The sequence below is a fragment of the Thalassophryne amazonica genome, chromosome 1 (genome assembly GCF_902500255.1).
Source record: "Thalassophryne amazonica chromosome 1, fThaAma1.1, whole genome shotgun sequence".
Classification (NCBI taxonomy): Eukaryota; Metazoa; Chordata; class Actinopteri; order Batrachoidiformes; family Batrachoididae; genus Thalassophryne; species Thalassophryne amazonica.
In genome coordinates this window covers 109,245,072-109,389,250 of record NC_047103.1, presented here as the reverse complement: position 1 = coordinate 109,389,250, position 144,179 = coordinate 109,245,072, and the positions used below count along the sequence as shown (strand labels likewise).

The window sequence follows — 144,179 nt, the reverse complement described above, 5'->3', positions numbered from 1 at the left end:
TTGCATTCTGCTGCAAGCAGGTGCTTTTAAATTTTACACACTGACAAATAGAGACAGTGGCAGAAGACATCAAAAGCAAGTTCAGGACATCAAAAGCAAGTTTTCACTCATGGTAACTAAACACTTAACTAAACTGACTAAATCAACTGAACTACAAAAACACAATAAATCAGTATCACTAACAACACTGTTAAACAACACTGCTGTTAGATAATATCGCAGATTTCTCCAAAAATATTACTCCTATCAACTTTCTGTTTTCACAGTGTTCATCCTTGACCCAAAATTTACTGGCTAGTTTTTTTTAGCCCCACCAATAAAAAGCACACCTTTGCAATAATCATGCTGCCTAATCAGCATCTTGATATGCCACACCTGTGAGATGGGATGTTGTTACTGACATCTGGTGAAAATTTCATGTCGATAGCATCTTTAAAAATGGTCTTTATATTCCATATAATGGTCTTTATATTCTTATCAGCTCCAGTCCAGTTTCAATATTTATTTTATCTGCTGTGTATACAGACAGACAGACAGACAGACAGACAGACAGACAGACAGACAGACAGACAGACAGACAGACAGACAGACAGACAGACAGACAGACAGACAGACAGACAGATAGATAGATAGATAGATAGATAGATAGATAGATAGATAGATAGATAGATAGATAGATAGATAGATAGATAGATAGATAGATAGATAGATAGATAGATAGATAGATAGAGTGAAGAAAATAAGTATTTGAACACTCTGCGATTTTGCAAGATTTCCCACTTAGAAATCATGGAGGGGTCTGAAATTTTCATCTTAGGTGCATGTCCACTGTGAGAGACATAATCAAGAAAAAAAAAAAAAAATCCGGAAATCACAATGTATGATTTTTTTAATAATTTATTTGTATGTTACTGCTGCAAATAAGTATTTCAACACCTGTGAAAATCAGTGTTAATATTTGGTACAGTAGCCTTTGTTTGCAATTACAGAGGTAGTTTTTCACCAGGTTTGCACACACTGCAACAGGGGTTTTGGCCCATTCCTCCACACAGATCTTCTCTAGATCAGCCAGGTTACTGGGCTGTCACTGAGAAACACGGCACTCCCTCCAAAGATTTTCTATTGAGTTTAGTTCTGGAGACTGGCTAGGCGACTCCAGAACCTTGATATGTTTCTTACGGAGCCACTCCTTCGTTATCCTGGCTGTGTGCGGGTCATTGTCATGTTGGAAGACCCATCCATTACCCATCCTCAATGCTCTAACTGAGGGAAGGAGGTTGTTCCCCAAAATCTCGCAATACATGGCCCCGGTCATCCTATCCTTAATACAGTGCAGTCGTCCTGTCCCATGTGCAGAAAAACACCCCCAAAGCATGATGCTTCCACCCCCATGCTTCACAGTAGGGATGGTGTTTTTGGGATGGTACTCATCATTCTTCTTCCTCCAAACACGGCGAGTGGAATTAAGAGTAAAAAGTTATATTTTGGTCTCATCTGACCACATAACTTTCTCCCATGACTCCTCTGGATCATCCAAATGGTCATGGGCAAACTTAAGACAGGCCTGGACGTGTGCTGATTTAAGCAGGGGAACCTTCCGTGCCATGCATGATTTTAACCCATGACGTCTTAGTGTATTACCCACAGTAACCTTGGAAACAGTAGTGCCAGCTCTCTTCACGTCATTGACCAGTTCCTCCCGTGCACTTTTGGGCTGATTCCTCACCTTTCTTAGGATCACTGATACACCCCGAGGTGGGATCTTGCATGGAACCCCAGTCCGAGGGAGATTGACAGTCATGTTTAGCTTCTTCCATTTTCTAATAATTGCTCCAAAAGTTGATCTTTTTTTCACCAAGCTGCTTGGTAATTGGCCCTTGCCCCTTTCCAGTGTCGTGGAGGTCTACAATTTTGTCTCTGGTGTCTCGGGGCAGCTCTTTGGTCTTAGCCATGTTAGTAGTTGGAGTCTTACTGATTGTGTGGGGTGGACAGGTGTCTTTATGCAGCGAATGACCTCAAATAGGTGCTTCTAATTTGGAATAATAAGTGGAGTGGAGGTGGACTTTTTAGAGGCAGACTAACAGGTCTTTGAGGGCCAGAATTTTTGCTGATTGGCAGGTGTTGAAATAATTATTTGCTGCAGTAACATGCAAATAAATTATTTTAATAATCATCCATTGTGATTTCCGGATTTTTTTTTTTTTTTTTTTTGGATTATGTCTCTCACAGTGGACATACGAGGGTAGGCTGAAAAGTTCTAAGGCTCACTATGATGCAGTTAATGCATTAACTGCATTACACCTAAGATGAAAATTTCAGACCCCTCCATGATTTCTAAGTGGGAGAACTTGCAAAATCGCAGGGTGTTCAAATACTTATTTTCCTCACTGCAGATAGATAGATAGACAGACAGACAGATGTCCATAACTGAGGCCCTGGACACTGACAAACGCTCACAGATGTCGCTACTCAAGTGAAGAGATATATCAGAGAAGCAGAGGACAAGAGAATAAATTCTCCAATGATCCGTCCAGGTTGGACTCCCAGCCAAAAGGGGAAAATAGTAGAAGAAGGACAAAAGTGCCCAGAGCTAAGACAGAGCAATACTGGAAAAACATCTGGGACATTGAGACATCATGCACAACCTGGTCTCACAGAAAGTTGTGATTCAGCAGCACGAAATATACATTAATCTATTGGTTTGTGATATTGTGATGAAAAGCGCCTCATTTTCATCATGGCAGCACAAATTCATTCTAATTCATTCCGTGATGGCTGCACGAAATTAAAAGTGAAGCGGGGGCATCAGGGTGGTTATGGTTAAGGTGGGGAGAAAGAGTAAGATTAGATTATGGTTAAGGTTAGGGTTGGTGGTTGGAGTAGAGTTAGTAATAGTGAGTTAAAAAAAAAAAAAACCCCGTCACGAAAAGTTGTCTCATTTCGTCACTGGAGCACGAAAAAAAAAAAAACATGAGACTGGGCTGTCATACAACACCAAAGCCATGTGGCTGCTGGACATAAAAGCACACCACAACCACCTCCCAGAATGAGACCCAGTCAACATCACGAAGACAGACATCCAACAACGAGTCTAAGGGATGAAGAGCTGGACAGCACCAGGACCTCATATGATCCACATCTACTGGCTGAAGAAGCTAACAGCACACCATGAGCACCTGGCAACAAAAATGGGTGGTCTACTAACAGCCCTTTCACACATAACATGAAGTTGGGCGAATGAGGCTGAAATGGGCCGAAAAAGCCCGAATTCAGGAGGGACAGAGGGTCGGACAGAGGGTTGGACAGCCGTGCATGGTTGCTGTATGATCCTGAAGGATTTGTGCACATGCATGAACACAGTGCGACCTCGTGAGAGGTGTGATACCACATCACACTCGCACAGCAGTGGAAGCAATTAAATGTTGTACAAATGTACATAGATCAAAGAAAATGTGTGAGGGCAAATTACTGAGAGAGCACAGAACATTATAACAATGAATGGTCTGTGTTGGAAATGAGGAAACAAATGGATTTTGTTTTGTCTGTTAAAATATTTCATTCCTGTTATAAAGAGCAGACAATGTAAGAATTACTGTCCTTCTGTTTCTTTATGTTCATGAATGATGGCCATGGACATAAACAAGGATTTAATAAACTGACATGAATGAATTGATGCACTCACATCAGCCAGCCACACAGAGCAGCACAAGCCACAGGAATGCAGTCACTGGACGTGGGCCATGGTCACTCCCTCCCTTCATGATTTTGAATAAAATCAAACCCATGATGTGATTACATGTCAACCATGGTCCCCTGACATGCATAACTGTAGTGGGTGTGAGCGCCTGTGATCATGTTAATGCAGACATCACATCACCGACACGTGACACACCCACCTGTCTGGAGCAGCAAAGCGCTCACATGAATGGGCTCACAGCTCCAGGATGTGGGGCAAATGAGCTGCCCACACTGTCAGTCAGGCTGTCACATGATGGCCAGACAGTGTGGATGTTGCGATCGCGTATCACGTGAGGTGCAGCGGGCCAGTGAGCTGTTTTTATTTTTTAACCATGTCATGAGAGCCTGCCCAAGAATGTGCATTGCCGCGGCATGTTGAGCGGCGATGTTCTTCAAGGCATGATATCTGTTCTCCAGCTGTGAGTGGTGATGACACGGTCAGCTGTGACATGATGATCGCCTTGGTGAACGCGCGTGTGATCATCCACTGGCTTTGGTGCACCTGCGTATGGTGGCATCATCTGTTTGCGCGCCTGGGACATGATCATCAGCGAGTGCATGTAATGTGATGTGCCTGTCCGGTCGGATGGTGCGCTGATGCTGTGATACGCAGCTGGAGCAGCTGGGTTTTTATTTTTATCTCTGTTGTGGTGGTGTGGGTATGATGCTGGCTGGTGATTCCACCTCCAGCAGGGCATGCTGGATATGCCATGATGGGTGTTCCACAGCTGTCAGCTGCTTTATCATGGACATGACAGGCATCCAAATGTGCGTGCTGTACTGGACAGCAATCACACTCCACCCATCATTCGAGGCTTCGCCACCTCAGCTGCACCTCAACAAAGGTTGGATCATGGCATGGGGGGAGGGGGAATGACACACTCACACACCATTTTGTTGCCTGAAGCGGGACACACTTACGCGCCATTTGTGTTGCTTTGGGGCGGACATGACACACTGACCGTCCTTTGAGCTTTCACCACCTGGATTTCAGCTCAAAAGTGGTGGCCTGTGCTCTACTTTCATGCTGGCTGCGTGAAAGGCCACATATTTTCTAAGTGCCCAGTGTTGGATGTTCATGGGTCAAATCAAATCAATTTTATTTATATAACGCCAAATCACAACAAACAGTTGCCCCAAGGCACTTTACATTGTAAGGCAAAAGCCATACAATAATTACAGAAAAACCCCAACGGTCAAAATGACCCCCTATGAGCAAGCACTTGGCGACAGTGGGAAGGAAAAACTCCCTTTTAACAGGAAGAAACCTCCAGCAGAACCAGGCTCAGAGAGGGGCAGTCTTCTGCTGGGACTGGTTGGGGCTGAGGGGAGAGAATCAGGAAAAAGACATGCTGTGGAAGAGAGCAGAGATCAATCACCAATGATTAAAAGCAGAGTGATGCATACAGAGCAAAAAGAGGTGAATAAGAGAAAGAAACACTGGGTGCATCATGGGAACCCCCCAGCAGTCTAAGTCTATAGCAGCATAACTAAGGGATGGTTCAAGGTCACCTGATCCAGCCCTAACTATAAGCTTTTTCAAAAAGGTAAGTTTTAAGCTTAATCTTAAAAGTAGAGAGGGTGTCTGTCTCCCTAATCCGAATTGGGAGCTGGTTCCACAGGAGAGGAGCCTGAAAGCTGAAGGCTCTGCCTCCCATTCTACTCTTACAAACCCTAGGAACTACAAGTAAGACTGCAGTCTGAGAGCGAAGCACTCTATTGGGGTGATATGGTACTAAGAGGTCCCTAAGATAAGATGGGACCTGATTGTTCAAAACCTTATAAGTAAGAAGAAGAATTTTAAATTCTATTCTGGAATTAACAGGGAGCCAATGAAGATAGGCCAATATGGGTGAAATATGCTTTCTCCTTCTAGTCCCTGTCAGTACTCTAGCTGCAGCATTTTGAGGGTGGGGTGGCACCTGGACTCCGGCCAAGAATGGGTCAAATGGGTACTCGCCTGCCATTCTCTGTCATTCAGCTTCTAATGTGTGGCTGGTTTGATTGCACCATTTGGCCGAGGTTCAACATGACCGATGATGCCGTGCAAATGATCCGAGCACAATCATATGGCAGTGCGATCTCATCTTAAATGCCACTTGAATGGGTTTCCGGCGAGAGCGACACACGAATGTGGAGTGCATGTGCTGTGGCCGAATGGTTGTGGCGACTGCTGTATGAGGCATTTCAGGCAGCTCCAAATTTTCAAGAGTGATATTTGAATCCTCCTTTGTGCACCATTCGGCCTCAATCACAAATGATATATGTGAAGGGGCCATACCAGCAAGTTCTCTCCCAGACTGGCCAAGATGGGGCAGAACAACATGGAAGCTGCTCTCAGGCATCATAGGAACCAAGTTGAGGAGGCACATGAGTCAACACATGAGCACAGCTCATAAGGGCATTGGAAAAAATACGAAAGGGTCAAAGCACCAGCTACTGACTGTCCAAGCTGTACACCATTACTCGAAGACAAGGCAGAAGAACCTGAGCATAGCCTGGATTGACTACAAGAAATCCTACAACTCAATGATTTACACATGGATACTGAAGTGTTTGGCACTATGCAAGGCCAACACTGCACTGATAAGCCTTCAACAGGAACTCAGTAGCACTGTGGAAGATGTCACTGGAGGCCAACTCCAAGACAATAACACAAGTCACCATCAGTTACAGAGTATACCAAGGTCATACACTGTTCCCACTGCTGTTCTGCCTCAACCCTCTCAGCCAACTCATCACAGAAAGTGGATACAGATATCGATTCAGGAGTGGAGTAGCCATCAGCCACCTCCTGTACATGGATGATATCAAGTTCTATGTCAGGAGTGAGCGAGACATTGATCCACCTTGCCAGGATCTACAACCCCATTTCCAATGAAGTTGGGACGTTGTGTAAATGTAAATAAAAACAGAAAACAATGATTTGCAAATCCTCTTCAACCTACAGTGAGGAAAATAAGTGTTTGAACACCCTGCGATTTTGCAAGTTCTCCCACTTAGAAATCACGGAGGGGTCTGAAATTTTCATCTTAGGTGCATGACCACTGTGAGAGACATAATCTAAAAAATAAAAAAAAATCTGGAAATCGCAATGTATGATTTTTTTTAATAATTTATTTGTATGTTACTGTTGCAAATAAGTATTTGATCACCTACTAACCAGCAAGAATTCTGGCTCACACAGACCTGTTAATTTTTCTTTAAGAAGCCCTCTTATTCTGCACACCTGTATTAATTGCACCTGTTTGAACTTGTTACCTGTATAAAAGACACCTGTTCACACACTCAATCAATCACACTCTAACCTGTCCACCATAGCCAAGACCAAAGCTTTGTCCCTGGTGTCTAAGGACACCAGGGACAAAACTGTAGACCTGCACATGGCTGGGATGGGCTACAGGACAACAGGCAAGCAGCTTGGTAGAAGACAACAGCTGTTATGATTATTATAATATAATCAGGAGATTCAGAGAATCTGGAGAACTTTCTACATGTAAGCGGCAAGGCCGAAAACCAACATTGAATGCCCGTGACCTTCGATCCCTCAGGTGGCACTGCATTAAAAACTGACATCATTGTGTAAAGGATCTTACCACGTGAGCTCAGGAACACTTCAGCTAACACAGTTAACTGTCATTGTCAGAGATTAGAGCATGCCATAGGTATTAAAGGCACTGCGCTGCGGTGGTTTGAATCATATTTATCTAATAGATTACAATTTGTTCATGTAAATGGGGAATCTTCTTCACAGACTAAGGTTAATTATGGAGTTCCACAAGGTTCTGTGCTAGGACCAATTTTATTCACTTTATACATGCTTCCCTTAGGCAGTATTATTAGACAGCATTGCTTAAATTTTCATTGTCACGCAGATGATATCCAGCTTTATCTATCCATGAAGCCAGAGGACACACACCAATTAGCTAAACTGCAGGATTGTCTTACAGACATAAAGACATGGATGACCTCTAATTTCCTGCTTTTAAACTCAGATAAAACTGAAGTTATTGTACTTGGCCCCACAAATCTTAGAAACATGGTGTCTAACCAGATCCTTACTCTGGATGGCATTACCCTGACCTCTAGTAATACTGTGAGAAATCTTGGAGTCATTTTTGATCAGGATATGTCATTCAAAGCACATATTAAACAAATATGTAGGACTGCTTTTTTGCATTTGCGCAATATCTCTAAAATTAGAAAGGTCTTGTCTCAGAGTGATGCTGAAAAACTAATTCATGCATTTATTTCCTCTAGGCTGGACTATTGTAATTCATTATTGTCAGGTTGTCCTAAAAGTTCCCTGAAAAGCCTTCAGTTAATTCAAAATGCTGTAGCTAGAGTACTAACGGGGACTAGAAGGAGAGAGCATATCTCACCCATATTGGCCTATCTTCATTGGCTTCCTGTTAATTCTAGAATAGAATTTAAAATTGTTCTTCTTACTTATAAGGTTTTGAATAATCAGGTCCCATCTTATCTTAGGGACCTCATAGTACTATATCACCCCAATAGAGCGCTTCGCTCTCAGACTGCAGGCTTACTTGTAGTTCCTAGGGTTTGTAAGAGTAGAATGGGAGGCAGAGCCTTCAGCTTTCAGGCTCCTCTCCTGTGGAACCAGCTCCCAGTTCAGATCAGGGAGACAGACACCCTCTCTACTTTTAAGATTAGGCTTAAAACTTTCCTTTTTGTTAAAGCTTATAGTTAGGGCTGGATCAGGTGACCCTGAACCATCCCTTAGTTATGCTGCTATAGACTTAGACTGCTGGGGGGTTCCCATGATGCACTGAGTGTTTCTTTCTCTTTTTGCTCTGTATGCACCACTCTGCATTTAATCATTAGTGATTGATCTCTGCTCCCCTCCACAGCATGTCTTTTTCCTGGTTCTCTCCCTCAGCCCCAACCAGTCCCAGCAGAAGACTGCCCCTCCCTGAGCCTGGTTCTGCTGGAGGTTTCTTCCTGTTAAAAGGGAGTTTTTCCCTTCCCACTGTCGCCAAGTGCTTGCTCACAGGGGGTCATTTTGACCGTTGGGGTTTTTACGTAATTATTGTATGGCCTTGTCTTACAATATAAAGCGCCTTGGGGCAACTGTTTGTTGTGATTTGGCGCTATATAAATAAAATTGATTGATTGATTGATTGAATGGTGTGCGAGTCCAGAATGTAATTATCACATTGTTTACTCCATAGATTCTTCAAAAATATTAGTCCTATCAACATTCCATTTGGCAGCATTCATCCTTGACACAAAATACATATCAAACAGAAAATGTCAGCTCTCCCCAGTTTGTCCGTGATCATCCGTGCACATACACGCATGCACAGGTTTTTGTCTTTTTTGCATTCTGCTGCAAGCAGGTGCTTTTAAATTTTACACACTGACAAATAGAGACAGTGGCAGAAGACATCAAAAGCAAGTTCAGGACATCAAAAGCAAGTTTTCACTCATGGTAACTAAACACTTAACTAAACTGACTAAATCAACTGAACTACAAAAACACAATAAATCAGTATCACTAACAACACTGTTAAACAACACTGCTGTTAGATAATATCGCAGATTTCTCCAAAAATATTACTCCTATCAACTTTCTGTTTTCACAGTGTTCATCCTTGACCCAAAATTTACTGGCTAGTTTTTTTTAGCCCCACCAATAAAAAGCACACCTTTGCAATAATCATGCTGCCTAATCAGCATCTTGATATGCCACACCTGTGAGATGGGATGTTGTTACTGACATCTGGTGAAAATTTCATGTCGATAGCATCTTTAAAAATGGTCTTTATATTCCATATAATGGTCTTTATATTCTTATCAGCTCCAGTCCAGTTTCAATATTTATTTTATCTGCTGTGTATACAGACAGACAGACAGACAGACAGACAGACAGACAGACAGACAGACAGACAGATAGATAGATAGACAGATAGATAGATAGATAGATAGATAGATAGATAGATAGATAGATAGATAGATAGATAGATAGATAGATAGATAGATAGATAGATAGATAGATAGATAGATAGATAGATAGATAGATAGATAGATAGATAGATAGATAGATAGATAGATAGATAGATAGATAGATAGATAGATAGATAGAGTGAAGAAAATAAGTATTTGAACACTCTGCGATTTTGCAAGATTTCCCACTTAGAAATCATGGAGGGGTCTGAAATTTTCATCTTAGGTGCATGTCCACTGTGAGAGACATAATCAAGAAAAAAAAAAAAAAAATCCGGAAATCACAATGTATGATTTTTTTAATAATTTATTTGTATGTTACTGCTGCAAATAAGTATTTCAACACCTGTGAAAATCAGTGTTAATATTTGGTACAGTAGCCTTTGTTTGCAATTACAGAGGTAGTTTTTCACCAGGTTTGCACACACTGCAACAGGGGTTTTGGCCCATTCCTCCACACAGATCTTCTCTAGATCAGCCAGGTTACTGGGCTGTCACTGAGAAACACGGCACTCCCTCCAAAGATTTTCTATTGAGTTTAGTTCTGGAGACTGGCTAGGCGACTCCAGAACCTTGATATGTTTCTTACGGAGCCACTCCTTCGTTATCCTGGCTGTGTGCGGGTCATTGTCATGTTGGAAGACCCATCCATTACCCATCCTCAATGCTCTAACTGAGGGAAGGAGGTTGTTCCCCAAAATCTCGCAATACATGGCCCCGGTCATCCTATCCTTAATACAGTGCAGTCGTCCTGTCCCATGTGCAGAAAAACACCCCCAAAGCATGATGCTTCCACCCCCATGCTTCACAGTAGGGATGGTGTTTTTGGGATGGTACTCATCATTCTTCTTCCTCCAAACACGGCGAGTGGAATTAAGAGTAAAAAGTTATATTTTGGTCTCATCTGACCACATAACTTTCTCCCATGACTCCTCTGGATCATCCAAATGGTCATGGGCAAACTTAAGACAGGCCTGGACGTGTGCTGATTTAAGCAGGGGAACCTTCCGTGCCATGCATGATTTTAACCCATGACGTCTTAGTGTATTACCCACAGTAACCTTGGAAACAGTAGTGCCAGCTCTCTTCACGTCATTGACCAGTTCCTCCCGTGCACTTTTGGGCTGATTCCTCACCTTTCTTAGGATCACTGATACACCCCGAGGTGGGATCTTGCATGGAACCCCAGTCCGAGGGAGATTGACAGTCATGTTTAGCTTCTTCCATTTTCTAATAATTGCTCCAAAAGTTGATCTTTTTTTCACCAAGCTGCTTGGTAATTGGCCCTTGCCCCTTTCCAGTGTCGTGGAGGTCTACAATTTTGTCTCTGGTGTCTCAGGGCAGCTCTTTGGTCTTAGCCATGTTAGTAGTTGGAGTCTTACTGATTGTGTGGGGTGGACAGGTGTCTTTATGCAGCGAATGACCTCAAATAGGTGCTTCTAATTTGGAATAATAAGTGGAGTGGAGGTGGACTTTTTAGAGGCAGACTAACAGGTCTTTGAGGGCCAGAATTTTTGCTGATTGGCAGGTGTTGAAATAATTATTTGCTGCAGTAACATGCAAATAAATTATTTTAATAATCATCCATTGTGATTTCCGGATTTTTTTTTTTTTTTTTTTTTGGATTATGTCTCTCACAGTGGACATACGAGGGTAGGCTGAAAAGTTCTAAGGCTCACTATGATGCAGTTAATGCATTAACTGCATTACACCTAAGATGAAAATTTCAGACCCCTCCATGATTTCTAAGTGGGAGAACTTGCAAAATCGCAGGGTGTTCAAATACTTATTTTCCTCACTGCAGATAGATAGATAGACAGACAGACAGATGTCCATAACTGAGGCCCTGGACACTGACAAACGCTCACAGATGTCGCTACTCAAGTGAAGAGATATATCAGAGAAGCAGAGGACAAGAGAATAAATTCTCCAATGATCCGTCCAGGTTGGACTCCCAGCCAAAAGGGGAAAATAGTAGAAGAAGGACAAAAGTGCCCAGAGCTAAGACAGAGCAATACTGGAAAAACATCTGGGACATTGAGACATCATGCACAACCTGGTCTCACAGAAAGTTGTGATTCAGCAGCACGAAATATACATTAATCTATTGGTTTGTGATATTGTGATGAAAAGCGCCTCATTTTCATCATGGCAGCACAAATTCATTCTAATTCATTCCGTGATGGCTGCACGAAATTAAAAGTGAAGCGGGGGCATCAGGGTGGTTATGGTTAAGGTGGGGAGAAAGAGTAAGATTAGATTATGGTTAAGGTTAGGGTTGGTGGTTGGAGTAGAGTTAGTAATAGTGAGTTAAAAAAAAAAAAAAACCCCGTCACGAAAAGTTGTCTCATTTCGTCACTGGAGCACGAAAAAAAAAAAAACATGAGACTGGGCTGTCATACAACACCAAAGCCATGTGGCTGCTGGACATAAAAGCACACCACAACCACCTCCCAGAATGAGACCCAGTCAACATCACGAAGACAGACATCCAACAACGAGTCTAAGGGATGAAGAGCTGGACAGCACCAGGACCTCATATGATCCACATCTACTGGCTGAAGAAGCTAACAGCACACCATGAGCACCTGGCAACAAAAATGGGTGGTCTACTAACAGCCCTTTCACACATAACATGAAGTTGGGCGAATGAGGCTGAAATGGGCCGAAAAAGCCCGAATTCAGGAGGGACAGAGGGTCGGACAGAGGGTTGGACAGCCGTGCATGGTTGCTGTATGATCCTGAAGGATTTGTGCACATGCATGAACACAGTGCGACCTCGTGAGAGGTGTGATACCACATCACACTCGCACAGCAGTGGAAGCAATTAAATGTTGTACAAATGTACATAGATCAAAGAAAATGTGTGAGGGCAAATTACTGAGAGAGCACAGAACATTATAACAATGAATGGTCTGTGTTGGAAATGAGGAAACAAATGGATTTTGTTTTGTCTGTTAAAATATTTCATTCCTGTTATAAAGAGCAGACAATGTAAGAATTACTGTCCTTCTGTTTCTTTATGTTCATGAATGATGGCCATGGACATAAACAAGGATTTAATAAACTGACATGAATGAATTGATGCACTCACATCAGCCAGCCACACAGAGCAGCACAAGCCACAGGAATGCAGTCACTGGACGTGGGCCATGGTCACTCCCTCCCTTCATGATTTTGAATAAAATCAAACCCATGATGTGATTACATGTCAACCATGGTCCCCTGACATGCATAACTGTAGTGGGTGTGAGCGCCTGTGATCATGTTAATGCAGACATCACATCACCGACACGTGACACACCCACCTGTCTGGAGCAGCAAAGCGCTCACATGAATGGGCTCACAGCTCCAGGATGTGGGGCAAATGAGCTGCCCACACTGTCAGTCAGGCTGTCACATGATGGCCAGACAGTGTGGATGTTGCGATCGCGTATCACGTGAGGTGCAGCGGGCCAGTGAGCTGTTTTTATTTTTTAACCATGTCATGAGAGCCTACCCAAGAATGTGCATTGCCGCGGCATGTTGAGCGGCGATGTTCTTCAAGGCATGATATCTGTTCTCCAGCTGTGAGTGGTGATGACACGGTCAGCTGTGACATGATGATCGCCTTGGTGAACGCGCGTGTGATCATCCACTGGCTTTGGTGCACCTGCGTATGGTGGCATCATCTGTTTGCGCGCCTGGGACATGATCATCAGCGAGTGCATGTAATGTGATGTGCCTGTCCGGTCGGATGGTGCGCTGATGCTGTGATACGCAGCTGGAGCAGCTGGGTTTTTATTTTTATCTCTGTTGTGGTGGTGTGGGTATGATGCTGGCTGGTGATTCCACCTCCAGCAGGGCATGCTGGATATGCCATGATGGGTGTTCCACAGCTGTCAGCTGCTTTATCATGGACATGACAGGCATCCAAATGTGCGTGCTGTACTGGACAGCAATCACACTCCACCCATCATTCGAGGCTTCGCCACCTCAGCTGCACCTCAACAAAGGTTGGATCATGGCATGGGGGGAGGGGGAATGACACACTCACACACCATTTTGTTGCCTGAAGCGGAACACACTTACGCGCCATTTGTGTTGCTTTGGGGCGGACATGACACACTGACCGTCCTTTGAGCTTTCACCACCTGGATTTCAGCTCAAAAGTGGTGGCCTGTGCTCTACTTTCATGCTGGCTGCGTGAAAGGCCACATATTTTCTAAGTGCCCAGTGTTGGATGTTCATGGGTCAAATCAAATCAATTTTATTTATATAACGCCAAATCACAACAAACAGTTGCCCCAAGGCACTTTACATTGTAAGGCAAAAGCCATACAATAATTACAGAAAAACCCCAACGGTCAAAATGACCCCCTATGAGCAAGCACTTGGCGACAGTGGGAAGGAAAAACTCCCTTTTAACAGGAAGAAACCTCCAGCAGAACCAGGCTCAGAGAGGGGCAGTCTTCTGCTGGGACTGGTTGGGGCTGAGGGGAGAGAATCAGGAAAAAGACATGCTGTGGAAGAGAGCAGAGATCAATCACCAATGATTAAAAGCAGAGTGATGCATACAGAGCAAAAAGAGGTGAATAAGAGAAAGAAACACTGGGTGCATCATGGGAACCCCCCAGCAGTCTAAGTCTATAGCAGCATAACTAAGGGATGGTTCAAGGTCACCTGATCCAGCCCTAACTATAAGCTTTTTCAAAAAGGTAAGTTTTAAGCTTAATCTTAAAAGTAGAGAGGGTGTCTGTCTCCCTAATCCGAATTGGGAGCTGGTTCCACAGGAGAGGAGCCTGAAAGCTGAAGGCTCTGCCTCCCATTCTACTCTTACAAACCCTAGGAACTACAAGTAAGACTGCAGTCTGAGAGCGAAGCACTCTATTGGGGTGATATGGTACTAAGAGGTCCCTAAGATAAGATGGGACCTGATTGTTCAAAACCTTATAAGTAAGAAGAAGAATTTTAAATTCTATTCTGGAATTAACAGGGAGCCAATGAAGATAGGCCAATATGGGTGAAATATGCTTTCTCCTTCTAGTCCCTGTCAGTACTCTAGCTGCAGCATTTTGAGGGTGGGGTGGCACCTGGACTCCGGCCAAGAATGGGTCAAATGGGTACTCGCCTGCCATTCTCTGTCATTCAGCTTCTAATGTGTGGCTGGTTTGATTGCACCATTTGGCCGAGGTTCAACATGACCGATGATGCCGTGCAAATGATCCGAGCACAATCATATGGCAGTGCGATCTCATCTTAAATGCCACTTGAATGGGTTTCCGGCGAGAGCGACACACGAATGTGGAGTGCATGTGCTGTGGCCGAATGGTTGTGGCGACTGCTGTATGAGGCATTTCAGGCAGCTCCAAATTTTCAAGAGTGATATTTGAATCCTCCTTTGTGCACCATTCGGCCTCAATCACAAATGATATATGTGAAGGGGCCATACCAGCAAGTTCTCTCCCAGACTGGCCAAGATGGGGCAGAACAACATGGAAGCTGCTCTCAGGCATCATAGGAACCAAGTTGAGGAGGCACATGAGTCAACACATGAGCACAGCTCATAAGGGCATTGGAAAAAATACGAAAGGGTCAAAGCACCAGCTACTGACTGTCCAAGCTGTACACCATTACTCGAAGACAAGGCAGAAGAACCTGAGCATAGCCTGGATTGACTACAAGAAATCCTACAACTCAATGATTTACACATGGATACTGAAGTGTTTGGCACTATGCAAGGCCAACACTGCACTGATAAGCCTTCAACAGGAACTCAGTAGCACTGTGGAAGATGTCACTGGAGGCCAACTCCAAGACAATAACACAAGTCACCATCAGTTACAGAGTATACCAAGGTCATACACTGTTCCCACTGCTGTTCTGCCTCAACCCTCTCAGCCAACTCATCACAGAAAGTGGATACAGATATCGATTCAGGAGTGGAGTAGCCATCAGCCACCTCCTGTACATGGATGATATCAAGTTCTATGTCAGGAGTGAGCGAGACATTGATCCACCTTGCCAGGATCTACAACCCCATTTCCAATGAAGTTGGGACGTTGTGTAAAATGTAAATAAAAACAGAAAACAATGATTTGCAAATCCTCTTCAACCTACAGTGAGGAAAATAAGTGTTTGAACACCCTGCGATTTTGCAAGTTCTCCCACTTAGAAATCACGGAGGGGTCTGAAATTTTCATCTTAGGTGCATGACCACTGTGAGAGACATAATCTAAAAAATAAAAAAAAATCTGGAAATCGCAATGTATGATTTTTTTTAATAATTTATTTGTATGTTACTGTTGCAAATAAGTATTTGATCACCTACTAACCAGCAAGAATTCTGGCTCACACAGACCTGTTAATTTTTCTTTAAGAAGCCCTCTTATTCTGCACACCTGTATTAATTGCACCTGTTTGAACTTGTTACCTGTATAAAAGACACCTGTTCACACACTCAATCAATCACACTCTAACCTGTCCACCATAGCCAAGACCAAAGCTTTGTCCCTGGTGTCTAAGGACACCAGGGACAAAACTGTAGACCTGCACATGGCTGGGATGGGCTACAGGACAACAGGCAAGCAGCTTGGTAGAAGACAACAGCTGTTATGATTATTATAATATAATCAGGAGATTCAGAGAATCTGGAGAACTTTCTACATGTAAGCGGCAAGGCCGAAAACCAACATTGAATGCCCGTGACCTTCGATCCCTCAGGTGGCACTGCATTAAAAACTGACATCATTGTGTAAAGGATCTTACCACGTGAGCTCAGGAACACTTCAGCTAACACAGTTAACTGTCATTGTCAGAGATTAGAGCATGCCATAGGTATTAAAGGCACTGCGCTGCGGTGGTTTGAATCATATTTATCTAATAGATTACAATTTGTTCATGTAAATGGGGAATCTTCTTCACAGACTAAGGTTAATTATGGAGTTCCACAAGGTTCTGTGCTAGGACCAATTTTATTCACTTTATACATGCTTCCCTTAGGCAGTATTATTAGACAGCATTGCTTAAATTTTCATTGTCACGCAGATGATATCCAGCTTTATCTATCCATGAAGCCAGAGGACACACACCAATTAGCTAAACTGCAGGATTGTCTTACAGACATAAAGACATGGATGACCTCTAATTTCCTGCTTTTAAACTCAGATAAAACTGAAGTTATTGTACTTGGCCCCACAAATCTTAGAAACATGGTGTCTAACCAGATCCTTACTCTGGATGGCATTACCCTGACCTCTAGTAATACTGTGAGAAATCTTGGAGTCATTTTTGATCAGGATATGTCATTCAAAGCACATATTAAACAAATATGTAGGACTGCTTTTTTGCATTTGCGCAATATCTCTAAAATTAGAAAGGTCTTGTCTCAGAGTGATGCTGAAAAACTAATTCATGCATTTATTTCCTCTAGGCTGGACTATTGTAATTCATTATTGTCAGGTTGTCCTAAAAGTTCCCTGAAAAGCCTTCAGTTAATTCAAAATGCTGTAGCTAGAGTACTAACGGGGACTAGAAGGAGAGAGCATATCTCACCCATATTGGCCTATCTTCATTGGCTTCCTGTTAATTCTAGAATAGAATTTAAAATTGTTCTTCTTACTTATAAGGTTTTGAATAATCAGGTCCCATCTTATCTTAGGGACCTCATAGTACTATATCACCCCAATAGAGCGCTTCGCTCTCAGACTGCAGGCTTACTTGTAGTTCCTAGGGTTTGTAAGAGTAGAATGGGAGGCAGAGCCTTCAGCTTTCAGGCTCCTCTCCTGTGGAACCAGCTCCCAGTTCAGATCAGGGAGACAGACACCCTCTCTACTTTTAAGATTAGGCTTAAAACTTTCCTTTTTGTTAAAGCTTATAGTTAGGGCTGGATCAGGTGACCCTGAACCATCCCTTAGTTATGCTGCTATAGACTTAGACTGCTGGGGGGTTCCCATGATGCACTGAGTGTTTCTTTCTCTTTTTGCTCTGTATGCACCACTCTGCATTTAATCATTAGTGATTGATCTCTGCTCCCCTCCACAGCATGTCTTTTTCCTGGTTCTCTCCCTCAGCCCCAACCAGTCCCAGCAGAAGACTGCCCCTCCCTGAGCCTGGTTCTGCTGGAGGTTTCTTCCTGTTAAAAGGGAGTTTTTCCCTTCCCACTGTCGCCAAGTGCTTGCTCACAGGGGGTCATTTTGACCGTTGGGGTTTTTACGTAATTATTGTATGGCCTTGTCTTACAATATAAGGCGCCTTGGGGCAACTGTTTGTTGTGATTTGGTGCTATATAAATAAAATTGATTGATTGATTGTCAGTTAACACAGTTCATCGCTACATCTAAAAGTGCAAGTTAAAACTCTACAATGCAAAGCGAAAGCCATACATCAGCAACATCCAGAAACGCCGCTGCCTTCTCTGGGCCTGAACTCATTTGAAATGGACAGACGCAAAGTGGAAAAGTGTGTTGTGGTCTGATGAGTCCACATTTCAAATCGTTTTTGGAAATCATGGATGTTGTGTCCTCCGGACAAAAGAGGAAAAAGACCATCCAGATTGTTACCAGTGCAAAGTTCAAAAGCCAGCATCTGTGATGGAATGGGGTGTGTTAGTGCCCATGGCATGGGCAACTTACACATGTGCGATGGCACCATCAATGCTGAAAGGTACATCCAGGTTTTGGAGCAACACATGCTGTCATCCAAGCAACGTCTTTGTCAGGGACGTCCCTGCTTATTTCAGCAAGACAATGTCAAGCCACATTCTGCATGTGTTACAACAGCGTAGTTTCGTAGTAAAAGAGTACAGGTACTAGACTGGCCTGACTGCAGTCCAGACCTGTTGCCCATTGAAAATGTGTGGCGCATTATGAAGCGCAAAATACGTCAACGGAGAACCCGGACTGTTGAACTGAAGTTGTACATCAAGCAAGAATGGGGAAGAATTCTACCTACAAAGCTTCAACAATTAGACAATTTACACAGTGTCCCAACTTCATTGGAATTGGGGTTGTACAGTGAGGATATTGGGATGTCATTTGGATTGAATAAGTGTGGAAATGAAAGGAGATGAGATGGGACTTCTGTTTCACTGCAGACAGCAAGAGCTCAAGATATTTCATGTTTTTTTGTGGTAAATGTAACTTCATTTGTTAATGTACCTGTAAATGCAGCCATTAATCCAGATCATTTTGTAAATTCCTTTGCTTATAGTATACACAAATTGCACCATGGTTCTTATGCTTTCAAGGTTTAACCCTCTGGGGTCCGGGGGCATTTTTTGGACAGTTCACTCACCTGGCATAAATGTTTTATTATGGCTGTTAACAGCTCTCCCTGCATCCCACAATCAAGTTTCATGTCTCTTTTTTTCAGGACAACTTGTTCTTTCATAATATATATGCTTTTGTTGTGTTTTATAAGTGTAATAATGGTTTACAATCAAAAATAAAGTAAAAAGTAAAGTAAAGTAAAAACACAAAGGCACATTTTGAACAATATATACAAAATGGTCTATGTGTTTATGCTCCAGTCTGAGGAGTGGCCCCTCTCTCTCACCTCAATGATATGGTAAACAGTGCTTTACGCCAGAGAGAGAAAGCCACAGAGTAATCCAGTAACATTCAAATGCAAACTAGTGGAGCAATCCTGATAGTTACACACTCTTTGTTTGAGCACGTGAGATTGTCATGCGAGGCTCTCCGTCACTTTCACTTTCGCTGTGCATAACAGTGCAGGGCACATTGGAGGAGTCAGGGGGCCTATTCAAATGGGCCAACTAGTAAGATATCACTCCTGAAAACGATCTTTGGTTTATCACGTGAGGTAAATCTGCTCAACGATTGGATTTTGGAAAACCGTGAACCAATTCCGATTGGACACTCACATTGCGCACGTCATCACACAGCTTCTTGAGGAGTACAAAGATGGCCGATGGCTGGCTCGAAAGTCCGCAGAGTTAACTTTTCAGCAAAAAAAAAGTAAGTTTCTATCTCATATCATTAAAAAGTTATTTATAATTTAGTAAAAGCTTGGTCCCAGCTGTCGTATACAACGGCGTCGGCCCCAGAGGGTTAAATCGGCTATTTTGTTTATCCTGCTTCTGTACACTTTGCAAGAATGACAGTTAAAATTGTTTCTTTGGTGCAATTACATTTTGCAATTACAGTTATATCATATTGATGTCTTCCTTAATGCGCTGCGTTGTTTGATTGCTATAACAGGCAATATAACACAACTACAGAGTGACCAAGGCACCAACTTTGTTGGTGCATGAAATGAATTCCAGGAACTGATGAAGGGAATGAAGCAAGAACATGTGAAAGAACTGGGATGCAGCTTTGTCATGAATCCACCCCATTCCAGTCACATGGGCGGTGTGTGGGAGAGACATTGACATTGCACTGTGAGAAGTGTCCTCACATCCACCCTAGACCAGTTTGCAGCAAGATTAGATAGCTCTTCATTGAGAACCTTCTTATATGAAGTGATGGCTACAGTGCATAGTTGACCACTAACCACAGAACATCTCAATGATCCCCTGGGACCAGAGCCTTTAACGCCAAATCACATACTGACAATGAAATAGTCAATCATTGCACCACCTCCAGGAGTGTTTGTGAGAGAAGACTCTATCTCCGGAAGAGATGGAAGAGAGTTCAGTTCTTGTCTAATGAGTTCTGGACTAGGTGGAGGAAAGAGTATTTGCTGAATCTACAGCAAAGAAACAAGTGGAACAAGGACTGGAGGAATGCAAAAATGAATGACATTGTTCTTCTGATGGATGAAACCACACCCAGAAATCAGTGGAAGATGGCAAAGGTGGTTGAAGTCTTCCCCGGAGCTGATGGAAAGGTCAGAAGACTAAAACTATTGATCAGCGACTCAACATTAGTAAGGGGAGACGCACCACAAAACCTGTTTATTTAGAAAGATCCAATACACAAAACCATACTACTGCTTGAAGCTGAGTAGAATGTAAATTTCTGTGAAGAGAACAGTTTTTTTTGGACTTGATCAATTTTGTCTATAGATGGCAAGACACCAAGTACTGAGGCATTTTTTGCTAAATTCTATTTTGTTCCTTTCAAAATCACTGTGTGATTGGTGGGAGTGTAAATGCAGTCATTAATCCAGATCATTTTGTAAATTCCTTTCCTTATATACACAAATTGCACTATGGTTCTTAACTCATGAAAGGTGTGTTTATTATGTTCAGAAGTCTGAAGGCTCTTCAAGAGCATTCATGCTAACCCCTCCCATTGGTTGCAAGCAGGCAAAATGGTTAGTGTATTTACCTTTTCTTTGCATTTTGGTTGTTGAACCTTGGTTTATAATGTGAATGTGTTCTTCAACAAATGTGTTAATTTAAGAATTAATATTTTGTCTGAATCACACAAGAACACTTATCAATAAATGTAAGGACTACATGCAAAGCATTTTGTTTGAATAATCAATGCAAACAAACATTATAAGTCTTTAGATATAAATGAAAGAAATACTGATCTAAATTTTTTTTATTTCAAACCAAAGGTCTTTTCCTTTGCTTTAAACAAATAAAGCAGCTGGTCGTGGATACTCAAAGATTTATGGCCCCATCTTGTCGTGGGAGACGTTTTGCAGTCTTGAGAGGTTCCTGCCTTAGTTTGATCACAAAGTTTGGGTTCTCCTGGCCTGGAGAAGCTCAGATTCTGACGTGAAGCCATTATAATGTCATGTACAGCTAACTACGGGGAACGGGGAAGATGGCGCCAGCAGTGTGCACGGCGAAGCGTCTCTCAGCTCTCAGTTTTCTGTCACTGTTTCTTTTGCTTCTGTGGCAACGAAATGTTTCAGCTTTCATTGTGTATGATCGCCAGTTACTTTTAAGTATTCGTGATGATCATGAGAGATTTTTAAAGCAAGTGTATTTTGATGATTTTACTTCATGCCCAGTACCACCTTTTCTCTCTGCGGTGCCAGATTACCTGAGGCGTGCACCCGCAGTTGTACCCCGGAAGAAATGATCGAGGAGACGGGGTAAATGAGGTGGAGTACTCGTGAGAGTAAGGGCTTACTTTCGGTCCCTTCATGGGCATAATTTTGAACTGCAACGCCACTGTCTCTTTCCAGCAAACCAAGCCTCTCCGGTAACGCGCTGGATTATTCCCGTCGCTTGTGACGGCACTGTTGTGGAGCAGTGCGCAACGGCGCTGGAGTACTTTCCTTGGCGACGTCGAGTTCCAGACCGCGGTGTGGATTTTACGAATCTTCGATTGTTTTCTCGAGAACTACGTTCACAGACAGCTGACGACTTCATCCTTCATCTATCTCTGATGAACACAAACCGGAAGCTGGATTTTATGCTTCTAACAGAGACATGGCTTCGGGCTGGTGAGTCCTTCGCCTTCTCGGAGCTACTTCCCCCGGGTTGCTCCTTCTTCAGCTCCCCTCGCACTACAGGCAAAGGCAGTGGTTTGGCAACAGTGTTTAAATCTGACTTTGTTTGCTGCCCGCTTCCCACTAAAGCCTATGCGAGCTTCGAGCTACAGCTCTTTGAAATCAGATTGGATATACCTGTTTTGTGTGTACTCATCTATCGCCCTCCTAAATTTAACAAAGATTTTATAAATGACTTTTCTGACTTTGTGGCAGGTATTGCTCTTAATCGTAACGCATTTTTAATTGCTGGGGATTTTAATATTCATGTTTGTTGTGCATCCAAGCCCTTGGTCAATGACTTTCTTAATGTTGTGGACTCTTTTAATCTTAAGCAGGCAGTAAATGTCCCGACCCACGACAAGGGTCATACTCTGGACCTTATCTTATTCAGTGGTCTAAATGTGAACGTCATAGAGATCTGTAACGCAGGCATATCGGACCATTTTCCTGTGTTTTTTTTCTGTCGTGGTGTCCTCCACCATTAGGAAACAATGCGTTCCGGCGCGCCAGTGGCGCGCTATCTGCCCCGCTACTGCGCCACTCTTTTCTGCTGCGTTTCATGCTTCTGAACTCACGTCTTACGATTCTATTACAAATATTGATGAGTTGGTTAGCTTGTTCAATACTACGTGTTCAGAGATTCTCAACATTGTCGGCCCTTTCAGTAATCGGCATGCAAAACGCTCAGAGCCATGGCACAATGACTTTACACACGCACGCAGACGGGAATGCCGCCATGCAGAACGGAAATGGAAGAAAGATCAACTTCAAGTATCACTGGGGATTTTAAGACATTCACTTGCGAATTATCAAGATGCTGTTAAGACTGCAAAATCAGAGTATATGGCAAATATTGTGTCTACAAATCTTCACAAACCCCAGGTTCTTTTTAATGTTTTGAACAAGATTGTTAACCCTATTGATTCAACTGGTGCTGTTCCCTCTGTTTCTTTGTGTGAAAAATTTTGTCAATTTTTCAGTGACAAAATTTCACTCATTCGATCTTCTTTGCCAACTGTCATCGCTGACCCCTGCATCATTCCTGAGTGCACAGCTGTTTTTAGTCAAGCCTATTTCTCTGTGTGAACTATCTAAAACTGTTCAAAGTTTAAGGTCTTCAGACTGTGCACTGGATTTCCTTCCTGCTAAGCTTTTGAAAGAATTCCTTGATTCAGTTGGCCCTTGTATTTTACAGCTGATTAATGCTTCTCTGTCTTCAGGTGTCATTCCTTGTTCCTTATAACAGGCCATGATACAGTCCCTTTTAAAAAAACATAATTTGGATCCTGCTATTTTTTCTAATTATAGACCCATTTCTAAGATGTCATTCTTATCTAAAATACTTGAAAAGGTGGTCTATACTCAACTACAGTCGCACCTTACTGCATTTGACATAACTGAAAAGTTCCAGTCTGGTTTTAAACCTTTGCACAGCACTGAAACTTCTCTTTTAAAAGTTTTTAATGATCTTCTTTTAATCATGGACTCTGGCAGCTCAGCTGTGCTTGTGCTTTTGGATCTAACTGCAGCCTTTGACACTGTTAACCACCAGGTCTTATTATCTCGCCTTGAATCTTGTGTTGGATTAAATGGCACAGTGCTCAAATGGTTTAAGTCCTATTTGACTGGTCAGTGCTTTTCTGTAAACCTTGGTCCCTTTGTGTCACAGAAAGCCCCTTTGACTTGTGGAGTACCTCAGGGTTCAATTTTAGGGCCAATTCTATTTTCGCTCTATTTGCTTCCTTTAGGATCAATTTTTAAGAAATATAACATTCAGTTTCACTGCTTTGCTGATGATGTGCAGATTTATCTACCTCTGAACCTTAAAACAAACTCATCTGCCATCCTACAAACTTGCTTTCAAGAAGTCAAAGACTGGATGTCTTTAAACTTTTTGAATCTAAATGAAAGCAAAACAGAGATTGTGGTCTTTGGTGACCTTGACCTTTCTGCCCTTGGTTCACTCACCTCCTACTGTCGTTCATCTGCTAAGACCCTTGGTGTTTTTATAGACAGCTCTTTTAAATTCGAGAAGCAGATCAACACAGTGGTCAAAACAAGCTTCTTCCAGCTTAGACTTTTAAGTAAAATCATGCGTTACCTGCCCCCAAATCAGCTGGAACAGGTTGTGCACGCCTTGATCACGTCTCGTTTAGACTACTGCAATTCTCTGTATGTTGGTCTTAATCAGTCGTCTCTGCATCATCTCCAGATGGTGCAAAATGCAGCTGCGCGTCTCCTCACTGGAGCCAAACGGCACCAACACATTTCTCCTGTTTTATTTTCACTGCACTGGTTGCCTGTTGCTTTTAGAATTGATTTTAAGATTTTGTTGCTTGTTTTTAAATCAATTCAGGGTCAAGCCCCATTGTATTTATCTGATATGCTGTCATTGCACACTCCAGGAAGAGCTCTGCGCTCCGCGGACCAGAGTTTACTGGTCTGTCCCAGATCTAAGCTAAGGACCAGGGGAGACCAGGGCAGTGTTGACTGTTTGTAAATGTGCTTTATAAATAAACCTGACCTTGACCTTGACCTTGACCATGTAATTCATAATGACCGAAATTTAACTGATAAAAGGCGAGGACTTCCCTTTGAAGAACTTTGAATTACAGCTTTGTTTTTCCTCTGCAAAGCAGTGCTGGACCATCGGGGGACGTTTCCAGACTTATCTGAAGATCTCCAGATGAGTTAGGAATTTCTCAACTGAGAATGGAAAGCACAGTCTGTCTCCAGTTGAAAACTCAGGTTGTTGTCGAGACAACCTTAATGTACTTTATTTAATTAGGGTGAATCGAGGCCATGGCGCTAAACATTGCTTCATTGGTTCACGCTGGTTCACGTTTCAAAGTGGTGTTGCGCTGCAGAAACGGTTGATTACAGACCCGCTGCAGGGTCTGTAATCAACACAGAGGAATGATCATTTTCCCAACAACCACGATCAAAAACAACAGCTGCTCTGAAGGACCGATAAGGGAATAGTTAAGCAAAAAGGCTATTGATATCGGTGGATCAAATCATTTCTTAACGATACTCGAAAAGAACTCATTCTCGATACCCAACCCTAGTAGTTGGCACAATTTTTGTCTGTTGCATTAATACTCACACAACTTCATGATTGAGTGGAACTGAGGCATTTTCCTTAAAGTAAATAAATAAAATAAAAGATTAACACTGTGAAATTTTAGCTACATCCTAGATCTGATCTGTTTTCTTGCATGGGGAACATTGTATTTTGTTACCACATGGACAACATGCTAGCATTTCAAAATAAACTACATTACTTACATTTATTACATTACATCTTTTTTTTCTCTTCTAGTGACGTTATGTTGCCCCTGGTTGCAATAAATATCAACAACAGCAACAGCAATGATGGGTAAGTCAAATTTAATGTTAATTCAAGTAAAAGTAAAAATTATTGGTTGAGAAAAATTTCCCTGTCTCTGACTAGCAGACAGTGAGAAGAAATGACAGAGGAACAGAGTTGTCTCAAAGCTGTTTTTACTTGCAAAAGGAGTGAGCAGTTTGCATTCAGAAAATTCAACTTCCTCTCACTGAAAGTCTGTTACTAGGCTTCAAGCTTTTACACTTCAAAACCACACCCTGTTACTCAAGGCAACATAAGCATTCTCATTCAGTGACAAACTTTCTGGCCAATCACATATAAACACCACTTGGCTGGTGTCAAGGCCCGAACTGTCCCCCCTAATACTCGGTCCACCCTGCCTTCACTGTGCATGCATCATCAGCCGCTGTTCACAGATTATCACCTTGTTTCTGCTTCAAACTGCACTCCAGTCATCATCTGTTTCAGCGACAGATACAGGAGTGTTCAGAATGATAGTAGTGCTATGTGACTAAAAAGATTAATCCAGGTTTTGAGTATATTTCTTATTGTTACATGGGAAACAAGGTACCAGTAGATTCAGTAGATTCTCACAAATCCAACAAGACCAAGCATTCATGATATGCACACTCTTAAGGCTATGAAATTGGGCTATTAGTAAAAAAAAAGTAGAAAAGGGGGTGTTCACAATAATAGTGGTGTGGCATTCAGTCAGTGAGTTCATCAATTTTGTGGAACAAACAGGTGTGAATCAGGTGTCCCTTATTTAAGGATGAAGCCAGCATGTGTTGAACATAGTTTTCTCTTTGAAAGCCTGAGGAAAATGGGACGTCCAAGACATTGTTCAGAAGAACAGCGTAGTTTGATTAAAAAGTTGATTGGAGAGGGGAAAACTTATAGACAGGTGCAAAAAAATTATAGGCTGTTCATCTACAATGATCTCCAGTACAGTGGGTGGTGGCCAAGTGGTTAATGTGCTTGGTTTCAGTTCAGAAGGTTCCGGGTTCAAATCCCACCCCTGCCACATTTCTCCATGTAATGTGGAGTTGCGTCAGGAAGGGCATTCGGCATAAAACTTGTGCCAATTCAACATGCAGATCCACCTTGGATTTGCTGTGGCGACCGCAAGTGCAAACAAGGGAGCAGCCGAAGGGACTTACTATCTACAATGATCTCCAATGCTTTAAAATAGACAAAAAAAAAAAAAAAACAGATGCGTGGAAGAAAATGGAAAACAACCATCAAAATGGATGGAAGAATAACCAGAATGGCAAAGGCTCACCCACTGATCAGCTCCAGGATGATCAAAGACAGTCTGGAGTTACCTGTATGTGCTGTGACAGTTAGAAGACGCCTGTGTGAAGCTAATTTATTTGCAAGAATCCCCTGCAAAGTCCCTCTGTTAAATAAAAGACATGTGCAGAAGAGGTTACAATTTGCCAAAGAACACATCAACTGGCCTAAAGAGAAATGGAGGAATATTTTGTGGACTGATGAGAGTAAAATTGCTCTTTTTGGGTCCAAGGGCCGCAGACAGTTTGTGAAACAACCCCCAAACTCTGAATTCAAGCTACAGTTCACAGTGAAGACAGTGAAGCATGGTGGTGCAAGCGTCATGATATGGGCATGTTTCTCGTACTATGGTGTTGGGTCTATATATCGCATACCAGGTATCATGGATCAGTCTGGATATGTCAAAATACTTAAAGAGGTCATGTTGCCTTATGCTGAAGAGGACATGCCCTTGAAATGGGTGTTTCAACAAGACAATGACCCCAAGCACACTAGTAAACGAGCAAAATCATGAATCCAAACCAACAAAATTAATGCCTCGCAGATGTGAAGAAATCATGAAAAACTGTGGTTATACAACTAAATACTAGTTTAGTGTTTCACAGGATTGCTAAAAAAGCAGTTTGAACATAATAGTTTTGAGTTTGTAGCGTCAACAGCAGATGCTACTATTATTGTGAACACCCCCTTTTCTACTTTTTTTTTTACTAATAGCCCAATTTCATAGCCTTAAGAGTGTGCATATCATGAATGCTTGGTCTTGCTGGATTTGTGAGAATCTATTGAATCTACTGGTACCTTGTTTCCCATGTAACAATAAGAAATATACTCAAAACCTGGATTAATCTTTTTAGTCACATAGCACTACTATTATTCTGAACACTACTGTATGTGAAACGTTTGTACAACAATCATTTCCACATAAATTCAGCATTATTTCATCATTAAAGGTGAATGAAGCGATCAGAGCGCTACAGCTACATGAGCTGCTAGCTGTTGCATTCACTGGACATCCATCATTTCAAAGCGTCAGCAAATATCGCCTCTTTTCTGCTTAAAACGACCTAGTTTCTGCTTAAAACTGACTTTTGAATGATTTAAGAGGTTTTACTTTGTCATCTGATGGTTAATAATCCCATTAATCCATTTAGTCACTTTGATGAGCTGTTGACGCTCCAAAATGATGCAGTGGAGGCATGGCTGGCCAATTTTTAGGGAGGACGGTTCGGTCTGCGACACCAGTCATATGCAACAATGTTTTACAATAGCCACTGAAAATTATTTTCAGAGATTATTATCAGAGATGGTGAACAGACACTAGATCAGAGTCAGAAGCGATATGTCCTTTAATTATTTCCACAAGGACAGCATGCTGACCTCCGTGCCTCAAAGGAGAGTTATGCAAGGTCACATTCTACAAGTATTACTAATTTTTTTTTTTTTTTGTCCTGCATCTGTCTGATGTCTGTGTTTTTAATGTAACACCTTGCTTGCAGGGTCAGGTCCAGCTGACATTCGGCGGTCAGCTGACATGCACCGTATGTCCACAGGAAAGCGTATGAGCAAAGCAATCACACATGAATGAGTTCACGCCTTTACCCTTATTTGTTTTATTTGATCTCCAATCTTTGTCTGTCCAGCCCAGTCTCAGGTTTTTTTCGTGATGAGGTTTTTTTAACTCACTGTTACTAACCCTACTCCTACTCCTACCCCCAACCCTAACCTTAACCATAACCTAACCCTACTCCTTCCCCAACCCTAACTATAACCGCCCCAACCCCCACCCCCGCTTCACTTTTAATTTTGTGCAGCCATCACGGAATGTATTAGAATGAATTTGTGCTGCGGTGATGAAAATGAAGCGCTTTTCATCACAATATCACGAACCAATAGATTAATGTATATTTCGTGCTCCTGAATCATGACTTGCTGTGAGACTGGATTGGTGTGTCATATAAACTACAATTTATGTGGTGGAAGTAACATCAGCCTGCCCAGCCACCTTCACACCGTGCCGTGCGCTCAGACGCTGGCTGGTCCTCACGTGATTGTGTCTATGCAAAATTATCAGCATGTCATGAGGGCATGAGCACCCACCCACACATGTGCATTGCGTGTTCACCAGCTGAGTTGCAGTGCACAGCAGTCAGCTGCTCAAGCAGCGCACTGCGCTGCACAATGGTTAGACTCCAGGACCCTCAGCCACAGCTGACAATGTTGGATTCATGGTGTGTGTGTGTGTGTTGGGGGAGACGACGACACAAATGGGCACTCACAAGGCACTCGCTGTCTTTCAGCCTCTTGTGTGCGTGAATGATTGTGGCGACAGCTGTATGAGGCATTTGAGGTGGTTCTGATTTTTCACGGATGGCATGCAATTCCTCCTTCATGTACCAGTTGGCTTCAGTCATGTTATGTGTGAAGGGGGTATAAAGTTAAATTAAATTAAATGCCAGTGTTTTGGTCATCAAAAGCATCAAAGAACTGAACAAATACCAAGGATCATCATAAACTGGACTGTAAGGTACTCAATTAGGGACCATATTGTGAATTTGGTCAATTTGCACATAAAGTGAGCATGAAGCAGGAATCATATGCAAAACATGTAGAATCGTAGGTGCTTCTAACACCTCATACACCTATTGCTACAACTATTTGTGCACAGTGGCAACTGAAAGACAGAGTGTGTGCTGTGCAAACTCATCAAACCCTCTCGCGGCATGTGTCGGCCAAATTCCAACTGACACGCACAAACATCTAACACCTCTCACATGGCACTTAGAAAATGTGTGGCCATTCATACTGTCATTGCGAAAACAGTCTGCAGACAATCACTGTCAAGGTGGATGTGAAATTTGTCTAAGTGCCCCCATGACTGTAAAGTTGCTGAGTGCACATGTGGCATGCCAGAGTGTCGGCTCCCCCCACAACACAGGTGTATGTGTGTTTCTCATGCTTCCCCCACTCCACCCAACATGTGCGTGCGTGCGCAATATTTGTTGTTCATGGACTGGCGCCATCTTATCTGGCTGATCTGGTGGAACTCTACGTGCCAGTCGCAGGATGCGGGACTTCTCTGTGTTCCCAGGATGAAGAAGAAGTCAGCAGGTCAAAGAGCCTTTTCGTGTCGTGCACCCACCCTGTGGAACAGTCTTCCTGCGACCGTGAGGCAGTCTGAGTCTGTGGACATTTTTAAGTCAAGACTCAAAACCTATTTTTATTCTCTTTCTTATGCATAGTTTTTATTTTTATTTGTTTTATTCTTTTACTTCTGTTTTTATTTATGTATTTGAATTTTTTATTTATTTTTAATTATTTATTCAATTTTATGTTGACTTGTTTTATGTAAGGCGCCTTGAGACGGCTTTTGCTGTGATTTGGCGCATTATAGGCTAATTAAATTAAATTAAAAAACTATACCAAATTTCATCAGTGACCCCCCATCATTAGCTATTCATATACTAAATCTATAGCTGGTAAAGTTTTTAATTTCAAACAAAGCATAAAAAATTTAGACTTTGAATTAGGTACTACAAACCTTAACTGTGATTGCGACTCGTCTAATTTCAAATACGAGCCTTCAGGGCATATAATAACTGGTAATCTCAGAATAATTGAGAACAGGAAGCTTAGAAAATTACTTAGTAAAGGACCATCATTTAGAGAACAAAATAATATTAACTGGGACACAAACCTCATAATAGTTAAAAAAGCCATTAAGGATTACAAAAAACATTGGGCTAAAAAAGAAAAAGTAGATACTGTTGTGAAAGTGTAGTGACACGGACCCACAACAGGGGGCGCAAATGAACGGTCAATAGATGAGCCAAAAGGTAACAATTTAATGTTGTGAAACGTGCACAACGAACATACAGACAATCTCAGAATATAATTACAGTCAAATTACAAAGGTGACGTGTGGGCAGGCTCGAGGATAGAAGACGTCTGTCCTGAGAAGAGCCGGAACCACATGATTTCCGCCCCCACAGAACCTGGTGAATACTGGAGCCGCCAAGTCCCGAATTCCCAGGTGATCACCATCCCCGACTGTCGGATCTGGTACTGCTGGCGAAGAACAAAGACAGTCAAGTGTGGGTGTGTGTACACCCAGTAACAACAGCGGTGGGAATGCCACCTCCACCTCTCACTCAACACGTTGCAGCGGTCTCAGATGAAAAGGAGCGCCGTCTTGCACAGCCTCCGCAAAAACGACCGGTTCTCCTGCAAACACTCACAATAACAGATTTATAAATCTCACAAAAAGGCTGAGAGTATTACCTCCAATGAAGTATGATATCTCAGCGATGAGGTGGAGATGACGTCTGGTCTTTATGGAGTGCGAAGATGAAGAATGTGTGACAGCTGTCACGAATTAATGAGTGACAGCTCTCACTCCCGACTGTGTCCGTGGTGGCAGCGCCCTCTCGTGCCTGAAGCCCGCACTTCAGGCAGGGCGCCCTTTGGTGGTGGGCCAGCAGTACATCCTCTTCTGGCGGCCCACACAACAGGACCCCCCCCTCAACGGGCACCTCCTGGCGCCCGACCAGGCTTGTCCGGGTGTCTGCGGTAGAAATCGGCCAGGAGGGCCGGGTCCAGGATGAAGCTCCTCTTCACCCAGGAGCGTTCTTCGGGTCCATACCCTTCCCAGTCCACCAAATACTGGAACCCCCGGCCCATTCAACGGACGTCCAGGAGCCGGCGCACTGTCCAAGCCGGCTCCCCGTCAATGATCCGGGCAGGAGGCGGCGCCAGAGCCGGGTGCACAGAGGGGTGAGGTGTGGTGAGGCTTGAGTCTGGACACATGAAAAACCGGGTGGATCCGCAGTGAAGCTGGGAGTCGGAGCTTCACTGCGGCAGGACTGAGGATTTTGAGGATCTTGAAAGGTCCAATGTACCGGTCCTTCAACTTGGGGGAGTCCACTTGGAGGGGGATGTCCTTCGTGGACAGCCACACCTCCTGCCCGGGCTGGTAAGCAGGGGCCGGGGATCGCCGGCGGTCTGCATGGGTCTTCGCCCTCGTCCGGGCCTTCAACAAGGCAGAACGGGCGGAGCGCCACACCCGACGGCACTTCCGCAGGTGGGCCTGGACCGAGGGCACACAACCTCTCCCTCCACCACGGGGAACAACGGGGGCTGATACCCCAAACACACCTCAAATGGGGAGAGGCCGGTGGCGGAAGACACCTGGCTGTTATGCGCATACTCGATCCAGGCCAGATGGTTACTCCAGGCCGTCGGGGGCGCGGATGTGACGCAGCAGAGGGTCTGTTCCAGTTCCTGGTTGGCCCGCTCTGCCTGTCCGTTCGTCTGTGGATGGTACCCGGACGAGAGGCTCACGGTGGGCCCCAGTTCCCTTCAGAAGCTCCTCCAGATGTGTGAGGAGAACTGGGGACCACGATCTGAGACGATGTCGGTGGGTATCCCATGCAGACGGACAACATGGTGGACCAGGAGGTCTGCTGTCTCCTGGGCTGTTGGGAGCTTCGGGAGGGCCACGAAGTGGGCCGCCTTGGAGAATCGGTCCACTATCGTGAAGATGGTGGTGTTGCCCTGGGACGGCGGGAGGCCCGTGACGAAATCCAGGCCGATGTGGGACCAGGGGCGATGAGGCACAGGAAGCGGTTGGAGTAGTCCTTGGGCATTCCTGTGGTCAGCCTTGCCCCTGGCACAGGTGGTGCAGGCCTGGATATACTCCCGGACGTCGGCCTCCATAGACGCCCACCAGAAGCGCTGCCGGACAACTGCCACGGTCCTTCGCACGGTCCTGATTCACACCTGTTTGTTCCACAAAATTGATGAACTCACTGACTGAATGCCACACCACTATTATTGTGAACACCCCCTTTTCTACTTTTTTTTTACTAATAGCCCAATTTCATAGCCTTAAGAGTGTGCATATCATGAATGCTTGGTCTTGCTGGATTTGTGAGAATCTATTGAATCTACTGGTACCTTGTTTCCCATGTAACAATAAGAAATATACTCAAAACCTGGATTAATCTTTTTAGTCACATAGCACTACTATTATTCTGAACACTACTGTATGTGAAACGTTTGTACAACAATCATTTCCACATAAATTCAGCATTATTTCATCATTAAAGGTGAATGAAGCGATCAGAGCGCTACAGCTACATGAGCTGCTAGCTGTTGCATTCACTGGACATCCATCATTTCAAAGCGTCAGCAAATATCGCCTCTTTTCTGCTTAAAACGACCTAGTTTCTGCTTAAAACTGACTTTTGAATGATTTAAGAGGTTTTACTTTGTCATCTGATGGTTAATAATCCCATTAATCCATTTAGTCACTTTGATGAGCTGTTGACGCTCCAAAATGATGCAGTGGAGGCATGGCTGGCCAATTTTTAGGGAGGACGGTTCGGTCTGCGACACCAGTCATATGCAACAATGTTTTACAATAGCCACTGAAAATTATTTTCAGAGATTATTATCAGAGATGGTGAACAGACACTAGATCAGAGTCAGAAGCGATATGTCCTTTAATTATTTCCACAAGGACAGCATGCTGACCTCCGTGCCTCAAAGGAGAGTTATGCAAGGTCACATTCTACAAGTATTACTAATTTTTTTTTTTTTTTTGTCCTGCATCTGTCTGATGTCTGTGTTTTTAATGTAACACCTTGCTTGCAGGGTCAGGTCCAGCTGACATTCGGCGGTCAGCTGACATGCACCGTATGTCCACAGGAAAGCGTATGAGCAAAGCAATCACACATGAATGAGTTCACGCCTTTACCCTTATTTGTTTTATTTGATCTCCAATCTTTGTCTGTCCAGCCCAGTCTCAGGTTTTTTTCGTGATGAGGTTTTTTTAACTCACTGTTACTAACCCTACTCCTACTCCTACCCCCAACCCTAACCTTAACCATAACCTAACCCTACTCCTTCCCCAACCCTAACTATAACCGCCCCAACCCCCACCCCCGCTTCACTTTTAATTTTGTGCAGCCATCACGGAATGTATTAGAATGAATTTGTGCTGCGGTGATGAAAATGAAGCGCTTTTCATCACAATATCACGAACCAATAGATTAATGTATATTTCGTGCTCCTGAATCATGACTTGCTGTGAGACTGGATTGGTGTGTCATATAAACTACAATTTATGTGGTGGAAGTAACATCAGCCTGCCCAGCCACCTTCACACCGTGCCGTGCGCTCAGACGCTGGCTGGTCCTCACGTGATTGTGTCTATGCAAAATTATCAGCATGTCATGAGGGCATGAGCACCCACCCACACATGTGCATTGCGTGTTCACCAGCTGAGTTGCAGTGCACAGCAGTCAGCTGCTCAAGCAGCGCACTGCGCTGCACAATGGTTAGACTCCAGGACCCTCAGCCACAGCTGACAATGTTGGATTCATGGTGTGTGTGTGTGTGTTGGGGGAGACGACGACACAAATGGGCACTCACAAGGCACTCGCTGTCTTTCAGCCTCTTGTGTGCGTGAATGATTGTGGCGACAGCTGTATGAGGCATTTGAGGTGGTTCTGATTTTTCACGGATGGCATGCAATTCCTCCTTCATGTACCAGTTGGCTTCAGTCATGTTATGTGTGAAGGGGGTATAAAGTTAAATTAAATTAAATGCCAGTGTTTTGGTCATCAAAAGCATCAAAGAACTGAACAAATACCAAGGATCATCATAAACTGGACTGTAAGGTACTCAATTAGGGACCATATTGTGAATTTGGTCAATTTGCACTTAAAGTGAGCATGAAGCAGGAATCATATGCAAAACATGTAGAATCGTAGGTGCTTCTAACACCTCATACACCTATTGCTACAACTATTTGTGCACAGTGGCAACTGAAAGACAGAGTGTGTGCTGTGCAAACTCATCAAACCCTCTCGCGGCATGTGTCGGCCAAATTCCAACTGACACGCACAAACATCTAACACCTCTCACATGGCACTTAGAAAATGTGTGGCCATTCATACTGTCATTGCGAAAACAGTCTGCAGACAATCACTGTCAAGGTGGATGTGAAATTTGTCTAAGTGCCCCCATGACTGTAAAGTTGCTGAGTGCACATGTGGCATGCCAGAGTGTCGGCTCCCCCCACAACACAGGTGTATGTGTGTTTCTCATGCTTCCCCCACTCCACCCAACATGTGCGTGCGTGCGCAATATTTGTTGTTCATGGACTGGCGCCATCTTATCTGGCTGATCTGGTGGAACTCTACGTGCCAGTCGCAGGATGCGGGACTTCTCTGTGTTCCCAGGATGAAGAAGAAGTCAGCAGGTCAAAGAGCCTTTTCGTGTCGTGCACCCACCCTGTGGAACAGTCTTCCTGCGACCGTGAGGCAGTCTGAGTCTGTGGACATTTTTAAGTCAAGACTCAAAACCTATTTTTATTCTCTTTCTTATGCATAGTTTTTATTTTTATTTGTTTTATTCTTTTACTTCTGTTTTTATTTATGTATTTGAATTTTTTATTTATTTTTAATTATTTATTCAATTTTATGTTGACTTGTTTTATGTAAGGCGCCTTGAGACGGCTTTTGCTGTGATTTGGCGCATTATAGGCTAATTAAATTAAATTAAAAAACTATACCAAATTTCATCAGTGACCCCCCATCATTAGCTATTCATATACTAAATCTATAGCTGGTAAAGTTTTTAATTTCAAACAAAGCATAAAAAATTTAGACTTTGAATTAGGTACTACAAACCTTAACTGTGATTGCGACTCGTCTAATTTCAAATACGAGCCTTCAGGGCATATAATAACTGGTAATCTCAGAATAATTGAGAACAGGAAGCTTAGAAAATTACTTAGTAAAGGACCATCATTTAGAGAACAAAATAATATTAACTGGGACACAAACCTCATAATAGTTAAAAAAGCCATTAAGGATTACAAAAAACATTGGGCTAAAAAAGAAAAAGTAGATACTGTTGTGAAAGTGTAGTGACACGGACCCACAACAGGGGGCGCAAATGAACGGTCAATAGATGAGCCAAAAGGTAACAATTTAATGTTGTGAAACGTGCACAACGAACATACAGACAATCTCAGAATATAATTACAGTCAAATTACAAAGGTGACGTGTGGGCAGGCTCGAGGATAGAAGACGTCTGTCCTGAGAAGAGCCGGAACCACATGATTTCCGCCCCCACAGAACCTGGTGAATACTGGAGCCGCCAAGTCCCGAATTCCCAGGTGATCACCATCCCCGACTGTCGGATCTGGTACTGCTGGCGAAGAACAAAGACAGTCAAGTGTGGGTGTGTGTACACCCAGTAACAACAGCGGTGGGAATGCCACCTCCACCTCTCACTCAACACGTTGCAGCGGTCTCAGATGAAAAGGAGCGCCGTCTTGCACAGCCTCCGCAAAAAACGACCGGTTCTCCTGCAAACACTCACAATAACAGATTTATAAATCTCACAAAAAGGCTGAGAGTATTACCTCCAATGAAGTATGATATCTCGGCGATGAGGTGGAGATGACGTCTGGTCTTTATGGAGTGCGAAGATGAAGAATGTGTGACAGCTGTCACGAATTAATGAGTGACAGCTCTCACTCCCGACTGTGTCCGTGGTGGCAGCGCCCTCTCGTGCCTGAAGCCCGCACTTCAGGCAGGGCGCCCTTTGGTGGTGGGCCAGCAGTACATCCTCTTCTGGCGGCCCACACAACAGGACCCCCCCCTCAACGGGCACCTCCTGGCGCCCGACCAGGCTTGTCCGGGTGTCTGCGGTAGAAATCGGCCAGGAGGGCCGGGTCCAGGATGAAGCTCCTCTTCACCCAGGAGCGTTCTTCGGGTCCATACCCTTCCCAGTCCACCAAATACTGGAACCCCCGGCCCATTCAACGGACGTCCAGGAGCCGGCGCACTGTCCAAGCCGGCTCCCCGTCAATGATCCGGGCAGGAGGCGGCGCCAGAGCCGGGTGCACAGAGGGGTGAGGTGTGGTGAGGCTTGAGTCTGGACACATGAAAAACCGGGTGGATCCGCAGTGAAGCTGGGAGTCGGAGCTTCACTGCGGCAGGACTGAGGATTTTGAGGATCTTGAAAGGTCCAATGTACCGGTCCTTCAACTTGGGGGAGTCCACTTGGAGGGGGATGTCCTTCGTGGACAGCCACACCTCCTGCCCGGGCTGGTAAGCAGGGGCCGGGGATCGCCGGCGGTCTGCATGGGTCTTCGCCCTCGTCCGGGCCTTCAACAAGGCAGAACGGGCGGAGCGCCACACCCGACGGCACTTCCGCAGGTGGGCCTGGACCGAGGGCACACAACCTCTCCCTCCACCACGGGGAACAACGGGGGCTGATACCCCAAACACACCTCAAATGGGGAGAGGCCGGTGGCGGAAGACACCTGGCTGTTATGCGCATACTCGATCCAGGCCAGATGGTTACTCCAGGCCGTCGGGGGCGCGGATGTGACGCAGCAGAGGGTCTGTTCCAGTTCCTGGTTGGCCCGCTCTGCCTGTCCGTTCGTCTGTGGATGGTACCCGGACGAGAGGCTCACGGTGGGCCCCAGTTCCCTTCAGAAGCTCCTCCAGATGTGTGAGGAGAACTGGGGACCACGATCTGAGACGATGTCGGTGGGTATCCCATGCAGACGGACAACATGGTGGACCAGGAGGTCTGCTGTCTCCTGGGCTGTTGGGAGCTTCGGGAGGGCCACGAAGTGGGCCGCCTTGGAGAATCGGTCCACTATCGTGAAGATGGTGGTGTTGCCCTGGGACGGCGGGAGGCCCGTGACGAAATCCAGGCCGATGTGGGACCAGGGGCGATGAGGCACAGGAAGCGGTTGGAGTAGTCCTTGGGCATTCCTGTGGTCAGCCTTGCCCCTGGCACAGGTGGTGCAGGCCTGGATATACTCCCGGACGTCGGCCTCCATAGACGCCCACCAGAAGCGCTGCCGGACAACTGCCACGGTCCTTCGCACCCCTGGATGACAGGAGAGCTTGGAACCATGACAGAAGTCCAAGACTGCAGCTCTGGCCTCTGGTGGGACGTATAAACGGTTCTTCGGACCTGTACCTGGGTCCGGGCTCCGTGCCAGGGCCTCCCGGACGATCTTCTCCACGTCCCAGGTGAGGGTGGCCACGATAGTGGACTCCGGCAGGATGGGCTCCGGTGGATCCGACAGTGCAGTTTTGACCTCCTCTTCGTGTACCCGGGACAAGGCATCTGACCTCTGGTTCTTGGTCCCGGGGCGATAGGTGATCCGGAAGTCAAAACGCCCGAAGAACAGTGACCAGCGGGCTTGCCTGGGGTTCAGCCGCTTGGCGGTCCTGATATACTCCAGGTTCCAATGGTCAGTGAAAACCGTGAACGGCACAGACGCTCCCTCCAACAGGTGTCTCCACTCCTCAAGAGCCTCTTTCACCGCAAGGAGTTCTCGATTGCCGACGTCATAGTTCCGTTCAGCCGGGGTCAACCTGCGTGAAAAGTAGGCACACGGGTGAAGAACCTTATCAGTCTCTCCGCTCTGGGACAGCACGGCTCCTATCCCTGAGTCAGAGGCGTCCACTTCAACCACGAACTGGCGGCTAGGGTCGGGCTGCACCAAAACTGGCGCAGTAGAGAACCGTCGTTTCAACTCCTTGAACGCGGCTTCGCACCGATCCGACCAGGTGAAGGGGAGTTTTGGAGAGGTCAGGGCTGTCAGGGGGCTAACTACCTGACTGTAGCCCTTAATGAACCTCCTATAGAAATTAGCGAAGCCGAGGAACTGTTGTAGCTTCCTACGGCTTGTTGGTTGGGGCCAATCTCTCACCGCCGCAACCTTGGCCGGATCAGGGGCGACGGAGTTAGAGGAGATGGTAAACCCCAGGAAGGACAAAGACGTGCGGTGAAACTCGCACTTCTCGCCCTTCACAAACAGTTGGTTCTCTAATAACCGCTGCAGGACCTGACGTACATGCTGGACATGGGTCTCAGGATCCGGAGAAAAGATGAGAATATCGTCCAGATATACGAAGACGAATCGGTGCAGGAAGTCCCGCAAGACGTCGTTAACCAAGGCTTGGAACGTCGCGGGGGCGTTGGTGAGGCCGAACGGCATGACCAGGTACTCAAAGTGACCTAACGGGGTGTTAAATGCCGTCTTCCATTCGTCTCCCTTCTGGATCCGAACCAGGTGATACGCATTTCTAAGATCCAGCTTAGTAAAGATTTTGGCTCCATGCAGGGGGGTGAACACGGAATCCAACAATGGCAACGGGTATTGATTGCGAACCGTAATCTCATTCAGCCCCCTGTAATCAATGCATGGATGGAGTCCGCCATCTTTCTTGCCCACAAAAAAGAAACCTGCCCCCATCGGGGAGGTGGAGTTCCGGATCAGCCCGGCAGCTAATGAGTCCCGGATGTAGGTCTCCATTGATTCGCGCTCAGGTCGTGAGAGGTTGTACAGCCTGCTGGACGGGAACTCAGCGCCTGGAACCAAATCAATGGCACAATCGTACGGACGGTGCGGGGGAAGGGTGAGTGCCAGATCCTTGCTGAAGACGTCAGCAAGATCGTGGTACTCAACCGGCACTGCCGTCAGATTGGGAGGGACTTTGACCTCCTCCTTAGCCTGTAAACCGGGAGGAACCGAGGATCCTAAACACACCCGATGGCAGGTTTCGCTCCACTGAACCACCACCCCAGACGGCCAATCAATCTGGGGATTGTGCTTCAACATCCATGGGAAGCCCAAAATCACGCGGGAGGTAGGAGTTACAAAAAACTCAATCTCCTCCCGATGGTTTCCAGACACCACCAGAGTTACTGGTTGTGTCTTGTGTGTGAGTAAAGGGAGGAGGGTGCCATCTAGTGCCCGAACCTGTAATGGTGAAGGAAGCGCCACCAGAGGGAGCCCTACCTCCCTTGCCCATCTGCTGTCTAGCAGATTCCCTTCTGACCCCGTGTCCACCATTGCTGGGGCTTGAAGGGTTAAATCCCCGCTCAGGATTGTGACTGGGAGTCGTGTGGCAATCTGTGTGTGTCTCAATTGAATGTTTTGACCCCCCCTTAGCCCAGTCTCTAAGGGCGAGTGTTGTCGTTTTGGCCGTTTGGGGCAGTTTTTCTGTATGTGTTCCTTTGAGCTGCAGAGAAAACACTCCCCGCGGATCAGCCTCCTCATTTTGGCCCTGTGCGTTTCCCTAACAACGTCAGCAGGGGGAGCTGTTACCCCACGGAGCGCTGTGGCTGTGGAGCGTGGGGAGGGCGGCGCCTTTTCGAACCCGGAAGGGAGAGGGGCGGCGCGTATCCGGTCACGTCCTTCGCCTCGCTCCCGACAGCGTTCCTCCAACCGATTGTCTAACCGTATAACGAGATTGATAAGCCCATCTAAATCTCGCGGTTCCTCCTTAGCTACCAGCTGCTCCTTCAGAACCAACGACAGTCCGTTTATGAAGGCGGCGCGGAGCGCAACGTTATTCCAGCCGGACCTCGCAGCCGCGATGCGGAAGTTGACTGCATAAGCGGCTGCACTCTCGCGTCCCTGTCTCATTGACAGCAGCACGGTTGAAGCGGTCTCTCCTCTGTTAGGGTGATCAAACACTGTTCTGAACTCCCCCACAAACCCAGTATATGCTGATAACAACCGTGAGTTCTGTTCCCAGAGCGCCGTAGCCCAGGCGCGTGCTTTACCCCGAAGCAGAGCAATCACATAAGCTATTTTACTAGCATCTGACGTGTACATGACGGGACGTTGTGCGAAGACAAGCGAACACTGCATAAGAAAGTCCGCGCACGTCTCCACACAACCTCCGTACGGCTCAGGAGGGCTTATGTATGCTTCAGGGGATGGTGGGAGGGGTTGTTGAACCACCACTGGAACGTTCATATTCTGCACAGGGTCGGCAGGAGGACGAGCTGCAGCAGCGCCCTGAGCGCTCGCCGCCATCTGTGCGGAGAGAGCCTCCACCCTGCGGTTCAGGAGGATGTTTTGCTCGGTCATTTGATCCAACCGAGCCGTAAAGGCGGTGAGAATGTGCTGTAGCTCACCAATCACGCCTCCTGCAGACGCCTGCGCTCCCTGCTCTCCCATTGGTCATTCAACAGCCGGGTGACGCCCCTCGGAGTCCATGACGCTGGCCGAGATATCCTGTTGTGAAAGTGTAGTGACACGGACCCACAACAGGGGGCGCAAATGAACGGTCAATAGATGAGCCAAAAGGTAACAATTTAATGTTGTGAAACGTGCACAATGAACATACAGACAATCTCAGAATATAATTACAGTCAAATTACAAAGGTGACGTGTGGGCAGGCTCGAGGATAGAAGACGTCTGTCCTGAGAAGAGCCGGAACCACACGATTTCCGCCCCCACAGAACCTGGTGAATACTGGAGCCGCAAGTCCCGAATTCCCAGGTGATCACCGTCCCCGACTGTCGGATCTGGTACTGCTGGCGAAGAACAAAGACAGTCAAGTGTGGGTGTGTGTACACCCAGTAACAACAGTGGTGGGAATGCCACCTCCACCTCTCACTCAACACGTTGCAGCGGTCTCAGATGAAAAGGAGCGCCATCTTGCACAGCCTCCGCAAAAACGACCGGTTCTCCTGCAAACACTCACAATAACAGATTTATAAATCTCACAAAAAGGCTGAGAGTATTACCTCCAATGAAGTATGATATCTCGGCGATGAGGTGGAGATGACGTCTGGTCCTTATGGAGTGCGATGATGAAGAATGTGTGACAGCTGTCACGAATTAATGAGTGACAGCTCTCACTCCCGACTGTGTCCGTGGCAGCAGCGCCCTCTCGTGCCTGAAGCCCGCACTTCAGGCAGGGCGCCCTTTGGTGGTGGGCCAGCAGTACATCCTCTTCTGGCGGCCCACACAACATATACTAGAACATTGGACGAATGGGAAGGTTGAGTCTTAGAAACAGTTAAAATTAAGATAGATAGACTTAGGAAAAAAGGAAAAATCCATATAAAAAACATATACTGTCAGACAAGGTTTGCCTAGAATACCTAAATAACTTTCAAAGACGTTTTGCTTTAGTACCAGCAGATAAAGCCAGCAACAATATCCTAATAGTTTGCAAAAAATATTACTTAGATGTAGTTTTAAAGGAGCTCGACACTAGTGATGGGACTAACCCACAAACATATGTCGTATAATAGTCACATAGAAGATATTGTTACAAAACACAAAGAATTTAAGACTAAATATAACATTAAAATTACTAACGATATGAAACAATTACCATCCTTCTACTGGCTTCCAAAAATGCATAAAAATCCAATAGGTAGTAGATTTATAGTGGCCTCTAATGCGTATACTACTAAACCATTATCCCAGCTACTAACCTCTAGCCTTAAATTAGTTACAAAATATTTCAAACCATACTGCAAAGGCATAGTTCATAACACTGGAGTTAATTGTTTTTGGATTATCGATAATGCTACAGAGGTTTTAAATAAACTAAAAAAGTTAAACAAAACTAAAATAGCTACACATTTTGATAGTTTTGATTTTTCCACCCTGTATACTAACATCCGACATGACCAACTTATATATAGTATCAGTGAACTAGTCAGGGAAGCTTTTAGAATTAGAGGTTCTAAATATATCTTTATTAGAAATGATAGCACAACATATTGGTCTAACACTACATCAACACGTTATCATAATATAACTGAGGAAAATATGATTGAGCATATGGAATTCCTTGTAGGCAATATCTATATAGAGGTTGGTAACAGAATTTTCAAACAAACAATAGGCATACCAATGGGAACAGATTGTGCTCCACTTTTAGCTTACCTTTTCCTTTTTTATTATGAATATAAATTTATGAAAGATAAACTTAAAACTAATAGCAAGTCAGCAAAAACCTTTAATATTATCTTCTGTTACATTGATGACCTACTTACTTTAAATAACGCTAATTTTGAAAATGAAATTAAAAATATTTATCCATCAGAATTAGAACAAAAAAAGACTACAGAAAACAATAAAAAAACTCTCATACTTAGATATAGAGTTGAGCGTTATAGATAGACAGTTTAGAACAGCCGTTTTTGACAAACGGGATGTTAACTTTCATATTGTAAAATTTCCTTGTATGAGTAGTAACATACCGAGTAAACCTACATACATGTTTACACCTCTCAGTTAGTCAGAAATGGTTGCATCTGTGATAATTGCCAAAGTTTTTCGACTAGACACCATAAACTTTCTAGTAGATTAGTTAAACAAGGGTTTCTGTGTAACAAATTGGTTCTTCAGTTCAAAAGATTTTTTAATAGACATAAGGAAATAATATCTAAGTTTGGGGTTCCCATTAAAAAGCATGTAGAAGATGGAAGTTCTTCTACCTAGATTAGCTAACCATAACCTAACAAATAGGGTAAACTTTAGATAAAAGCTATAACATATTATATCTGCACCTTTGTTATTATAGCTTAGCCTATTAGCTATTAATTATCTAATAACCTGCCTAATAACCTGCCTCACCCTAATACATATATATATATATATATATATATATATATATATATATATATATATATATATATATATATATATATATATATATATATGCCAGTTTCATGTTTAACGCTTTAAGTGGTTACTGAGATGATCAGCTGTAATTACATGTGTTCCCACATGAGGGCGAAGCCACTGAATAGTATGTTGGTAATATGAGCAGGAGAAGAAGAAACAGCAAGATGTGTAAGGCTGGCAGCTGCAGGTTTGATGATTAAAACGGCCACCGTTTTTCTCTTTTCTGCAAATATATGTACTTATGTCTCCATATACATTTCTACACGCTTTACCTTTTCTTGTTCCCCCCTTTTTAATATTATTATATTTAAGTAAATATTGTAGGAGTGGGGTACAATTAGTTATACCTAACAGCTAACGTTAGCATATCTAGCAGGCTGTAGCAACGTTCATTGTAGCTTACAAAATAGTTGGTTCTTTTGTGTTTGATAACCCACATTAATTCATACTTTTGTCCACATTTATTTTATATGTATTTGTTAATACCGTTACTGTAGGTTTAACTACGCTAATATACTTAATACATTAATTGCTGGTTTTGTTTATCGTGTTAGCTTGCTGGGTATGGTTGGCTTATTAATGGCTAATTTAGCTCTTCTACTATAACTAGCTTATTTTCGCTATTTACAATTTTATTTTACATGGTGTAGATTTTTAATGATTCATCAGTTTATGTGTTCCTTTAAAGATATCAACATATAGTACCTACATTCTTAGGTTTCCATTTGATAGCATAATGATTATACTTTTTATTTTCCTATAGTATGCTAACAGAGTTACTTTAGATAGATACCAGTACACTCACACACTCATAGCTTCTGTTTCTATAATAAAATACCGTATTTATAGCTTATCCTACTAACTTTATTTAATTTTACTACTAGTCTACATACTAAATTACCTATACTTCAATCTTCTGCTGTGATGTCTTATCCTTCTTATGTCTTATTATTTATTATATATACCTTTTTCTTGAGGTGCTTGGGTGGGTAGGGAGAGTTCCCATGGGATAAAAAAGTTTTTCAACCTACCATCCCTGGTTCTCAACACCAGGCACCTAAGTGGCTCTACTCTACTCTTTTCTACTCTATTTTACTCTTCCTTTTTAGATATTTAGATATACCTTTATATACTAGCATAGTTCCACCTCAGAATTGGAATAGAATATATAAGATATACCTTACTGAATTTTCATGATAAACTGGAACTGAGGACATTTCAATACACTTGTTGGCACAGCTGTGCCTCGAGGCAAGATTTTTGAGATGCCGGTAAAAATGGAGGAAAACCTCAACACATAGTCATTGCGTTTGGCCTGCATGCAACAGGTTTTCTCAATGAGCAGTAGCTGTTTAATGCAGATTGCAGACTGGGTCAATTAAGAACAACAGTAACAACAGTTCAACACCCCCACTTGTTCTTAGATTGACATGGGTCAAACACAGTGCATCAAATTCACAAATACATTTTTTTCAATACAAATATTCAAATACCAAATAGAAAAATTATAAATTTATCCATTCTTATTTTGGAAACAGGTTTAGTAAGAACATCTACCACCATATCATCTGTAGGGCAATAATTAAGTCTTATTTTGACATCACTGAGTACAGTTCGGACAAAATGATAAAGAATATCAATGTGCTTGCACAGTTGGTGACAAGCTGGATTATTAAAGAGGGCAATGGCACCTCTATTGTCTTCAAAAATAGTTACAGGTGTATATTTCAGACCATTGTCCATTCCAGCCAATAGGTAAACAAAATAAAGGCTTTCTTGTGTAGTAGTAGTAGCTGACAAAGCCGTGTATTCAGCTTCACATGTTGATAAAGCTATTGTGAGCTGTTTCTTTGACTTCCAGGAAAGAACAGGGCCATTCTCAGACAAACTAAAGCAGTAGCCAGTAACGCATCGCCTGTCATTCTGGTCCGCTGCCCAGTCTGCATCACTATAGACGACAAGTTTAAGACTGACATTCTGTTTTCTGTAACACAATTCCTGGTTCACAGTACCTTTTAAAAACGTCAACGCATGTTTAGCTGCAACCCAATGTTGTTTTGGTTCAGAAAAATATTGTGATAATTTTCCAACAACAAAACTCAAATCTGGTCGAGTAGACGTCATAACATGAATCAAACTTCCATTCACTTCACGATACTTCATTTGATCAGCAGGTTCACCCTCACTGTCAAATTTCATTTTCATTTCACATGGTGTTAATCTTGGTTTGCAGTGCGTTATATCAAATCTCTCCAAAATTTTGGTAATGTACTTTCTTTCATTCATTTTTAATTCCCCTACATTTTGGGCAAAATCAATGCCAAGGAAATGTTTCAGTTTCCCAAGATCTTTAATTTTGAATTTTGCACCTAACATTTCTTTCACAGTTTTGAATCAGGTTTGGTCGATAGGACAGGCTGGATGCAAATGCAGGACGCAGGAACACAGCTCAGTGGAGAGAATGATAGATAGAGAATGGAGCGGACCTGTTGCGAGTGTGTCTCCAGATCAGGGGAGTAAATAAGTATGTCGTCCAGATAAACAAAAACGCACTTCTTCAGGAACTCACACAGCACGTCATTAACGAGATTCTGAAACACCGTGGGTGCGTTGGTGAGTACAAAAGGCATTACTAAATATTCATAGTGACCGGTAGGTGTATTAAAAGCGGTCTTCCATCATCACCCTCACGAATACGAACCAGATGGTATGCATTCCGTAAATCCAGCTTAGTAAAGATCTTTGCTCCTAACAGCTCAAATGCTGACGAGATTAATGGAAGAGGATACCGATTCTTTACTGTGACGTCATTAAGATCTCAGTAATCTATACAGGGACGGAGTGATTTATCTTTCTTTTCTACAAAGAAAAACCCTGCCCCGGCGGGAGAGGACGAAGGGCGAATCAAGCCAGCCGTGAGTGATTCCTGAATATAGGTATTCATTGCTTTGCGTTCTGGCGCCGACAGAGAAAAGAATTTCCCCGGGGGTGGGGCATAGTCCCTGGGAGAAGATCGATAGTGCAGTATTGCTGGAAGTGATTTAGCTTTAGCTTTGCTGAATACTTCTGCGAGATCATGATAACAGGCCAGGACCCCTCTAGAACTGACAAATTTACACCAGAGGTGCTGACAGGCTTAGTAAAGCAGACATTGTTACAAGCTGGTCCCCATGACTCTATCTTCCCGTGAGACTAGTCAAGACGGGGTTTGTGACGTTGCAACCAGGGGTGCCCCAGGATTACCGAGTGAGTCATTTTATCAAAGATGAGAAAACTGATGAGTTCGGAATGCTTGTCGGGAATCGTCAGATGAACTGATTGGGTACGGAACACAATTTTGCCCAATTCTGGGTTTTCACATATCCCATAATCCCTTGCGCGCCAGAGAGTCGCTGCAGTCAAAACAACATAGAGAATCCACACAATGACAATTGTAAATGAATATTATACTACAAAAATGTAATTTTTATGCTTTTCATCATGTTAATAAGAGACTGCATGCATGATACTCTGAAAACTTGCTAAAACAATTATAACAAATAATCCGTGTCTGCTACGTTTAATCTTCGTGGAATTTAATAAGTGCAAAACAAATTTCAGACATATTATATATATTAGTCTCGAACAAAGAGGACAAACAGTGTTGTAAAGAACAATAATCAAGACGTTAAAGAGCAAACTTTACTTTCTCCCAGAACGACATGATCAGGAAGCGAGCGTAGCTCACAGCAGCTCCCATTGAAAATAATGTAGAGACAGCCTGTGATTCTCGCATGTTTACATAAAACAAACGCAATAACAACGTCTATAAACCCAGAGAATATATTCAATTGAGTTTTATGCACAATAGAAAAATAGTTTTATGTTGCGATGTTAATGCTATGGTCCATGTGCAGCGGTTAAAGTGAAGCGTCATCAGAGCATCTCAATGCAGTTCTCAATGTTACTGAGATCTCACAGCGCGGCGAACTCTCCGAGGCTTTGCGGAACTTGAAACCTGAAAAGCCTCAATTGGCGACCATCCACCACATGGATCACCAGGGGACGGGATAGCCGGAACAATTTAAGGTGGAGTGACCTGTCGAGAGAGGATAACATTAGGTTAGAGACAGCACCTGAATCAATAAATACTGGACAGACCAGTGTGGTATAATCAGACTTTAGTTCTGCGTTTAGCAAATTCTGAGAGGAAGGAACAATAGAACTCTGACTCACCCGCACTACCGCTCTCGGCTGCACTGGAGCACCCCTGACAGGACAAAGTGAATTACATGACCAGATTGTCCACAGTGAAAACAGAGTCCTTCCACACGGCGCCGCTCCTTTTCCTTGTTTGAGAGACGAGGCCGTCCCACTTGCATGGGTTCCTCAACGGAAGGGGAGGGGCCGGAGCTCGGATGACCGGAAGCGAGCAATCGGTCAGATGTGGTGACGGACCATGGAACAGGGTGATGGCTGTCTCAGCGTGGGCGGTCAGACAGGCAATGATCGGTGCGGATTGCAAGGGCAGTAAGGTCGTCCAGGTCTTTGGGGGAGGTCCACCTTGATGAGCTGACTCTGAATGCTGTCATTCAGGCCCTGGAAGAACACATCCTGGTGTGCTGCAGGATTCCACTCACTTTTCGCGGCCAGAATGCAGAAGTCAATGGGGTAATCGGCCGCTTGGCGATTGCCTTGCTTCGGCCTCATTAGCAAGCGTGCTGCCTCGTGCCCAGGAGAGGTTTGTTGGAATATCTGCTGGAGTGACTTGGTGAAGGCTGCCAGGGAGGAGCAAGATGGCGATCCTCGGCTCCATTCAGCCGTGGCCCACTTAGCTGCCCGGCTGGTCAGGTCGGTGATGATGAATGCTATGTTCGACCTCTCAGTCAGGAACATTGGCGCCATCAATTCAAAGTGAAGTTCATACTGAGTAATAAAAGGCTTGACGTCCCCAGACTCACCAGAAAAACGCTCAGGTCACGAAAGCTGGTTGCAGACTTCTGGGACTGGTATGGGAGCCAGAGGGGCAGCAGACGACCCCGGAAGTGGTGTGGCAGTGGCGGTCATGCCGGTTGTAGCCTGATGGTGGGGGTCATGCCGGTTGTAGCCTGATGTTTCATGGCGTCGAGTAGTTGCTCCATCTGAGCGCTCATGGAGACCATAAAGGTGTCTTGCCATTTTGCCAGCTCACTTATTCCGGAGTTCAGAGGGGCAAGTCAGTCCTCCTGCTGAGCTAACTGCTGGCTGTGATGGCGTACCGCCCGCTGGAAAGGGTCTGCGTCTGCTTTGTCCATCGTTGGCCAGCCATAAAGGTGTCTTGCCATTTTGCCAGCTCACTTATTCCGGAGTTCAGAGGGGCAAGCCAGTCCTCCTGCTGAGCTAACTGCTGGCTGTGATGGCGTACCGCCCGCTGGAAAGGGTCTGCGTCTGCTTTGTCCATCGTTGGCCAGATCGACCTATCAGGTTTGGTCGATAGGACAGGCTGGACGCAAATGCAGGACGCAGGAACACAGCTCAGTGGAGTAAAAATGTTTACTGGGTTAACAGGCTGAGGTTGGTACATGGAGAGACAGTCCAAGCAGAGCAACATTATCAAAAGCATCAGGCTAAAGGCGTGGTCGAGGTACACAAAGCAGGTAGTCACAAACCACAATGAGGCAATCAGAGCAAGGCAAAAATACGAGAACTGAGCTGGAAAGAGGCACTAGGCCCATCGATCTAGCGAGGGACAGAGGCAAACTGTGAGGCTTATAAAGCACCCAGGTGCCGGGTGCACCTGGGTGCTTTAACTGCAAATCAAGAACAGGTGTGTGGAGAAGCTCCCAGAACCAGGGTGTGGCCAGACAGAGAAACACCCACCACCAAGAGCCAAGAGAGAGAGACAGACAAGAGAAAGTAGGACAGAGAACAACCAACCAGAAAGACAGAGCAAGAGGCAGACAGAACACAAAAGCAATCCAAAAGACCAAAAACCTGACATTTTGAGTATCTGACAATTACTGACTGCAATAATAAGGTCATCAACATAAATAATCAATATGACTCTTTCATTGCCTGATAATTTAATGTAAACAAAACCATTTTCAATTCAAAAATCATGAAGCATTTTATTCAGATTTCGTCCTAACTGCTTTAGGCCACAAAGGCAAATTATTGAGCTTACCCCAATTTTTGTCTTGTATTAGATTTGACCTCAAATCCTTCTGGTTGCTCCATATAAATTTTGCAATCTATTGGGGCATGCAGATATGCAGTTTTAACATTCATCTGATGGAGCTCTAGATCATACTGGGCTGCAAGCTGCATTCAAACACATACAGAGGACATATCTTCAGTAGGTGAGAATGTCTCATTATAATCAAGAGCGGCCACTTGGCTAAAACCTTTTGCCACATACCTGGACTTGTATATTAATAGTCCAACTGGATTTTCTTTAATGCCATAAACCCATCTGCCCCCCACTGCATGTTTACCTTCAGGGAAGGGTGTTAAAGTAAATGTATCATTGTCTAACAGAGAGTCTATTTCTTCATTTGTGGCCTTAGCCCACTGTTCTGATTCTGAAGAGCCCAAGGCTTCCTGTAGGGTCTGAGGGACTTCACTTATTATCTGAAACCAATTGTCTATATTTATCAGTGCTTGGTCTTCATCACAATTTGCCTCATAATCGTAATCAGTATAGTATTAAGGGGGTCTTCTCTCTCTTTGTGGATAGTGAGCACTATGGCTACTCTCAGTTTTTAAGTCTGTATTAGATTCATTCATATCAATTTTCATTTCTTGATGAATTATGTTAGTCACATCCGGCTTTGAAGCCTGAATTTCAGCTCAATTTTTTATATCCAAAATGGTCATGCATGTCTTCATATGTCAGAGTGTCACATTTGTTTTCTTTGTTACCAACTTCACCAGTCGGTTTTTCAACACTTTTCCTGTGTTTGGATAAGAGACTAGAAATGAAGGGCTGTTTATGTCATAGCCTACAAATATACCCTTTTCACATTGTGTGTCTAACTTTTTCTTATCATATTTATATGCAAAGCATTCTGAGCCAAAAGCTCTCATTTTAGGTAAGTCTGGTTTCTTCCCAGAATTTCTTTGAGGCCGACCGATAGTCCTTACTGACCCTGACCGGGGATGTTGTTGGCGGCGGAAGGATCTCCTGACGAGGATCTCCTCAATCCCATCGTCACGTCTTCCAAAGAGGAAGCAGAGACTGGGGACTCAGAGGCAGACTCATCCATCACCCAGGCCGAAGTCACTGAGGTGGTCAGAAAGCTCCTCGGTGGCAAGGCTCCTGGGGTGGATGAAATCCGTCCGGAGTACCTTAAGTCTCTGGATGTTGTGGGACTGTCTTGGTTGACACGTCTCTGCAACATCGCGTGGCGGTCGTGGACAGTGCCTCTGGATTGGCAAACCGGGGTGGTGGTCCCTCTGTTTAAGAAGGGGTGTGTTCCAACTACAGGGTATTACACTCCTCAGCCTCCCCGGTAAGGTCTATTCCAGAGTACTGCAGAGGAGAACTCGACCGATAGTCAAACCTCAGATTCAGGAGGAGCAGTGTGGTTTTTGTCCTGCACACTGGACCACCTCTACATCCTCCATCGGGTGCTCAGGTGTTCATGGGAGTTCGCCCAACCAGTCCACATGTGTTTTTTGGATCTGCAGAGGCATTTGACCATGTCCCTCAAGACACCCTGTGGGAGGTGCTCCGGGAGTACAGGGTCCTTTGTTAAGGGCTATCCAGTCCCAGCAGGAGCTTGGTTCGCATTGCCGGTAGTAAGTCAAGCCTGTTTCCAGTGCACGTCGGCCTCCGCCAGGGCTGCCCTTTGTCACCGGTTCAGTTCATTACCATTATGGACAGAATTTCTAGGCGCAATCAGGGTGTAGAGGGGGTCCGGTTTGGGAACCACAGAAACTTGTCTCTGCTGTTTGCGGACGATGTGGTTCCGTTGGCTTCGTCAAATCAGTACCTTCACCGTGCACTGGAGCTGTTTGCAACCGAGTGTGAAACGTCCAGGATGAAAATCAACACCTTCAAACCCGAGGCCATGGTTCTCGACTGGAAAAAGGTGTTTTGCCCTCTTCAGGTCGGTGGAGTGTCCTTGCCTCAAGTGGAGAAGTTTAAGTATCTTGGGGTCTTGTTCATGAAAGAGGGATGGATGGAGCGTGAGATCAACAGACGGATCAGTGCAGCATCTGCAGTGATGCGGTCGCTGTATTGGACCGTTGTGGTGAAGAGAGAGCTGAGCAGGGGGCAAAGTTCTCGATTTACCGATCGATCTATGTTCCGACCCTCACCTATGGTCATGAGATTTGGCTCATGACCGAAAAATCGCGAGTATAAGCGGCTGAGATGAGTTTCCTCTGCAGGGTGGCTAGGCGCTCCCTTAGAGATAGGGTGAGGAGCTCAGTCACTCGGGAGGAGCTCAGAGTCAAGCCGCTGCTCCACAACGTCGAAAGGAGCCAGCTGAGGTGGCTCGGACATTTTTTTTCACATGTTCCGGGCATGTCCCATCGGGAGGAGGCCCCAGGGAAGATCCAGGACATGCTGGAGGCACTACGTCTCGCAGCTGCCTTGGGAACGCCTCGGGATTCCCTCGGCGTAGCTGGGGGAGGTGTGTGTGGATCGGGAGGCCTGGGCGGCTTTGCTTGAGCTGCTGCACCCGCGACCCAACCTCAGATGAAGCGGAAGAAAATGGATGGATGGGATGGATGGTTTCTTCCCAGTTAGCAAGTAATATGGGGTTTGTTCAAGACGTCTGTTGTAACACCTATTTCAAAGGATTCAAGGATTCAAAGGAATTTTATTGTCATATGCACGCCCGGGGACCAGCTCCAGATGTACATCCCTGCCTTGGTCAACAGCAGGGCTGAGCAAACCAAGACCGACCCATAACAAACTACACACACACAACACACATAGGCCGGCCCGGTACATAAACATATATTGAAAAGCAAAACACGAGGGAAAAGGAGGAAAAAAAACCCTCATAGCCGCTGCGTTACACAGCAGCAATGAGGAAAAAAATCCCCATCAGCACAGAAAAACAATAATCACACAGACAAAACAAGGACGCAGAACGACAACCGAGATTTGAAAGGTCCAGTTTATTAGAACACTCCGGAGGCAGCCTATTTGGCGCCGTCAATGGCCTTGTCCGACAGTCCTGGAGGGGGAGGGGCTCAGCCCTGAGCAGTCCACTGTCACAGTCAACGTCAGAGCTGTAGAAGCTGAGGGGAGGAGGGAAGACCAGGGAGCGAGGCTTAAGTGTTGATCTTCTGAGGAGGTTTTATCACAGTGACCTTGAAGTGCAGCTGTGTTAGGGAGGCCAAATGAATAACCAGATTAGCAGACGCCTGAAAAGATTCCACAGTTCTGAGAACAGAGTGGCTCTCAATGCATCTGAATGTAGAATGTGGTCTTCACAGACGGTCAAAGCGGGTTTCCAGGGCTGCGATTCTGCTTGAGATGTTTTCCAGCGTGCGGTTAACACCCACCGACTGCGCAGCCACTGCCTCCCCAATCGAATCAATCATGTAGGGCAGCCTGGAAGGACCAATCAAAGCTGCTTCCACTTTTTTGATTTTCCGGTAAACCAGCGCCATGCCCGCTCCACACAGCAGAAAGCCGGTCACCACCAAGCCAAATATATACACATCTTCCACGTCCTCCACAGAAAGCATGTAAAGGCACATGACCTGCCATCTCCTCCATGAGTCCATCACGTAACCCATCACATGCGTCCCGGCAGGACAGGTCGGGTCCTCCTCCCCCGAATGTCTTTTAGAAAAAATAGTGTCAATTGCGTTCAGAGACCACTTTAACAGATCCATTTTTGTCGTTTTCCAGAAGAGCAAAGCTGCAGCCTCACAGACAACATGCCACAGAAGCAGGAAAGATAAGGAGGGAGGGAGAAGAGAAAAGTGCGTCCGTCTCGGCCGACTGCAAGCTGGCAAAAAAAAAAAAAATTCTTATCATACGTAGCAGCAGTCTGTACTGCATATGTCCACAACTCTTTGGGTAATTTACTTTCAATTAACATGCATCATGCCATTTCAAATAATGCTCACTCTTTCTGTTGTCCCATTCTGATGTGGAGGGTAAGGAGCTGAGGTTTCATGCCTGATGCAGTTTTGACTAAACAGTGACTAATACACAGAAGATCAAATCAAATCAATTTTATTTATATAGTGCCAAATCACAACAACAGTTGCCCCAAGGCCCTTTATACTGCAAGGCAAAAGCCATACAGTAATTACAGAAAAACCCCAACGGTCAAAACGACCCCCTATGAGCAAGCACTTGGCGACAGTGGGAAGGAAAAACTCCCTTTTAACAGGAAGAAACCTCCAGCAGAACCAGGCTCAGGGAGCGGCAGTCTTCTGCTGGGACTGGTTGGGGCTAAGGGGAGAGAATCAGGAAAAAGACATGCTGTGGAGGGGAGCAGAGATCAATCACTAATGATTAAATGCAGAGTGGTGCATACAGAGCAAAAAGAGAAAGAAACACTCAGTGCATCATGGGAAACCCCCCAGCAGTCTAAGTCTATAGCAGCATAACTAAGGGATGGTTCAGGGTCACCTGATCCAGCCCTAACTATAAGCTTTAGCAAAAAGGAAAGTTTTAAGCCTAATCTTAAAAGTAGAGAGGGTGTCTGTCTCTCTGATCCGAATTGGGAGCTGGTTCCACAGGAGAGGAGCCTGAAAACTGAAGGCTCTGCCTCCCGTTCTACTCTTAAAAACCCTAGGAACTACAAGTAAGCCTGCAGTCTGAGAGCGAAGCGCTCTGTTGGGGTGATATGGTACTAAGAGGTCCCTAAGATAAGATGGGACCTGATTATTCAAAACTTTATAAGTAAGAAGAAGAATTTTAAATTCTCTTCTAGAATTAACAGGAAGCCAATGAAGAGAGGCCAATATGGGTGAAATATGCTCTCTCCTTCTAGTCCCCGTCAGTACTCTAGCTGCAGCATTTTGAATTAACTGAAGGCTTTTGAGGGAACTTTTAGGACAACCTGATAATAATGAATTACAATAGTCCAGCCTGGAGGAAATAAATGCATTAATTAGTTTTTCAGCATCACTCTGAGACAAGACCGTTCTAATTTTAGAGATATTGCGCAAATGTAAAAAACATGTAAACTCCCTTCGATTATCTGACCATATACATAAAATTTTGCCATAAGGGGCAACATCAGTAATGAATCTCTCTGTGGCTTTAACAGCATTACTCTTAGCTCTGAGAAAATATATGAACATAGCTCCTGAATTGTCATCTGTAAATGCAAGAACAAACCTGAAGCCATCTTTCCCTGCTGACTCTACAGGTCCAGCCAGATCTGCATGAACAAGATCCAATACATCTTTCGCCTTTTCATCTGGATCTGTATTCCTCGTCACGGACCTGGCCTGTGTTGTTCAGTTTGGAGTTTGGGGAGGGCTTGTTTGTCTTTGTGGCCGCTCCTGCTTCTGCTTTCTGCCCAGGTGCTCCTGCTTCACCTCCTCCCTTCTTGTTTGGCTGTGGCTCCACCTGTGTCTGATTGCAGGCTCATTAAAATCAGAGTGCTGGTGTGCATGAGAGGGCACTCCTCCTGTCTCCACCACACACACGCTTGGACTGTTGGAGCCCTGCTGAAGCCAGCCATGGACTTTTATGCTTTTCTGTTTATTTGATTAATTTACACTTCCATACACTACACACACTGCAACACTTGCACACATACTGACTTACACGTTCACGTTATTTTGTTTAAATAAATATTGTTAAATATAGTCCATGTGTTGTCTCCCCTCTTTTGTTACTCCCTTATCGAGCCAGGGGTGTAACAAATGGGGGCTGGTCCTTTTTAAAATAGGCGATTGTTCAGGTGTGGCAGAAGTGACTCAGCTTATTTAAGGTAAGAATCCTTTTGGCTCCTTTTGCAATATGTCATTGACATTGATTACTACTGGATTGGTTGACTGCGTTTGTAGTTTCTTTGGTTTGAAGTTTATGAATGAGACTTTTCCTGTTTTGACGTCATTTGTCTTATGTGGTGTTGTGCGCTTTTGGGGAGACGCAGGCTTGGTTGTGTGGCTGGAGATTTGTTTGGTCCATTGTACGTATTTGTTGTTTGAGACCCATTTGGTAACCGTATAAATTGTAATGTGCATCCGTTGTTAAAAAGTGGGGATTTTCCTGGTAGGCATTAGGCATTGTTCTCAAAAGGAGACCGATTACTGGGGGGGGTTTTTAGGGACGGAGGCCAGTGCGGGTTGAAGCATCCCTCTTTTACCTTTCCCTTCATCGGCTTGGGGTGTGTCCAGGGCCATTATGGCCACTGCGAGTAACATGTAATTCCCACCGCCACGCTTCCAGAAGACTAGGGAGGAGCTAGTCTAGGGATTATTTTGAGAGAATAGCGGAGATCCTCTCTTTTGTTGGGTGAAACATTGCTAAATTATTGGTTAAGCTTCTGTGGTCTCAGATTTGTTTGTTTGTTTGTTTTTGTTTTTGTACAATGGATATAGCAGGAGAATTTGTGGAGTCACCATCTGTGAGTGGCTTAGGTTGTTGTACTAAGCAGCAGTTGGCCTCTATTGGAGAATATTACAAAGTTGAGGTTGGAGACTTGAGGAAAAATTTGGACTACATTAAAGAGAATTTGAAAGCTGCATTGATTGAGAAAGGTGTATTGTCTGAACAGGAGGATGTAATTGTTGGTGAGAAAAATTCTGATTTTACATTTGAACAAAAGAGAGAATTACTTATGTTGGAAATGGAGCAAATGAAAATGGCCCTGGAGAGGGAAAGGCTTCAACTGGAGCAGGACAGGCTAAGGATGGCTTCAGAGAGGTCTGGTCCAAGAAAGGAATTTGATTTAATTTCTAATTTGCGTCTGGTTCCGAAGTTTGAAGAGAGTGATCCGGACACCTTTTTTTCCCTTTTTGAAAGAGTTGCTAATTTGAGAGGGTGGCCTGAAGCTGATCAGGTTGTGATGCTACAATCAGTCTTTACTGGAAAGGCTCAAGCAGCATATTCGGCGCTGAGTGACCAAGAGAGCAGAGATTACAGAACTGTTAAGGAGGCTGTGTTAAAAGCTTATGAACTGGTCCCAGAAGCCTATAGACAGCGGTTTAGGTCATGGAGAAAGGGTGAAAGGCAGTCCAATGTTGAGTTTGCCAAAGATTTGAGCAAACATTTTAACAGATGGTGTTCTGCCCTCGATGTTACAACATTTGAAGAACTTTGTGACTTGGTTATACTCGAGCAGTTTATTGAGTGTCTTCCACCTGATGTGGCTACTCATATTATAGAAAGAGGAAAATCTACTGTGTCTGAGGCAGCTACCATTGCTGATGAGTACATTTTGGCTCATAAAGGGAAAAGTAGGAGGTATACACACTCTGATTTTTCTACTGTCAAACCTATAAGTAAGTCCAAGTTTGCAAGGTTTGAGTCGACTATGTTGTGTGGGCCGCTGAAGAGGAGGTACTGCTGGCCCACCACCACAAGATGGCGCCCTGCTTGAAGTGCGGGCTTCAAGCACGAGAGGGCGTCAGAGCAACCGGGAGTGACAGCTGTCACTCATCATCCGTACCAGCTGTCACTCATCCACTACACATCACCACCACCATAAAGGCCGGACTGCAACTCCACCTCCCCGCCGAGAAATCAGCTACCATTCAGGTAACTTCTCTGCTGAATCTTAATCGAGCATTAGTCTGATCTCTTTTGCAGCCGTTTTCCTGGGACGGATTCCTTGTCTGCTGTGTTGGCGTTTGGTGCGGACTGCGACAGCTTCGCCTCACACCCCAAACCAGATAAGTGGTTGTCTCAGGAGCTGCACGAGTGTGTGATTTGGAGGTGGAGGTTCTCCCTCCTAACTGAACACAGACTGTGGGATTACTGAGTGTGCGAACTCACACTCATCAGTACTGTTTCTGTTCTCTGCCAGCAGTACCGGGTCTGACTGCTGAAGACAGTGGCCACCTGGGGCGCAGGGCTTGGCGGCTCCGGTGTTCTTCAGATCCGTTGGTGGTGGAAGCTGTGTGGGATCTGGCTCTTCTCTTGCCAGACGTCTTCTATCTTCGAGCCTGCCCACACGTCACCTTGTGTATAATTGACATTCCACCATATTGTTATTGTCTGTACTTCGTTGTGCGATTCACAACATTAAATTGTTACTGTTTGGCTTATCCATTGTCCGTTCGTTAACGCCCCCTGTTGTGGGTCCGTGTCACGACACTTTCACAACAGGATTTCTCGGCCAATGTCATGGATCCCGAGGGGCGTCAACCATCGCTTGAACAGCCAATGGAAGAGCGAGGTGCACAGGCACCAGCAGGAGGCATGTTAGGTGAGCTGCAGCACATCTTAACCGCTTTTACTGCTCGGTTGGACTTAGTTACCGAGCAGAGCATTATTCTCAATCGAAGGATGGAGGCTCTCACCGCCCAGGTGGAAGCGCATGCTCAGGGCGCTGCTGCAGCACCTCCTCCTGCTGACCGTATGCCAGAGACAGACATTCCACTGGTCATTCAACGAACCCCCCCACCTTCCCCTGAAGCATACATAAGCCCTCCGGAGCCATACGGAGGCTGTGTGGAGACGTGCGCGGACTTCTTGATGCAGTGCTCGCTCGTCTTTTCACAGCATCCTGTCATGTACGCGCCAGACGCTAGCCGGGTGGCTTACGTTATAAATTTGCTTCGAGGAGAGGCACGCGCCTGGGCTACGGCGCTCTGGGAGCAGAATTCACGGCTCCTAACAATTTACACTGAGTTTGTGAGGGAGTTCCGACAGGTGTTCGATCACCCTCATAGAGGCGAGACCGCTTCAAGCGTGCTGCTGTCGATACGACAGGGGTGTTGAAGCGCAGCGAAGTATGCAGTCGACTTCCGCATCGCAGCAGCGCGAGCCGGCTGGAATGCTGTTGCGCTCCGCGCCGCCTTTGTAAATGACATCTCTGGCCCTTAAGGAGCACCTGGTGGCGAAGGACGAGCCGCAGGATTTAGACGGGCTTATCGACCTGGTTATACGGTTAGACAACCGATTAACAGAACACCGACGGGAGTGAGACGAAGGGCGTGGTCAGGCACAAGCCGTCCCTCTTCTCCCGGGTCCGAAAGGGAGCCTACTTCCCCACGCTCCACAGCCAGGGCTCTCCATGTGACGACAGCTCCCCCTGCTGACGTTGCTATGGAAATGAGCAGGGCCAAAAAGCGATCAGATCAGAGACAAAGGAGGCTGATCCGTGGAGAGTGTTTTCTCTGCAGCTCAACCGAGCACACACAGAGAGAATGCCCCAAACAGTCAAAACAGCAGCACTCGTCCTTAGAGACTGGGCTAAGATTGGGTCACAACACCCACGCGGGGAGACCCTGACAATATGCATGTATCCCAGTCACGATCCTGAGTGGGGATCTAACCCTTCATGCTCCAGCACTGGTGGACACGGGGTCAGAGGGGAATCTGCTGGATAGCAGATGGGCAAAGGAGGTTGGGCTCCCTCTAGTGGCCTTACTGTCACCATTGTCGGTGCGGGCACTAGATGGCACCCTTCTTCCACTAATCACACACCAGACACAGCCAGTGACATTGGTGGTGTCTGGGAATCACAGGGAGGAGATTGTGTTTTATGTAACACCTTCTACCTCCCGAGTGATTTTGGGTTTTCCATGGGTGTCAAAACACAATCCCCGGATTGATTGGCTGTCTGGGGTTGTGGTTCAGTGGAGCGAAACCTGCCACCGGGAGTGTTTAGGATCCTCGGTTCCACCCGGTGTGACAGCTAAGGAGGAGGTTTTAGTCCCCCCCAATCTGGCGGCGGTGCCAGCCGAGTACCATGACCTTGCTGACGTCTTCAGCAAGGATCTGGCACTCACGCTGCCCCCACACCGTCCGTACGATTGTGCCATTGATTTGATACCGGGCGCTGAGTACCCGTCCAGCAGGCTGTACAACCTCTCACGTCCGGAACGCGAATCAATGGAGACCTACATCCGGGACTCGTTAGCTGCCAGGTTGATCCGGAACTCCACCTCCCCAATGGGTGCTGGTTTCTTTTTTGTGGGCAAGAAGGACGGCGGACTCCATCCATGCATTGATTACAGAGGGCTGAACGAGATCACGGTTCGCAACTGATACCCGTTACCTCTGTTGGATTCAGTGTTCACGCCCCTGCATGGAGCCCAAATTTTCACGAAATTGGATCTTAGGAATGCTTATCACCTGGTTCGGATCCGAGAGGGAGACGAGTGGAAGACGGCATTTAACACCCCGTTAGGTCACTTTGAGTACCTGGTCATGCCGTTCGGCCTCACCAATGCGCCCGCGACGTTCCAAGCGTTGGTTAATGACGTCTTGCGGGACTTCCTGCATTGGTTTGTCTTCGTATATCTAGACAATATACTCATCTTTTCTCCGGATCCTGAGACCCATGTCAAGCATGTACGTCAGGTCCTACAGCGGTTGTTGGAGAACCGGCTGTTTGTGAAGGGCGAGAAGTGCGAGTTCCACCGCACTTCTTTGTCCTTCCTGGGGTTCATAATCTCCTCCAACTCCGTCGCCCCTGATCCGGCCAAGGTTGCGGCGGTGAGAGATTGGCCCCAACCAACAAACCGTAGGAAACTACAACAGTTCCTCGGTTTTGCAAATTTCTACCGGAGGTTCATCAAGGGCTACAGTCAAGTAGTTAGCCCCCTGACAGCCCTGACCTCCACAAAAGTCCCCTTCACCTGGTCGGATTGGTACGAAGCCGCGTTTAGGGAGTTGAAACGCCGGTTCTCGACTGCGCCAGTTCTGGTGCAGCCTGATCCTAATCGCCAGTTCATAGTTGAAGTGGATGCCTCTGACTCAGGGATAGGAGCCGTGCTATCCCAGAGCGGGGAGTCCGACAAGTTTCTCCATCCATGTGCCTACTTTTCCCGCAGGTTGACCCCAGCTGAACGGAACTATGACGTCGGCAATCGGGAACTTCTTGCGGTGAAGGAGGCTCTTGAGGAGTGGAGACACCTGTTGGAGGGAGCATCGGTACCATTTACGGTTTTCATGGACCATCGGAACCTGGAGTACATTCGGACCGCCAGGCGTCTGAACCCCAGGCAAGCCCGCTGGTCGCTGTTCTTCGGGTGTTTTGACTTCCGGATCACCTACCGCCCCGGGACAAAAAACCAACGATCTGACACCCTGTCCCGGGTGCATGAAGAGGACGTCAAGACCGAGCTGTCAGACCCCCCTGAAACCATCATCCCAGAGTCCACTGTCGTGGCCACCCTTACCTGGGACGTGGAGAAGACCGTCCGGGAGGCCCTGACACGGAGCCCGGACCCGGAGACAGGTCCGAAGGACAAATTGTACGTCCCACCAGAGGCCAGGGCTGTGGTCCTTGACGTCTGTCATGGTTCCAAGCTCTCCTGTCATCCAGGGGTGCGAAGGACCGTGGCAGTGGTCCGGCAGCGCTTCTGGTGGGCGTCTATGGAAGCCGACGTCCGGGAGTATGTCCAGACCTGCACCACCTGTGCCAGGGGCCAAGCCGACCACCACAAGGCCCAAGGCCTCCTCCAGCCTCTGCCCGTGCCTCATCGCCCCTGGTCTCACATCGGCCTGGACTTTGTCACGGGCCTCCCACCGTCCCAGGGCATGACTTCCATCCTCACGATAGTGGACCGGTTCTCCAAGGCGGCCCACTTCGTGGCCCTCCCGAAGCTCCCGACGGCCCAGGAGACTGCAGACCTCCTGGTCCACCATGTCGTGCATCTGCATGGGATTCCCTCGGACATTGTCTCGGATCGTGGTCCTCAGTTCTCCTCCCAGGTCTGGAGGATTTTCTGCAGGGAACTGGGGGCCACCGTCAGTCTCTCGTCTGGGTACCACCCCCAGACGAACGGGCAGGCAGAGCGGACAAACCAGGAACTGGAGCAGGCCCTCCGCTGCATGACCTCCGCGCACCCGACGGCCTGGAGTGACCATCTGGCCTGGATCGAGTACGCTCATAATAGCCAAGTTTCATCTGCCACTGGCCTCTCCCCGTTTGAGGTGTGTTTGGGGTACCAACCCCCATTGTTTCCGCTAGTGGAGGGAGAGGTCGGGGTGCCCTCGGTCCAGGCCCATCTGAGGAAGTGCCGTCGGGTGTGGCGTACCGCCCGCTCCGCCCTGCTCAGAGCCCGGACGAGGGCTAAGGCCCAAGCGGACCGCCGGCGTTCCCCGGCCCCTGCATACCAGCCCGGGCAGGAGGTCTGGCTATCCACAAAGGACATCCCCCTGCAGGTGGAATCCCAGAAGCTAAAGGACAGGTACATTGGACCATTTCCCATACTCAAAGTCCTCAGTCCGGCCGCAGTGAAGCTGAAGCTGCCAGCTTCACTGCGGATACACCCCGTTTTTCATGTGTCGAGACTCAAGCCCTGCCATACCTCACCACTGTGTGCCCCGGGACCAGCGCCGCCTCCTGCCCGGATCATCGACGGGGAGCCCGCGTGGACAGTACGCCGGCTCCTGGACATCCATCGAAAGGGCCGGGGGTTCCAGCATCTGGTGGACTGGGAGGGTTATGGCCCCGAAGAGCGCTCCTGGGTGAAGAGGAGCTTCATCCTGGACCCGGCCCTCCTGGTCGACTTCTGCACCCGTCACCCGGACAAGCCTGGTCGGGCGCCCGTTGAGGGGGGGGGGTCCTGTTGTGTGGGCCGCTGAAGAGGAGGTATTGCTGGCCCACCACCACAAGATGGCGCCCTGCTTGAAGTGCGGGCTTCAAGCACGAGAGGGCGTCGGAGCGACCGGGAGTGACAGCTGTCACTCATCATCCATACCAGCTGTCACTCATCCACTACACATCACCACCACCATAAAGGCCGGACTGCAACTCCACCTCCCCGCCGAGAAATCAGCTACCATTCAGGTAACTTCTCTGCTGAATCTTAATCGAGCATTAGTCTGATCTCTTTTGCAGCCGTTTTCCTGGGACGGATTCCTTGTCTGCTGTGTTGGCGTTTGGTGTGGACTGCGACGGCTTCGCCTCACACCCCAAACCAGATAAGTGGTTGTCTCAGGAGCTGCACGAGTGTGTGATTCGGAGGTGGAGGTTCTCCCTCCTAACTGAACACTGACTGTGGGATTACTGAGTGTGCGAACTCACACTCATCAGTACTGTTTCTGTTCTCTGCCAGCAGTACCGGGTCTGACTGCTGAAGACAGTGGCCACCTGGGGCGCAGGGCTTGGCGGCTCCGGTGTTCTTCAGATCCGTTGGTGGTGGAAGCTGTGTGGGATCCGGCTCTTCTCTCGCCAGACGTCTTCTATCTTCGAGCCTGCCCACACGTCACCTTGTGTATAATTGACATTCCACCATATTGTTATTGTCTGTACTTCGTTGTGCGATTCACAACATTAAATTGTTACTTTTTGGCTTATCCATTGTCCGTTCATTAACGCCCCCTGTTGTGGGTCCGTGTCACGACACTTTCACAACAGACTAGACCTAATCGGTTTTTACAGTCTATGAGTTCTGAACAGTCTTGTAATTATTGTCATGAGAAGGGGCATTGGAAGAGTGGATGTCCTGTTTTAAAAAGTAAAGCTGGTCATTTTAGTGCTAAAAATGTTAAACCTGCTGCATGTACAGCCTGGAAGAGGGACTTTTCAGCTTCAGGGATGAATTTTGAACATTGCTCTGGCTTGGAAGCATTTGTTTCAGACGGTTTTGTGTCTCTTTGTGGTAATGATGATAAAGTGCCGGTAAGGATTCTGAGGGATACTGGGGCAACGGATTCTTTCATTCGAGCTTCAGTTTTGCCATTTTCAGAGGAGACTGATACAGGTGACTGTGTTATTGTTAGAGGTGTCAGTTTGGTCCCATTGAGTGCTCCATTGCATAAGGTTTTTTTGAAATGTGGTCTTGTTGAAGGAGATGTTCATCTTGCAGTTCGTCCAGCGTTACCAAATGTGTCGTCTCCCCTCTTTTGTTACTCCCTTATCAAGCCAGGGGTGTAACATTCTACTCTGTGCAATTTTTCCTTTGATACACACTTCACATTTTAAATTGGACTTGTCACCTTTTCCTTTAATTTGCATACCTTTTGTGACACTTTCCAATTTTAACACGTCATAATTACAGTCACCCAAAATTTCATGCCACGTCTGAACATCATAACACACACATTACATTCATCAGTCTCAGTTTGAAAAGTACTTAAATAAAATTGTCTGTCTTGTGTTTATTATCAAAAGTCATACCATTTTTGTGGATGAGTCTCTTCTGTCTTTCTTTCGGGCCCCTTCACAAATAGTATGAATGTGGTCATATTGTGCATGAAGCAGGAATAGTATGCAATACGTGTAAAATTGTTGCTGCTTCCAACGCCTCATACAGCTGTTGCTACAACTATTTGTGCATACCAGCAGCTGAAAGACAGAGTGTGCCCTGTGAGAGCCCACTTGATCCCTCTTATGGTAGGTGTTGGCCAAATTCCAGGTGACACACACAAACATCCAACACCACTCGCTTGGCACTTTAAAAATGTGTGGCCGTTCACACTATTAGCACGAAAACTAAGGTTACGTATGCAACCACAGTTCTATGAATCCTGACTGACTGCCAGAGGGCGGTGCTGAAAGCACTGAATGATCCCTTTGCGCATTCGCAGTTCGAGTAATAATACCAAAATAGTCACACCTGTGACACCACGGATGACCAATCACAGTGTATATAAGCATACATCATCCGAGGCTCTGACCCTACAGAACCTTCTCGCGCAATACGGAGATTTCGAGAAACAGAGAATCTCTGGCGGTCAGTCGGGATTCATAGAACCGTGGTTACATACGTAACCTTCATTCTATTTCATCCCTCCTGACCACCAGAGGGCGGTGCTGAAAGCACTGAATGATTAATACCAACAACGTCACGAGGAATGTCGAGCACCCACCTCACAGAGGAGACCCAGAGGACCTCAACAGGAGCACACAACCCAACGGATGAGGGTCGGCCACATTGACATTGTAGAAATGAGTGAATGTACTCGGGGAAGCCCATGATGCCGCAGCGCAGATGGCATCCAGCGGAACCCCTCTCATAGCCGCCCAGGAAGCAGAGACACTCCTGGTAGAGTGAGCCTTCACACTGGCCGGCCGGGAACAGCCCTCTGCACAATAGGCATGGCAGATGACATCAACGATCCAATGAGAGATACGTTGTTTAGATAAAGGAAAGCCCAACTTAGGACCCCCATGACACAAAAACAGCTGGTCAGAGCATCTCAGACTTGCAGTAGCTGCAATATATGCCTCCAGTGCCCTCACGGGACACAACAAGTCCAACCCATCCCCGGCCACGGACGACTGGGGTCGAAAACGCGCCAGTCACAACGGCTGGTTACTATGAGCACAGGACAACACTTTAGGCAAAAATGCCATGTTCGGCCACAGGGTGACATCAGGCCGATCAGGACCCCATCTGAGACATGAGGGGCTGACAGACAGAGCATGTAACTCACCCACTCGTTTAGCGGAGATGATGGCCAACAAAAACGCAGTCTTACCCGAGAGCCACTTGAGGTCTGCCTCTGCCAAAGGCTTGAATGGAGGACGACAAAGCGCTGTGAGAACCAGGGTCAGATCCCAGGCAGGTGCACGTGGGGCAGCCGGTGGATTCAACCTACGAGCACCATGCAGAAAAAGAGAAATGAGATGATGGCTCCCAACTGAACAACCATCCACTCTTGAACATGAAATAGCTGAAACATATACCTTCAGGGTTGAGGGAGAGCGGCCCTCATCAAGGACAAATTAGAGAAAATCCAGAACAGTAGGAACAGAACAGGTGACCAGATCCACACTCCGGGCAGAACACCACCGACAAAACAGGTGCCACCTGTTGACATACTGCCACCAGGTAGAAGGTGCCCTGGCAGACAAAATGGTATGCCTGACAGGATCAGTGAGCCCAGTCAGGCGTGACCCCTGGCATCCAGCGGCCACACCCACGGGTACAGTTGTCGAGGATTGGGGTGCCATACCCGACCCCCCAACTGAGAGAGAAGATCCCTCCTGGGTGGAAGACACCAGGGGTTTCCTCGACACAAACTCCAAAGCAACGGGAACCACAGACGCACGGGCCAGAATGGAGTCACTAGCAACAGTCTGTGGCCCTCCCTGAGAACCCTCTGTAGAGTGGGCCAAAGCAACGGAAGAGGAGGAAAAGCGTACAGGAGCACCCTGGGCCACGGATGAGCGAACGCGTCCTGACCCAACGCGCCCAACACCCCTGTGAGGGAAAACCACAGAGGGCAATGAGTCGACACTTCCATCACGAACAGATCCACTTCCGCACAACCATAGAGGTCCCAGATCATGCTCACCACATCGGCGTGAAGACACCACTCCCCCAGAGCAGGTGCCTGACGAGAAAGTGCGTCTGCAGCTCGGTTCCGATACTCTGCCCGCAGAGTGGACAGAAGAGGAAAGGCCCATTCCAGCAGATCCCTGGAGACTCTCAGAAGATGAGCTGACCTGGTGCCCCCTGATGGTTGATGTGGTAGACAACTGAGGTGTTGTCCGACCGCACCAGCACGTCTCCCCTGCAGGTGGGGAAGAAAGTGCCTCAGAGCGAGATGCACTGCCCGCAGCTCCAACACATTGATATGCTCCAAGCGATCCCTTCGGCTCCAGAGCCCCTGAACCGCTCTGTGCTGCCAGACTGCACCCCATCCCATGGAACTGGCATCCGTGGTGACCACCTCTCTGCAGTACACCACCAGCCCCATCAGGACGCCCCTGGACAAATAAGCCCTGTTCCTCCAGGGAGCCAGGTCCTGGAAGCACAACCACCGGAGCCTGCGATATCTGTGCAGTCAGGGGTCCAGACGAAAGCTAGTGAGCCACCTCTGCACAGGGCGTAATGAAACCAAGCCCAACGGCATGACACAAATGACTGACGTCAGTTTGCCGAAGAGCTGCATGAAGGCGATGTACGGAAAGCACCTGCCCAGTCAGAACCGACTGACCAACCTGAGGACATCGTCTATCTGGCGGGCGGATGGACGAGCCTCCATGGAAGTCGAATTCAAGGCCACCCCGAGAAAAGCAGTGGACTGAGAAGGAGCAAGACAACTCTTCTCCAGGTTGACCCTAAGACCCAACTGGGACGCGTGAGCAAGCAGGCGATGCGTATCCCAAGATGTACGCGCTCAAGATGGGGTGCACAGGAGCCAATCGTCGAGATACGGCAGAGCCTGCATCCCACATGCTTGCAGCGGGACAAGAGCTGCCTTTACACACTGAGTAAACACCCTCAGAGAAAGGGAGAGGCCAAACAGGAGTACCTGAAACTGCCAATGATGACCCCGATAGACAAACCTCAGAAAGCGGCGGTGGTCTGTCGCAGTTGGCATTGGTCAGATCTATTAACGTAAACCACATCTCCCGTGCCACAGTTCGAAGGACCTTCGCCATGGTCAACATATGAAACGGCAGCACCTTCAAGTAATGATTGAGGCCCCGTAGATCTAAAATGGGACGAAACCCACCAGTCATTTTTGGAATGAGGAAATATGTGGAATAGGAGCCTCTGGGTTGCAGCAGAGGATCCACCTCTCGATAGCACCCTTGGCCAAGAGGGTGGAGAGCTCCTGGTCCAGTGCTCGAGCTTTCACTGGGTTGGAAATCAAAGTCACCTTGACCCAGACCGGGAGGTGTGGCTGACATCGTAATTGCAAACCTGTAGCCATGGGTCAAAGTAGCAACCACCCACTGATCTACAGTGTGAGCAGCAGCCCAGTAGTCGAGCTGTTGATGGGAAAACCATCTGACTGCTGACCCGGTGGCCTCACCTCCCCTCCCCATGATCCCTAGGGGCCCTGGGGGGTTGGCGGCCACCATCTGAAGCGCGGGTCTGCCTGGTGGGGTGGTGGACTGGCCCACAAAAACCACTCCCCGGCCGCCGCTGAGAGCCCCGCTGATAACCCTCAGAGCGGTATCGAGGTGGGGGTGGCTGCACCTCATGGCCAACAGATGAATGCCTTGAACGCTGCGGGGGCACAGGTCTGTTGAGGCCAGAGAGATGCTGTCTGCTGTGCCTAAATGGACCGCTCCAGTGCCTCCAGGGCAGCCGGGCCAAACAGCACACCCGGCTCCACAGGAACCCCACGGAGGGTCCTCCGACATGCTTCAGTCAGGGTAGACTGCGCCGGCCAAACCTGCCGACGAGCCTGAACAAGGAAAGACATAACCCGGCCAAGCCCCACCACCTCCACCGCAGAACCAGTATCCTGCAGAGCTGCAGAAACTGCAAACAGGAGGTGCACCAGGGAATTACCCAACTGGCCAGCACGCACTCCTGCATTCTAAGCCCTGCAAAGGAGGTTGTCGGTCACACGGCACTGAGTCCGTGGGCACCGAGCCTCGCTGTGTAGAGCCTCCTCCGGAGACACAACCAGCGAATCAACTGCTGGCATGCGGTCCAAACCGGCCCTGGTGGACTCATGCATAGAGGTCAACGCCCAACCGTCCACCGAGAGCCGTGAGGATCCCGCCAACACGCGTGCAATTCCCTCAAATAGTCCACTGAAGGGGGAACAGAAAAGGCAGTGAGCACAGGCCCACGTCTAAAAAAGAGCTCCCAGGCAGGCCCCTCTGCCACGTGAACATCCAACTGCAGCAGTGTTAAGGCCCTACGCATAACGTCCTGCACTGCGACATCGCTCGACTCACTGACCACACTGTGAGAGGAGCCAAACGAACCCGTGTCAGAAGCCAGAGACGACCGAGACTCCGCTCCCGCCCCAAAATGAGGGCCAAGGCGGTGAGAGACAATACATCCTCCTCCACCTCCAACTCAGGCACAGGCGGAGAAGCCCCTGTCCCAGGCAAGGGAGCGTCCAGCTGCCGGCAAGAAGCAACGACTTCATCTCAGCCAATTCAGCAGGCAGCTGCTCTACCCTTGTGGCAAGGCCTTGATCGGCTACGACCTGCTTCTTAGGAGGAGCCGCGGTAGCAGTGACCTCACTCCGACGCTTTGAACGCTTGGGCGCAGTCACCCTCACTGAAGGCGGGAGCTGGTCAGCCTCTTGTTGAGGCCGCACCTGAGTCAGCCAAGTCACTCTCACAGCACAAGGCATGTAACTGCAGTTCATACAGGGATGGTCCGACAGGGCTTCCATCAGGCGGTCAACCCCGAGACAAGCTGGGCACAGATCATGACCGTCATCTGCTCGGAGTGTGAGTCCACAAGCGGCACAGCAGTGGGAGCCATCCATAAGTCCAACCAGCAGGCTAGCACATGGCTAGCAGTCGCCAGAACAGACGCCAGCACCAGGAAAGGGGGCGCGAACGCTACCGTCACCAGTAATAGCGAAACTGGAGACCCATGCCATCAACGGATAAAATGCAGGCCAAAAAAAAAAGAAAGAAAAAAGAAAAAGGCTAACACAGTTAGCCATCAATGTAGCCAGGCCCACAACCGGAAGAGGGGGCGCTCACGCTGCCGTCACCAGTAGTAGCAAAAATGAAATAACAAAAGGAGGCCAACACTGTCAGCCACAAACACAAATAGGCCCAAAACCAGGAGAAGGGGCGCTCATGCTGCCATCACCGGCAATAGTAAAACGAAATAACAAAAGGACGCCAACACCATCAGCCACAAACACAAATAGGCCCAAAACCAGGAGAAGGGGCACCCACGCTGCTGTCACCGGTAATAGCAAAAACGAAACAACAAAAGGAGGCCAACACTGTCAGCTACAACCAAAAATAGGCCCAAAACCAGGAGAAGGGGTGCTCACGCTGCCACCACCGGTAATAGCAAAAATGAAACAACAATATATGTATGTCCATATACCCGCACAATACCGGGAGAGGAGGAGAACATGCTGCCATCACTGGTAATGGTGAAGAAAAAAGACACTTACCGCAGTAACAAGAACCATCACAGTCCCAGGAGGGCGAAAAGCGCTGCTCCTGCCAAAAGGAAAGGCGAAAGGGCATCCAGCAACGGCAAAACTACAAGAAATATCCAGCACGAAAATGGCGGACGCCAACAGTAACGAACCGCGCGTGAGAAATAAAAAGGGACAGAGCCTCGGATGACGTATGCTTATATACACTGTGATTAGTCATCCGTGGTGTCACAGTTGTGACCATTTTGGTATTATTACTCGAACTGCGCATGCGCAAAGTGATCATTCAGTGCTTTGACTGGCGGTCAGGAGGGATGAAATGGAACAGTCAGCAGATGATCATTTTCGAGCTGGCGGTGAAATTTGTCTAAGTGCCCCCACGACTGTAAAGTTGCTGAGTGCACATGTGGTGTGTCAGAGTGTCGGCTCCCCCCCACAACACAGGTGTGCATGTGTTTCTCACGCTCTCCCCACTCCACCCAACATGTGCATGTGTGTGGTTCGCACATCCCCCTGCAGGAGAGGCGCTTCTCATCTGATCACAGAGTGACACCTTGGTCTGTGCGCTGAATGGACAGGGGGCGTGGCTGGCTGTTTCTGGTTCCTGGATGTCACAGCTACAGAACACATACTGTGTTTTGACGGACACGCGCATGTGTGTGCTTGCTGTCCTGACATGGAAGTGCATAAAAACATATAACGCTTTTGCGACGGGCTGGAGAGCGTCCACATTGACAGGCTGCCCCAGCTGAAACAGACTGTCAGTTTATGTGGACACACAGCAGGCGATCTGCATGTCATGTCTGTCTGACAGGACGGAAAGAATATTTAAGTCAGTTCACAAAACAATTCAATGTAATTGCCATATCAGAAAGATCAACGATAGAAAAGGAGTGGATTTTGAACTGGATGGGTATGAATTTAACTGTATAAATAGAAAGAGCAACACTGGAGAAGGGGTAGCTGTGCTTGTAAATAAAAACTTGAATTATAAGGCAGTAGACAGTATGACAACTGTGAATGAGAACTTATTAGAATGCATAAGAATTTAAATCAGTCAAGAAAAAACTAAACAAAAATGTGATCATTAGCTGTGTATATACAGTAGTTCACCAGGCTTTAGTATTCATATATTTAGGAATTGGTTTGAAGAAAGGTTTTCAAAACCTAATCAAAAAGTTATTTTTATCTGTCGTGATTTTAATGTTGATCTGTTAAAACCAAACAAGCGCAAAATGGCTGACAAGGTTATTAATAAAATGTATAGTACAAGCTTATATCCCAAAATCAGTAGACCCAGCAGAATCACACCCCATTGTGTCTGAGAACTAGAGAAGTAAATTGAAACAGATATACAGTAATGTTCAGAATAATAGTAGTGCTATGTGACTAAAAAGATTAATCCAGATTTTGAGCATATTTCTTATTGTTACATGGGAAACAAGGTACCAGTAGATTCTCACAAATCCAACAAGACCAAGCATTCATGATATGCACACTCTTAAGGCTATGAAATTGGGCTATTAGTAAAAAAAAAAGTAGAAAAGGTGGTGTTCACAATAATAGTAGTGTGGCATTCAGTCAGTGAGTTTGTCAATTTTGTGGAACAAACAGGTGTGAATCAGGTGTCCCCTATTCAAGGATGAAGCCAGCACCTGTTGAACATGCTTTTCTCTTTGAAAGCCTGAGGAAAATGGGACGTTCAAGACATTGTTCAGAAAAACAGCGTAGTTTGATTAAAAAGTTGATTGGAGAGAGGAAAACTTATACACAGGTGCAAAAAATTATAGGCTGTTTATCTACAGTGATGTCCAGTGCTTTAAAATGGACAAAAAAAAAACAGAGACGCATGGAAGAAAATGGAAAACAATCATCAAAATGGATAGAAGAATAACTAGAATGGCAAAGGCTCACCCATTGATCAGCTCCAGGATGATCAAAGACAGTCTGGAGTTACCTGTAAGTGCTGTGACAGTTAGAAGATGCCTGTGTGAAGCTAATTTATTTGCAAGAATCCCCTGCAAAGTCCCTCTGTTAAATAAAAGACATGTGCAGAAGAGGTTACAATTTGCCAAAGAACACATCAACTGGCCTAAAGAGAAATGGAGGAATGTTTTGTGGACTGATGAGAGTAAAATTGTTCTTTTTGGGTCCAAGGGCCGCAGACAGTTTGTGAGACAACCCCCAAACTCTGAATTCAAGCCACAGTTCACAGTGAAGACAGTGAAGCATGGTGGTGCAAGCATCATGATATGGGCATGTTTCTCCTACTATGGTGTTGGGCCTATATATCACATATCAGGTATCATGGATCAGTTTGGATATGTCAAAATACTTGAAGAGGTCATGTTGCCTTATGCTGAAGAGGACATGCCCTTGACTGTTGCAACAAGACAATGACCCCAAGCACACTAGTGATGAGCAAATGATAATGAGCAAAATAATGAGCAAATGATAATAATGAGCAAAATCTTGGTTCCAAACTAACAAAATTAATGCCTCGCAGATGTGAAGAAATCATGAAAAACTGTGGTTATACAACTAAATACTAGTTTAGTGATTCACAGGATTGCTAAAAAAGCAGTTTGAACATAATAGTTTTGAGTTTGTAGCGTCAACAACAGATGCTACTATTATTGTGAACACCCCCTTTTGTACTTTTTTTTTTATACTAATGGCCCAATTCCATTGCCTTAAGAGTGTGCATATCATTAATGCTTGGTCTTGTTGGATTTGTGAGAATCTACTGAATCTACTGGTACCTTGTTTCCCATGTAACAATACGAAATATACTCAAAACCTGGATTAATCTTTTTAGTCACATAGCACTACTATTATTCTGAACACTACTGTACCAATAGATGAGCTGGAAGAAGACATGGTTAAAACAGTGGATTATCAGGACACAGTTGACCTCTGGAAAAGCAGCACACAATGGATCATGAAAGGAGAGGAGGTAAATGCTGGAGGACGGAGCTCGCCCCGTCAAAGTGATGTCATCACATACTTTAATGGACTGATGATCAGAACCTCAGTAAAATTACCTAAGCTGTATATCAACAAATACGACAGCGAAATAGCAAGATGGCAAGAATTTTGGGATCAGTTTGAGACAGCAATTCATGAGAACAGAGAGCTGAACAAAATGGAAAAGTTTGCATATCTTAAATCATTCTTGTGGGTTATGCTGCAAGAGCCCTCAGTAGGCTGATGATTACTGAAAGTAACTATGATGCAGGTATCCATATACTGCAGGAAAGGTTTGGAAGAAGAGACCTTGTTGTAAATGCACACGTCTAACTACTCATCTTAAATCCACTTAAAAAGTCTACAGATATTGTGGCTATATCAGGTCGAGGCGGGGGTGTGGCCACGATTTTTAAAGACAGTTTTAAATGCAGATTTTTATCTTCTAATGCCTACTCCACTTTTGAACTTCAGTTGTTTGTGATGGAGTTCGACTGTCCTGTGCTCTGTGCTGTTGTTTATTGTCCACCAAAATTTAATAAGGGTTTTATTCAGGAGTTTTCTGAGTTTCTGGCAGATTTTATTCCAAAATATGACAAATTTTTGGTCTGTGGTGATTTTAATATTCATATCTGTTGTCCTTCTAATCAGCTGGCTGATGATTTTAAAAGCCTCCTGAACTCTTTTGGTCTAACACAAGTTGTGGATGGACCCACACATAATCTTGGACACACCTTGGACCTGGTTATTTCTTTTGGGCTCTCAGTTTCACTTAAGGACATATCAGACATTGCTATTTCAGATCACTTTCCTGTTATTTTTGAATTTATTGCTCCTCCATCTGCTAGTAAGCCACTTGTTCCTGTCTCTCGCCGCCGTTTGGTCACCTCCTCGACAGCGGGGGACTTTGCTGCTGCCTTCATGGACTCTCAGTTTTATGCCATGAATGGACTGGTTTCTCCATTACTCCCAGATAACATCCTCTCTTCTTTCCACTCTACATGCACAGTAATTTTGGACTCTGTTGCACCGATGCGCTGCAAATCCAGGAAATCAAAATCCGACCCCTGGTTAAATGCCACGACCCGTGCCCTCAGGCAACGCTGCAGACGGGCGGAGAGAAAATGGAAAAAGGACAAACTACAGGTGTCTCTGGGTTTTCTGAGGGACAGTCTAACTGACTATCAGAAGGCTGTGAAGGAGGCAAAAGCACAATATCTGTCTCATATTATTTCGAGCAGTTGTCATCGTCCCAGTGTGTTATTTCAGACTATAAACTCAGTTGTAAATCCACACACCTCTGTTTTGTTGGACGCTACAACCACAACCTGTGAGGAGTTTCTTCAGTTTTTTATTGATAAGGTTTCATCAGTCAGACAGAACGCTGATCAGAGCTGTAATGTTGAGTTGTCTGCTCCTCGTGCACATTCTGCTGTGCTCGAACAGTTTGAGCCCATTTCTTTTGCATCTCTCGCTGATGTTGTAAAACACATAAAATCTACAAGTTGTCCTGTTGGGGCGGGTCTCCTAACTTTTATCAATGCTTGTCTTAGATCAGGGTCTGTTCCAGCTGCTTTTAAACATGCTGTGGTTCGACCTCTTCTTAAAAAACCTCACCTGGACTCATCAGTTTTATCCAATTTTAGACCTGTCTCTCATCTGCCATTTCTATCTAAGGTTTTAGAAAAGGTTGTCTTTTTACAGTTACAATCATTTTTAGAAGACAATCTCATCCTTGAAAAATTCCAGTCTGGGTTTAGATCGCGACACAGCACTGAGTCAGCACTTTTAAAAGTTCATAATGATATTACTCCGTCGGTGGATGCAGGGAATCCTGCTGTGCTGGTTCTGTTGGACCTCACAGCAGCCTTTGATACTGTGGATCACACAGTACTTGTCTCCCGGTTAGAACACTTTATTGGCATTCAGGGTACTGCACTTGAGTGGTTTAGATCATATTTGAAAGGAGCTTTTCTGTCATGATTGGGGACCTTTCCTCATCAACTGCTCCTCTGTGCTGTGGAGTGCCGCAGGGATCTGTCCTTGGGCCGATTCTATTTTCTTTGTACATTCTGCCATTGGGGTCAATTATAACCCAGCACAATATGTCCTTTCATTGTTATGCAGATGATCTGCAAATCTATCTGCCTGTGAGGACTAATGGGAGTGATGCTTTGTCATCATTATTTAATTGTATTTGTGATGTAAAGCAGTGGCTGTCCCGAAACTTCCTTTACCTGAATGATGGTAAAACTGAGATCATGGTGTTTGAGCGCACTGGCATACCAAATGTGGTAACACCAAATTTTGGTGCTTTGGCTAACTATGTAAAACCAGCTGTCAAGAATTTGGGAGTGATATTTGACAGCTGTTTGAGGTTCGATCAACAGATAAATTCTGTTGTCAAAGGTAGTTTTTTCCAACTTTGCCTCTTGGCTAAAATAAAGCACTTTCTCAGTAGACGTGATCTTGAGACGGCCATTCATGCTTTCATCAGCTCCAGACTTGATTATTGTAATGCACTTTATGCGGGCATTAATCAGTCGTCTCTTGTGCATCTCCAGTTGGTGCAGAATGCTGCTGCTCGTCTTTTGACAAACACTTCTAGACGTGAGCATATTGCGCCCATCCTATACTCACTCCACTGGCTTCCAGTTCGTTTTAGAATTGATTTTAAAATTTTAATGTTTGTTTTTAAAGCTATTTATGGCCTTGCACCTCCCTACTTGTCTGAAATTTTAACTTTGCGCACCTACAGTAGGACGTTAAGGGCGTCTAGCCAGCTTTACTTAGATGTTCCAAGGTCAAGATATAAACGCTGGGGTGATCATGCTTTCGCGGTAGCTGGCCCCAGACTGTGGAATGAGCTACCTTTTGAGTTACGTACTATTCCTGACCTAGCACTTTTTAAATCTAAGTTAAAGACTTATTTATTTAAACTGGCTTTTAACACTTAGTGGGGAGGTGACATGTTCTGTTATTTTTATGTTCTTTTTTTATGTGTTGTTTTAAAATTTTATTTTATATGTGTTTTATTTTGTAAATTTGTGTTTTTAATGTTAAGCACTTTGGACACTAGTCGGTGCTGTAAAGCGCTTTATAAATAAATGTTGATTGATTGATTGATTGATTGATATATGATGAGTGTGAGACCCAGACTAGAGGTTTTGAGTCCCTGGGAGTGGTATCTGACACATGTAGAACTGTTGTGCCCAAATTACTCCAGATGATCCCAGTCGACCTAGCTCTTGCATACACATGTGAAAGATGTTCAGGACACGAGCGGAGTTCCTGATCTTGTCTGTTTCTTGCAAAGAGAGGTTGAAAGGAGAGAACGTTCCATGCACTTAACCAAGGTAGTAAGCCTCAACAAAGACCCCCACCCTCCTCATCAGGCCACATATAAACCCAACTCGGGCAGTGATAGAAAGCCAAACTCACCATCAGCTGTAACGCTTCACACAAGCAGTTCAAATGCTTCATCAGCCTGTGTATGCTGCAATAGCACAATTCATGAATTAGAACTGTGCACAAATGACGCACTCAGTGCAAGAAAGTAAAAACTGAGGAAAATGGGAAGATGTTTTGTGTGCTTGGGGCAAGGGCATATTACTAAATTCTGCAGGATGAACAAACCAAACCATCATGCGATAGTCCTGAGAATACTGACACCCTCATCTCAGCAGTGGCTCCTCAACCCATAAGAAAGGACTCAGCAAGGCAGCAAACAGTTCTCCTACATAGTGTTACAGCAGTAGGGCACCTACTGAACAAAGGGGAGGAGGAAGGTGTGTTGTCTGATGGATGGAGGAAGCCAGCAGAGCTTTGTTCTGGAGAAATAGGTGAAGGCACTAAGACTACAAACGTTGAGAAAGGAAACTCTTAAGCTCCACACCTTTGGTAGTGACACCCCAGTAACAACTGAACAGAATGTTGTAAAGCTAATACTAAAAAATATGAACAACAATATGCAGAGCCTTGAAAATGAAGCTATTGAAACACTACAAGTGAGCTCAGCCATCATGCAAGTCCCTGGAGAACAAGTCCAGCAGAAGTTGGAGAGGCAGGGACTGTCTTCAGCTGATGTCACAGGCAATAGTGATGAAGAGCTGGAGCTGTCCATGCTCATAGGTACTGACTTGTACTGGAAAATGGTGCCTGGCAAGGTAGAAAGACTATCCAATTCTCTCGTTGCTATAGAAACCCTGCTTGGCTGGACAGTTCAGTGACCAGTATCTATGTCGAGTATGAGTGAAGCTTCATGTATGAAGATCTGCATCAAGGAAGGCACACGAGTTTCAGATCAGCTATGTGCATTCTGGGAAATAGAGTTACTTGGTATCTTCAGTGTTGCAAGCCAAGAAAACATGAGTGACAGCGCAGCACAACAGAATTTCGACAGCTCAGTCAAGTACAAAAATGGGCGATATGAGGTGGAGTTACTGTGGCGACAAGATGCACCAGAACTCTCAAACAACTTGAGAATCCCTCAAAAAAGATATGAAGGACTGAAAAGAAAACTAAGGGCTGATGTGGCACTGTTCAAGAGATACATTGATGTGATTAGATTATTATAGATTTATTATTATAGAAGATTATTTAAAACAAGGAATATGTGAAGACATCCCAGAGACAAAACAAACAGAAGGGGGTGAAAGCGGTAAGGCAGAGTATTATTTTCCTCATCATGCCATGATAGGAGAAGACAAAGCAACAACGAAGCTGCGAGTTATGTTCGATGCTTCGTCTCATGAGGATTGCTGTCCATCTCTGAATGATTGTCTGCGTCCAGGGCCCGATCTCAACCAAGACCTCTTGAACATTTTGGTGAAATTTAGGCTGCACCCCATTACCTTTATGACTAATATTACCAAGGCCTTTCTGCAAATTTCTATTGCAGAGAAAGAGATGCAATGAGGTTCATGTTTTTATTTATTTTCATTATATAGTACCAAATCACAATAACGTTGCCTCACTGTGCTTCACACAAGTAAGGTCTAACCTTACCAACCCCTAGAGCAAGCACACAGGTGACAGTGGTAAGGAAAAACTCTTTCTGATGATTTGAGGAAGAAACCTCAAGCAGACCAGACTCAAAGGAGTGATCCTCTGCTTGGGCCATGCTACCGACACAATTGACAAAATGATTTACAAAACGATACAGGAAATATACAGGAAATTTTGCCGGTGCACAGGATGGGAGGGTTGCAGAAGTAGACATCACACTCATCTCTAGATGGAGCCACAACTCAAACAGAGACAAAAAACAGAATCAGGCATCAGAAAGGCAACAAATACAGTGTAATTTGTCAGCATTAAAAATCAAGAAAAACAGAAGAAATAATCAAAAGTGATCGCCGGGCACTAACCCTAAGCTTCATTAAAAGACCCAGACATTACATAAAGTTGAGGCCACGGCCCGTTCTGTTTCCTAATAAAGTGAATTTAAAAGAGTAAAAAGCATAGTAACATACTATGCAAATATGCTAGCCATACAAAAGGGAAAATAAGTGTGTCTTAAGTTTGGAATTGAAAGTCTCTACAGAATCTGACTGTTTGATTGATGCAGGGAGATCATTCCACGGAACAGGGGCACGATAAGAGAAAGCTTTGTGACCCGCAAACTTTTTATTTACCCTAGGGACACAACGTAGTCCTGCACCCTGAGAATGCAGAGCCCAGACTGGTTAATATCTGATATCACAGGGATTGGAAGCCAGTGAAGAGATGCCAAAATGGGTGGTCAAACTTTCTGCTTCCTGTCAAAAGTCTGGCAGCAGCATTTTGAACCAATTGGAGACAACTAATGCTGGACTACAGTAAAGCAGAACATAGAACATTGCAGTAGTCCAATCTAGAAGAGACAATTGCATGAATCAGGCTCTCAGCATCAGCCATAGACAGGATGGGACGAATCGTTGCTATATTTCGCAGGTGAAAGAAAGCAGTCCTAGTAATATCTCTAATGAGGAGGTCAAAGGACAACATAGAATCAAAAATTACCCCAAGGTTCCTCACTTTGTCAGTGTGATGTATGACACATGAGCCAAGGCTAAGCATTAGCTGGTCAAATTGATGCCAGTGTCTCTCTGGACCAAAAACCATCATTTCAGTTTTATTAGAGTTTAAAAGTACAACCCCAGTTCCAATGAAGTTGAGATGTTGTGTAAAATGTAAATAAAAACAGAATATAAATAATGATTTGCAAATCCACTTCAACCTATATTCAATTGAATACACCAGAAAGACAAGATATTTAATGTTCAAACTGATAGACTTGATTGTTTTTGTGCAAATATTTGCTCATTTTGAAATGGATGCCTGCAACACGTTTCAAAAAAGCTGGGACAGTGGTATGTTTACCACTGTGTTACATCACCTTTCCTTCTAACAACACTCAATAAGCATTTTGGAACTGAGGACACTAATTGTTGAAGCTTTGTAGGTGGAATTCTTTCCCATTCTTGCTTGATGTACGACTTCAGTTGTTCAACAGTCCAGGGTCTCCGTTGTCATATTTTGCACTTCATAATGCATCACACATTTCAATGGGCGACAGGTCTGGACTGCAGGCAGGCCAGTCTAGTACCCGCACTCTTTTACTGCGAAGCCACGCTGTTGTAACACGTGCAGAATGTGGCTTGGCATTGTCTTGCTGAAATAAGCAGGGACGTCCCTGAAAAAGACGTTGCTTGGATGTCAGCATGTGTTGCTCCAAAACCTGGATGTACCTTTCAGCATTGATGGTGCCATCACAGATATGTAAGTTATCCATGCCATGGGCACTAACACACCCCCATACCATCACAGATGCTGGCTTTTGAACTTTGTGCTGGCAACAATCTGGATGGTCTTTTTCCTCTCTTGGCTGGAGGACACGATGTCCATGATTTCCACAGAACACTTTTCCACTTTGCGTCTGTCCATTTTAAATGAGTTTGGGCCCAGAGAAGGCAGCAGCATTTCTGGATGCTGTTTATGTATGGCTTTCGCTTCGCATGGTAGAGTTTTAACTTTTTACTTGTAGATGTAGCGATGAACTGTGATAACTGACAATGGTTTTCTGAAGTGTTCCTGAGCCCACGCAATAAGATCCTTTTACACAAGGATGTCGGTTTTTAATACAGTGCAACCTGAGGGAACAAAGGTGACGGGCATTCAGTGTTGGTTTTCGGCATTGCTGCTTACATGTAGAAAGTTCTCCAGATTCTCTGAATCTTCTGATTATATTGTGGACTATACGAGGTCTATTAGAAAAGTATCCGACCTTATTATTTTTTTCAAAAACTGTATGGATTTGAATCACGTGTGATTGTGTCAGATAAGCTTGAACCCTTGTGCACATGTGTGAGTTTTTCCACGCCTGTTGGTTGCGTCATTCACCTGTGAGAAAGCTTTGAGTGAGGAGTGGTCCAGCCCCTCAGCGGATTTTCATTGTCAGGAAATGGCGGAATGATTTGGGCTTTTTTTCCATCAGAATTTTTTCAGAAACTGTTAGAGACTGGCAGCTGGAAACCATTAGAAAAATTTATCTGGCTTTCGGTGAAAATGTTACGGGCTTGGTAGAGAATAAGGAGTGTTACTGTCGCTTTAAGGATGGCCCCCAGTGGCTGTGGGGCGTGCCGCGCTCCGAAGCCGCCATCGACAGGCTGAACGACCATTTCATTTATAAACGGATGGCTGTCTGGATCGGTGATCATCGTGTGCCATTTCTCTGGTTATCACAAGAGCTGGACATCAACCATTTTCCGGCATATTTCACTTTTAATAAGAGATTTTGTCATGGAAAGCCGAGCGGAGGCTTCGCACGTCATGATGGATTCGCTGCTGGAGCGAGACAAAACCACCTCCGTTTTGGTGTCATAGGATGGCTTTGAGATGGCGTTCAGACAGCTGTCGGTGGTTTTTCCATCGAGTGATTATCCGAGAAATTGTGGATGTGCCTGGACATGACAGAACATGTCCCGTGAGGCTTCATCACGGCGTTGCTGTGCGCCATGCAGCACCGCCGCGACACGCGAAGCCTCCGCTACCTCTTTCCATGACAAAAACTCCTGTAACAGTGGAATGTGCCGTTCATTTCTAAACTGGACGCTGTGTTTTATCCGGGTCTGACTAGCACAGGAATTGTGAAAAGACGTGGACATCAGCACTTTTTCGGCACATTGAGACAGACGTGCAGAGGAATTAGCGAATCCATCGTGACGCGCGAAGCCTCCGCTCAGCTTTCCATGACAAAATCTCTTATTAAAAGTGAAATATGCCGGAAAATGGTTGATGTCCAGCTCTTGTGATAACCAGAGAAATGGCACACGATGATCACCGATCCAGACAGCCATCCGTTTATAAATGAAATGGTCGTTCAGCCTGTCGATGGCGGCTTCGGAGCGCGGCACGCCCCACAGCCACTGGGGGCCATCCTTAAAGCGACAGTAACACTCCTTATTCTCTACCAAGCCCGTAACATTTTCACCGAAAGCCAGATAAATTTTTCTAATGGTTTCCAGCTGCCAGTCTCTAACAGTTTCTGAAAAAATTCTGATGGAAAAAAAGCCCAAATCATTCCACCATTTCCTGACAATGAAAATCCGCTGAGGGGCTGGACCACTCCTCACTCAAAGCTTTCTCACAGGCGAATGACGCAACCGACAGGCGTGGAAAAACTCATGCATGCGCACGAGGGTTCAAGCTTGTCTGACGCAATCACACGTGATTCAAATCCATATGGTTTTTGAAAAAAATAATAAGGTCGGATACTTTTCTAATAGACCTCATAGATGATGGAATCCCTAAATTCCTTGTAATTGAACGTTGAGAAACATTGTTCTTAAACTGTTGGACTATTTTTCACACAGTTGTTCACAAAGTGGTAATCCTCGCCCCATCTTTGCCTGTGAATGGCTGAGCCTTTAGGGGACGCTCCTTTTATATGCAATCATGACACTTACCTGTTTCCAATTAGGTGTTCTTTGAGCATTCATCAACTTTCTTTTTTTGCCTTCTTGCTCTCGGCCGGGACAGTCGCATTTTTCTCTCCTCCTCCCTCCCCAACTTTTCTGCTACTATAGCGTGTTTTGTCTGTGAGGCTGCCAGCCCTGCTCCTCTGGAAAACGGCAAAATGGATCTGATCAAGTGGTCTCTGAACGCAATTGATACTATTTTTTCCACAAGACACTCGGGAGCGGAGGACCCGACCTGTCCTGCCGGGACACATGTGGCGGGTTACGTGATGGACAGCTGGCGGAGGTGGCAAGTCATGTGCCTGTACACGTTGTCTGTGGAGGACATTGAAGATGTTTACTTATTTGGAGCTGTGGTGACTAGGTTTCTGGTGTGTGGGGCGGCCATAGCACTGGTTTACCGGAGAATTAAGAAGGTGGAGGCTGCATTAATTGGCCTGTCCAGGCTGCCCCACATGATTGATTTGATTGGAAGGGCAGTGTCAGCTCAGTCAGCAGGTGTCTACCGCACGTTGGAATCCATCTCGGGGAGAATGGCTGCACTGGAAAGCCGCTTTGATCGTCAGTAAGACCACATCTCCTCTATTCAGATGTATTTGGGAGCCACTCTGAAGTTTCATACTGTGGAATCTGCCAGGTGTCTGTTAATCTGGATACCTATTTGGTTTCCAAACACCAGCTGTCCTTCAAGGCTGCTGGGATTAAATCCTCCCCCCGAGGAACACTCCTGATAGCCTCGCTCCTCGTCTCCCCCCCCCCCCCCCCCCCCCTTCGTCTTACCCCTCCTTCCCTTCCCAGTCCTGAGATGTTGACTGTGGAACCTTGAGACTCTGGTGGACTGATTCAGGACTGGGATCCCCCCCCAGGGTGGACAGATAAGGCCTGTCAATGGCGCCTCACGTGCGGCCTTCTGGGCTGTCTGTCTGGACATTGGACACATCCAAGTCTCGGCTGTGGTCTGTCATCTGTTGTGATTTGTTTTTTGTTATGACTGTGTTTCTGTGCTTATGGGTTTTTTTTTTTTTTTTTTTGCTCTCCATTGGTACTGCGTGAGTTCAACACAGCAGCAATGGAGGTTTTTCTTTTCCCAATTCTTTCCTTGTGTGTGCTTTTATGTGTGTTCATGTACCAGACCGGCTTATGTGTGTTGTTGTTTGTTAAGTGTGTCATGAGGCCGGTCAAGGTTTGCTCAGCCCTGCTTGTGACCTAGGGCAGGGATATACATCTGGAGCTGGGTCCCCGGGCGCCATAAAAGGCGACATCTGCTCCTAACTGGCAATTAGGATGGGTAAAAATGCAGTAAACACATTTCATTGTGCAGGGAACATGTTCCTTATGTGTATATGACAATAAACTCCTTTTGAATCCTTGAATCCTTTCCCAGTATTTTGTTGCCCCATCCCAAACAAAAAAGTCTATCAGTTTGAACATTAAATATGGCAGCACCCTGACATTGGGGTGAATGTGAGGCATAATTGTAAAGCACTTTGAGCGTCTGATGCAGATGGAAAAGCGCTATATAAATGCAGTCCATTTACCATTTAAATATCTTGTCTTTGTGGTGTATTCAATTAAATATAGAATATAGAATAATTGAATATAGAAGAGGATTTGCAAATCATTGTATTCTGTTTTTATTTACATTTTACACAACCTCTCAACTTCATTGGGATTGGGGTTGTAGGAAATTGCTAGATATCCAGCCTTTGACTGATGCAAGGTAATCTTGTAATGATTTTATGTGGATGAGATTACCAGCAGTTATCGGCATGTATAACCGAGTATCATCAGCATAGCAATGAAAGGTAATCCCAAAACGCTGCAATATGTGCCCAAGGGGAGCTATATAATGGGAGAAAAGCAGGGACCCCAAAACAGACCCTATGGAACCCCAAATTTCATGTCACTAAGGTTAGAGGTAGTGTTATTGTACAAAACACAGTGAGAACGACTGGTCAGCTATGATGTCAACCATGCAAGGGCATTCCAAGTAATCCCAAAATGATTCTCCAGCCTATCGAGTAGAATATGACGATCCACGGTATCAAATGCAGCAGTAAGGTCTAACAGCACCAGAACCATAGTGGTGTCCGAATCCATTGCAAGCAAACAATCATTCATCACTTTAGTGAGAGCCGTCTCTGTGGAATGATATTTTATAAAAGCAGACTGCAATGGCTCAAAAAGATTATTCTCAGTAAGGTGATCCACGAGCTGCTGTGAAACCACCTTTTCCAGAATTTTAGAGCAAAATTATAGATTTGATATCGGTCTGTGGCTTTTCAATACACTAGGGTCAAGATTAGATTTTTTTTCAGTAACCCAGAAGGCCAAGGTCTGGTCAAATGACCAATCTACCTCTAAAGTCCACGGATAGTCAAATGACTCCAAGATCCCCTGTGGAGAGCTACTTCTGTTATGTAAACAAGGAAGTCTCAGAACACCTCAGGGGATGGGCTGACTTGGCTAGCCACATTCTTGTGTTTGCATATTTGCTGTCTGTGTGCCTGCTTAGCTGAAAGGGCTGCTGATTTGCGCTTAGGTTGATAAATAACTTTACCCTGGGGGAGAGATGAAATTTTGTTTTCTGAATTGTATTGAAATGTACCAAAAAACACGCCAAAAGAAAACTTTGTTTTCTGAATTGTATTGAAATGTACCACAAAACACACCAAAAGAAAACTTTGTTTTCTGGATTTTATTGAAATGTACCAAAATGTACCAAAAACACACCAGAAAATAGGTACAGGTTACAGTCACTCACAATGACTAACAGTCCCCACACTGTTATTATGTCATTATGTCCACATGATGACAGCAAGCAGACACACATGCGTCACAGTGGGCAGTTGTTAGTCCATGTATATTTAAACACAGTACATGTTGTCCAGCTGGGACATCCAGAACGACAGATCTTTCAGCCGCTGTGGTGCACAAATAGTTGTAGCAATAGGTGTACTAGGCAGCTGTAATTTTACACATTTTGCACACAACTCCTGCTTCATATGCAGCCCTTTCAGCTAAGCAGGCAAGTGACTCCAAGATCCCCTGTGGAGAGCTACTTCTGTTATGTAAACAAGGATGTCTCGGAACACACAGACAGCAAATATACAAACACAAGAATGTGGCTAGCCAAGTCAGCTAGCCAGGGTCATTTGACTCTCCGTGGGCTTTACATGTAGAAGAGAAAAGCTTGGACCTCCGAGTGTTAATCACTGAAGATTTGAAACATTTAGGAACAGATCCAGATGTTATTGAGAGATTAATAATTTCCACCACAGTCGGCCCAAGAGTGGGCCACAGGTCTTTAAACAGTTTTGCTGGTATGGGATCAAATAAGCAGGTTGTGCTTTTTGTAGACGTTTCAAGTTTCATCAGCACACATAGTGAGATACTATCAAATTCTATAAATCTAGGTAATACCTCAGTAATGGCACTCACCTCAATAGCAGGGTGTAGTGGCTGGGTTAAGGCATGCTGGGATATATTTAACCTAATGTTGTCATGTAATAATAATAAATAATAATAATAATACATTTTATTTGTATAGCGCTTTTCTGGACACTCAAAGATGCTTTACAAACCAAAAGAAAAAGATAAAAACGCTAAGAAAAAAACACATTAAAAATCAGGGTTGTAGATTAAAAGCTAACTTAAACAGGTGGGTTTTGAGTTCTTTCTTGAAGGAGGGGAGGTCGGGGCAAGCACAGAGTGGTTGGGGCAGAGAGTTCCAGAGGGTCGGGACAGCGATGGAGAAGGCTCTGTCTCCCCAGGTTCATGTGGCTGACTGGACCTCCTGATGCTGTGGATGCCCAACCACGCATGTTGAGAATGACTCGTGTGGTCTTCGGAGTGTCATCAAGTCCTTTCCTACCATCAGTCACAATCAGAAACCACCTGGAAAAATACCAAGTAATTCATCCACAAGCAGTCAATCTGATAAAAGACTCCCTGTACATTGAGTATTGTATTGCCAGTGCAAACAATGCTCTGACCAAAGCTGCAAAGGAGATTTTGTCTGCTGCCAGCTAAGTGGACCACAAACTCTTCTGAACTGAAAGCTATCTGGCTACAGCAGAACTCTGAAGTCACTCTGGAACCAGAAGCACACGGCTGTTTGTTAAAAGGTGCTTGGACTGGTATGGAGACCAGACTCTGATGACTTTGTTTTTGACCACAGACATCTGGTGGCTATATTCATATCAAAGGAGAACATACAGAGAAATGTCCTGCACTCATCAGATAAGATATTTGACCCCATGGGGTTCCTGACACTCTTTGCTATCAGAGTCAAATGTATGTTTCAGGATAGAATCGGACAGAACAGAACAGAATAGAAAAGAAAGTTTAAATAATTTGAAGTGCATTGGACAAAATCCCTAGGAGGAGTTCGTTCAAATACAACGTGGAAATCACGCCAAAATGAGAAGAAAATTCGAAATGGCCGACTTCCTGTTTGGAATAGACCCATGGTGCAAGAGACTTTTTTGTACGTCTATGCAAGTCACACATGTACCAATTTTCATCTCCCTACTCCAAAAAAAAACCCCTATGGGGAGGGGTTTTTGAAAGTTTCAAGGGGGCGCTATTGAGGCACTTTGACCCGCCCATGGGCGAGGCCCCTATGAATTGTAGTAGGTTGTCATGCTTGACCTGTGTATCAATTTTCATGATGATATGACAAAATTAAAGCCGTCAAAAGGAAGAACGTAAAGTCATCGCGAAGGGGCGATATTCGGTACGCCACCACACAGAAGCCGTTAATCGTAAGTTCACGGCGATCATTGCCTATGTTCACCAACTTGTTCTGCATGTTTTAGAAGTGGAAGGAAGTTGATGGTGTTAAGTATGTGACATCAGTACCTGTTTAAGTATAATGTTCCATGGTGAAGGGTCAAAATGGCAGCGCCATAGCAGCCACACCCTTCGACATAAAGAAAAGCTTTCGATAACTTTTGGTCAGTATCGTCTGTGGGTGATGTGGAAGAAATTTGAAGTGCATTGGACAAAATCCCTAGGAGGAGTTCGTTCAAATACAACATGTGGAAATCACGCCAAAATGAGAGAAAATTCAAAATGGCCGACTTCCTGTTTAGAGTAGACCCATGGTGCAAGAGACTTTTTGTACATCTATGCAAGTCATGCATGTGTACCAATTTTCATGTCCCTACTCCAAAAAAAACCCCTATGGGGAGGGGTTTTTGAAAGTTTCAAGGGGGCGCTATTGAGGCATTTTGCCCCGCCCATGGGCGACACCCCTATGAATTGTAAGAGGTTGTCGTGCTCGACCTGTGTATCAATTTTCATGATGATGTAACAAAATTAAAGCCGTCAAAAGGAAGAATGTAATTTCATGGCGAATGGTCAATATTCGGCACGCCGCCACACAGATGCCGTTACTCGTAACTTCACGGCGTTCATCGCCTACGTTCACCAATTTGTTCTGCATGTTTTAGAAGTGGAATGAAGTTGATTGGGTTAAGTATGTGACATCAGGACCTCTTAAAGTAAAATTAGGACATTTCCCGCCACCACCGGGGGGCGCTATGGCGAAGGTGGGAACTTAAAATATGTAGACGTTCAGGGTGGAGCCCTCATCATGTTCAGCAAGTTTGAAGGATCTACGATGAAGTATGTGGGCGTGACAGCCGTTCGAAGTGAAATGGCGTGCTCTGAAAAGCTCGCCAAAGTTTGACGACCCCTAGCAGTCACGCCTTTTGACTTAATTAGAATCTTTTGATAACTTTTGATCACCATTGTGTTGTGATGATTTTGACCAAATTTGAAGACGATCGGATAAAATCCCTAGGACGTGTTCGTTCAAATGTAAGTAGTGGAAATGGCTAAAAATGGCAAACATTTGCTCAAAATCGAAACTTAAAATCAAAATGGCCGACTTCCTGTCGATATTTCACCATGACAGTAAGAGACTTTTTCGTGCGTCCTGGCATGGTAAATATGTGTACCGAATTTCGTGAGGCTACGACGAAAAAAGCCCAATGCGGAGGGGTTTTTGAAAATTTCTAGGGGGTGCTATTTCGCGATTTTTCTGCGACCATGTGCGACGCCCCCAAAATATCGAATTTCGGATCCGGCCGGATGACTTTGGAAAGTTTGGTGAGTTTTTGAGCATGAGAAGAGGCCGAATTTTCGATTTCAAAAGTGGCAAGAATAATAATAATAATAACTAGGACTGCAAGCAGTCATATACGGGCCCTCGTTCCGCGCGACCGCCTACCCAGGGCAGTGTGTTCCCTTGTGACCAGATGTGGGCATGTGCATACAGGGGCAACCACTCATCCCACAGTTCAAATTTCAAGCAAATCACACAATGCATGAAGGAGTTATGACATGTAGATGGTTCATCCACTAGGGGGTACTCAATGTACAAACATAGGGGCCAGGTGTGTTGAGGGGCCAACCGTTATCATACATGTGAAGTTTCAAGTCAATCAGGCAAAGCATGAAGGAGTTATCATGACTTGATGTTCCATGGCGAAGGGTCAAAATGGAGGCACCATAGCGGCCACACCCTTCAACATAGAGAAAAGCTTTCGATAACTTTTGGTTGGTATCATCTCTGGATGCTGTAAAAGAAATTTGAAGTGCATTGGCCAAATTCCCTAGGAGGAGTTCGTTCAAATACAACATGTGGAAATCATGGCAAAATGACAAGAAAATTCAAAATGGCCGACTTCCTGTTTGGAGTAGAGTCATGGTGCAAGAGAGTTTTTTGTACGTCTATGCAAGTCACATGTGTACCAATTGTCATCTCCCTACTCCAAAAAAACCCCTATGTGGAGGGGTTTTTGAATGTTTCAAGGGGGCGCTATTGAGGCATTTTGCCCCGCCCATGGGCAACGCTCCTATGAATTGTAGGAGGTTGTCGTGCTTGACCTCTGTTTCAATTTTCATAATGATATGACAAAATTAAAGCCGTCAAAAGGAAGAACGTAATTTCATGGCAAATGGGCAATATTCGGCACGCCGCCACACGGATGCCATTACTCGTAACTTCACGGCGATCATCGCCTACATTCACCAAGTTGTTCTGCATGTTTTAGATGTGGAAGGAAGTTGATGGGGTTAAATATGTGACTTCAGTACCTGTTTAAGTATAATGTTCATATGGCGAAGGGTCAAAATGGCGGCACCATAGCGGCCACACCCTTCGACATACAGAAAAGCTTTCGATTTCTTTTGGTCAATATCGTCTCTGGGTGATCTGGAAGAAATTTGAAGTGCATTGGACAAAATTCCTAGGAGGAGTTCGTTCAAATACAACATGTGGAAATCACGCCAAAATGAAAAGAAAATTCAAAATGGCTGACTTTCTGTTTGGAGTAGACCCATGGTGCAAGAGACTGTTTTGTACGTCTATGCAAGTCACACATGTGTACCAATTTTCATCTCCCTACTCCAAAAAAACCCCTATGTGGAGGGGGTTTTGAAAGTTTCAAAGGGGCGCTATTGAGGCATTTTGCCCCGCCCATGGGCGACACCCCTATGAATTGTAAGAGGTTGTCGTGCTCGACCTGTGTATCAATTTTCATGATGATGTGACAAAATTAAAGCAGACAAAAGGAAGAACGTAATTTCATGGCGAATGGGCAATATTCGGCACGCCGCCACACGGACGCCGTTACTCGTAACTTCACAGGGTTCATCGCCTACGTTCACCAATTTGTTCTGTATGTTTTAGAAGTGGAATGAAATTGATTGGGTTAAGTATGTGACATCAGGACCTCTTAAAGAAAAAATAGGACATTTCCCACCACCACCGGGGGGCGCTATGGCACAGGTGGGAACTTAAGATATGTAGACATTCAGAGCGGAGCCCTCATCATGTCCAGCAAGTTTGAAGGATCTACGATGAAGTATGTGGACGTGACAGCCGTTCGAAGTGAAATGGCGTGCTCCGAAAAGCTCGCCAAAGTTTGACGACCCCTAGCAGCCACGCCTTTTGACTTAATTAGAATCTTTTGATAAATTTTGATCACCATTGTGTTATGATGATTTTGACCAAATTTGAAGACGATCGGATGAAATCCCTAGGACGAGTTTGTTTAAATGTAAGTAGTGGAAATGGCCAAAAATGGGAAAAATTTGCTCAAAATCGAAACTTAAAATCAATATGGCCGACTTCCTGTCGAAATTTCACCATGACAGTAAGAGACTTTTTCGTGCATCCTGGCATCGTAAATATGTGTACCGAATTTCGTGAGGCTACGATGAAAAAAGCCCAAAGCGGAGGGGTTTTTGAAATTTTCTAGCTGGGCGCTATTTCGCGATTTTTCTGCGACCATGTGCGACGCCCCCAAAATATCAAATTTCAGATACGGCCGGACGACTTTGGAAAGTTTGGTGAGTTTTTGAGCATGGGAAGAGGCCGACATTTCGATTTCAAGAGTGAGAATAATAATAATAATAATTAATAATAATAATAATAAACAGCGCAATTACAATAGGGTCCTCGTAGGATGTTGCCTACTCGGGCCCTAATAATAAACAGCGCAATTACAATAGGGTCCTCGTAGGACGTTGCCTACTCGGGCCCTAATAATAATAATAATAATAATAATAAACAGCGCAATTACAATAGGGTCCTCGTAGGACGTTGCCTACTCAGGCCCTAATAATAATAATAATAATAATAATAATGAACAGCGCAATTACAATAGGGTCCTCGTAGGACGTTGCCTACTCAGGCCCTAATAATAATAATAATAATAATAATAATAAACAGCGCAATTACAATAGGGTCCTCGTAGGATGTTGCCTACTCGGGCCGTAATAATAAACAGCGCAATTACAATAGGGTCCTCGTAGGACGTTGCCTACTCGGGCCCTAATAATAATAATAATAATAATAATAATAAACAGCGCAATTACAATAGGGTCCTCGTAGGACGTTGCCTACTCGGTCCCTAATAATAATAATAATAATAATGAACAGCGCAATTACAATAGGGTCCTCGTAGGACCTTGCCTACTAGGGCCCTAATAAAAAATAATAATAATAAACACCGCAATTACAATAGGGTCCTCGTAGGACGTTGCCTACTCGGGCCCTAATAATAAATAATAATAATAATAATAATAATAAACAGCGCAATTACAATAGGGTCCTTGTAGGACGTTGTCTGCTCGGGCCCTAATAATAATAAACAGCGCAATTACAATAGGGTCCTTGTAGGACGTTGCCTACTCGGGCCCTAATATTAATAATAATAATAATAATAATAAACAGCACAATTACAATAGGGTCCTCTTAGGACGTTGCCTACTCGGGCAATAATAATAATAATAATAAATAATAATAATAATAAACAGCGCAATTACAATAGGGTCCTCGTAGGACGTTGCGTACTCGGGCCCTAATAATAATAATAATAATAATAAACAGCGCAATTACAATAGGGTCCTCTTAGGACTTTTTCCTACTCGGGCACTAATAATAATAATAATAATAAATAATAAACAGCGCAATTACAATAGGGTCCTCTTAGGACTTTTTCCTACTCGGGCACTAATAATAATAATAATAATAAATAATAAACAGCGCAATTACAATAGGGTCCTCTTAGGACTTTTTCCTACTCGGGCACTAATAATAATAATAATAATAAATAATAAACAGCGCAATTACAATAGGGTCCTCATAGGACTTTTTCCTACTCAGGCCCTAATAATAAATAATAATAATAAACAGCGCAATTACAATAGGTTCCTCGTAGGACTTTTTCCTATTCGGACCCTAATAATAATAAATAAATAATAATAGTAATAAACAGCGCAGTTACAATAGGACTTTTTCCTACTCAGGCCCTTATAAATAATAATAATAATAATAATAATAATAAACAGCGCAATTACAATAGGGTCCTCATGGGACGTTGTCCTACTTGGGCCCTAATAATAATAATAAACAGCGCAATTACAATAGGGTCCTCATAGGACTTTTTCCTACTCGGGCCCTAATAATAATAATAATAATAATAAACAACGCAATTACAATTGGGTCCTTGTAGGATGTTGTCCTACTTGGGCCCTAATCAACAGCACAATTATAATAGGGTCCTCGTAGGACCTTTTCCTACTCAGGCTCTAATAATAAATAATAATAATAATAATAATAAACAGCACAATTACAATAGGTTCCTCGTAGGACTTTTTCCCTTTCGGGCCCTAATAATAATAAATAAATAATAATAATAATAATAAACAGCGCAATTACAATAGGGTCCTCGTAGGACTTTTTCCTACTCAGGCCCTTATAAATAATAATAATAATAATAATAATAATAATAAACAGTGCAATTACAATAGGGTCCTCATAGGACGTTGTCCTACTTGGGCCCTAATAATAATAATAAACAGCGCAATTACAATAGGGTCCTCATAGGACTTTTTCCTACTCGGGCCCTAATAATAATAATAATAATGATAATAAATAGTAATAATAATAATAATAATAATAAACAGCGCAATTACAATAGGGTCCTCGTAGGACGTTGTTCTACTCGGGCCCTAATAATAATAATAATAATAATAAACAGCGCAATTACTATTGGGTCCTTGTAGGACTTTGTCCTACTCGGGCCCTAATCAACAGCGCAATTATAATAGGGTCCTTGTGGGACTTTTTCCTACTCTGGCCCTAATAATAATAATAATAAATAGTAATAATAAATTGCGCAATTACAATAGGGTCCTCATAGGACTTTTTCCTACTCAGGCCCTAATAATAAATAATAATAATAAACAGCGCAATTACAATAGATTCCTCCTAGGACTTTTTCCTATTCGGGCCCTAATAATAATAAATAAATAATAATAGTAATAAACAGCGCAATTACAGTAGGGTCCTCATAGGACTTTTTCCTACTCAGGCCCTTATAAATAATAATAATAATAAAAAATAATAATAATAAACAGCGCAATTACAATAGGGTCCTCATAGGACTTTTTCCTACTCAGGCCCTAATAATAATAATAATAATAATAATAATAAATAGTAATAATAATAATAATAAACAGTGCAATTACAATAGGGTCCTCGTAGGACGTTGTTCTACTCGGGCCCTAATAATAATAATAATAATAAACTGCGCAATTACAATTGGGTCCTTGTAGGATGTTGTCCTACTCGTGCCCTAATCAACAGCGCAGTTACAATAGGGTCCTCGTAGGACTTTTTCCTACTCAGGCCCTAGTAATAAATAATAATAATAATAAACAGCGCAATTACAATAGGTTCCTCGTAGGACTTTTTCCTATTCGGGCCCTAATAATAATAAATAAATAATAATAATAATAAACAGCGCAATTACAATAGGGTCCTCGTAGGACTTTTTCCTACTCAGGCCCTAATAATAATAATAAACAGCGCAATTACAATAGTGTCCTCATAGGACTTTTTCCCTACTCGGGCCCTAATAATAATAATAATATTAATAATAATAATGATAATAAATAGTAATAATAATAATAATAATAATAAACAGTGCAATTACAACAGGGTCCTCGTAGGACGTTGTTCTACTCGGTCCCTAATAATAATAATAATAATAATAATAATAATAATAATAAACAGCGCAATTACTATTGGGTCCTTGTAGGACTTTTTCCTACTCTGGCCCTAATAATAATAATAATAATAATAAATAGTAATAATAAATTGCGCAATTACAATAGGGTCCTCGTAGGACTTTTTCCTACTCGGGCCATAATAAACAGCGCAATTACAATAGGGTCCTCGTCTCACTTTTTCCTCCTCGGGGCCTAAAAAATACATACAGACTGGCTATGTTGTATGGCTGGGGGGCCTGGCTGCCTTTTTGTTTCTGTCTTTTGTTTTTCCTTCCAGGTGGCTTGCATTTGGGACTGAGTGGCTGTGTTGCTGAGGTTATCAGGACCTCACCCTGATCACCTGCGGCTCGTCAGGACTCACAGCTGAGGTGCATCTATATGGATTGGAACATGGTGGCATTTAAGACTGGAGTATACAGTGTGTATTTGCCAGAGACTCGACCTTGTGACCAGACGGGTGAGATCGTCGTCTCGGGAGCCATCTCATCATCAGTGGATGCAGAGAACGTCCAGGGTTTGATGCACGGTCTGTGAAAGAGGAGGGGGTGAGGTCTCACGCTCGTCAGCACACTTCCTGAGGTACGTTAGATTTTGTGACTAACATTTATACAGTCAGTAAATGTGGTGTCCCTCACACCTTTATTATATTGAGCTGTATGTTAGTCATGTGTCGGCTTCCACTGCAGTGGAGTTTTGTGAACTGGATGTTCCATGCCTGCAGGTTGGGAAGCTGATTAGTAATCAAGCCAGGAAGTGTTTGCTGTTTGTACACCTTTAAGTGTTCTCTCTATGTGTAGAGTGTGGACTCACATAATGGTTCCTTCTTTCACAGACTCGGTTTGTTGCGGCCACCTGGGGGGTGTCGGCGGGGTCCTTGGGTCCGAACAGCTTCTGGCTCCGGACCGTTAGCGCTGCTGGGAGCGCACCACGCCAGACCGCACTTTCTTTTGTTGTTTTTTATATCACTGTTATGTATTAAATTCAGTTAGCCTTTGTACCGTGCTCTGCTTATTTCATACTGGGTCCTTCAAAAGCAGGTCGGTTCTCCGAGCTGCGTCCGACACATAACAGTAGTCTCTGGCCAAACATCACGGACCCAGCGGTAGCAGAGACGGTAACGCGCCGGGAAGGCGGCAGCAGACGTTCAGTAGTTATCCGGATCAGTTGCGGGTGCTCTCCGCCCGGATGGTGCGTGTTTGAGACCCATTACTGAATACTGATTTGTGCTCTCTTGCAGCCGTGTTCCTGTGTTGTGCCTTATCCGTGGGTCGTGGTGGAGTGTGACTGGCGACGGCTTCGCGTCACGCTCCGACCGGATAAGAGGTTTAAACGGGAGCTGCAAGAGTGTGTCTGTGATGGGTGCACGCACACGGCGGAGCTCTGTGGCACGGATCGCTGAGCTTCCTGTGTTACAGTTGTAGCCCCGTTTCCCCGGATAAAGATAACTACTGCGTCTGTTGTATCAGCTCCGGCGTTATTTAGTTGAGCACATTTTTGGTTGTGTGTTGCTCACAGCTGCGCACAGAAAAGCAGCTTGTTTGTTTTCTCTGTCACCAAAGGGTTTTTTTTTATTTTTTAGCACTCTGGCTCCCTCTGTTGGTGACTGAGTCACATTACCGTCAAGCTCTTAAGTTGGAACAGGTGTGTTCCATTTGTTTGAGCTTGACGGTATAAATCACTTATTTGTTTTGTGTTAGTTCATTTTGTGTGGGTGTTTTTTGAGTTGGTTTTTGTGTGGGGTTTTATTTTTTGTTTTACACTATTTAGTGTCTGGGGGCGTGACCTTGCAGTTCTGCCAAAAAACAAAAAAAAACAAAAAAGGACCCGAGCAACCTTATGTCAGTCTGTTAGTCTTTCTTTTTATTTTATTTTTTTTCAGTTTCACCTCCCAGGGTTTGATGGGACGGTCCCCTGGGGGGTCATGGGGGGGGTATTTGGGTTGTTGTTTTTTCTTTCTTTTTTTTTTGTTTTGTTTTTTGTTATGCCCTCTCTTCTCCTCTGACTCCAGCCGTGTGAGCCGTAGTGTCGGCGTTGCTGGAGTGGTGCAGTTAGGTTGTGCTGGGCGTTTCCCAGGTAACCTCTGCACCCGGGAGGGGAGGGGGGGGTTTGGGGTATTTTCTTTTTGTTCCCTCTCTTCTCCTCTGGCTCCAGCCGTGTGAGCCGTAGTGTCAGCGTTGCTGGAGTGGTGCAGTGTGGTTATGCTGGGCGTTTCCCAGGTAACCTCTGCACCTGGGGGGGGGGGGGGGGGGGGGGGTGTTTTCCCCCCAGTTTCCGCCCTCAGGGTTTGACTGTGGTGTCCTCTGGGGGGGAAAGGGCTGTGGGTCCATCTAGCCATAGACGGCCGGGGCTGGGTCCGTTGGTCGTGAGGGGAGGCGTCTCCTGGGGTTGATGAGTGGTCCTCTGGGAGGCGCTGGGAGTCCCCGTGGGTGACGTTGGATCCCAGAGGGACCTCGGCTGTGGTTATTACTCCTGGAGCTGGCGGGAAGTCCTCTGGGGGGTGTTGGTCCCTACATGTCGTTTGGGGGGGGGGGGGGGGGTGTTTTAGCGCTTTTATTTGTAAGCTTAAGTTTGGGGTTTTTCTTTTCTCCTCATCCCGGGGTTTGATAGGACGGTCCCCTGGGGAGGGGGTGGGTGGTTTGGTTGTTTGTGTTTGTCTTTTTTGTTTTATGACTAATGACCGCACATGGTTGGATAAAGGCTGACTGCACAGGTTTAAGAACTCCTGGCCACACCTGTGCTAAGTGACTGACTGAAACAAAGGCAAGGATGCAGCCAGAGGAGAGGACATCAACAATTCTATTGGAAGACGAATGCAGATGCGGTTTCCAGCCATGGTCCCTGGAGGGGGGTGTTTCTCCTGGGCCAGGTTTGTGTGGTCGCCGGGAGGCTTCCCGTGAGGGTGGGGTACTGTTGTATGGCTGGGGGGCCTGGCTGCCTTTTTGTTTCTGTCTTTTGTTTTTCCTTCCAGGTGGCTTGCATTTGGGACTGAGTGGCTGTGTTGCTGAGGTTATCAGGACCTCACCCTGATCACCTGCGGCTCGTCAGGACTCACAGCTGAGGTGCATCTATATGGATTGGAACATGGTGGCATTTAAGACTGGAGTATACAGTGTGTATTTGCCAGAGACTCGACCTTGTGACCAGACGGGTGAGATCGTCGTTTCGGGAGCCATCTCATCATCAGTGGATGCAGAGAACGTCCAGGGTTTGATGCACGGTCTGTGAAAGAGGAGGGGGTGAGGTCTCACGCTCGTCAGCACACTTCCTGAGGTACGTTAGATTTTGTGACTAACATTTATACAGTCAGTAAATGTGGTGTCCCTCACACCTTTATTATATTGAGCTGTATGTTAGTCATGTATCGGCTTCCACTGCAGTGGAGTTTTGTGAACTGGATGTTCCATGCCTGCAGGTTGGGAAGCTGATTAGTAATCAAGCCAGGAAGTGTTTGCTGTTTGTACACCTTTAAGTGTTCTCTCTGTGTGTAGAGTGTGGACTCACATAATGGTTCCTTCTTTCACAGACTCGGTTTGTTGCGGCCACCTGGGGGGTGTCGGCGGGGTCCTTGGGTCCGAACAGCTTCTGGCTCCGGACCGTTAGCGCTGCTGGGAGCGCACCACGCCAGACCGCACTTTCTTTTGTTGTTTTTTATATCACTGTTATGTATTAAATTCAGTTAGCCTTTGTACCGTGCTCTGCTTATTTCATACTGGGTCCTTCAAACGCTGGTCGGTTCTCCGAGCTGCGTCCGACACATAACAGGCTATACTGGTCAAACAACACTACTGGACTTTATAAGAAAGGCCAGAGCAGACTCTACCTGCTGAGGTGACTCAGGTCCTTTGGTGTGCAGTGGGTGCTCCTGAGGACCTTCTTTGACTTTGTAGTGGCATCGGCCATTTTCTACGGAATGGTCTGCTGGAACGGCAGTACGAGGGTAGGCTGAAAAGTTCTAAGGCTCACCATGACGGAGTAATGCATTAACTGCATTATAGTGAGCCTTAGAACTTTTCAGCCTACCCTCGTATATCACAAGTGCTGAGAGGAGGAGACTAGACAAAGTGATTAGGAAGACTGTTCTGGGAAGTCCCCTGGACTTTGGGACTCCCTGGAATGCAGGAGGTGGGAGAAAGGAGGATGATGGCAAAGCTGTTATTCCTGCTGGAGAACACATCCCATCCCATGCATGACACCCTGACTGCAGTAAAAAGCTCCTTCAGTGACAGGCTGCTCCACCTCAAGTGTGTGAAGAAGCGATACTGTAGGTCCTTCCTTCCTGCTGCTATCAGACTCTACAACCGACACTGTTCCTGGCAGACCACTCAGATCGCTAATATCATTGTAGTACAATTTTTCTGTTTCTCATGTGCAATAATACTACACATTCTTGTGCAATAACTTGTACTCTCATGAACAACATCACAGGAACACTTTTGCAAAATTCCAAAGCAATCATTTTTTTTCTTGCTTGTGAATAGTTTATTTTAATGTATATGTTGTTATTCTGCGCAGAACTTGACATCCATGTCTTTTTGGCATTTACTTGTTTTACCTTATTTTTGCATACTTTGCACAGTTGTTCTGTGACTATCCCTTTGCTGCTGTAGCATTGAAAATGTACCCGTCCTGGGACTAATAGAGTTATCTTTTATCACACATCAGTAAAACTGTCTTTGGTCATTTCATCCTCAATCTATTGTGTTAAGCTTGATAGTTGATCCAAATTTGTCTCTGAGTTAATTTCTTGAACACACTTTTTTCCAGAATTTGGGATTTTTTTATGCTGGGTCTTTCTGAGCTTCTGATGGTTCTGAACACAGCACTAGGCACATTGCATGAAGATGGCTAGTGTTCAGTGCAACTTGATTTTGTCTTTGACAGAAATTCTTTTCAGTCAATAAATATTGTTTTTGACTTATATGCTGGTCCCTTCTTCATGTTGTTACTGGACATACTATAAAACTAAGGCAAAGCCTTGGACTGAACATTGACATAGATTGATGTAAATATATTGTGTTGATTGTATCTGGTACACCATAGTTCAAAATTGCTTGGCTGTATGAAGGTCTTGAGATGAAGGTACTTTAAATAGAGTTACAGGATTTGTTCATGATAAACTATTGTAAACTTAAGATTTTTAAAGGTATTCATGAAAATATTTGCTAAGTAGAATATCAAAAACAGAAACTTCTGTATTTTTGAGATAGATAAATCTATTGAATGATCAATGTAATAACAACAGCAGTAAATCATATGTTTATATTGCCAACATTAATGAGCGAAGCTCCTCACCATCTCACCATGTCATTTGGGTCCTTCTGGCTTTTTTTCAGTAAAATGGTTCTGGGAAACATTAGCATGGCTAAAACCCTTCTTCAGCCCCAATCAGGGCCCTCTTGAACCCCTGCCATTTTGAACATACAAAACACACATACAGTAGTGTTTAGAATAATAGTAGTGCTATGTGACTAAAAAGATTAATCCAGTTTTGAGTATATTTCTTATTGTTATATGGGAAACAAGGTACCAGTAGATTCAGTAGATTCTCACAAATCCAACAAGACCAAGCATTCATGATATGCACACTCTTAAGGCTATGAAATTGGGCTATTAGTAAAAGAAAGTAGAAAAGGGGGTGTTCACAATAATAGTAGCATCTGCTGTTGACGCTACAAACTCAAAACTATTATGTTCAAACTGCTTTTTTAGCAATCCTGTGAATCACTAAACTAGTATTTAGTTGTATAACCACAGTTTTTCACAATTTCTTCACATCTGCGAGGCATTATAATTTTGTTGGTTTGGAACCAAGATTTTGCTCGTTTACTAGTGTGCTTGGGGTCACTGTCTTGTTGAAACACCCATTTCAAGGACATGTCCTCTTCAGCATAAGGCAACATGACCTCTTCAAGTATTTTGACATATCCAAACTGATCCATGATACCTGGTATGCGATATATAGGCCCAAAACCATAGTAGGAGAAACATGCCCATATCATGATGCTTGCACCACCATGCTTCACTGTGAACTGTGGCTTCAATTCAGAGTTTGGGGGTCGTCTCACAAACTGTCTGCGGCCCTTGGACCCAAAAAGAACAGTTTTACTCTCATCAGTCCACAAAATATTCCTCCATTTCTCTTTAGGCCAGTTGATGTGTTCTTTGGCAAATTGTAACCTCTTCTGCACATGTCTTTTATTTAACGGAGGGACTTTGCGGGGGATTCTTGCAAATAAATTAGCTTCACACAGGCGTCTTCTGTCACAGCACTTACAGGTAACTCCAGACTGTCTTTGATCATCCTGGAGCTGATCAATAAGTGAGCCTTTGCCATTCTGGTTATTCTTCTATCCGTTTTGATGGTTGTTTTCCGTTTTATTCCACGCGTCTTTCTTTTTTTTTGTCAATTTTAAAGCATTGGAGATCATTGTAGATGAACAGCCTATAATTTTTTACACCTGCGTATAAGTTTTCCCCTCTCCAACTTTTTAATCAAACTACGCTGTTCTTTTCAACAATGTCTTGAACGTCCCATTTTCCTCAGGCTTTCAAAGAGAAAAGCATGTTCAACAGGTGCTGGCTTCATCCTTAAATAGGGGACACCTGATTCAGACCTGTTTGTTCCACAAAATTGACAAACTCACTGACTGAATGCCACACTACTATTATTGTGAACACCCAATTTTCTACTTTCTTTTACTAATAGCCCAATTTCATACCCTTAAGAGTGTGCATATCATGAATGCTTGGTCTTGTTAGATTTGTGAGAATCTACTGAATCTACTGGTACCTTGATTCCCATATAACAATAAGAAATATACTCAAAACCTGGATTAATCTTTTTAGTCACATAGCACAACTATTATTCTGAACATTACTGTACAATACCACTAGGCATTAACAGTAGCTTAATTTTTTTAATTTAACTAGTTAGGCTCGGATTTCAAAGTAAGTAGTATCCAATCAGCCTGTTGACTCTGTCACACGTCCAGGCACTCCATCTGTGAGGCTTTAGCAACGTGCTCAGCAATGGCTGTGACTGATGTGATGTAAAGTAAACTGGAACTGACATTCCACGACCGAATCTTTTTGTTGTTGTTGCCAGAACTGAATCAATTGTTCCCCAATGCTATTTAGATCACATCACGTGGCCTTCAGTTCTCGGGGTCCTTAAGGTGTATGAGGCACACACTGATCTGATGAGGAAACAGACAGAAAGTGACGTTCCACGATCTGACGCGGAAGCACACCGGAAGTGACGTCGTCACAACTTGGTCCTCATGGAGGATGAAACGGATGGCATGGCACATGTGACCATTCAAAATGGTCCTGGGATTACTTCCCACCTAATCTTTTATGTGTGTTGTTTGTATCTTCTCCCTGTGTTTGCGTGGTTTCCTCACACTACCAAAGACAGGTTAGGTGAACTGGAAACTTTAACCTGACTGTAGGTGTGTGAGTGAGTGTATGAATGTGTTTGTTTGTCTATATGTGGCCTTGCGACAGAGTGGTGGCTTGTCCAGGGTGTTCCCTGCCTATTGCCCAAGGACTGCTGGGATAGGCTCCAGTTCTCCGACGGCCCTAAATTGGAATAAATTGGTATAGAAAATGAATGAAAGTAATGTACTTTAAACAATTTTGTCTGTGTATATGAAAGAGAAATCTGTTGAACAAAAAAGCCAAAACCACCAAATGGCATTGCATCTGTTATATTGCCTTGTGTGCATATGTAGCCTCCTGAAGCATGAAGGATAAGTAGCAAAATGGTACTTATATGTGAAGGGACAGCATTTTCACCAATGGTCCTGCAAATCAGATTTGGCTCATCTCTGTTTGTAGCACTACACAAAATGACTACATAGTGCCCCCTTTAGGCATACTGAAAGAACTAAATGACAACAAAATGATACATTTTCTTGTCACCTTCTAAATTAACAGCAAAAAAGATGACAAAAAGGAATCAACAAAGGATGATAAAATTCACAAGGAGGAAGATGACCAGAAAAATGTGAAGAAAAATGACAAGGGCAAGAAATATGACAACAAAGACGCAAAAGAATTGTAAGTATACATTTACAAACATGAATTGTTTTAATTGACATGGAATGTTATAGCCTGTATTATCTTCACTTAACTTTTTAAAAAAAGACAAATTGCATAACAGCTATCACACAATCTGCATTAGTTCATGAAAACTATGTTTCTGATGTGAAATAGCTTCCTTTATGTATGTTCGTGTTCAAAAAATTCATAAAATTTGTTTAATTAATTATAGACAAGCAAATGTATGTACTAGTGCATGAAGTCTGTATATAACAAGCAATGTGCAGCAGCACATGGCACAGAAAGCAACAATTTACAAAAATCCTCCTCTATACCATAATCTGGGAGCCCAGAAACATTTGTTTCACATCTCAAGTACGAATGATTTGACACCTGGGATAGGACGGTACTTGGGAACCCCCAAAAGGCCTCTCTTAATGGCCCAGTCATACGGCACTTAACAAAGGGCAATGAAGCCCAAATGAAACAAGAAATCTGGTCTTTCGTTGACTTTCGTTGGCATTGATTAACCTTTGCACAGCTTTGTTCCTGCAGCTTTTTAAACTGTTTAAAAGTTTGAACAAAGGGCAATGAAAACCTTTGCTGTCATTCTTGACTTTTTTTTTTATTATTCTTGTTTGCTTAGTTTTTGTAAAGTTAGCATTTAGTTTGACTTCGTTCGACCAGCTGAATGTTTTCACACAGTACAGAAGCTGTTTCTGAGCGTGCTGCTGCTGCTACGTTTATGTACCGTCAGAAATTACAGGGCAAACTCAGACTGCTTGGATTTTTTTTTTTATTCTGGGTTGGGAGTCAGCTTCAATGGGCTCAGGCACCTTATATAGGCCAGAGTTAAACTTTTGTGTTAATACAATCAATTACTTTGTCACAAGCAACTGCTGAATTTGAAACAACAAAAAAGTTGTGTAATTTCTGATGGTACTTGAACGCATCTCCTGCGTACACTTATTATTTTTTATTAAATATAACAATATGAGTGCAACATGTGGCAACAGGTAGATGATTCAGATCATTATATAAAGAGCTGTTCTGGAAGGCAGAATTTACGTTGTGGATCAGTGGCAGCTGGTGGAAATAACCACACGAGTCAATGCACAGCGTTCACATGGACTGATCAATTTTCTGCTCTGATATATTCAATCAGAACCTCCATGGAGTTCAGAACCTCCATGACCAGTAAAAAAATCAAGGACAGAGACATCGCCCGGTATGGCGGAGCCGGGGCCCCACCCTGGAGCCAGGCCTGGGGTTGGGGCACGCGCGCGAGTGCCTGGTGGTCGGGCCTTAGCCCATGGGGCCCGGAAGATAGTCGGGCTCACCTCCACGCACAGCTTGGGCTCTGGTACCCAACTCCTGGAGAGGGGCTGGACGCTTCATTTTTCTGGTGTTGCCCATGGGGAGAGGCGGAGAGCTGGGGTTGCATAATATATATAAGATTTATGAAATTCAGTTTATGTTTATTAAATGCTACATATCTTAAACGTAGCAGACATGGATTATCTGGAATTTTGTTTTGGGAAGTTTTCATGGTCTCTACTGCCATCTACTGCCCAGTAATGTTCATGGCAGTATGAGCATCTGGACAGCAGTAGATGGCAGTGTTCTATTTATTTTGACCCCGGTTATATCAGACTGTTGTCAATCACAATTTGACTTTTTGGCTTTTTGCAAATGGCTTTTTTTTTTTACAAATGAAAAAAGGCATATTTTACAAAAGCACATTTATATGTAAACACCAACACACACACACCTCACATTAATGTGTTGGTTTTTACATAGAATGAATGGGTCAACCAATCAGTGTTAGTGGAGGCTCATTTACCCATAATCCCTTTGGCATCTGTCTGTGTTTGTTACAAAACTTTAGAATTAGTGCATTATTTAAAATTAAAAGATATGTGTTACATTTTTACTTTTAACTGTACAAATGACAGAATTGACATTAATGGAGTTATTCTATCTGGATTAATTTGATGCTTTTAAATCAAAACCATAACTCAGAACTGCTTAATTTGCAAGACCTCTGCCTCTTTGCGGCATGGCTGTATTCTGTTAAGGAATAATGGCTTGCTTTTTGTGTGCGTAGAGTTACACTTAGCTCCTCTCAATTGCTTCACTGCTGTAAAATATGTAGTAAACAGGAGCTTCCAGCAGTGGGCAGGGCGCACAAAGACTGAAGTGCTGACTCATTGTTTGGGTCTGTGGTTGCCTTTGATACTACCAGAATCATGTTAAAACTTAAAATCAGCTTGTTAGTAGTTGCAAGTGTATTGGAAGCAATACTGAAAGTTATCGGTTAGCTGTAGCTTCCAATAAATTTTTGGGTGGTTTATAGGTTTAGCTTTATAAAAGATAACTTTTCAGTTAGCCGATTAGCTGTTATCAAAGCTAGCCTTTTGGTTAGCTGTGCCCACCACTGAAAACGGTAAAAGAAAAAGTCCAGCGGAGATCATCTTTGGCAGATTTGAAGTCACTGGCCTTGAAATCTGAGATGAGTTTGAATCAAAATCAGAATCAAATTTATTGCTAAGTGTCAGAGTTGAACCTGAAAAGGAGAACAACTCAATTAACTCAGAAAATAATCAGGCAGGAGACACTGAATTTCTTTTCCTGAATCAGGAGAGAGCAAACGAACCGTCTCGTCAGCTCTGAAGGGCCCCGCCCACTTGCCTCCTATATTTATTAAAATAAACTTGCATACAGACATATGGAAGAGACAATATACAAAACAAACTGGCGACTCGAAGTCTGTTCTCACATCGATATGAAAATTGTTATGGCTTTAAGCCTCCAGTCTCACGGGTCTTCTCATGACATGAAGTAAACTGCTTTCAACCCCGAGCTGGTGTGCAGGTCACATTGCTCTCTGCTCAAGGGTGGACTGTTAATTAAAATGTACATCTGTGCTTAGCAAAAACATGGTCTTAGCAAATACATAGTCTACACTCTCCATGTGAGCAAAAGTTCATCTTCCCATGTGAGCAGTTTAATGATTACTTTAACAGTTCAGTGAATAATTACTTTAGCAGTTCAGTGTTAACTAAGAGAGCAATATTAAGTGAAATCACACACATGTATATATATATATATATATATATATATATATATATATATATATATATATATACACACTCAACAAAAATATAAACGCAACACTTTTGGTTTTGCTCCCATTTTGTATGAGATGAACTCAAAGATCTAAAACTTTTTCCACATACACAATATCACCATTTCCCTCAAATATTGTTCACAAACCAGTCTAAATCTGTGATAGTGAGCACTTCTCCTTTGCTGAGATAATCCATCCCACCTCACAGGTGTGCCATATCAAGATGCTGATTAGACACCATGATTAGTGCACAGGTGTGCCTTAGACTGTCCACAATAAAAGGCCACTCTGAAAGGTGCAGTTTTGTTTTATTTATACCAGTCAGTATCTGGTGTGACCACCATTTGCCTCATGCAGTGCAACACATCTCCTTCGCATAGAGTTGATCAGGTTGTCAATTGTGGCCTGTGGAATGTTGGTCCACTCCTCTTCAATGGCTGTGCGAAGTTGCTGGATATTGGCAGGAACTGGTACACGCTGTCGTATACGCCGGTCCAGAGCATCCCAAACATGCTCAATGGGTGACATGTCCGGTGAGTATGCCGGCCATGCAAGAACTGGGGCATTTTCAGCTTCCATCAATTGTGTACAGATCCTTGCAACATGGGGCCATGCATTATCCTGCTGCAACATGAGGTGATGTTCTTGGATGGCACAACAATGGGCCTCAGGATCTTGTCACGGTATCTCTGTGCATTCAAAATGCCATCAATAAAATGCACCTGTGTTCTTCGTCCATAACAGACACCTGCCCATACCATAACCCCACCGCCACCATGGGCCACTCGATCCACAACATTGACATCAGAAAACCGCTCACCCACACGACGCCACACAGGCTGTCTGCCATCTGCCCTGGACAGTGTGAACCGGGATTCATCCGTGAAGAGAGCAGCTCTCCAATGTGCCAAACACCAGCGAATGTCAGCATTTGCCCACTCAAGTCGGTTACGACGACGAACTGGAGTCAGGTCGAGACCCCGATGAGGACGACGAGCATGCAGATGAGCTTCCCTGAGACGGTTTCTGACAGTTTGTGCAGAAATTCTTTGGTTATGCAAACCGATTGTTTCAGCAGCTGTCCGAGTGGCTGGTCTCAGACGATCTTGGAGGTGAACATGCTGGATGTGGAGGTCCTGGGCTGGTGTGGTTACACGTGGTCTGCGGTTGTGAGGCTGGTTGGATGTACTGCCAAATTCTCTGAAATGCCTTTGGAGACGGCTTATGGTAGAGAAATGAACATTCAATACACGAGCAACAGCTCTGGTTGAAATTCCTGCTGTCAGCATGCCAATTGCACGCTCCCTCAAATCTTGTGACATCTGTGGCATTGTGCTGTGTGATAAAACTGCACCTTTCAGAGTGGCCTTTTATTGTGGACAGTCTAAGGCACACCTGTGCACTAATCATGGTGTCTAATCAGCATCTTGATATGGCACACCTGTGAGGTGGGATGGATTATCTCAGCAAAGGAGAATTGCTCACTATCACAGATTTAGATTGGTTTGTGAACAATATTTGAGGGAAATGGTGATATTGTGTATGTGGAAAAAGTTTTAGATCTTTGAGTTCATCTCATACAAAATGGGAGCAAAACCAAAAGTGTTGCGTTTATATTTTTGTTGAGTGTATAAGACAGAATCAAAGACAGGATCAAACACAGAATCAAAGACATAGTCAAAGACATTAATAATTGATAAGTATCTTGAAAATTCCCTATCATGTCCCCCCTGTTTATCAAAAAATAATGTCTATATTCTCAACATCTTCACTGTAGAAACATCAAAATCCTACACTCAGAGGAAACAATGTAATTAACCATCAGTTTCCACCCACCTAAACAGGATGACAGGAATCAGCATCAGCTTGCAGTAAAACAATGTAATCATGGTCTACCAGGAAAACCGTCAGCTGTGGTGGAAATCATCCGTTGAACCAATGATCGAACGAGAGGAATTATGCAACAAATCATGATACTCAATGCACCCAACAGAATGATTATTGGGGTAAGCAGTTTGAACAGAATGTGATACCATGATCCAGAAAAGACCCATGAGGTCCAGCCATTGCCTGGAATAAAATCCTTACTCACAGTGCTTCTTAATAATGTCCCAAAGTTTTTGTATTGTTTTCCATGTAATAAACACCATATATAATGGATTTTGTACAATGGATTTTCGCTCACATCAGATAAAATGTCCTGTCCAATCGCAATGTATTTCCATTAAAAACCCAGAGCAGTCTGGATGTGCAAAGTAACAGAGGTACACATTAAAGATCAGCTCTGACACTTGCAGATTTGATAAACATGGGACCGGAGTCATTTCTATGATTAAAAGTCAAACTGTTTATTTTTCACACCGTGCTCAGACTCGGACCCGCAGCCCGGATGTGCACCTGTTAAATCAGACACAAAAGGCTGTGATATGACACTTTTCTGCTTTTACTCCTTCATCTGCCGTCATATTATAATGGGTTTTGCAGTGCGCACACTGATTAAAAATGGATCAGAAAAGTCTGCAGATTTACAGCATGAAGTCAGTAAAAGAGGAAAATGTTCATCTTACCTTTTAACTGGAGGCGATGATTGTAGAAGGAAAAGCTTGTTGAGGGTCACATTAGTCCAGAATTAGGCAAAATCCAGAGACGGAGAACTGTCACGCACGTCATTGCATGACACGGAATTACAGCTGTGCAGCTGCATAAATTAGGCTTTAAATTAATTAAATAAATCACCATAAATTGTAAATTTATGTAAATTTGATAGCTTAACTATTTTTTATATTTTTTGATAACACCTGTACCTGGATGTGTTGCTGCATGTGGTTAAAGGACATGTCTCATCCCAGTTAGTAAGACAACATAAAAGTACCCATGATTGTAAGTGTCTCCACACATATGTGCTAATAATTAGTGATCTCTGATGTATTTTATTCCTTTCTAAAAGGTGCATTTCCGGAAAATGTTTCACTCGGCAATTGTCAGCATTTTTCAGTGTGTGATGTCCTAATTAGCAAAACAGACACCTATCAGTGACTGACAGACAGAAGGAAATAAACCTGCCCCTTCCAATAATAAAGTTAGATTTTTAGTTTAGATTTAGATTTTATTGATAACAGCACTCATAATTAATTGTGCATAAAGCAGAATCTGGAGCAGAGGCGGTTATTGACAGGCTGCGTTTATGACTCATGGCCGCATGTGCACAGAAACCTTCACAGAGCTGCAGCTTTTACCATGACTGCATCAAAATGAACAGTTTCCACTTAAAAACGAGTTGTCATAACATGACATCACACTTACATCTGTGCCACAGTTCTTAGCATTAGCAGCTACATTCCATTGAAGCACACACTGGGACTCCTCTATTTGCAATGTCAATGATCAGAAATTGTTTTCGGATGTCTCTGTAGCTGTTTGTTGCAAATGAAGTATACTTTGAAACCGGTCACGGAAGTGCACAAAGTAATCCCGGTGGATCATCGGATGGTCACTAACAGCCTAAATTGTTATCATTTTGTTGCGACATGTCCTTTAAATGATTTTTAAAAATGTTGAAAACATTAAAGGTTCATTCAGTAGTTCAGCGCAGTTGGAACCAAAATAGCGCCTTGTTCTGAGTTGACGCCACTCTCTCAACTACGTTGGACCAATGCAGTGCATTCTGGGTAAAATATACTGATAAATAAATGTGTCCTTATTATGCGGATTGCAATGCTTTATGCTACTGCTGTGGTATTTGACTACAGTAAGTGAGTGGTTGGGTTGTATTATGTACTTCAAAATGCCTAACTTCATGTTTTGGGATGTAGCAATGTTGGAACAATCCCAGAAATTTGTTCAGCTTGTTCACAAAAAGCAGACAAATTAATAATTAAATTGTTTTCTGAAGACTGACTTGTTGTGCTTTTCAGTCTTCAAACTAACATATCATGGATTTTGTCTTCCTATAGTAAGCTGGCAGAGTGAACTTTAGATAGATGCCTAAAAAAATATTACATCATAGCTTCTGTTTCTATAAAAAAATAGCATATTTATAGCTTAGCTTACTGGCTATAATTTAATTTTAGTACAAGTCTACAGACTAGGTATACGTATACTACAATCTTCTCCTGTTTGAATATTTAGGTTTTAGAGGGTAACTCCTATAATATTATATATGAGGGTAGGCTGAAAAGTTCTAAGGCTCACTATGAGTAGAGCCTTAGAAGCTCTACTTGCCTCTACTGGTGGTTGGCTCTCACTGCGGTATTGTATCACTTCCTGTTCCGGAGCACAGCGGTGTTTTGCTGTATCTGTTAGCTGTTTAATCTGCGCAGTTAGATTGATCTAGTTACCTAGATAATGATTTGTTTCACAGTGTAATCTTCACGTGCCTTAACTAAAGCACTCCCTCTGCTGAATCACCTCTAAATTATTTACACATTATTCACTTTGTGTGTTTTTAGGAATCCGCTAGCTTAGCGCAGCTACTAGCTCTTAGCTGGTTTAGCATGGCGGCTTCTCCTGTCTCTCCTGCACTTTTCTGCTCTGGGTGTGAAATGTTTAGTTATTCCTCTGCCTCCTTTAGCAGTAATGGTACTTGTAATAAGTGTAGCTTATTCGTAGCTTTGGAGGCCAGGCTGGGCGAATTGGAGACTCGGCTCCGCACCGTGGAAAATTCTACAGCTAGCCAGGCCCCTGTAGTCGGTGCGGACCAAGGTAGCTTAGCTGCCGTTAATTTCCCTCTGGCAGATCCCGAGCAGCCGGGAAAGCAGGCCGACTGGGTGACTGTGAGGAGGAAGCGTAGTTCTAAACAGAAGCCCCGTGTACACCGCCAACCCGTTCACATTTCTAACCGTTTTTCCCCACTCGACGACACACCCGCCGACGATCAAACTCTGGTTATTGGCGACTCTGTTTTGAGAAATGTGAAGTTAGCAACACCAGCAACCATAGTCAATTGTCTTCCGGGGGCCAGAGCAGGCGACATTGAAGGAAATTTGAAACTGCTGGCTAAGGCTAAGCATAAATTTGGTAAGATTGTAATTCACGTCGGCAGTAATGACACCCGGTTACGCCAATCGGAGGTCACTAAAATTAACATTGAATCGGTGTGTAACTTTGCAAAAACAATGTCGGACTCTGTAGTTTTCTCTGGGCCCCTCCCCAATCGGACCGGGAGTGACATGTTTAGCCGCATGTTCTCCTTGAATTGCTGGCTGTCTGAGTGGTGTCCAAAAAATGAGGTGGGCTTCATAGATAATTGGCAAAGCTTCTGGGGAAAACCTGGTCTTGTTAGGAGAGACGGCATCCATCCCACTTTGGATGGAGCAGCTCTCATTTCTAGAAATCTGGCCAATTTTCTTAAATCCTCCAAACGGTGACTATCCAGGGTTGGGACCAGGAAGCAGAGTTGTAGTCTTACACACCTCTCTGCAGCTTCTCTCCCCCTGCCATCCCCTCATTATCCCATCCCCGTAGAGACGGTGCCTGCTCCCAGACCACCAATAACCAGCAAAAATCTATTTAAGCATAAAAATTCAAAAAGAAAAAATAATATAGCACCTTCCACTGCACCACAGACTAAAACAGTTAAATGTGGTCTATTAAACATTAGGTCTCTCTCTTCTAAGTCCCTGTTAGTAAATGATATAATAATTGATCAACATATTGATTTATTCTGCCTTACAGAAACCTGGTTACAGCAGGATGAATATGTTAGTTTAAATGAGTCAACACCCCCGAGTCACACTAACTGCCAGAATGCTCGTAGCACGGGCCGAGGCGGAGGATTAGCAGCAATCTTCCATTCCAGCTTATTAATTAATCAAAAACCCAGACAGACCTTTAATTCATTTGAAAGCTTGACTCTTAGTCTTGTCCATCCAAATTGGAAGTCCCAAAAACCAGTTTTATTTGTTATTATCTATCGTCCACCTGGTCGTTACTGTGAGTTTCTCTGTGAATTTTCAGACCTTTTGTCTGACTTAGTGCTTAGCTCAGATAAGATAATTATAGTGGGCGATTTTAACATCCACACAGATGCTGAGAATGACAGCCTCAACACTGCATTTAATCTATTATTAGACTCAATTGGCTTTGCACAAAATGTAAATGAGTCCACCCACCACTTTAATCATATCTTAGATCTTGTTCTGACTTATGGTATGGAAATTGAAGACTTAACAGTATTCCCTGAAAACTCCCTTCTGTCTTATAATTTCTTAATAACATTTACATTTACTCTGATGGACTACCCAGCAGTGGGGAATAAGTTTCATTACACTAGATGTCTTTCAGAAAGCACTGTAACTAGGTTTAAGGATATGATTCCTTCTTTATGTTCTCTAATGCCATATACCAACACAGTGCAGAGTAGCTACCTAAACTCTGTAAGTGAGATAGAGTATCTCGTCAATAGTTTTACATCCTCATTGAAGACAACTTTGGATGCTGTAGCTCCTCTGAAAAAGAGAGCTTTAAATCAGAAGTGCCTGACTCCGTGGTATAACTCACAAACTCGCAGCTTAAAGCAGATAACCCGTAAGTTGGAGAGGAAATGGCGTCTCACTAATTTAGAAGATCTTCACTTAGCCTGGAAAAAGAATCTGTTGCTCTATAAAAAAGCCCTCCGTAAAGCTAGGACATCTTACTACTCATCACTAATTGAAGAAAATAAGAACAACCCCAGGTTTCTTTTCAGCACTGTAGCCAGGCTGACAAAGAGTCAGAGCTCTATTGAGCTGAGTATTCCTTTAACTTTAACTAGTAATGACTTCATGACTTTCTTTGCTAATAAAATTTTAACTATTAGAGAAAAAATTACTCATAACCATCCCAAAGACGTATCGTTATCTTTGGCTGCTTTCAGTGATGCCGGTATTTGGTTAGACTCTTTCTCTCCGATTGTTCTGTCTGAGTTATTTTCATTAGTTACTTCATCCAAACCATCAACATGTCTATTAGACCCCATTCCTACCAGGCTGCTCAAGGAAGCCCTACCATTATTTAATGCTTCGATCTTAAATATGATCAATCTATCTTTATTAGTTGGCTATGTACCACAGGCTTTTAAGGTGGCAGTAATTAAACCATTACTTAAAAAGCCATCACTTGACCCAGCTATCTTAGCTAATTATAGGCCAATCTCCAACCTTCCTTTTCTCTCAAAAATTCTTGAAAGGGTAGCTGTAAAACAGCTAACTGATCATCTGCAGAGGAATGGTCTATTTGAAGAGTTTAAGTCAGGTTTTAGAATTCATCATAGTACAGAAACAGCATTAGTGAAGGTTACAAATGATCTTCTTATGGCCTCAGACAGTGGACTCATCTCTGTGCTTGTTCTGTTAGACCTCAGTGCTGCTTTTGATACTGTTGACCATAAAATTTTATTACAGAGATTAGAGCATGCCATAGGTATTAAAGGCACTGCGCTGCGGTGGTTTGAATCATATTTATCTAATAGATTACAATTTGTTCATGTAAATGGGGAATCTTCTTCACAGACTAAGGTTAATTATGGAGTTCCACAAGGTTCTGTGCAAGGACCAATTTTATTCACTTTATACATGCTTCCCTTAGGCAGTATTATTAGACGGCATTGCTTAAATTTTCATTGTTACACAGATGATACCCAGCTTTATCTATCCATGAAGACAGAGGACACACACCAATTAGCTAAACTGCAGGATTGTCTTACAGACATAAAGACATGGATGACCTCTAATTTCCTGCTTTTAAACTCAGATAAAACTGAAGTTATTGTACTTGGCCCCACAAATCTTAGAAACATGGTGTCTAACCAGATCCTTACTCTGGATGGCATTACCCTGACCTCTAGTAATACTGTGAGAAATCTTGGAGTCATTTTTGATCAGGATATGTCATTCAATGCGCATATTAAACAAATATGTAGGACTGCTTTTTTGCATTTACGCAATATCTCTAAAATTAGAAAGGTCTTGTCTCAGAGTGATGCTGAAAAACTAATTCATGTATTTATTTCCTCTAGGCTGGACTATTGTAATTCATTATTATCAGGTTGTCCTAAAAGTTCCCTGAAAAGCCTTCAGTTAATTCAAAATGCTGCAGCTAGAGTACTAACGGGGGCTAGAAGGAGAGAGCATATCTCACCCATATTGGCCTCTCTTCATTGGCTTCCTGTTAATTCTAGAATAGAATTTAAAATTCTTCTTCTTACTTATAAGGTTTTGAATAATCAGGTCCCATCTTATCTTAGGGACCTCATAGTACCATATCACCCCAATAGAGCGCTTCGCTCTCAGACTGCAGGCTTACTTGTAGTTCCTAGGGTTTGTAAGAGTAGAATGGGAGGCAGAGCCTTCAGCTTTCAGGCTCCTCTCCTGTGGAACCAGCTCCCAATTCAGATCAGGGAGACAGGCACCCTTTCTACTTTTAAGATTAGGCTTAAAACTTTCCTTTTTGCTAAAGCTTATAGTTAGGGCTGGATCAGGTGACCCTGAACCATCCCTTAGTTATGCTGCTATAGACTTAGACTGCTGGGGGGTTCCCATGATGCACTGAGTGTTTCTTTCTCTTTTTGCTCTGTATGCACCATTCTGCATTTAATCATTAGTGATTGATCTCTGCTCCCCTCCACAGCATATCTTTTTCCTGGTTCTCTCCCTCAGCCCCAACCAGTCCTAGCAGAAGACTGCCCCTCCCTGAGCCTGGTTCTGCTGGAGGTTTCTTCCTGTTAAAAGGGAGTTTTTCCTTCCCACTGTCGCCAAGTGCTTGCTCACAGGCGGTCGTTTTGACCATTGGGGTTTTTACGTAATTATTGTATGCTTTGCCTTACAATATAAAGCGCCTTGGGGCAACTGTTTGTTGTGATTTGGCGCTATATAAATAAAATTGATTGATTGATTATCTGTGATGCAGTTAATGCATTAACTGTATGCATTAACCGAGAAGACGATCAAACTTGACTATCTAGAGGAAGTAAAAGTCGTAACAAGGTTTCCGTAGGTGAACCTGCGGAAGGATCAATACGTTCTAAGGCTCACTATGATGCAGTTAATGCATTAACTGTATCATAGTGAGCCTTAGAACTTTTCAGCCTACCCTCGTAGTAACTATATTTCTTGTATATGTTGTTTATTACCCTGATTGTGTAAATATCACTTATATACATGCTGTCCATTTTCTTGAGCCGCTTGGGTGGGGAGGGAGAGTTCCCATGGGATAAAAATAAAGCTTTTAAACCTACCATCCCTGGTTCTCAAGACCAGGCACCTAAGTGGCTCTAGTCTACTCTTCATACCTTAGTATACACTAGTAGAGTTCAACCTTAGAATTGTAATGTATTATAGAAGAAATACCTTACTGAATTTTCATATCACTCCATAAAAAATGCTTACATTTTTTTAAGGCGTGACATATTAGTTTAAAGTTGTTTCAATTAATGTATCGCTCCATCATTTTTTAAATTTGTTTTACCTTCATTTAAATAACTTTAAATTAAGGTATCACTCCATAAAAAAAAAAAAACATTATGAAAAGTCTAAGTTATTTAAACTAATGTATCACTCCATTAAAAAAGTTTTATTAATTTATTTTATGGAGTGATACATTATCTTAAAGTTATTTATATTGACGTATCACTCCATAAAAATGTTTTAATTTCTTTTATGGAGTGATGTATTATCTTAAAGTTATTTAAATTAACGTATCACTCCATAAAAAAGTTTTAATTTGTTTTATTGAGTGATATGCTAATTTGCAAGTTGAAACACACAAGTCAGACTCCAGAAAAAAATTATTTATTACGTGCTTTTTCTGAACAAGCTTGGCACTTTGAAGCACATAATAGAACCCAACCACTCACTTATGGTGTCATGTTGTTTCATAATTTAGACATCAAAAACACCTACGGACATAATTTTAACAAGCTCTAAGAAACTTCAACATGTTCACCACAGCAGTAGCATAAAGCAATCTGCAGAATAAGGACACATTTATTTTTCAGTCCTTTTTATGCAGAATGCAGTGCATTGGTATGTTAACTATATGCATTTTGTAGATCAGCAATTTGCTACCAGCCTCTCTCTCTGAGTTTATTTATTGCTGCCATGTCTGCTCTTTTTGTTATTTGATGTTTAAATTCCTCATAGGTGTCCATGATAAGTATCTGCTTTAAGGCTGTGAACATTGCTGCTCGCTCTTTGATATGACATTTTGCCATTGTGAATCCAGTTGATCTATGTTTCACCTCATGGGCTGCTTATGAATGGCGTGCACACGCAATTAGTTGACTAGCTGAACCTGTCTTGACTTAGTTTGATTGCATGAATGTGGCTCGGCCTTGATGGAACCTCTTCAGCCTCATCTCATTTGTTTGGCTTATTCAAGTCAGGTGTTTCACATTAAGGGCCCCTTCACACAGTGCAAATCGATTGTGAAGCAGGAATAGTGTGCAAAACGTGTAATTTCATAGCTGCCTCCAATGCCTCGTACACCTGTTGCTACAATTATTTGCGCACACCAGCGGCTGAAAGACAGAGTATGCGCTGTGATTTTTCAATTTCAATTTATTTTCATTTATATAGCGCCAAATCACAACAGAGCTGCCTCAAGGTGCTTCACACAAGTAAGGTCTAACCTTACTAACCCCCAGAGCAGCAGTGGTAAGGAAAAACTCCCTCTAAGGAAGAAACCTCAAGCAGACCACACTCAAAGGGGTGACACTCTGCTTGAGCCATGCTACGGACATAAATTACAGAACAATTCACAAAACGAATATACAGAAAATGCTGTTGGTGCACAGGACAGGAGGGTCTCCAGCACAGATACCACACCCATCTCTGGATGGAGCTGCACCTTAAGCAGAGAGAAAAAAACAGAATCAGGCATCAGAAAGGCAAGAAATACAGTATAATTTGCCAGTATTAAACAAGAAAAACAGGAAATACTAAGGTGACTAGCCCTAAGCTTCACTAAAAGACCCAGAATTTAGATAAAGCTGAGGCTGTAGCATGCTCCGTTTCCTAATAAAATTAATTAAAGAGTAAAAAGCGTAGAACTATACTATGCCAGTATACTATGCCACGACACATCTGTGCGTGTGGTTCAGCCCCCGCAGGTGAGGCATCTCTCATGTGATCACAGAGTGACATCTTGGCCTGTGCGCTGATAGGACAGGGGGCGTGGCTGGGTGTCCACAGCTGTTGGGACATCTCAGATTCTGGACACCACAGCTGCAGCATACGTTCCGTGTTTTAACGGACACACGCATGTCTGTGCTTGTGTGATGATGACTGATGAGGAATGATTCTTGTGTGATTCTTGTGTGTGTGTGTTGACTCAGTGGGAGGGGGGGTGCAGCAAGCTGCTGCTGCAATATTAAAATGACATACATTGTTAATGATTTGAGCTATTTATGACTAGTGTTAGCAAAACAAAGTCTCGTGAACCGTCTGGTCTTTTTCTTCTGAGCCCACTAGATGTACCATCTGCTCAAAAAGGGTTCCAAGGAAATTAAAGTGAATTGTGCATTAACCTTTTTCAATAGACACTGCCATCTAGTCAGCTGATTAAAAACAGAAACACCAAATCCTTCATGAGGCCTTGTGGCACCTTTCACTAGCTGTAATGCATGCTAGAGTGATATGCAGACAATGGGAAAATAAACTGTATTTAATCCAAAATATTATGGAAGGCAATATCTAAAAATAAAAAATAACAAATCTATGCAGGCATTTAATTTTACATCAGCGCTTGGTACAGTACAGATATGCTCATGTAGATGCTCAAGGTATATTTATTCTCAAAATACATTTAAAACATTAAGCAGCGGTAATGATTTTTATGACATTAATTGTAGAGCTGTGTTTTAATCTTGTCATTCAGAAATGAGGTGTGGATCATGGACCCTGCCTCAGACATGTACTACTACTGGCTGTGCATCATTGCCCTACCTGTGTTATACAGTCTGATGCTACTTGTGACCAGGTCTGAATTTCTGTCCTTTTCCATTTCCTGTGTAATTTTTTCTTTATGTGGCTTTGAAGGCTAATTTTTTGTGTGTTTTTGATTCTTTCTAGGTCTTGTTTCAATGAACTGCAGTATAAAAATGTAACATTATGGATTGTTTTGGACTACAGTGCAGATGTGCTTTATTATATTGACATGTTTGTGAGAGCCAGAACAGGTCAGTAAACAATTCTCATGCATGTGTTCAGAAGATGACTGTTGATTACATATCCAGTCTATTTTTTCTCAACAGGTTTTCTGGAACAAGGACTACTTGTGAAGGATCCAAAGATTCTGAAAGAAGCCTATATGAAGACAAAGCAGTTTAGATTTGACATCTTATCTATAATTCCTACTGATATAGTATTCCTGAAAACTGGAATCCACAATCCAGAGTGGAGATTCAACCGTCTCTTTAGGTTAGGTCGGCTGTTTGAGTTCTTTGACCGAACTGAAACTCGCACCAATTACCCCAATATTTTCCGAATTGCTAATCTTGTACTTTACATCATCATCATTATCCACTGGAATGCTTGCCTCTACTTTGCCATCTCCAAGACCCTTGGATTTGGCTCAGACACCTGGGTATATCCAGACATCAGGAATCCTGAGTATGCTTACTTGACCAAACAATACATTTATTGCTTTTACTGGTCCACACTTACCTTGACCACAATTGGTGAGACTCCACCACCTGTGCAAGATACTGAGTATCTATTTGTGGTAGTTGACTTTCTCACTGGTGTTTTGATTTTTGCTACAATTGTTGGCAATGTTGGTGCGATGATATCTAACATGAATGCTGCACGTGTTGAGTTCCAGGCTAAGATTGATGCAATCAAGCAATACATGCAATTTCGAAAGGTCAGCAAAGACCTGGAGGCAAGAGTGGTGAAGTGGTTTGACTATCTTTGGACTGAAGAGAAAACATGTGATGAGAAACAGGTTTTGAAAAATCTGCCAGACAAACTAAAGGCTGAACTTGCCATTAATGTACATCTGGAGATACTAAGTAAAGTACGGATCTTCCAAGACTGTGAAGCTGGTTTGCTTATTGAGTTGGTCCTTAAGCTTCAGCTTCAAGTTTTCAGTCCTGGAGACTACATTTGTAAGAAGGGTGACATTGGCAGGGAAATGTATATCATCAAAGAGGGAAAGCTGGCTGTTGTGGCTGATGATGGGGTTACTCAATATGTAGTCCTCAGTGATGGTGCATACTTTGGAGAAATTAGTATCCTTGGTATCAAGGGCAGTAAGGCGGGAAACCGCAGAACAGCTAACATCCGAAGTGTTGGATACTCTGATCTGTTTGCCTTATCCAAAGATGATCTGATGGAGGCTCTCATAGAGTATCCTGATGCTAAAACTGTACTAGAAGAGAAAGGAAGGGCAATTCTCTTGAAAGATAACCTAATAGATGAGTCACTGGTGGCTGCTACTGATGCCAAAGACTTGGAGGACAAAGTCACCAAGATTGAAGCTAGCTTGGAAGTCATCATAAGCAAATTTCATAAGATGAGAGAACAGTATGAATCTTCACAGCGAAAACTCAATCAGCGACTCGTTAATATGGCAAACCAGGTCCAAACCCTCAGAGTAGAAAATGATTAGACTTTAGTTTGGAATGTCATCTTCCAAAGAGTCTTCATCTCTGAGGCCACCCCATGTTACTCTAATGCTCCTTGTACTCTCTACCAATATTGGAGTTTGACATTACATTTTTAATAGCGAGACCAGTGAACTAGTATGGTCCCAGTCACACCATGAAAAACAATGTTTGGAGGCCACAGCATGACCAGTGTGTAGTCACCTTGTTATTATGTTGCAACCATGAAAATGAAATGGAAGTGTTGAAGGCTTGGTCCAGGTGCACAGCCCCCCGACCGTCAGGTGCACAGTCACATAGCTATAATATTGCCATGTAATCCTGGCCTACTGTTGTCAGCTTACAAATGAATGGAGCCAAGATGGCAGTTACATGCAATCTGTATGAACTAATACAGCGAATGTCTGTGACAAATAGAGGAACAGTACAAATCTATTGGCATTTGTTGTTTCTCTGATGCAGAGCTGTCTCAGTTGCAGATTTCACACCTTATTAATAACTGCAAATCAAGGTAAGGGTGCAAAAGCTATAAACTATTTCTTTCTGCCTTCATGAAAACCTCATATACAGTGAGGAAAATAAGTATTTGAACACCCTGCGATTTTGCAAGTTCTCCCACTTAGAAATCATGGAGGGGTCTGAAATTTTCATCTTAGGTGCATGTCCACTGTGAGAGACATAATCTAAAAAAAAAAAAAGAAAAATCCGGAAATCACAATGTATTTTTTAATAATTTATTTGTATGTTACTGCTGCAAATAAGCATTTCAACACCTGTGAAAACCAATGTTAATATTTGGTACAGTAGCCTTTGTTTGCAATTACAGAGGTCAAACGTTTCCTGTAGTTTTTCACCAGGTTTGCACACACTGCAGCAGGGATTTTGGTCTACTGCTCCATACAGATCTTCTCCAAATCTTTCAGGTTTGGAGTTTCAGCTCCCTCCAAAGATTTTATATTGAGTTCAGGTCTGGAGACTGGCCAGGCCACTCCAAGACCTTGAAATGCTTCTTATGGAGCCACTCCTTAGTTGCCCTGGCTGTGTGTTTGGGGTCATTGTCATGCTGGAAGACCCAGCCATGACCCATCTTCAATGCTCTTACTGAGGGAAGCAGGTAATCTCATAATACATGACCCCATCCATCCTCCCTTCAATACGGTGCAGTCATCCTGTCCCCTTTGCAGAAGAGCACCCTCAGAGTATGATGTTTCCACCCCCATGCTTCACGGTTGGGATGGTTTTCTTGGGGTTGTTCTCATCCTCTGAACATGGTAAGTGGAGTTGATTCCAAAAAGGTCTATTCTGGTCTCATCTGACCACATGACCTTCTCCCATGCCTCTTCTGGATCATCCAGATGTTCACTGGTGAACTTTAAACGGGCCTGGACATGTGCTGGCTTGAACAGGGGGACCTTGCTGCCCTGCAGGATTTTAAACCATGACAGCATCATGTGTTACTAATGTAATCTTTGTGACTGTGGCCCCAGCTCTCTTCAGGTCATTGACCAGGTCCTCCTGTGTAGTTCTGAGCTTTCTCAGAATCATCCTTACCCCACAAAGTGAGATCTTGCATTGAATCCCAGACCGAGGGAGATTGACAGTCATCTTGTGTTTCTTCCACTTTGTAATAAATAATCATAACAGTTGCTGTCTTCTACCAAGCTGCTTGCTTGTTGTCCTGTAATCCATCCCAGCCTTGTGCAGGTCTACAGTTTTGTCCCTCGTGTCCTTAGACAGCTCTTTGGTCTTGGCTATGGTGGACAGGTTGGAGTGTGATTGATTGAGTGTGTGAACAGGTGTCTTTTATACAGGTAACAACTTCAAACAGGTGCAATTAATACAGGTAAAGAGTGCAGAATAACAGGTCTGTGTGAGCCAGAATTCTTGCTGGTTAGTAGGGGATCAAATACTTATTTGCAGCAGTAACATACAAATAAATTATTAAAAAATCATACATTGTGATTTCCAGGGGTTTTTTTTTTGTTTTGTTTTTTTTTTTAGATTATGTCTCTCACAGTGGACATGCACCTAAGATGAAAATTTCAGACCCCTCCATGATTTTTAAGTGGGAGAACTTGCAAAATTGCAGGGTGTTCAAATACTTATTTTCCTCACTGTATGTACATGATGAATGATGAATAAATCCCTTAATGCAGAAATGATTCCAACTGACAGGTTTGATATGGGAGCATGGGATGAGGTAGCAATGACCAGAAATCCTGTGTGTTTAGGGCAGTGGTGTCCAAATTATTCCAAAAAGGGCCAAGAGGGTGCAGTTTTTCTTTGCAGCCACTGACTCCAAAAGGTTATTTCACTGATTAACATCACTTTGAGCAGATGGGATGAGTTAATCAGTGAAAACACCTGCTGGAGTCAGTTACAACTGGTCCTGGGTACGACCTAAAACTGCATCCGACAGTGAGGTCTCTGTTCGGGAGTTCAGAGATTTGAGGAGAATTGGCGCTACCTCTTAATCACTGCTGTGCTTGGGTCGCCCTTAGGCAAGGCGTAGCACCCACCAGCCTCCCCGTGTCAAGGGCTAGTGACACACCATTTTTACTGGCGGTATATAAATCCCAAACTCATGGACAGCAAACAAAGTCCTCAACGGTGGAGCAGGCGGAGAAGGTGTTTCAACAATACCAAACGGCTGTGAAAGCAGAAGAAGGCTGCAGCAGAACCTCGACCCAATCATCTGTTTTCCCCAGCAATTGGAACCAGTCGTGGAACTATCAAAAACCGTGGGCCTGACGGAGTGCAACGTCATCCCCACGCTAAACAAACACACACACAGGCGTCTCTTTCCTTAGGCAATTGTTTCGTTGCCATCTGCCTTCTAGTCCAAGTCTTTCGGCGATCAGGAATAAGCAATGGGGGCAGGATTGTGAGTCCAGGAGCCCTTAGCTTCAGAACCGGCATGGAAGCAGCGGGCGCTTGATCAGTCGTCTGACTCCTTGGCCGAAGCAGGAGGATCTTTTGGCTGTTGCACCCGTGACTGAGCAGCCCTTTTTAGGACCCACTCTGCTCACCCCGAATAGGGAGGGGGCTAGAAAAGGTGCCCCAAACATAGCCTGCTTCAGTTTCACCTGTCTGGGTAACTGCGCCCAGAGGGTCATCACTATGCGGTCGAAACAATGAGAAGATTCTGAAAATTGGCACGTAGAATGTGCATACCCTAATGGACACCACCAACACAGACCGGCCAGAAAGAAGAACCGCGCTGGTATCGAGAGAGCTTGCCAGGTATAACTTAGACATCGTCGCCCTGAGTGAAACAAGAAGACCAGGAGAGGGTCAACTGAGGGAAGAGCTGGGAGGATACACATTCTTCTGGTAAGGACTCCCCGAAGAAGAATGCTGGATCCATGGTGTCGGCTTCACTATCAACAACCGCCTCCTCCCCAAGCTGACTGAACTCCCGCTTGCGGTCAACAAAAGACTCATGACACTCTGACTCCAACTCATATCCCAGCAGCATGCATTCGTCATCAGTGCGTATGCTCCCACCCTGGATGCCTCTGATGAAATGAAAGAAGACTTCTACCAGCATCTCAAAGACATTCTGGCAGCAGTCCCCGCATCCGACAAGATCATCCTCCTCAGCGATTTCAACGCCAGAGTCGGTAGAGACTACCAACTCTGGGACGGAGTCATCAGAAGGAACGGGGTCGGAAAGTGCAATGACAACGGAACCCTGCTACTTACCAAGTGCACCAAACACCGTCTGGTTATCACAAACACTGTCATCCGACAGAGAGACAGTTTCAAGGTCTCTTGGCAACACCCCCGCTCCAAGCACTGTCATCTGCTGGACTACGTCATCATCCGAAAGCGGGATCAAAAAGATGTCCTCTCGACCAAGGTGCTCACTGGCGCAGAAGACTGCTGGACAGATCAATGGCTCATCTGCTCCAAACTCAGGCTAAACATCAGGCCAAAGAGAAGACCAGGATGCATAACTGCCAGGAAGTACAACTTTGCGAAGCTACAGGACGACTTGATCAGGTAGAAATTCCAGCAATGGTTCACTCAGGAGCTGCCCACGCAGTTTTCAGCCCCAGTTTCCACCCACTGGGAAGAACTCAAGATGTCCATCAGTGCCACATGCCAGAACACCCTTGGCTATGACCAGAAGAAACATCAGGACTGGTTTGACAGCAACAACCACGCACTGCAACAACTAGTGGACCAAAAGCGCAAAGCCTTCCTCAAGTTTAAGAAAGATCCCAAATCCAACGCAAAGAGGGGTGTAGAACCAATAGAACAAGGTAGACATTCAGAGGGAAACCCGAAATCTGAAGAACAAATGGTGGACAGACAAAGCCACTGAAATTCAAGCCCTCGCTGACAGAAATGACAACAGGGGATTCTTCTCCACCACTAAGGCCATCTATGGCCCATCCACCCAGGGACAAGCCCCATTCCGAAGCAAAGATGGCACTAGACTCCTGAAGACCAAGACGGAGATCAATGCAAGATGGAAGGAGCACTTCGAAGACTTACTGAACATCAACCCCATCACTGACGAGGAAGAGGCCCGAGCATGACATCGTTGAACATCTTGCCAGAGTGCCAAGCTTCCAGGAGACAAGCCAGGCGATCCACAGACTGAAGAACAACAAGGCCCCTGGTCTGGACGGCATCCCTGCTGAGGTCTTCAAACTGGGCGAACCACTCCTGCAAATGCAGCTGCACCAGCTCATCGTGAATATCTGGGTCAATGAGGAGATCCCAGCTGACTTGAGAGATGCCGTCATCGTGACGATCTACAAGAAGAAAGGGGACAGGGCAGACTGCGGAAACTACAGTGGCATCTTACTGCTGTCGATCGTGGGAAAAGTCCTAGCCCGAACCGAACCGTTTAAGACCAGTGGCAGAAACCTTTCTTCCAGAAAGTCAAACTGGCTTTCGTCCATCGCGAGGAACCTCAGACATGATCTTCACAGTCCGACAACTACAGGAAAAGTGCCACGAACAACACCTCCCACTGTACCTGGCATTTATCGACCTCACGAAAGCCTTCGACAGTGTCTCCCGCCCGCTTCTCTGGAAGATCCTAGCCAAGTTCGGCTATCCAGAAAAGTTCGTCAAGGTTGTACAACTGCTTCATGATGACATGACGGCATAAAAGAGAAAAGCAGAAGAAGAAAAGAGCAACTTCAAGACTCCAACAGGCAGAAACTCCCACCAACTACCACCTGTCCAACCTGCGGGAGGCAGTGCACTACGCGACTGGGACTCCTAAGTCACCTAAGAGTCCATGCCAACAACTAGGAGACCATCATCCTCGGCAACGAGGGATAGCCACGACGATGACTTTCCGGATGAACGATATATACAGTGAGGCAAATAAGTATTTGATCCACTGTTGATTTTGCACGTTTTTCCACCTACAAAGAATGGAGAGGTCTGTATTTTTTATTGTAGGTATACTTCAACTGTGAGAGACAGAATCTAAAAAAAAAAAAACAGAAAATCACACTGTATGATTTTTAAATAATTCATTTGCATTTTATTGCATGAAATAAGTATTTGATACAATAGAAAAACAGACCTTAATATTTGGTACAGAAACCTTTGTTTGCAATTGCAGAGGTCAGACGTTTCCTGTAGTTTTTAACCAAGGTTGCACACTGCATCAGGAATTTTGGTACAATTCTCCATAGAGATCTTCTCTAGATCTTTCAGGTTTTGAGTTTCAGCTCCCTTCAAATATTTTCTATTGAGTTCAGGTCTGGAGACTGGCTAGGCCACTCCAGGACCTTGAAATGCTTCTTACGGTGCCACTCCTTAGTTGCCCTGGCTGTGTGTTTCGGGTCATTGTCCTGTTGGAAGACCCAGCCTCGACCCATCTTCATTGCTCTTACTGAGGGAAGGCGGTTGTTTGGCAAAATCTCTCAATACGTCCATCCATCCTTCCTTCAATACGGTACAGTCGTCCTGTCCCCTTTGCAGGAAAGCACCTCCAGAAATGATGTTTCCACCCCTATGCTTCACGGTTTGGACGGTGTTCTTGGAGTTGTTCTCAACCTCCTAACACGCCGAGTGGCGTTGATGCCAAAGAGCGATATTTTGGTCTCATCTAACCACATGACCTTCTCCCATGTCTCCCCTAGATCATCCAGATGGTCACTCGTGAACTTCAAATGGGCCTGTACATGTTCTGGCTTGAGCAGGGGGACCTTGCTGCAGTGCAAAATTTTAAACCATGACGGCGCTGTGTGTTACTAATGTAATCTTTGTGACTGTGGTCCCAGCTCTCTTCAGGTCATTGAGGTCCTCCTGTGTAGTTCTGGGCTCTCTCAGAATCATCCTTACCCCACGAAGTGAGATCTTGCATGGAGCGCCTAGTGTCCTTAGACAACTCTTTGGTCTTGGGCATGGTGGACAGGTTGGAGTGTGTGGACAGTTGTCTTTTATACAGGTAACAAGTTCAAACAGGTGCAATTAATACAGGTAAAGAGTGCAGAATAAGAGGGCTTCTTAAAGAAAAACTAACAGGTTTGTGAGAGCCAGAATTCTTGCCGGTTGGTAGGTGATCAAATACTTTATTTCTTGCAATAAAATGCAAATTAATTATGTAAAAAGAATACAATGTGATTTTATGCTTTTTTTTTTTTTTAGATTCTGTTTCTCACAGTTCAAGTGTACTACAGTAAAAACGACAGACCTCTCCATTCTTTGTCAGTGGGACAACTTGCAAAATTGATAGTGTCCCAAATACTTATTTGCCTCACTGTACATATACAGTAAAACTGCCTAAACTGTCATCGTATAATCGGGATACTCACTCTCACCAGACAAAAACTAAAGTCGCAATGTTTTTGTATGGATTTCCATGTAATAAACACCGTACATATCAAACTTTGTGCAGTTGATTTTTGCTCATATCTGACAAAATGTCCCATCCCATCACAATGCATTTCCATTAAAAACCCCTCTCATGTACCTGACAGAGCAGTCTGAGGTGCCCAGTTGCAACAGAGGTCCAAAATGAAGTTGAGCACTGACACTAGCTAAGTCCAGCAAAGTGAGTACCGTATTTCCTTGTTTAAAAGCCTGATCGTTTTTTCCCAACTGTGCACAGACCCGGCGCCTAAACAAGGCAAGCCCTTATTCAAGGCCAGCAGTTATTGACAAAATGCTGCTTCCTTCCTGCACTGTAAAATGGTGTTAAGTTTCACACATATCCCTGGGTGTAGAAAACCATAGACAACTGCTTTAGCTCAGAGCCCTCTGCATGGCTGTGAACACTCTCTTAATCCGGTCGAAACGACCCCAGACAGCCAGTAGTGGGCACAGCTAACCAAAAGGTTAGTTTCGATAGCTGGTAATCAGCTAACTGAAAAGTTATCTTTTTTAATGCTAAACCACTAAACTGCCTAAAAACTTATCAGAAGCTACAGATAACCAATAACTTTAAATTTTGCCTCCCATACACTCTCAGCTACTAAGAAGCTGATTTGAGTTTAAACACCGCCAAAGCTTCTGATAGAACCAACGGCGATCACAAACCCAAACAGCCAATGAGCCAGTGCTTGTCTTTGTGCACGTTGCCTTCTGCTGTAGGAAAGCATCATTTACCCTGACAGTATACAGTGGTCTCACGATGAAGCAGAGGTCTTGAAATGGAAATCAAGTTTGAATTATGGTTTTGCTTTAAAAATAAAATTATTTCGGATAGAATAAATACATTAATGTAACCTCTTAAAATTTACAAAGTGATATATAATACATATCTGTTAATTTTAAAATAATGCACTATTTCTGAAGATTTGAACATTAACACACAGATCCGCAAAGGGGATTATGGGTAACTAAGCCTCTGCTCATACTGATTGGTTGATTCATTCATTCTATGTAAAAACCAACACAAGTGAATCAATGTAACATGTGTTGGTGTTTACAAATAAATGTGCTTTTGTAAAATATGTATTTTTTTTTCATTTGTATAAAAAAAGAAAGAAATTTTCAAGATCTCACTAGACAGCGCCTAAGCCCACATGTGATGAGATCACAACTCTATCCGGTTAGGGAGGCAAGGTTTCTTTCAATAACAAGAACTGTCAAAAAACTTTCTCATGTGTGGTTGGAATTGTGTGGTGATAGGAATCGCCGTTTGAGTGCTTGAATAACGATGTCAGTCGCACAAAGAAATCAAATAATAGTGAAAACATGTTCAGTGTGGTGTCATAACGCATCAGTCAGTTGCTCCGTGAGGCATCATAACATCCGATGAGCTAGCGGCTTGGCGCGGTGTAATAACAGATCAATCAGTCACTCTGTGAGGTGTCATAACATCAAGCCTGGTTCGCATTGCAAGATAATTAGGCTGATATCGGACCCAATCTTCCCCTTCCGACAAACTTAAGGATGGCCCGACATCATGATGACGCAAAATATTCCTGGCGTGTGTGGTTTGTAAGAGCGTTCTGATCTGCTCAGAAGGACGTGAGGACCTAAATGTGACATGCAGCCAATCAGAAAGCGAGGTGTCTGACCTAGTAATGTTCGTGTGTGAAATCTGTTTGTGTGTGTTGTTTTTACCGTGTGGCTGACACCACACTGTACAACTAAGCCTGTCAGATCTATGATTTGTTTTTATCTCCACGTGTGTGGTCTCTCAGGTTTTGGAAACCGACAGATAATTTTAAAATCCTGCAGTCGACAACAATGTGATATAACCATTCGGCAGTAGATGGCAGTATTCTATGCAATTTGACGCCAGTTATATCACACGACTTAATCACAATTTCAGCTTTTGGAAAAACAACCAGGGCTTCTTTTGGCATTTTTACGTAAAACAAACACAATAACAACGTCTGTAAACCCAGAGAATATATTCACGAGAGTTTTAGGCACAATATACAAAGAGTTTAATGCTGTTCATTACACTAGACATCTTTCAGAAAGCGCTGTAACTAGGTTTAAGGATATGATTCCTTCTTTATGTTCTCTAATGCCATATACCAACACAGTGCAGAGTAGCTACCTAAACTCTGTAAGTGAGATAGAGTATCTCGTCAATAGTTTTACATCCTCATTGAAGACAACTTTGGATGCTGTAGCTCCTCTGAAAAAGAGAGCTTTAAATCAGAAGTTCCTGACTCCGTGGTATAACTCACAAACTCGCAGCTTAAAGCAGATAACCCGTAAGTTGGAAAGGAAATGGCGTCTCACTAATTTAGAAGATCTTCACTTAGCCTGGAAAAAGAGTCTGTTGCTCTATAAAAAAGCCCTCTGTAAAGCTAGGACATCTTACTACTCATCACTAATTGAAGAAAATAAGAACAACCCCAGGTTTCTTTTCAGCACTGTGCTTGTTCTGTTAGACCTCAGTGCTGCTTTTGATATTGACCATAAAATTTTATTACAGAGATTAGAGCATGCCATAGGTATTAAAGGCACTGCGCTGCGGTGGTTTGAATCATATTTATCTAATAGATTACAATTTGTTCATGTAAATGGGGAATCTTCTTCAAAGACTAAGGTTAATTATGGAGTTCCACAAGGTTCTGTGCTAGGACCAATTTTATTCACTTTATACATGCTTCCCTTAGGCAGTATTATTAGACGGCATTGCTTAAATTTTCATTGTTACGCAGATGATACCCAGCTTTATCTATCCATGAAGCCAGAGGACACACACCAATTAGCTAAACTGCAGGATTGTCTTACAGACATAAAGACATGGATGACCTCTAATTTCCTGCTTTTAAACTCAGATAAAACTGAAGTTATTGTACTTGGCCCCACAAATCTTAGAAACATGGTGTCTAACCAGATCCTTACTCTGGATGGCATTACCCTGACCTTTAGTAATACTGTGAGAAATCTTGGAGTCATTTTTGATCAGGATATGTCATTCAGTGCGCATATTAAACAAATATGTAGGACTGCTTTTTTGCATTTACGCAATATCTCTAAAATTAGAAAGATCTTGTCTCAGAGTGATGCTGAAAAACTAATTCATGCATTTATTTCCTCTAGGCTGGACTATTGTAATTCATTATTATCAGGTTGTCCTAAAAGTTCCCTGAAAAGCCTTCAGTAAATTCAAAATGCTGCAGCTAGAGTACTAACGGGGACTAGAAGGAGAGAGCACATCTCACCCATATTGGCCTCTCTTCATTGGCTTCCTGTTAATTCTAGAATAGAATTTAAAATTCTTCTTCTTACTTATAAGGTTTTGAATAATCAGGTCCCATCTTATCTTAGGGACCTCATAGTACCATATCACCCCAATAGAGCGCTTCGCTCTCAGACTGCAGGCTTACTTGTAGTTCCTAGGGTTTGTAAGAGTAGAATGGGAGGCAGAGCCTTCAGCTTTCAGGCTCCTCTCCTATGGAACCAGCTCCCAATTCAGATCAGGGAGACAGACACCCTCTCTACTTTTAAGATTAGGCTTAAAACTTTCCTTTTTGCTAAAGCTTATAGTTAGGGCTGGATCAGGTGACCCTGGACCATCCCTTGGTTGTGCTGCTGTAGACTTGGACTGCTGGGGGGTTCCCGTGATGCACTGAGTGTTTCTTTCTCTTTTTGCTCTGTATGCACCACTCTGCATTTAGTCGTTGGTGGTTGGTCTCTGCTCCCCTCCACGGCGTGTCTTTTTCCTGGTTCTCTCCCTCGGGCCCGGCCAGTCCCAGCGGGGGGCTGCCCCTCCCTGGGCCTGGTTCTGCTGGAGGTTTCTTCCTGTTGGGGGGGAGTTTTTCCTTCCCACTGTCGCCAAGTGCTTGCTCACGGGGGGTCGTTTTGACCGTTGGGGTTTTTACGTAGTTATTGTGTGGCCTTGCCTTGCAGTGTGGGGCGCCTTGGGGCAACTGTTTGTTGTGATTTGGCGCTATATAAATAAAATTGATTGATTGATTGATTGATTGTTCTCCATGTGGAGCCTGATCAGAGCATCTCAAATGCATTTCTCCTGTCATCAACTCCTTCATGCATGTGAGATTTGCTTGAAATTTGAACTGTGTGATGAGTAGTTGCCCCTTTACGCACATGTGCACATCTTGTCACAAGGGGACGCTCTTGCCTCGGTAGGCGGTCAAGCGGAACAGGGGCCAGCATATGACTACTTGCAGTCCGAGTTTATTATTAGGGCCTGAGTAGGAAAAAGTCCTACAAGGACCCTATTGTAATTGCATTGTTTATTATTATTATTATTATTTATTAGGGCCCGAGTAGGAAAAAGTCCTACGAGGACCGTATTATAATTGCGCTGTTCATTATTATTATTATTTATTATTATTCTTCACACTTTAAATTTTTACTTTAACAGGTACGTTGTATTCGAAGGAACTCCTCCTAGGGATTTTGTTCAATGCACTTCAAATTTCTTTCAGATCATCAAGAGACAAGACTGATCAAAAGATATCGAAAGCTTTTCTCTATGTCAAAGGGTGTGGACGCTATAGTGCCGCAATTCTGACCCTTCGCCATGGAACATTATACTTAAACAGGTACTGATGTCACAGAGTTAACCCGATTAACTTCATTCCACTTCCAAAACATACAGAACAACTTGGTGAACGGAGGCAATGAACGAATTGAAGTTACGAGTAATGGCGTCCGTGTGGCGGCGTGCCAAATATCGCCCCTTCACCATGAAATTACGTTCTTACTATTGACAGCTTTAATTTTGTCGTATCATCATGAAAATTGATACATAGGTCAAGCACGACAACCTCTTATAATTCATATGGGCGCTGCTCATGGGCAGTGCAAAATGCCTCAATAGCACCCCCCTTGAAACTTTCAAAAACCCCTCCCCATAGGGTTTTTTTGGAGAAGGGAGAAGAAAATTGGTACACATGTATGACTTAAATAGACGTACAAAAAAGTCTCTTGCACCAATGGTCTATTCCAAACAGGAAGTCATTTTGGCAGGGTTTCCACACGTTGTATTTGAACAAACTCCTCCTAGGGATTTTGTCCAATGCACTTCAAGTTTCTGTCACAGCATCAGGAGATGATACTGATAAAAAATTATCAAAAGCTTTTCTCTATGTCGAAGGGTGTGGCCGCTATGACGCCGCCATTTTGACCCATCGCCATGGAACATCAAGTCATGATAACTCCTTCATGCTTTGCCTGATTGACTTGAAACTTCACGTGTGATGACAGTTGGCCCCTGAACACACCTGGCCCCTCTGTTTGTGCTCTGAGCACCCCCTAGTGGATGAACCATCATCTATTCATAACTCCTTCATACATTACCTGATTGACTTGAAAATTCACATGTGTAATGAGGGTCAGCCCCTTAACACACCTGGCCCCTCTGTTTATGCTCTGAGCGACTCCTAGTGGATGAACTATCAACTTGTCATAACTCATGCATTACTTGATTGACTTGAAACTTCACATGTAATGAGGGTCAGCCCCTTAACAAACCTTGCCCCTCTGTTTGTGCACTAAGCACCCCCTAGTGGATGAACCATCAACTCATCATAACTCCTTCATGCATTACCTGATTGACTTGAAACTTCACATGTGTAATGAGGGTCAGCACCTTAACACACCTGGCCCCTCTGTTTGTGCACTGAACGCCCCTAGAGGATGACCCATGAACTTCTCATAACTCCATAGTGCATTGACTGATTTGCTTGAAACTTGAAATGTGTGATTATTGTCTGCCCCGTACACACCTGACCCCTCTGTGTTCTGAGGCCCAAGCAGGAAATTGTCCTACGAGGATCCTATTGTAATTGCGCTGTTTATTATTATTATGTATTATTTATTATTATTATTATTATTATTATTATTATTATTAGGGCCAGAGTAGGAAAAGGTCCTACGAGGACCCTATTGTAATTGCGCTGTTTATTATTATTTATTATTATTATTACTAGGGCCCGAGTAGGAAAAAGTCCAACGAGGACCCTATTGTAATTGCGCTGTTTATTATTAATATTTATTTATTATTATTATTATTAGGGCCTGAGTAGGACAACGTCCTACGAGGACCCTATTGTAATTGCGCTGTTTATTATTATTTGTTATTTATTATTATTAGGGCCCAAGTAGGAAAAAGTCCTACGAGGACCCTATTATAATTGCGGTTTATTATTAATATTTATTTGAATCATGTGTGATTGCATCAGCCAAGCTTGAACATTCGTGCGCATGCGTGAGTTTTTTCACGCCTGTCGGTTGCGTCATTCGCATGTGAGCAGGCTTTGTATGAGCAGTGGTCCACTCCCTTCGTCGGATTTTTATGGCGAGTAAAATGTCTGAACGATTTGGAGCTTTGCTACATTAAATTTTTCCAGAAACTGTGAGAGACAGCCAGGTGGACACCATTCGGAAAATTCAGATGGCTTTCAGGGACGATTTTATGGGGATCACACAGATTAAGGAGTGTTACAGCCGGTTTAAAGACCGCCCACGCGGCTGAGAGTGCGCCGAGCGGCAATCGACAAGGTGAAACGACCAGATCATTTCCAAAGTGAAGGCTGTGTTGATCCGGGACATCGCGTGACTACCACAGAAATGGCAGAAGACATGGACATCAGCACTTTTTCAGCACATTCCACTGTTACAGGAGTTTTTGTCATGGAAAGAGGAGCGGAGGAATGCGCCACAGAACAGCGAATGGCACGGGACAAAAGCACCTCTGTGTTGATCTCACAGGACGGCTTTCAGATGGCTTTCAGATGGCTTTCGGTGGCTTTTAAGTTGTGTGACTATCCGAGAAATTGTGGATGAGCTAGACATGCCAGAACATGTTGCTTTGCGCCATGCGGCTCCATCCCCGACATGATGAGGGCTCCACCCTGAACGTCTACATATATTAAGTTCCCACCTCCGCCATAGCGCCCCCCGGTGGTGGCGGGAAATGTCCTATTTTTACTTTAAGAGGTCCTGATGTCACATACTTAACACAATCAACTTCATTCCACCTCTAAAACATGCAGAACAAGTTGGTGAACGTAGGCGATGAATGCCGTGAAGTTACGAGTGACGGCGTCCGTGTGGCGGCGTGCCGAATATTGCCCATTCGCCATGAAATTACGTTCTTCCTTTTGACGGCTTTAATTTTGTCACATCATCATGAAAATTGATACACAGGTCGAGCACGACAACCTCTTACAATTCATAGGGGTGTCGCCCATGGGCGGGGCAAAGTGCCTCAATAGCGCCCCCTTGAAAATTTAAAAAGCCCTCCCCATAGGGTTTTTTTTGGAGTAGGTAGATGAAAATTGGTACACATGTGTGACTTGCATAGACGTACAAAAAAGTCTCTTGCACCATGAGTGTACTCCAAACAGGAAGTCGGCCATTTTGAATTTTCTTTTCATTTTGAAATGATTTCCACATGTTGTATTTGAACCAACTCCTCCTGGGGATTTTGTCCAATGCACTTCAAATTTCTTTGACAGCATCCAAAGATGATACTGACCAAAAGTTATCGAAAGCTTTTCTCTGTTGAAGGGTGTGGCAGCTATGGTGCCGCCATTTTCACACTTTGCCATGGAACATCAAGTCATGATAACTCCTTCATGCTTTGCCTGATTGACTTAAAACTTCACATGTATGATGACGGTTGGCCCCTGAACACACCCAGCCCCTCTGTTGTACACTGAGCGCCCCCTATTGGATGAACAATCAACATGTCATAAATCCTTGATGCATTGTGTGATTTGTTTAAAATTTTAACTGTGTGATGAGTGGTTGCCCCTGCATGCACATGCCCACATGTGGTCACAAGGGCACCCACTGGCCTGGGTAGGCGGTCGCGTGGAACGAGGGCCCGTATATGACTGCTTGCTGTCCTAGTTATTATTATTATCACTCTTGAAATCAAAATTTCGGCCTGTTCCCGAGCTCAAAAACTCACCAATCTTTCCGAAGTCATATGGCGGGATCCGAAATTCGATATTTTAGGGGCGTCGCACATGTCGCAGCGAAATCGCAAAATAGCGCCACCTAGAAATTTTCAAAAACCCCTCCGCATTGGGCTTTTTTCGTCGTAGCCTCACGAAGTACGGTACACGTATTTACCATGCCAGGACGCACAAAAAAGTCTCTTACTGTCATGGTGAAATTTCGACAGGAAGTCGGTCATTTTGATTTTAAGTTTCGATTTTGAGCAAATTTTTGCCATTTTTGGCCATTTCCACATTTGAACGAACTCGTCCTAGGGATTTCATCCGATCATCTTCAAATTTGGTCAACATCATCACAACACAATGGTGATCAAAAGTTATCAAAAGATTCTAATTAAGTCAAAAGGCGTGGCTGCTAGGGGTCGTCAAACTTTGGCGAGCTTTTGGGAGCACGCCATTTCACTTCGAACGGCTGTCACGCCCACATACTTCATTTTAGATCCTTCAACCTTGCTGAACATGATGAGGACTCCGCCCTGAACGTCTGCATATCTTAAGTTCCCACCTGCGCCATAGCACCCCCCGTTGGTGGCGGGAAATGTCATATTTTTACTTTAAGAGGTCCTGATGTCACATACTTAACCCAATCAACTTCATTCCACTTCTAAAACATGCACAACAAATTGGTGAATGTAGGCGATGAACGCCGTGAAGTTACGAGTAACGGCGTCCGTGTGGTGGTGTGCCGAATATTGACCATTCAACATTAAATTACGTTCTTCCTTTTGACGGCTTTAATTTTGTCACATCATCATGAAAATTGATACACAGGTCGAGCACGACAACCTCTTACAATTCATAAGGGCGTCGCCCATGGACGGGGCAAAATGCCTCAATAGCGCCCCCTTGAATCTTTCAAAAAAAACCCACGTAGGGGTTTTTTTGGAGTAGGGAGATGAAAATTGGTACACATGCATGACTTGCATAGACGTACAAAAAGGTCTCTTGCACCATGGGTCTACTCCAAACAGGAAGTCAGCCATTTTGAATTTTCTTCTCATTTTGGCGTGATTTCCACATGTTGTATTTGAACGAACTCCTCCTAGGGATTTCGACCAACGCACTTCAAATTTCTTCCACATCACCCACAGTTGATACTGACCAAAAGCTATTGAAAGCTTTTCTTTATGTCAAAGGGTGTGGCCGCTATGGCGCCGCCATTTTGACCCTTCGCCATGGAACATTATACTTAAACAGGTACTGATGTCACATACTTAACACCTTCAACTTCCTTCCACTTCTAAAACATGCAGAACAAGTTGGTGAACATAGGCAATGATCGCCGTGAACTTACGAATAATAGCTTCTGTGTGGTGGCATACCGAATATCACCACTTCGCCATGAAATTACGTTCTTCCTTTTGACGGCTTTAATTTTGTCATATCATCATGAAAATGGATACACAGGTCAAGCATGACAACCTCCTACAATTCATAGGGGCCTCGCCCATGGGCGGGGCAAAGTGCCTCAATAGCGCCCCCTTGAAAATTTCAAAAACCCCTCCGCATAGGGGTTTTTTTGGAGTAGGGAGATGAAAATTGGTACACATGTGTGACTTGCATAGACGTACAAAAAAGTCTCTTGCACCATGAGTCTACTCTAAACAGGAAGTCTGCCATTTTGAATTTTCTTCTCATTTTGAAATGATTTCCACATGTTGTATTTGAACGAACTCCTCCTAGGGAACTCCTCCTTTTCTCTCAAAAATTCTTGAAAGGGTAGTTGTAAAACAGCTAACTGATCATCTGCAGAGGAATGGTCTATTTGAAGAGTTTCAGTCAGGTTTTAGAATTCATCATAGTACAGAAACAGCATTAGTGAAGGTTACAAATGATCTTCTTACGGCCTCGGACAGTGGACTCATCTCTGTGCTTGTTCTGTTAGACCTCAGGGCTGCTTTTGATACTGTTGACCATAAAATTTTATTACAGAGATTAGAGCATGCCATAGGTATTAAAGGCACTGCGCTGCGGTGGTTTGAATCATATTTGTCTAATAGATTACAATTTGTTCATGTAAATGGGGAATCTTCTTCACAGACTAAAGTTAATTATGGAGTTCCACAAGGTTCTGTGCTAGGACCAATTTTATTCACTTTATATATGCTTCCCTTAGGCAGTATTATTAGACGGTATTGCTTAAATTTTCATTGTTACGCAGATGATACCCAGCTTTATCTATCCATGAAGCCAGAGGACACACACCAATTAGCTAAACTGCAGGATTGTCTTACAGACATAAAGACATGGATGACCTCTAATTTCCTGCTTTTAAACTCAGATAAAACTGAAGTTATTGTACTTGGCCCCACAAATCTTAGAAGCATGGTGTCTAACCAGATCCTTACTCTGGATGGCATTACCCTGACCTCTAGTAATACTGTGAGAAATCTTGGAGTCATTTTTGATCAGGATATGTCATTCAAAGCGCATATTAAACAAATATGTAGGACTGCTTTTTTGCATTTACGCAATATCTCTAAAATTAGAAAGGTCTTGTCTCAGAGTGATGCTGAAAAACTAATTCATGCATTTATTTCCTCTAAGCTGGACTATTGTAATTCATTATTATCAGGTTGTCCTAAAAGTTCCCTAAAAAGCCTTCAGTTAATTCAAAATGCTGCAGCTAGAGTACTGACGGGGACTGGAAGGAGAGAGCATATCTCACCCATATTGGCCTCTCTTCATTGGCTTCCTGTTAATTCTAGAATAGAATTTAAAATTCTTCTTCTTACTTATAAGGTTTTGAATAATCAGGTCCCATCTTATCTTAGGGACCTCGTAGTACCATATCACCCCAATAGAGCGCTTCGCTCTCAGACTGCAGGCTTACTTGTAGTTCCTAGGGTTTGTAAGAGTAGAATGGGAGGCAGAGCCTTCAGCTTTCAGGCTCCTGTCCTGTGGAACCAGCTCCCAATTCAGATCAGGGAGACAGACACCCTCTCTACTTTTAAGATTAGGCTTAAAACTTTCCTTTTTGCTAAAGCTTATAGTTAGGGCTGGATCAGGTGACCCTGAACCATCCCTTAGTTATGCTGCTATAGACGTAGACTGCTGGGGGGTTCCCATGATGCACTGTTTCTTTCTCTTTTTGCTCTGTATGCACCACTCTGCATTTAATCATTAGTGATCGATCTCTGCTCCCCTCCACAGCATGTCTTTTTCCTGGTTCTCTCCCTCAGCCCCAACCAGTCCCAGCAGAAGACTGCCCCTCCCTGAGCCTGGTTCTGCTGGAGGTTTCTTCCTGTTAAAAGGGAGTTTTTCCTTCCCACTGTAGCCAAGTGCTTGCTCACAGGGGGTCGTTTTGACCGTTGGGGTTTTACATAATTATTGTATGGCCTTGCCTTACAATATAAAGCGCCTTGGGGCAACTGTTTGTTGTGATTTGGCGCTATATAAAAAAAATTGATTGATTGATTGATTTTGTCCAATGCACTTCAAATTTCTTTGACAACATCCAAAGATGATACTGACCAAAAGTTATCGAAAGCTTTTCTCTATGTTGAAGGGTGTGGCCGCTATGGTGCCGCCATTTTGACCCTTTGCCATGGAATATCAAGTCATGATAACTCCTTCATGCTTTGCCTGATTGACTTGAAACTTCACATGTATGATGACGGTTGGCCCCTGAACACACCCAGCCCCTCTGTTTGTACACTGAGCACCACCTAGTGGATGAACAATCAACATGTCATAACTCCTTGATGCATTGTGTGATTTGTTTAAAATTTTAACTGTGTGATGAGTGGTTGCCCCTGCATGAACATGCCCACATGTGGTCACAAGGGCACCCACTGGCCTGGGTAGGCGGTCGCGCGGAACAAGGGCCCGTATATGACTGCTTGCAGTCCTAGTTATTATTAGGGCCCGAGTAGCCAACGTCCTACGAGGACCCTATTGTAATTGCGCTGTTTATTATTATTATTATTATTATTATTATTAGGGCCCGAGTAGGCAACGTCCTACGAGGACCCTATTGTAATTGCGCTGTTTATTATTATTATTTATTATTATTATTATTATTATTGCCACTTTTGAAATCGAAATTTCGGCCTCTTCCCATGCTCAAAAACTCACCAAACTTTCCAAAGTCGTCCAGCCGGATCCGAAATTCGATATTTTGGGGGCGTCGCACATGGTCGCAGAAAAATTGCGAAATAGCGCCCCTTAGAAATTTTCAAAAACCCCTCCGCTTTGGGCTTTTTTCGTCGTAGCCTCACGAAATTCGGTTCACATATTTACCATGCCGGGACACACAAAAAAGTCTCTTACCGTCATGGTGAAATGTCGACAGGAAGTCGGCCATTTTGATTTTAAGTTTCGATTTTGAGCTAATTTTTGCCATTTTTGCCCATTTCCACTACTTACATTTGAACGAACTCGTCCTAGGGATTTCATCCGATCGTCTTCAAATTTGGTCAACATCATCAGGACACGTCAAACTTTGGCGAGCTTGTCGGAGCACGCCGTTTCACTTCGAACGGCTGTCACGCCCACATACTTCATCGTAGATCCTTCAAACTTGTTGGACATGATGAGGGCTCCGCCCTGAACGTCTACATATCTTAAGTTCCCATCTGCGCCATAGCACCCCCCGGTGGTGGCGGGAAATGTCCTATTTTTACTTTAAGAGGTCCTGATGTCACATACTTAACCCAATCAACTTCATTCCATTTCTAAAACATGCAGAACAAGTTGGTGAACATAAGCGATGAAGACCGTAAAGTTACAAGTAACGGCGTCCGTGTGGCGGTGTGCCAAATATTGCCCATTCGCCATGAAATTATGTTCTTGCTTTTGATGGCTTTAATTTTGTCATATCATCATGAAAATTGATACACAGTTCAAGCACGACAACCTCTTACTCCTACAATTCATAGGGGTGTCGCCCATGGGCGGGGCAAAATGCCTCAATAGCGCCCCTTGAAACTTTCAAAAAACCCTCCCCTTAGGGGTTTTTTTGGAGGAGGGAGATGAAAATTGGTACACGTGTCTTGCATAGACGTACAAAAAAGTCTCTTGCACCATTTGAAATCCAAATTTCAGCCTTTTCCCATGCTCAAAAACTCAGCAAACTTTGCTAAGTCGGATCCAAAATTTGATATTTTGGGGATCGCGCACATGGTCATAGTGAATGGTGAAATAGTGCCCCCTACAAATTAAAAAAAAAAAAAAAAACCTCCGCACTTTTTTTTTTTTTTTTGTCACAGCTTCACAAAATTTTGTACACATATCTACCATGCTGGGATGCACAGAAAAGTCTGTTAAAGTCATGGTGAAATGTCGACAGGAAGTCGGCCATTTTGATTTTAAGTTTTGATTTTGATGTAATTTTGCCATTTTTGGCCATTTCCAATACTTACATTTGAACAAACTCGTCCTAGGGATTTCATCCAATCCTCTTCAAAAAAAACCATCAACTTGTCTTAACTCCTTCATGCATTACCTGATTGACTTGAAACTTCACATGTCTAATGAGGGTCAGCCCTTTAACACACTTGGCTCTCTGTTTGTGCACTGAGCACCCCCTCGTGGATGAACCATCAACTTCTCATAACTCCTTCATGCATTGACTGATTTGCTTGAAACTTGAATTGTGTGATGAATGTCTGCCCCGTATGCACCTGACCCCTCTGTTTGTTCTCCGAGAGCCCCGTTATGGATGAACCATCAACTCGTCATAACTCCATGTATTGTCTGATTTGCTTGAAACTTGAACTGTATGATGAGTGTCTTCCCCTGTACGCACCTGCCTACATCTCGTCACAAGGGGACACACTGACCTGGGTAGGTGGTTGCGTGGCACAAGAGCCCATATATGACTGCTTGCAGTCCTCATTTATTCATTTTTTCTTTAAAGATTCTAAGCTCCATTGTTTTGGATTTGTCGAGTCAGGCTATTCATTTTTGCCTTTCAGATTCTAATCTCTTTTTCATGTCACCATGTTTTGCAGTTGTACTGATGGAACTCTCTCTCCTTCAAGGCGGAAAACTTTGATAACATTCATCCTGAGTGAGAGTTTTCATGGGAAATCTGTGAAATGTTTCACTTTCTGTTTGCACAAAAATAAAAGTTTTACTGTTAACGACACACAATGTATTCTCACGTGTGACTTCGAAGCTTTTAATTAAAATCCTGTATTAATCGACAATCAGTCAATTTCCTCTTTTTTTTTCATTTCCACAAACAGCTTCAGACAACCCGGTTATTTTTTCTATCTCAACAATCAGTAATAATAAAAATGCCGGCACTGCTGCTGCTTCGGCTGCTGAAGGTGGTGATACAGCAGGGCGTGTGCCAGACAGCCTGAACACTCGCACTGTGCATAAGCATGGTGAGTTTCAGATGAAATATTCACCATGCGGTGTGTGCGGTTGCTGAGTCTTCTCACACCCTCCCTTCCTCACCATGGGTTTACCAAAGCGCGTAATTGAACAGAAAATGATTGTCACGTGGTGATGTGATCCCCAAAATGAGACTTAAGGACCAACAAGGTGGTGCAAATCACAAGAGAAGTTTTATTTCATCATTCATGTGTTAGAATGACAGGTTCGTGCCAGCTGGGCTGTGGCTACTTTTCCTACACGTTGCCTTCTGATTTATATATTTTTATAATGCTTGTTTTATATTCAGTATTGTTGCCTTTGGACCTAACAGAAGGCAATGACTGGCACGATTCCAAATGAGAAACACATGACATAGCCCCTGCCAGTGACAGCACACATTTAAACACGGGGAGGTGATGGTCTAGTGGTTAAGGTGCTGAGCTTGAGTCCAGAAGATCATGGGTTCAAATCCCCACCTGACTGGAAAATCACTAAGGGCCCTTGGGCAAGGCCTTTAATCCCCTATTGCTCCCGGTGTGTAGTGAGCGCCTTGTATGGCAGCACCCTGACATCGGAGTGAATGTGAGGCATAATTGTAAAGCGCTTTAAGCGTCTGATACAGATGGAAAAGCGCTATATAAATGCAGTCCATTTACCATTTAAACAGGTGATTTTTGCTATGAAGTTCCATTAAGTCTGCACGATATATTGTTGTTGTGTACGTGCAGACAAGGATGACTGGGTCTGCTGTCGGTGGAACAATCACACGGGGATTAATGCTGTGCTGACAGTTCTTGCTCTGATCCACAGATTTATGCACGAATCCAACCAGCTTTTACACGAGGTGCGTGGATCTAATTTGTGCAAATGTCAAGGCACCTGCTCAGTCTTGTTTTCCGATTATCACTTGTATCCCATTAAGTACAACATGGCTGCAGTATGCAAACGTTTCAACATAATGTTGAAAAAAGCCTTATTGTTTTGTTAAAAGTTATTGAATTATTGATAATCTGCCATGTCTGTCTGCCTGCCTGCCCTTCTCTGTCTTTCTTTCTCTCTCTCTTTCTCACACACACAACTGTTGCGGCATATTTGTGACACTATGTACCAAAGTTCACGGCACATATTGTCACTGGTACAGTGGATTGTAAGTAGTAAACCATCTGGCACATGTCCCTGGTGACAATATGTGCCCCATGGGGCCATGAACGTCAGCATATATCTTTATGGCGACAATGTCCGCCCTGTGACAATATGTGCTGTAACCGTGATTAGCGGCTGTAAGTAAATGGTTCAAAATATCAGATTTGACACACACACACACACACACACACACACACACACACACACACACACACACACACACACACACACACACACACACACACACACAGTGAGGAACGTAAGTATTTGAACACCCTGCGATTTTGCAAGTTCTCCCACTTAGAAATCATGGAGGGGTCTGAAATTTTCATCTTAGGTGCATGTCCACTGTGAGAGACATAATCCAAAAAAATCCAGAAATCACAATGTATGATTTTTTAAATAATTTATTTGTATGTTACTGCTGCAAATAAGTATTTGAACACCTGTCAAAATTAATGTTAATATTTGGTACAGTAGTCTTCGTTTGTAATTACAGAGGTCAAACTTTTCCTATAGTTTTTCACCAGGTTTGTACACATTGCAGCAGGGATTTTGGCCCATTCCTCCACAAAGATCTTCTCTAGATGAGCCAGGTTACTGGGCTGTTGCTGAGAAACATCGAATTTGAGCTCCCTCCAAAGATTTTCTATTGGGTTTAGGTCTGGAGACTGGCTAGGCCACTCCAGAACCTTGATATGCTTCTTATGGAGCCACTCCTTGGTTATCCTGGCTGTGTGCTTCGGGTCATTGTCATATTGGAAGACCCATCCAGGACCCATCTTCAATGCTCTGAGGGAAGGAGGCTGTTCCCCAAAATCTCGCAATACATGACCCTGGTTATCCTCTCCTTAATACAGTGCAATCGTCCTGTCCCATGTGCAGAAAAACACCCCCAAAGCATGATCTTCCACCCACATGCTTCACAGTAGGAATGGTGTTTTTGGGATGGTACTCAGCATTCTTCTTCCTCCAAACATGGCGAGTGGAATTAACACCAAAAAGTTATATTTTGGTCTCATCTGACTACATAACTTTCTCCCATGACTCCTCTGGATCATCCAAATGGTCATGGGCAAACTTAAGACAGGCCTGGACGTGTGCTGATTTAAGCAGGGGAACCTTCCGTGCCATGCATATTTTAACCCATGACGTCTTAGTGTATTACCCACAGTAACCTTGGAAACAGTGGTGCCAGCTCTCTTCAGGTCATTGACTAGCTCCTCCCGTGCAGTTCTGGGCTGATTCCTCACCTTTCTTAGGATCATTGATACACCCTGAGGTGGGATCTTGCATGGGGCCCCAGTCCGAGGGAGATTGACAGTCATGTTTAGCTTCTTCCATTTTCTAATAATTGCTCCAAGCTGCTTGTCAATTGCCCCGTAGCCCTTTCCAGCCTTGTGGAGGTCTACAATTTTGTCTCTGGTGTCTTTGGACAGCTCTTTGGTCTTAGCCATGTTAGTAGTTGGAGTCTTACTGATTGTGTGTGGTGGACAGGTGTCTTTATGCAGCGAACGACCTCAAATAGGTGCTTCTAATTTGGAACAATAAGTGGAGTGGAGGTGGACTTTTTAGAGGCGGACTAACAGGTCTTTGAGGCCAGAATTTCTGCTGATTGGCAGGTGTTGAAATACTTATTTGCAGCAGTAACATGCAAATAAATTATATATATATATATATATATATATAAAAAAAAAAATCATACATTGTGAGTTCCAGATTTTTTTTTTTTAGATTATGTCTCTCACAGTGCACATGCACCTAAGATGAAAATTTCAGACCCCTCCATGATTTCTAAGTGGGAGAACTTGCAAAACTGCAGGGTGTTGAAATACTTATTTTCCTCACTGTATGTATATATATATATATATATATATATATATATATATATATATATATATATATATATATATATATATACACACACACACATACTTGATAAAATAATCAGCAGATGAATTTATAATGAAAATAACTGTTAAGTGCAGGCTTGGTTCAGTTTCTCATTCCAAAATTATAAATTATATAAATACATTAACTACTCTATTACAGCAACTGCATTCTGGTTTTCTGAAGTGTTCCTGAGCCCACCCGTAAGATCCTTTACACAATGATGTCTGTTTTTAATGCAGTGCCGCCTGAGGGATCGAAGGTCACGGGCATTCAATGTTAGTTTCCGGCCTTGCTGCTTACATGTAGAAAGTTCCCTAAATTCCCTGGAATCCCTAAATTACTTGCAAATGAATGTTGAGACACATTGTTCTTCAACTGTTGGACTATTTTTCACATAGTTTCACATAACAGGGGCATAACAGAAAGCTCTGTGACCTGCAGACTTTTTATTCACCGTCGGATCACAAAGTAGTTCTGCACCCTGAGAATGCAATGCTCGGGCCGGTACATAAGGATTAATTAGGTCAGTTAGGTGGGGAGGTGCAAGTTCGTGAACAATCTTATCGGGTCGTAGCAGAACCATAAAATCAGATCTCACAGGGACAGGAAACAGGGAAGGGATGCCAAAATCGGTGTAATGTGGTCAAACTTTCTGTTTCATGTCACAAGTCTGGCAGCAGCATTTTGGACCAACTGGAGAGCCCTAATGTTGGACTGCGGTAAACCAGAAAATAGAACATTGCAGTAGTCCAATCTAGAAGAGATAAACGCATGAACTGGGGTCTCAGCATCAGCCATAGACAGGATGGGACGAATCTTCACTATATTTCACAGGTGGAAGAAAGCAGTCCTCATAATATTTTTAATGTGGAGGTCAAAGGACAATGTTGGATCAAAAATTACCCCAAGGCTCCTCACTTTGTCAGTGTGATGTATGACACACGAGCCTCGGCTAAGCGTTAAATGATCAAATTTTTTTCAATTTATTTTCATTTATATAGCGCCAAATCACAACAGAGTTGCCTCAAGGCGCTTCACACAAGTAAGGTCTAACCTTACTAACCCCCAGAGCAACAGTGGTCAGGAAAAACTCCCTCTGAGGAAGAAACCTCAAGCAAACCAAAGGGGTGACCCTCTGCTTGGGCCATGCTATAGACATAAATTACAGAACAATCAGGGCTGTGAAATGAAAATTGTAAAATCCAAAGAAAATTCGCAGGGGGTCTGTGGGGCGCAGCTCCCCAGGAGCCGGGGTCTAGGGCCTTGTGGGGCCCCAGAAACCAAATTAAATTTTCATCTACTGATACATTTTCAACATCTCCTGGAAGAACATATCTCAAAATTAGTGCATATTTAAATGATCCTAGATTCAACCCTTCATTTGAACCATCAATGATCATGTTGAAATAAAGAATACGACGTGGAAGTAGGACCTGGTATGATTTTCCTTTTAATTGTAAACCAAATTATGCATTAACTCAGAACAATTAAACTACATGAAGACTGAAAAGACTGTTAAACCATGTCAAAAACCACAGCTAAAGAGTGTAGAATGTTTTACAAAATCAGGGTAAAATATCAATAACATACCTTATAGTAAAAAAGCCACACATTCTTGTGTAAATTCCTATAAATCTACTCAAAGCCACAGTGTCTTTTTTCCCATGAAAAAGTCTACATTAATAAAAACTAATTTACATTGTTATGTAAATTCATGTAGCCTAATTTCATTCAAAGCCACAATGTCTTTTTTTAATGAAAGAAAGTCTAGATTAATGAAAGAAAAAAAAGGCACATAATCTTTTCTGAAATCCTGTTTGAACAGCACGTTTATTTTCCAGAGAGAGAGAAAAATTCTTACCAGTTCGCTTTTCCCGTTTATCTTTCAGGTGTGTTCATGAAGCCAGCAACAATTCCACGGATTCTTGTCCTTATCACACTTTTTCAAACCGTCTTTCTCGCCATCTTCGCTCTGTCTGATGTCGCTCCGTGACACAGACATGCTGCAAAATTCTTCTTTTAAAAACGTGAAAGTTCTAAAAGTGTGCAATGTCCACATGCTACGTTCAGCTAGCTTCGCACAGGAGCTACACAGTGTCACCGCAGCAACCAACCAGTCCCGCTTTACGACAACTGTCGTAACAGCTACGCTTTGAGTGGCATTTTTCCTCTGCGAATCTCTGTGGATCCGAGGAAACTGATATGTATCTGTAACACACAGATCAGTGTCTGCGGACTTATAAAACTTGCATGCAGGGCTGTGAAATCCGAGGAAAATTTGCAGGGGGTCCGGGGCGGGGATGTACAACTCCCCAGGAGCCGGGGTCTAGGGCCCTGTGGGGCCCCAGAATTAAATTTTCATCTAATGATACATTTTCAGCATTTCCTGGAAGAACAAATCTCAAAATTAGTGGATATTTAAATGATCCTATATTCAACATTTTATTTGACCTGTCAATGATGATGCTAAATAACAGAATATGATGTGGAAGTAGGACCTGGAATGATTTTCCTTTTAATTGTAAACCAAATTATGTATGTATTATGTATTAACTGTAGAACAATTAAACTACATAAAATTTA

The 144,179-nt window shown here is 44.0% G+C and overlaps 1 protein-coding gene across 1 annotated transcript; it reads left to right on the top strand.

The window, feature by feature from the left end:
* The first annotated feature begins 25,427 nt into the window (after positions 1 to 25,427).
* On the top strand, positions 25,428 to 117,887 carry LOC117513029 (cyclic nucleotide-gated channel cone photoreceptor subunit alpha-like). Its single transcript, XM_034173327.1, has 5 exons — positions 25,428 to 25,480; positions 100,535 to 100,657; positions 115,620 to 115,721; positions 115,814 to 115,920; positions 115,996 to 117,887. Exons 1-5 carry the CDS (start codon positions 25,431 to 25,433, stop codon positions 117,351 to 117,353), a joined length of 1,740 nt encoding a protein of 579 aa, XP_034029218.1. The 5' UTR covers positions 25,428 to 25,430; the 3' UTR covers positions 117,354 to 117,887.
* Positions 117,888 to 144,179: the final 26,292 nt, after the last annotated feature.

Excerpts from the sequence above, each read along its gene's own strand:
- LOC117513029 (XM_034173327.1), top strand. The coding sequence starts at position 25,431 with ATGTTGCCCCTGGTTGCAATAAATATCAACAACAGCAACAGCAATGAT. Across the intron at positions 100,658-115,619 it reads AACAAAGACGCAAAAGAATT|AAATGAGGTGTGGATCATGG; the intron begins GTAAGTATACAT and ends CTTGTCATTCAG. Across the intron at positions 115,921-115,995 it reads GTTTGTGAGAGCCAGAACAG|GTTTTCTGGAACAAGGACTA; the intron begins GTCAGTAAACAA and ends TTTTCTCAACAG.